The sequence below is a fragment of the Hypomesus nipponensis genome, chromosome 12 (genome assembly GCF_054491055.1).
Source record: "Hypomesus nipponensis isolate SF chromosome 12, ASM5449105v1, whole genome shotgun sequence".
NCBI classification, from domain to species: domain Eukaryota; kingdom Metazoa; phylum Chordata; class Actinopteri; order Osmeriformes; family Osmeridae; genus Hypomesus; species Hypomesus nipponensis.
In genome coordinates, this window is record NC_140372.1 from 10,076,286 (window position 1) to 10,220,464 (window position 144,179).

Consider the following 144,179-nt stretch of genomic DNA (forward strand, 5'->3'; position numbering starts at 1 on the left):
ATATATACTTTCAATCAAAATGAACTAGAATGTTCTGCTACACCCTGTGAGACATACTGAAGAGTGCATTGAAAATAAAGACATGAGCATGACCATGATGCCAACATACTTAAAACGCTCCATTGACGTTTGATTAAAAAGTAAACTCAACATGAAGGTAGTATCTAGGCATGATTGAATTGCAATCCATTGCACTTGAATTACATCACATATCTCCATATCCTTCCACCAAAAATATGAGAAGCGCATTGCTGTGATTCACTGTGTTTGTTCTGTGACACAGCAGCAAAACTCATTTAGATATCCACGTCTATTAAGCTGAAGTGGTTTGAAACCATACTTTCATGAAGTTCTTCCTTAGAGATTTGGTAGTAGGTCAATATCTAGTAGCACTGTAACGAGTAGACATTCTGGCATGAAGAGTGGACTCTTACTGGTTGATTCCCTCTGGGTATGTTTTATAGGACATGTCCTGAATTAGTTTCTGTTGACAGTTATACGCCAGTATCTTGGGAAATCATGTGCAATGCTTTTTTCACCGATTAGTTTGTCTTGGGCTATAATCAATGCTGTGTCAGGAAAAAGACTGAATAAATACAGATTTGTACATTTGCTGCTCAAGATTTAGGCTACCATACAAGATGCACAGCAACGCAGTGTTTCCCCTACGTTTACAGCTTCGGGGGAGGGGGTGGGGGGGGTTGGAGAGGTGGCTGGCAGGGGGGGGGTAAATAAGATAAATAATATAAGGCCATTTAGTTTTTTTTTATTAAAGAGCAAGCTTTACACCTGTTTTATAGGAAAGGTAACCGTATAAGACTTATTTTGTGATCTGGTGCTATATAAAAAATATATATATTTTTTTTATTTATTTATATATATATATATTTTTTTTTACAAAATTAGCTTGACCTTCCAGGGGAGGCGGGTGGGGCCGTTGGGGGGCCAGATTGCACGTGTTCTGCTGTTAAGGCCCACATCACAAATAATGACAATTCATATCAAAGGCGGCAAAATGCTAATAGTTGTATTTTCAGCGTGCACCACAGAACATTGCATTCTATTAAAGTGCAGATTTGTAGTGATTGGTGTTGGATTGTTCCATTGCCAGTGGTGGCTTACTAAGTATCTCAAAGCATTTTGAGCCTGACATAGAACAGAGCAATTACCCTTACCCCCCCCCCCCCCCGCCCCTCCCCCCAACCCCCACAGTGAGAATGAGGGATTGACTCATCTCGATGGTCCCATGGGGACATTATATGTCGGTGTTAAAGACAGCTTCTTCTCTCCTGAACAGTCGACAGTAAAGTGCTGATTTTTTCACAACAGGTACTGTGTCCCTATTCTCCTCTGAGAGCTTCCTAGCTACATCTCAGTTGGTCTTTATTGCATGGCAACCATAATGGTTTTATAGAGCACTCCCTTTTAGAACGGGTTGTGCACCTTCAATAATAAAGATATAATGAATGTTTTAACATAATTTGACAAGTGCTATGGTCCTATAGAACCTCATAGCCCCACTGCGAATGGCTTTTGATAGTTTTTTGAAATATTAGAAATCATGAGACACACGCGGAGCGAGAGAGAGAGAGAGAGAGAGGAGAGAGAGGAGAGAGAGAGAGAGAGAGAGAGAGAGAGAGAGAGGAGAGAGAGAGAGAGAGAGAGAGAGAGAGAGAGAGAGAGACAGAGGAGAGAGAGAGAGAGAGAGAGAGAGGAGAGACAGAGGAGAGAGGTAGAAAGACAATATCAACTACTTCCCAGTGTGGCAAATTTGAGTCCAATTTCACAAAGGTAAAATGAAAAGAGATTATTTGGCAGTGGTCTCTGAACCCCATCCTTATTGAATGACTAAATGAATTTGGAGAGAAAGAGATTATCACAATTCAATTAATGGCACCATCAATCATATGGGCCCACAGAGAATCATTCAATTTGGTGTGATGTAGTGATAGAGCAGGTCAAAAGTACTGACTCTGAACATAGGTTGTTTTATTTGTTAGAAATATCATACAGCCAGTATCTTGGCTATTGGAAAGTGACAAAATACAAACATGAAGATGACTTAATATTGTGTTATCAGTACACAGAAGCCCTTGGAGTACTATCTTGAAAGTGAAGACTTAAAATGCACTCTTGACATGGTTATGATTTCAATGTATTACAGTGTACTCCTCCAGTATGATATCCTCAATGTTTCTCAGGTTTGTGTATTGCCAAGCAATGAACAATGGCATCCCAAGGGTCATCCATCATACAGATACAGTAAGCATCACTAGAGCTCGGCTTCTCTTTAGTTCTCACCGCTGTATAGACACTTAGACTGGGCATTGGTCATAAGTCAAGTTGCAGTGATGATTCAGTAGCATGGTCCATGCTTGTAGTTGCATAGTGCTGTCTGCAGGGTACTAAATATTATTATATAGTATGTAATAACATACTATGATTCAGTGCAAGTAACCATTATTGTATAGATACTTCCATGCATTTGCTGTGGGTAAGAAGTAAAAGGGAAAGTGTGTCAGGGCAAAGCCCATCAGATTACAGGCCAATATTGTGTCCTCTAACTGTCTTCCTGAGAATACAGACCAAAAACCCCCAAGACTATAAGACACAGTGGATTCCAAAGAGCTGTGAAATTGTACAGTTGGACCAATAACAGTTCAGCCTCCAATGTGTCAAGTCAACAAAGTGTTACATTGTGACTTCCACCAACAGATTTTTTTTCTGATGTTTTCATTCATTATTATGAACACATTTGAAACAAAAACTTTACGTCCAATCAGAAACAGAATGGGCCTAGATTGAAATAGAATGTATTCACATTGTGACGTTGGCATATTACGGCTCCAACGTGCAAAATATAGGCCATGCAATGAGATCTAATCCAGATTCTCAGAACTGGAATTGTGCATGCGGCACCATTCTCTCTCTCGACAAGTGTTTCGCTCCCTCAGATCTTGTCCCGGCAAACGGAGAAGTGCATCAATTGCTCTGCTAAGTTTCCATCCATCTTGCTGGATGATTTCCCCGGTGGTCTCCATAGAAGAGGAACAACGTCTGTCTGCTTTGTCGCAGGAATGGAATCTCCTCAAAGTGTGATTGAGCGCTGTGGTAAGTGGTCGACTTCGCTCTTTTGCCTGATGAGGTGAGGTGCGGGTCCACAGATGCCAATTTTTGCAGAGCGAACAGATGTACGCAGCACCAGGGTTGCTTTCCTTTCAATTAGCCTGTGCAATCAATGCAATCTGTGTTTGGTAATGTGCAACACTGTCACTCTGGCGGGCAGAGGGGGATGAGACAGAAGGCCTGTGAGAAAAAGGGAAATAAGATGGAGATGATGTCTGGTTCTCACACTGAATGGTGTTGGTCAATGGCGAACCTCTAATGAGGTCTGACACATCAAAAAACACATTAGGAAACTATCTACTCTTAAAACCTGTTAGAAACTGCTCTGTTTTAGAAAGTTCTGACTCAAAATAAATTCTACATCAGTAGTTGGATACAAAAAACATACAACTAAAACTGTAGCTAGGAGGTTAGGAGCCCGGACATTTATTTCAACAGAGGCTTACATTTGACAAAACTCTTTGGTGATCTTTCACACATTTCCTGGGTACTACCTCAAAAACACAGCTTGAGTTGTCCAATTACAGTGCCTGATCCTGGATGAGTACGTGCTGAGGCAATATAGATGCTGTGCACTTGCTTGTGTAGGAGACTGCAATATTTAGTTTGCCTATCCTATGATTAAGAATGCCTTCATCTGAAATCCTGCTCAAGAACGGTGAGCGTGGGAGGATGCAGGGAATCAAAAAGAGACTAGATTAAAAAAGGCTCAGAGTTCCCCCTAGATTTAATAGAAAGGAGCTTTATCATCAAAGCTACTGCACACCATTGTTCTCTTTTCGCATTCTCTTGCTGTCGCATACACTGATGTGAAAAGTATATCCACAGGTTTCTGATCTGTGTGTGTTCTGCCAATTACTTGCAGATAATTGAGCTTGCGTGTAACAAAACATTTACTTAAAATATAACTGAATGTTGAAATGGGCACAAAACTGAACACTGAAATGCCCTTTCAGTGGAACTTTACTGTGCCACACAGTTAGGATCTCTTCAGTGAAGAACTGTGATTTATTTTTCAGTTTCCCTATAGATTTCTCTCTACAATCTTGTCTCCAGCGGTAAGTGAGAATAAAGACATGTTTCTGCTGTAGCAAAGTATAGAATTTGGCAAGGAAATAGATAAGGAAAACAGCTCTCTACATCCACTTACATGTGCTATGCCATCAATCTAATCTAGATAGAAATACTATCTGTGCTGAATCATCAGAAACGGTTCCCATTCATCATTTCTATCTGGTTATGATCTTTTCTAACGGGATGTAAGAGTGGACCTTGGAAGAAAACGGAGAGCCGGGCATTAATTTCACAGTCAGATACACTACCATTTCATTCTCTTCATTTCATTCCAGACATGAAACTGAAGTTAAGTGATATGTTAAATTGAATGAAAGTGTTTGTCAATCCACAAGGGAGAATGGCATCCAAAACGTTAAACGAAATGCTACACATGATGCTGAGACCGGGTACTTCATTATTCATGTGTGGTGATGGTTTCATTTGTGCTTCCAAGCCCCGGTGTCTTCCATCCTACTTCGAAGACGCATTTTCATGTCGAAAGTATGTTTCCCCTTCATCCAGTCGTATATCTCAACCTCTGTCATATGACAATGACATACTGAATCTCAGCATGTGCTTAAATCATTAAAATTCCACAATGAAGGGATTTCTTCATGCCTTTAATCCTCCTATCAACACCCAATGCTGTTTATTTCAGCTCAGGATGGAACTGCATGAAACAGATTTGAAAAGGGGCAGGGTAAACGTTTATTTCCTTCTTTGTGATTGGGAGAGAGATACACTAATTGCTCTCCTTTGGATAAAAATGGCAATGGATTCCAATGCCATTGATGTTATCCCTTCTGAAAGATAATCCCTCTACTATAGAAGTAAATGGTAAGGTAAAATGAGGACCGTGCTAGATAACTATTCTCGCTTTTACATGCAAGCACAAAAGTACAACCAGACTCACACAGAACTCACAGGCCAAGCCAGGGAACCTGGATGGGACTGGATACTGACATGTCAAAGGACTGTCTGTTGACTCGAATGGCTTATTGGAACTGCTGACTAAAAACATGTCAGTGTATTTCTAAAGGGAATAAGATCTTTCCTAAAAGCTGTTAAGTGCAGTGGCACAACCCTGAAAAGTCTACCCTTTTATCCATATATAGATCAATCAAGCCCCAGAACTGAGCGCTGCAATACAAGTCTTGTAATTCTCCAACCAGAATCGCAACCCTTAAAGATTGAGATAAAGCACATCCCACTCGCTTAAGGAAGTCTTCTCTGTTCAGCTGCTGGGGAATTGGATCAAACAGCAGACTTCAGAGGGAGGGACAGGCTGGTAGATAAGTGAACTAGAGTTAATGTAAGGAAAGGTTGGCCTCACACAGAGAGAGAGGATGTTCATCAAAATCCCAGAAGTCCAATAAAAATCATTATAATAATGACTGGCTCCTTTTATTCAAGTTGAGAATTTGACATTTGGTTGTAACTGTATGGGCGGCTCCATGTTATGTCGTGTATTTGTTTACTGCAACAGCAAATACATTCACTCACACATAACCACCCCCCCCCCACACACACACACACACACACACATATATATACACTGTACAGTGCAAACCCACACAGGTGTCTAAATCTTTTGAATTATGGATCATCACGAATCATTTGCTCAAGGACCATGTACATTGAAGTCGGGGTCAGCTCTCCATACCCGCACAACTTTCCTGGAAGCGGCTGCCAGTGTTGCAACTTGTCAAAGTTTCTGTGTCTCTCTACTCCACCGTCTCAGAGCCCTTTTCCCCTCGTCAGGGAGGCTGCAGTCTCTCCACAGTTAGAGCGTTAGTCATGGGGAGACAAGGGTATGCCACGCTACGCTGTTAGGGGTGCAATTCTCATCACGCCTCCACACTGCGAGAGGCTTACCTGGAACAGGGGATAATTAGAGCACATCAGTGTCAGCCTTTTTGTGAAGGAGGGGGCACTGGAACCCTTCACATACAGCATAATAGAGAGTCACACGCTGCCATTTTTTACATCATCCGGGGTGTAAAAAAGAATGGTGAATTTATTCTGGAATATATTAAACTTAACCTGAAGCAAAGGGTCTGATTTTATGTCGGTGTCTATTACAGTTTACAAGGACCCAACTCCCTTTTGTCGAGGGGAGCATTTACGACGGAATGCTATGTTTTTTGCATGGGGATAAGAAAGGGTGGACCGAAAAGTAGCAGAGATATTACACTCACACTATTGTTACCTAATTATTTTCAACTGAATGTGAAGTCATACTTATTGCTGAGACACACATGACAATACATGTGTTATCTTTGGACTCCTCCTTCAAGGTTAAGACACAGCAGTCTTCCTCCAGAATGTCAGACCCTCATTTGCACTTGATCCCTCAGGGAGGACCAGTGTACTGTACACCCAGATCTGCCAGGGAGAAGGTGATAGAGAGAAACAGAGAGCAGGAGACAGAAAGAGAAACAGAGAGAAAGGGAGGCAGAGAAAGAGACAGGGAGAGAGAGGGAGAGAAAGGGAGAGAGAAACAGAGAGAGGGAGAGAGAGAGCAACAGAGATAGAGAGAGAGAGATCTCAATGCTCTAATCAAGACAGTAACCACTGTAACTGTACAGATATTACAACCCATTCACCCCAACAGGTGAATATCTACAGAATATCTACCTTGCACTAAATGCCACAGTACAGCATGTGCATTGTTTCAACAGGTACAGAGCATTCAAGTTGTCATGCAAAAAATGCAAATACTTGTGACATTTCTTCTCTGAATCTGACACAATTTATAGCTACCAGGGAGTGAAAAATAAAAATACAACATAGGCCTGTAAAGTACCTAGTGACTCATTGCCACTCTAAGGCAGCACCAACCAAGGGATCCTGTTTACCTCCCAGGGTACACAGTTGGGAGGACCAGTGTCCTTGTGATAATGTGGCAGGAAAACATGACAGCCAGAAGCAAAACACCAAACACTGAACAGTGTGACTCACATCACATATATTTTCCCAGTTTCTTTTTTTCCCCCAAACTAATCCACAAATGTTAATAGTTTCGACAGGAATGCTTACAAAGCCAAAGGCGATGCAGAACAACTGCTGACAGAGAGAAACTTTGAAAGCAACTCTTGTCTCTCAGTATAGCGTTGGATCTGTCAAACTATCCCTGTTCTTTCACCCATATCCAGATTATTATGGATAATACTTTTTTGAATGTTACAAAATCAATTGCTGAACTTGCAGTGTTTGTTCAAAGTTGATGATAACAGGGCTTCCACTGGTTTTAACCTACCCACCTTTTGAAGAGTTACAAGAACCAATTATCAGTGTTTTAGACTTAAACATCCATGCAAAAATGATAGACTTTTCCTTTTTTACTAAGGTTGTAATAGTCTGGTCAGAGAAGCACAAAAGCTGTTTCTAATTTCATAGCATACTGTACTTTTTGGTGGTTCTGTAGACAAAGAAAGATCTCCCACTTTTGACCAATGAAATCGTCCGACAACTCTGAGACGTCTAATCGTGGTTGGCAGTACACATAAAGACAGGCAGCAGGGATGAAGTAACTCCTACGTGAGTATGTGTCCCTGATCTTGCCCTCAGGACACCACTGAGTAGAGTGCACACACCTCAAAGTGACTTCTAAGGGGTCACATGACACTCCACCGCCACCACCTCTCTCTTGCTCTCCCTCCGTCTTTGTCTCTCCCTCTTTCTCGATCTTTCTCTTTATATATTTTGTTGGTGTCTCGGCAAGGACACAGACAGTCTGACTCATTCACAATTGAGTAGTCAGCTTTGTCACCCAAGGCTGGGCTTGTACGGAGGAGGTTACTGTCAACATGTGTGAGGGGGAAGCATGGGTTGTGCCAAAAGGCTTGATTGAATTGTCGGTAATTTGATAGATAATTCCTTTCTAACGGCATATTTGTGTGTGTGTGTGTGTGTCACCTAATTTTGAACTAAAAGCAGTTGCCACTGAAGGATTCATGGCTTCCTAATTATGCCACGGTACTCAAGGTTTGCGGTTTGTGTTTGTTGTCTTTCAATTTTGTTTTAGTAATTTTCAATTACCCCCTGATTATACATAGTTAGAAATTATTGTAGACAATTCAGCTTCTCTCTCAGTCTTCTCTTCTTTCTCTGCATAGGCCTTTTGGGGTATTTGTCCATGTTTGTGCGTGTGTGTGTGTGTGTGTTGTCATTGACAATGTTTGAGTGTAACGTGTATGTAACTTGATAACAATCCTTGTTGCTACAGTAATCCACTTTCCCACTAGTGTGGGCCAAACGTGCTTTGAGCAGCTGGGCAACAGACAGGCCCATTAGCCCATAGGGTGCCTTACTGCCAAAATAACAACAACAACATATGCCGGCATAATAATTGCATTAATGTTTTACATGTCTCTCTGGGATTCACTGTGGACCAGAAGTAGGGTAAATTAACCCCCTTAAAATCATATAATTTCAATTACTCAAAGGTATGTAATTACCACATGAAAACTAGACTCCTAGACTACACAATCAATACGAATATGTCGATGATGAAAATTATATTTTTGAAGGTCAGAGAAGCAACAGTTAGAGGGCAAATGGATTTTACATGTTGCCCACAACCTATTTATCAACTTTCTCTACTTCCCATGTTTTAAATTGTCTTCATGCCCTGCAGATAGTAGTCATGAAGATTCAGGATAGGAGCTGAGATTGTATGTAGTTCCAAATGTACAAACATCATCTGCCTTGTGGACATTCATTAATAGGCAAGGTAGATGAATGTAGAATGCAATTTAAGCCATCAACATGCTGGCAGCCTACATCCCTTTTGAATTAAAGATAAGCCCAACACCTTGAGAGGCTTAGATTGGACCCATATGGGGATTTGGGCCAGGGGACATAAAGTTTTTTCTGTTTCACCACGGTATATCGCAGTGATAAATGTACCCAAGAGCTTTATCCTCTAAGCTTAGGATCCCTGTGCCATGAAACACGCTCTGTTATGTTCCATTTAAGGTACAGTAGTTTCGTGACCGTCATTCCAATAGCTCCTCCAGAGCTTCGGTACCCCACCAACCAATCCGGGCACCCAGGTCTGTTATTAACGCAGCGAATCACAAGTCAACAAGTCTTATTTCACGGTGAATGATAGGTCACACACCGTACAACCAACATAGCAATTGACAGATAGATGGGGAAATAGAGGCAATCTATTCAACATAAGTAGGGCATCCCAGGTTACGTAAAATGTTGAATTATAGATGTATTTGGCTTGACGCTGGCTCGGTTGGTGGGGAGGGGGGACTGCAGCAGAGGAGAATTCAAGGCTTTGGAGCCTGACAGATGGAAGGACCAGATGATGGGCACCACCAGATTTATGTCTCACGTTGGGAGCCGTTGCTGACACCATTTAGACTGTGAGAACACTCAGGTTTACATTAGCACCCATTTAGGCGTGTGTGAGTGTGTGTGTGTTTGTGGGTGTTTCAGCAAAGCGTGTGTGCTGGTGACCTGGCGTGTATGTTGGACTGTGCACATGCTTGTTTGAGTGTGTGTGTGTTTGTGAATCCTAACAACATGAGTCTCAATGCAAGATCAAGAGCTGATGCGATACAGAGAAGACCCAAATCTGTGTCTTTTTGGTTTTCTACTCCGTTTAATACTGGGGAAACTTTCATCACTGCTATTGAGAACAATGACCTAGTAACAAATCCATAGATAAACACATCGGCACTTGACAGTTTTCAACTTATCTCTGGGCTATTTGCTCCTGCACCCCAAATGAGAAACTCGACTGTCTTTGAAACAATCCAACAAAACTCATCTTTAGAAGAAGTGGAATCCAAGGCGCTCTCCTGAGACCAGGCTGACATTTCATTAAAAAGAAAGCAACAGTGTTTCATAGACTCGACGTGGAGGCATTCAGCCAGCTTCCTGCGCTGACACTGGAACATGGCAGATCTGCCTGGCAACTGTTGCCTTGGTGCCTGCAAGTACACTATTAAACCTAATAGGCATTCCAGATTGTGGTCCTAACTATTAAACTAGTCTAGCAAACATCTCACACTACTTTACATGGTCAATTGATTCCTTGTCCGTTCATTTATGTAGAACCACCTCATTTAACCATGACATTGGACCTTGAAAAGTTATGTTTTTAAATGTTGGCTTTATGCTTTGTTTTATAGTCTTTGATCCAAGACAACTGTACACATTTAATTGGCCCTTGCAGTATGTTAATATTACGTATATGCCCACATTCCCCAGCTATATATAGCTATAGTAGCAATCTACCTGTAAATCACTGTACTGCTTTAGAGCCTTGTTCTCCCATGATGTGCAGTGTGGGGGTTTGTAAGGCATGTCTAACTGTGAAGGAAAGGAGATTCTCTGCTCTTAAATTGATCTCAGAAGAGCTTTTATCCCTGTCTTTTACCTTGGCCTGTTTGATTGACGGTTTATTAGACCTGAATGTGGAAATCTCCAAAGGCTGTGTCGGAGCGTAAATGTCAGTCACCTGCTGGGTTTTGCACAATCCATCATTGTCATTCGGTTTCCGGTAATAGAATTCCGGGATTAAGGATTAATATTCCCTTTAAAGCTAATATTTATATAGACAACTTGTTTTTTGTGGAGACAATAAATTTACGTATCTAGGCTTGAGCCATACTCCATAATGTAATGTAAATGAATTTTGCAGAGCCATGATGGACCAAGATCTCAAAAGTGTTGTAGTGGATCAATACCAATCTCCCTTCAAGACCTTAGTCCAATCATATTCCTGAAAACCACAAACGTGTTGCAATTCAAATGATTCAATGATCGATTGTAACGTCAACTAAGATTCAACCATAACATTTTCAAAGGAACATGACAAGGTTATCAAAAAACGAATTAATTAAGAAAACAATACAAAAAATAACTTCTGGCAGGATGTGAGAGATGGCAAAGATTCACATTAAAGTGTGATCAAACAATCTTAAAGATTATTACACAGTCACAGAACTGATTTTTTTAAGGAACTTTCACACTTTCAAAAAAATCTGCATTCTTCCTCTGCAACGTGAAAGATAAATGACTGTTCCCGATTGGGACACATCCACTTCACAGAAAGTTGCTAATATTCCTTCAATATGTCTTCAATAGACTTTTGAAGGTTATTTGATGGTGAGAAAACTGCCAGAAAGCACATTCATTGTCTTTTTTCCTCATTACTAGATCTGCGTTTTGTATACCTTATTTCATCCTGTATTCATTGAGTCGCATTATGTCCAGCCTTTTAACTTCCTGTTTATTCAGATGAGGCTCGGGGAGGAGATATATTTTACTGGCCTTATTATTTCTCTTTTCAAAAGCAGATTCGGCATGGCTACCCCCAAGGATAAAAGGCATGGACGTCAACCCAGCAGGAGCTGTCTATTTCCAGCCTCGCACTCACCTTTGGAAGCCTGGACCTCAGGGGGAGATGGAGGTGGGGTGGTAAGGGACCAGATCAGCGAGCTGTTCTGGAATAGACAGACAAACCACCGTACAGTTGAACTGAGTGAGAAGGACCAGGATGGTTTCCCGTGGGAACAGACAACAAAGCAGACAACCATGGCTCTGTAGAACCTTTCCAGGAGGTTGTACGAGCCGATAAAGAGCAATCTTTGACCTCCAACATGAAGGCATGTGTAAAAAATGTCACATAACACACAGTGTCCCACTGGACTGAACCTCTTAAAACTTCTGCAAATGTTCATCTGAAATCTTCTGTGAGCCATTGGATTTACCTTGTGTGCGTTTAACAAATGTATCCATAGATGTATACAAGTATCACAAAGGACTTTGAGAGGTTTTGAAATTTGATGTCCTTTGTTTTAACACATTGCAGTTATCAAATAAAAGGATATCATTGTGTGAATACTATTATTGCTATTCTACAAATGTACTGGCCAAAATAAAAAAAGTTGTCTGTTTGGGTGGACAATAACCTTATTCTTAACCTTAATCATGGCTATAGTACATAAGGTAGGACCAATCACCATTACCAGAACCTTGCATTGAAAACGTAAACACAAGTCATTCTGAGTTGAATGTTTGAAAAATATTATTCTCTGAATGCATCATTCAGAAGGATGGATTTCCAACATTATAATAAAAAGATGTGATGATCAATTACTCAAATTCGGTTACATAAAACAACCTCTTATCTGTCCAAATGCAAACCTAGTGCTGTATTTACCTGATGTATTTTTGCACACCTGTCCTTGGTGGTGACTTCAAAGGCAAGTTGCCTTCTTTCATGCAAGTAATCAGTCTCCCGCTGAGCATGTGATGTGTTCATGACCTCCTGAAGAAGAAGGGTGGGGTGGGGGGTGGTACAGGAAAAAGAAACACCATGAGTTACTGTTGATTTCCCTAAAACCTAGTTGACAAAAGTTTTGCTCTCAGCGGGTTAACATAACGGTAAAGGATATATATATTTTTTTTTTATTTGATCTATATTAAAACCATTATTTTGAAGTCTTTTTTTAATATCATGGCCACTGTGCTCATAGGTGCAGAAGCCCTCAACATCAATGGCTGTGTTTGCTGATAAATACAGAAAAGTATAATTGTACAGCTGCTTTTGCTGAATAGATATTCTAATTACACTGGACTGACCACAAATAACATGCTTTACAGAGAACAAATTCACCTTATGTGAAGTTAGTCTAGCTATGTTGCTCAAGTCAAATAATTAGCTTTGAAGCATACAGTCAAACTAAGCTCCAGTATATGCCTCTAATCAGAAGACCAAGCTGGAACTGTGTGCTGTAGTTAGCCACCTTAGATAACCTTAACTAATGATCCCCTTCCTGCTGTAATTAACTATTGCCATTGTCTTGATTCATTACCTTTTGGACTTGGTTTGCCAACCTTGATCAATTACATGCCACCTAATACAGCCAAAGTCTTTTGCAAACACGGTCACGTACACTCTGGATGTTCAGAGCATGGCTGTGTGGTATATATTATCATTTTAGTCTTTGATGAGGGTGATGTTAATGGACACAGCAGAAGCGGTAAGATTAGACAGGCATTTAGCAGCCAGTCAGAGTGATGGGAGAGAGGGAGAAGTCGTTTTCAAAATGTGTCTCTAAGTAGATTTATTCTGTGAGACATCTGGATTGGACATTGCTTATCTTCCGTTTTGGATTTGATAAAAACAATTAAAACGGCTTGTGATACAGACATACAAGCATACATTCTCGTATGTCAGAATCAGAATCAGAATGGGATTTATTCGCCATGAAAGTTTGCACAGACAAGGAATTTGCTTTGGCAGGAAGGTGCACACAGTAAACATATAGGAATCTTAAATTTAAATATGTGGTCTAACTATACTAAGGATACATAAACTAGCAATACTAAGTGGAATGCAATTAAAATAAAATATACAATAAAGTAGAATATAAGTTGCCAATTTACAATATAAAATACAATATAAAATACAAATATTACAGGAGTTGAGTGTAGTGCAAAAAGTAAGGACATTCAGTCAGTGTGAGCTTTGGCCTTATTGAGGAGGCCAACAGCGGAAGGGAAGAAACTGTTTGTATGGCGTGAGGTGATGGAGGAGGTGAGGATGGACTCAATGATGGCTGTGTAGAAGTGCACCATCATTGTCTTTGGCAGGTTGAATTTCTTCAGCTGCCACAGGAAGTAGGAATGTTCCAGCTTTCCAAAACGTTTATATCATTCTACTCACAGGAGATGTATAGCCACAGCATGTTTGAATGAGTTGAATTAATTGTGTAATGTTATTAGGACAAAAAATTCAACTGCAATTTACAATGCCCTGGCCTATTTTATAGTAAAGCTTTACAAGAAATGCTAACATCCTCTGATTACATCATCAAAGAGAGAAGAAATCTTTTCATTTAGAGGGTAAACTTTATATTACACTCTTTCTAAAGTAATCAGGCTTTTGCCTGGCTCCCCAACGAGTTCCATTTGATGTATTTTTCATTACTACAAATTCAGTTATTTCCTCTCAAACCAATCTTCAATGCTGCAAATTCATCTGCTTTGTACTGCAGTCATTAGTGGTTATCAAACATTGTACAACATAAATCCAAAATTGATTTTTAGATTATTTAAGCAAACTGTTTGCTGTAGAACAATTGAGCAATTACATAAATACGATGTACAGTACAATATATATCATAGCATTGTATGGTTAACCGAAAACAATGGAGGGTTGTAGGTTATTTTAGCGAAGGTACTTTATTGTATAAGAATGACCACTGATCACAGTCAGACATTTACAATAGGGCAACAAATTGTAAGTGGACAATGTATGCAAAAGTTGACTTCACTGTTCACTAACCCTAACCCAACATCAGGATCACTCATGCTGTACACATGTGGAGACACACACACACACACACACACTACATCTAATACTGTTCAATCACTCAAGTGAAAAAAACCAGACAAAAACACCTTCCGTGTTTCTACAATTCAATTAAATCAATTGTATTTGTCACTAAGGATATCCAAAAGGCTGCAAACACTCATCCCTTTTGAGTAGCAGTTATTGTCAAGATGCAGAAAGCTTGCAGTCGGACAGCTGCCATGACTGCCTGATTCAAGCTAACCATGTAGGCTCACTGGCACACCTCTCACACTGCAACTCTGGACAGAATGAAAAATGATAGCAACACAGGCCCTTTTGTCCTGGCCCCATCCCCCTTAGCAGGTTTCAAGTGGCTCTGTGAACAGTGGTTCTCTCAGCCTGCCATAAGGCCATAATAACAGGGTGCCGCAAAATTTGCGACCAGGGCCACCTGGCTAATTAACCTGGGTGTGATGACAGTTCATATTGCTCAGTGTTAAGACGTCTTACTCTGTTTATATTGTCTGACTGCCAGAATGGTAAATTAGTTAGAAACTCACTAGACCCATGTTTAATATCTGCAGCTGCAATAGTCTACAGAGCTGTTTCGATGCAATCTTGCACGGATGGTCCCTATAAATATAACTACACAAGCACTCAATTACTTTACATGTCAACATCTCACCAATGGGATTAAGTATCTTGGGGTTGTGAGGGAGCACCTCACAATTACGTAATCTTGCTGTACCAAAAATCTTTCCATTTTGTCATACAAATAAGAGTGAATGTGTTGGAACTCTCACACTGTAGTTATGTTAGAAAGAAACCAAATAAAAAACAAAAATGCTGCACTCTTGCTGAAACCAAACTGGGGTCACTGGCTCCAAAGACAAATGGGCCCACCAAATCTCTACTACCTGCCATCATCTTATTTCCTGTCTCCTGGTATAGCAACAAAGGTCCTATCACAGTTCATTAGTCAGAAAAAGAATGCAGCAAGCAATAAGTAATTCCATGTAGAAACAGATAAATCAGCAGTGTCTCCCCCTCTCCCTCTCCCTTTCCCTCTCCCTCTCCCTCTCCTTCTCGTGCTCTCTCTCTCTCGCTCTTTCTCATATCTGATTCCAAACACCTGCTGAAGCAGTTATGCTCCACTTGGGTGGTTGTTGTTGTATTTATACCCAAGATTCTATTGTCCCGGGAGAAGGTTTAATCAGAGTTAACTCTGTCTGGAACCCAATGAGAGGGCTATTCCTCTCCTCCACTACCCTCCACTTCCCAGACTCTCTCACACACCACATACAAACACACACACACACTGTTGTAAATGCAAGGGCTAGCCAAAGTGATAGAATGTGCTGCAGTGAATGATCAATATGTTTGGTCTATAAATAGACCTTAGCGCAGTGTGGCGCTAAGGAGGAGGGATGCAGTGGTAATATATTTTATGGAGGAACCCAGCAAGCCTCAGCATGAAGACATACACACGTGTGTGGCCTGGCTTGTTTCCATGCGTCAGCTATCTGTGACCAGTCCACAGTACATGTCCAAATATCATAAGTATATTTTGGACTTATTTGGAAGGTGTGAAATTACACACTTCACATTACTTGTATGTGTACAGTAGAAAAGCATCGTGGACAACAACACGTTTTATTGTGATTATAGTTCTACACTACATATATGTGCCAGGATACCACCGTGTAAAATATCAATCAACCCTTTGGTTCATGTTTTCGGCATCATTTTTTGTCCATTTGTGTTTTGCTGTTTGACAACCCCCGAAGATAATTTGTGTGTTTAGATCTTGGACATGTTGTGTCCTTCAGTCACTTATGCTTCATTTGGAGAGAGGGGTGTGTGAAATTACAATGACCTTTTGGTATTTAGAAATATGAGGAGCTGACGGATGGCATATTACTGTGATCATTTTCTTTCACTTTCAAGCCACAGCACCATGGCTGCACAGCACCATGGCTGATGTAGTGATTACACGTCCACATCTGAAGATTTCAAATTCTCATTAGCCAATGCATGCGGCGAAAAAGGTGACTCAATGATAAGACGTTTTTCGGGAACATATCATTAACTCGGCGTCCATCTAGGCATTGTTGAAAATAAATGAATAACCCAAGAGATGTATCCAGTCCCACACATGTAACACAACCTTTTCAAATAGACGATGCAGAACTACCTCACTTTCAAGTTCCTGTCAAAAGGAGGTTGGAATTAAACGAGAGTAGACCAGGTTCCCATGTGTTTGATGGGCTTGCACTGTTTGGGCATCCTTAAATCTCCCCTAAAAAAGACTGCCGCAGATAACATTATGCAAATGGTACATATTTGAACGATAATCACAGCAGACAAGGGCCCTAAGGGAGCGATGACAGATGTCACCATTTGATTATAAATGTCAACTTTCAAAATTGGGCCGCAACACACGGTCCTTAATTTCTCATCTAGACACCCCAGTTTATCTTCTCATGAGTAGGCTGGTAATTACTAATGGTGGGCTGCCATTCAGTGTGGAACAAATAATGTCCAAGGAATCTTACAATGATGCTTATGCATGGAGTCCAATAAGCAAGAAGAGGATGCTATTGCAATCTTCAAATGAATGCCATGGGGTCAGAGAGATTGCATATACTTGTGTTGAAAAGTTGTAAAGATGTGAGCACGTTCTGGATTTGATTTCAGTTGAGGACAAAACAGAATAGTGAGCTTCTATACATGGGCCACTGTTGTCTGCCTCTGCTAGTGCGCATACAGTAGGTAGTCAAGAGACCACAACTCAACGGTTGCTGTTAGACTGGATTTGATTTGACTAGTTGTTTTCAAAGCTTATTTCCTGGTAGATTACATTGTGAATTAAAATGTCGGTTTTATTTAGAATGTCTCTAAACTGAGAGCAACTTGCATGTACAATGTTTTATGAAGATGTAGTGCTAGTTGATGTACCGTGCAAGTAGAGGAATGGCATCCCATGTTCTTGACTTGCGAACGTCAGTGGGTTTTCTGAGTCAGTCTGGAATGTTAAAGCATATTCTTTTTGACAGTTTCACCAATGGACGTACAAAATAATTTATTGTACAAATACAAATGTTGCAAGTTAATTGGTGCAAGGCAACACATGTTTACAATACCCCTTAGCTTCACCAAGTCAACCTACATTTCACTGTTTACTGTAGAAAACAGACATGTAGGCTACAACATGTACTTGTCGTATTTACTAAAATACTGTAGCATTGAGTTTGTTTTAAAATACAAAGTGTTTTCTTATGATGTGTGTTATGAGACTAATAAAGCTCCACGTCACCTAAGCAACTCTTGTAACGATTATTGTTTCCAAGGAGACGTTGTGTAATCCCATAAGAGCGGCTTCAGAGAAGTGATACTAAATGCTTCCATCAGAAAGCTGTCTCTCATACATGATTCCTGTGTTTTACTTTAAAGCTTGGCCTCTTTTGGAAGAAGTGACTTATTGCACATGTTCAGCACATATATAATCCCACTATTAGAAATTCTGATATTCCTCAGGAAACGTTTATAGATTCCTAGATTTAAACATTCATCTGGCTTCCGAATTAAATATAAATGATAAAGTGAGGGGCAGCATCAAATTAATTAAGAAAAAAGCTTCTGAAAAGCCGGTGATATTTGTCTTCATCGTCCTGTCTGTCTTGCAATTTCCTCCTTTGGCCAACACACTTTAGAGGTGCATCAACAATATAAACAGTATCTCATTAATCACTCCAATCGACTTGGACCTAGGTAAACAAATTGCTTTTTTCACTTCATGTCAGGCGGAAACAAATGACACATTTGTAGTTTATTTTTCATTACAATAAACCAGTTATAATATAAAGAAATTGACCAGACTACTTTTAATGGTGAAAATGTTTGGCCCAAATACAGTAGGGTACATGTTGCACCTCTTTTTCTTTTCTCAAGACTATCAGCATGGGAAGCCGTGTCATGGACAGGATTGGGAATCTTTCACGATAAATTAAAAAGCACATTCACATACAGCCATCTAGCTTCAGGTCATGGTAAGCTGAAGCACATTTTAGTGTGTGTGTTGCCATGTAAGTGGGTGGGTGGGGGGCTTAAGTGTTACCTCTGACACATTAATCACAAGGACATACCCTTCTGCGCGGGAGCTGAAGAGAGGGAGTATGGGAGAACGTGTCACACATGAGCCTGTGACAGGAACAGAGAGGGGGAGGGAGAGAAGCCTCTGTGAGTGGTACCCTGTGACACATTCATCACGGGGACACCCGAGTTTGTTGGAGGGCACTTGTTGGAACCATTAATACAAGCGCACATGCATATGTGATGATCTGGACTTGGTCTGTGTTTTAGTATTGGGGTGCTAAGATTCTAATCCATGGCGGAAAGCACTGAACTTATCTGCATACAGTGTGTCTTGTGTGGAAATCCCATTTACTGAAGGACCCTCGAAAAGAAAGATGAAGTATCAGTTCATGTGTTGAGTATCATGTAATGCCGTGAAAATCTGTGATAGATCTGACTGGCAGCACAGTTTAAACTCCTGGCGCATATTGATAATACCCACTTCACTGTGGGTGAGGCCCACAAAGATCTCATGGCTCTTGTGAAGTAACACCGACTCAGCACTATGCAAAGTACTGATTATGCGGCGAGCGTAGAGCTAGGAAGGAGAACAGCTGGTTGGGTCTCATGGTAGATATCTTCTGATCTTGGTAATCAATTCTGTAATTACAGATCTCTAGTGACAAGGGACAATACATTTCCCCCTTTGTCCATTCGTATATTTGTGAAGACATACTTTGACTGTGCACACATTAGGATTTTCACTTGTAAAGAGATGTGTTCCTTACTGATTCGGTTGTTGGTGGGGTTCCAAAGAAGTGTACTGTGAATCGGAAGAGCAATATGCAGTGAGCCTGTTAAACAATTCCATGTTGAGATCCCTTTCACCCTTTTGGTTTCAACTTGACTTGAGTATCTGCTTGTGGTGCTTCAGTGGTCTTTCCTGTACAGTGAGTTCCTTGAAAGACCCTCGCTGATTCGTTTAATTTCACTGGCCATTCTGGAAAGATGTTCATTCTCTAGAAACGACGACCATGTCTTGTCATTGGACTTTTTTCTGACCAAATCTACAGCTACAGTATCTGCTGTTGCTGCAGAATCCGTACTTTATGATGGTTTAACCGTATTGAGCTTACAATACAATTATACTACTAACACTAATCATTTGTAACTACAGGGCCTCCTATTATAGTACTATATTGTTTAACAGTGGATTTGTGTCTCTTTGGGACCACAGTTCTTCAGCTTAGGAGTCCAGACATCTATTAATAGACCAAAGATGATAAACATTAAAAAATGGGGGTGACAGTAAAGCTTGTCAGTTGCATGCAGGGCTACTCACCACGTAAGCGCTGTTTCAAACAACCTCTGCTGTAACCGCTTTATAATAAGTTTGTCATTTAGTATGTGTTATTTTGTATTTTCTGTATTTTTCGTGTGATTGCACATTCTTTCTCAAACACCCAGAAGTTCCCACAATATGGCAAGCATGTCTTTCTTTATTTTCTGGAAGGCTACAATGTTAGTGGGCGGTGGGGGGATAAAATTCACTTTGTACTTTCAGGAGGGTTAATCTAACCTCCAGTCGATGCCATCAATCACCTGGGTCATGATTCAGATTGGGTCCGAAAATAGGTCAGGGAAGAAAGGAATAAAAACGACAGTTGGCTATTGATTGGTGTTTTTTTTCTCCACATTAGCGCCACACAGATGCAGGAGATTAGTGGAGGGTGTCAGGGACAGGCATCGCCAACAACAGGATCAGTTTTAAAAAGCTGACTGCCACATTATTGTTGCTATGCTCTACTAGCATGCAGTACAGCACAAGGAACACAACTAACTTGCGCTCTGATGGATTTGTATTGGATGTGTCCCTTTATCCCATTACATTGAAAGTACTGTCTATTTGCTGAATGAGTCCAATGCCTTAATACTCTGGCGGCCATGGACATTTTGTATGTGTGGGTTGAATATGTTTCATTGTACTACTTTTCGGCAGATTAAATATCTCGAGATTTTCCATACAGTATGTCCCTATTGTACTGTAAAATATGACCGAACAAACTTTTACGCAATTATGTCATGGTCCAATGAGATCTTAACAGAGGACAGATTGGATCTGAACCACAAAACATTGACTCAGCTTAAGTGTTTGAGCCCTGTCAGCAAATGGCGCCTCCATCACTTAATGTGGAAGCTACAGTGGATTGACAGATTGCACTATCGACAACTTAAAGAGCGGCTAAATCTAAGTTGGAAAATGAAGCACAGAACAGAGTTCACATATTTCATTTCATTGACATATTCTGTCACTTTGCTATGACAAAAATTGAATTATATTTGAGAGTATCAAAGTTTAGACATCGTATTGTCACGTGTGTATTTAAGTTGAACAACTTTTATCCAAATCCCTCCTAAAGTATAAAATACTCTTGATAAAATGATCTGATAAAGTGGAAGAGGGATATTGTCTGAGAGGTAAGTACAGTACTTTTATAAAAATACCTTTAAATAATTCTGAAAAACGCCAGTATTCACCAATTAAAATATACCTTCTTAAAGCTTCACTGGGCTCACCCCTTGGTGGTTTGCCGACAGCTAGTTGAGTCACAGTGCTCCCTACTGTGCCCACCAAAACACGTCGGCAGCATCAGTTTTGGAGCAAGTTTTCTGACAAGGACTTAGCTTAAATATCAGTCCATTGGGAGGATGGGGTTTCCTTATAATTTCCTACAGTTCCACCACTATGGCCTTTAATTAATTAAGTTGAGCTGTAAAAGTAATACTTCATACAATATCTTGATATCTTGTTATCATGACTTCAATCTTTCTAATACAAATTATTTACAGTGCCATTTAGTCCACACCATTTAGGTTGTAAACAACACCTCAAAAGGGACTTTTAGATACCAGACTGAGAGAAAACAATATTTTGCAACAGCATTTATTGTGTAAATAAGTTAAACCACTTTTATAACTTTGCTGTGTCATATTTGACTCATTCAGCAGTTAGTCAAAAGTGTTAACATTTGGACTGTATTATATTCCTTCCCAGTTCATAAGATGAACTGAATTGAATGTTCATGCTTTGCCAGTTCACACTCACTAAACATGATTTGCATTTCTATTTCACAGATGAAACTACGGCTTATGAAGAGAATGCAGGCAGGATTTTCAGACTGCTACATTGGGAGTCGTCACAGTGGCTTTCTTCCTTGTAAGTCCTTATTAAACTAGAGACTGCACTCATTGTGTACCTCTGGTATTGATAATCTGAATGCTTTCAGCTATTAAAGGCCTTGACAACAGACTCTGGTCATGGGAGTTTATCACTATGGCTATTGAGCAGATTGATGCAGGACCCAACTCTCTCAAGAAAAATCAACGGAGTTCATTGGAAGCAAGTAGAGGGAACTGAAGAAGACTGAAAGTACTCTTTCGTAAAACCTGTGAGTGGGAGTTTCCAGTTGCGAGGCCACATAAACCCCAACTGTGGTCAACCCAGGGGAATGCGTGGGCAGGGTAGCTGGTGAGAGCTGCCAGTTAATTGGATGAGTGCAAGATAACGGTGAGTGCTCCATATCTTCCCAGCATACTGTATGTGACAGAGACCAGAAAAACACCCTCAGCTAGTGCTAAGCTCCCTGTGAATGGTGCAATCATTGACAAGGGGGGTGAGAATAATTAAACACCGCTTTTGTCTCCCAAAGCCAGAGGCAGGAGATGATGGTCCTTGTGAGCAGCCAGTCCGAGCTTTTGACACTTCAATTAGAATGGCCGTGCGATCCTCAAAGGAATTGAGTGAAGCTAGTTCAGGCATGGCACTCGGGCAGTGCGCGCTATATCACCCATCGCCGTGTTCTCAGCCCATAGGCTTAGCTCGATAGGTGGCGCTATAAAGTCGCACACATGCACGCACACGCATCCTCGCTAACCTTAGTGTTCTGCGCTGCTGCCGTCCACTACCATCCCCTTCTCCCCCATGTTGTCTGTCTGTACTCCCTGTTGGGGGATTTGACTTGTTGCTCCCTGCCTCATGTCATGCATGCTGCAGCGAGGCGGGGAGCACTTCCCCATGTACATTCATTCCGCCAATGTTAAACCTATTCTCATGGATATAAATAAATGGTGAAATCAATCACGTGAGTGTCTTGACTGAACTGAATGTGTACACTTCCTGTAAACCTGGAAAGTGAGAGTTTAGTGAATGATTATTAGTGGAGATAAGGTTGTGATGAATGAAGTGAAGTGAGGAATATTGTGCTGCAATTACAGTCCAGATGTGCACAGTAGAGGACACAGAGGCTGATACGTTATGTATTCTTAATTCTTAATTACTTAACTTGGGTGTCTTGATCCCCATTAAGATGATTGTTACTCCGTAGTCAATACAATCTTGTATGTAAACATTTCACCCAACACAAGGCCATGGTCAGTCAATCATTCTGATATGTCTCAGTGACATACCAAAGTAATTTTCAATCTTCCTAGAGACCATACCACTGCTAGTCATTTAATTTCACATATTTACAAAGTCGAGATGAGGCGATTGCAAAAGCCAAACACGTCTTGAAAAAATGATGATGTGTGGGTGATAAGCTTTTGAAACACTGACCCTCCTTCGCCTCCTCAGCTGTCGATTTCCCTGGGTCGGCTTTTAGCAGGGATCTTCAACCGAAGAGCACAGATTGACAAACCGTTATGTTCTTGTTTTTCTGATTGGAAAAAAAATTCTCAGCTGCTTTGCAAAGCTCTGAGTGGGTGTAGGCAGGCAAGAGCAGACTATTAGCACATTCCAGTACCTTTTTTCTCTTTTTCAGAAATGGGGAGCAAGCGAACATTACAGAGCTGTTCCACTGTTGCCCATTAGGAATGAGAAAACGTGAGACAGTTGCTAAACAGACATGACTAAGTTGTCCGTGGGCCCAAAGTGCAAAAAGCTGTTAATTATCAGGGATAGCAGGAGGAGCTGTGAAATTCACGGGTTGTGTGCTCTCATGTTCCACAAAGAGGATTTATCAGCACACCGATCTCGTTTTGCCAGTGTCTGCATTGTTATGCTTTTTGTTGAAGTGATGCGTATGAGTAAAAGTGCAATTATACCAGACAGAGACTTGGAAGTAAACAAGAAAAAGTTGCTTTGTTTCATGTCACATTGTTAACTCTCTTCACCACCAGCCTGTCATAGTGGGATTGTGGGTGTGTTCTGTCTTCTGTCACTGGAGCTCAACTCCATCCTTCACAATCTGTGGGCAGGAGAGCATCCTGCCTTAGTTGGTGGAGCTGCAGACAAACAATAGCAACCAACATTTCCTTTAAAGACGGTCTTTGTCTTCTTGATATTTACCAGTGACTCAATTCATAATGAATAAACACTATTTAGCTCAAATATTGATTGACGGTTAGAGTAAAACAAATGCACCAGAACTTGATCTGGAGTCTTTAATTCTAACTCAATGTCATTGCTTAAACGAAACAAAGGCACTACATTATGCAAAAATGTTGGCAGACAGTCACATATAACTTGCCAAATCCTGATGCCACCAACTCCTATGGTTGCACTTAAGCTGAAAAAAAGTCATCACATAGAGTAGCTTGGTGATGTGTATCTGCTGATTTCATCATAGATAGAGTGAACCAAATACTGGTAATAAAATGTATATTTGTTATGAGTATGAAAGTGGACACCTTTTTAAAATACAAGTTTTTAATTGATTTTTAATCCAGGCTTTGTTGTTGAACCGAATGCACAGACCTGGGCCTTGGGCTATAACTGACAAGTCATAACAAATGGTGCTTTGCAATTTTGCTGTTGATGATAAATGACAGATGAACCACTACTAAAGGCGTTACGCAGGCGTCCCTACAATGGTACCCATAACCTTCTCAGCTTGCTGTTTTTATAGTAGAGCTCCAAAAAATTACCCTTATTTAAAATCACAATCAACAAAGGGCTAAGATTCAAAAGGCTCGTGGAATAAAGAAAAAAAATGGGATGACTCTAGTCTGCCACTGACACCTCCTGCCGGGCTTGCCTGAGATCAAAAGGAAGAGAGGAAAATAGAGCGGTGAACCACACACACAGAGTGAAAACATGACTCTCCCCGGCGACGTGGCGTGATGGACTGCACTCCCGACAGATAAATCTGATGCGGTGAAAAGGCAGGATGCTGAGCTGAGCGTTCAGCACTCTCAACTCCCGGCCGCCGCCACGTGTCGGGAATGTCGGAACAGATGCTCCCACGTAGAGCGAGCCTGGCCTAATTTAGACGGCGTGATGAAAAATGGACAGGAAAGTGCTTACTTGGCTTACCCTCACCCCAACCCTACACCGCCCTCCTAGAAACTCTGGAGTGGACGGCCTGCAGCCCGTTGAGGTGCTAACCTAATTAGAGCTACATCACTCTGCCACCGCCCTCCCGCTGCTTGATCAACTAGACAGTTGTCCCAACAGGGAGGATGCTTCCTTTGATGCAAATCAAAAACACTGCTGAGAGGAGATCACATAGCTCACCTTCAAGGGCAAACCTAAAATGTTGCCGATCCATTATCAAAGAGCACCATGTTTCAAGTCGGAACACTTGAATACTGGCTGATCACTTTCTCTGGCTTATAGCTTGGATGTTGAATACGTCTTTTTACTTTTGACCAAAAATATAAACAACTCACCTGAAGCTAATGCTTTCCTGTGACCTACAACACGATTTCCATTATGGTTTCCATCAAATGAAATTTGCTGAACAATGTCAAGTATTGAAGCCATTTTCGCAAACACTTTTATCCTAAAGTACTGTGTAATATATGCCACCTCTTCAACAACAGCAATACCAGCATGCAGGCCCACGATTCCCCTTTGTGATGCAGTCATTTTTTCACCTGCCGCTGCAAAACACCGTAGCCATGATGGTCGGACTACAAAGCAGCGAGCAGGGCCCCCCTCACTATCATTTAGCAGTGGGCCATATATCCTGGGCTTACCCTGATGCATCACACTGCGACTTGCAAGAAGAGAGGCCTCCGTCGTCCATCTTAGCCTGACACCAAAGAACAGTGATGTTTTCGTTTGGCAGCATCGCCGGGGCATATTTCACTCACTGATGGCGTTCTCTGCCTCTGCCCCCCCCTCCCCCTCCCCCTCCCTCCCCTTCCCCCCACCCCCACCCCTCCCCTTCGCCCAGTCACTCTTCCATTCTGCCCTGCAGGCATGGTTGTCGCCCACTTTGGTGGTGTGTCTGCACACTTTGATGCAAGGACCCCCCGTGTGTTTTTTTGCCATCGGCTCTCACACACGATTGGCAGGAAACCAAATACTTGTGTAGATGAAGACATTTTGCATTCGGCAGTGGATTGACAAGCATGGTGACGGGTAATGTCACAGCATCCAGTTACAGTAGGAAAATCACAAATCAATGACCACCATGTTTCCACTTACCTATTTTTCAAGATAAATTTGCCATTTCCTTTTATGTATTTAAGTTTAACCTTGCATTACTGTTCAGGGTTTCTTTTCAGGCGTAAGGGCAGGGGAGAGCTCCCTCCTTGTACCACAGGTCATTCAGGAGCTGCATTCTCCTAAAAAAGTAATTTACAGAATGGGTACAAATGTGTTGTGTTCGTGAATGTTCACCTCCACAACAAGCAGTGAGGTTCTCATTCTCAATTCCGACACGTTGCCATGCTGTAACTGGTAAAACCTTCCTTTTGCTCAAAAACACACCTCACCTTAAGAGTAGGATGAGCCTGTGAAATGTGCCTGTGCTGCATTCGTAATTGTGCTCTGATATTCTTTTGGACCACAGACTACTAGCACTGTGTACATGATGTAGTCTGGGCCTGGCTTCAGGAATATATGAACTATAAAGCCACGGTAGACGTTGCCTTTGTTCTTCACAGATACTGTAGGTTTCAAATCCACTGCATAAGAAATGAGAGCAAACACGTTTTTTTGTCCTGGCTTACCCAACCACCATGTGTAATTCAAAATGTACAACCCACATTTTCAAATAGTGTTTCCATACACATTGTAGCTTGCAGAAGCACCTCAAGAGAATAAACTACCACGGACAAAACAATAGCAAGCTGTCTTGCAAAAAAAAAAGGGAAAACATACAAGGAGCAGAGTTTACTTGTTTAAAGGAAAGCATCGACCACAGAGTAGGCGATGTGTCATGTCACATGGATGCGTGGGAAAGTAATTGCAGGGGGGAAATATGCAAACCAGAGGAAGAGTTGCTAGCTACAGATGTGCTGGGAGTGTATTAGAGCTGCAGTGAGCGCAAGCTAGGCTAAGAAGTCAATGAGGCTTTGCATAATGCCACTGGGACTTCCATGTGTGAATGTCACAGGTAATCCTTCTGCCTCAAAGTGTTAATGGCTGCATATTTGCCAAATGGTTGTTGTGCAAGTCTGTTCTGACCTCATGTCAGGATGCACTGGAAGGATCCCACAGAAACAACTAATTTAGCCATGTGTGCTTCCAGGTGTTTTTTGCAACCCCTTGTGATAGCCTAATGCTAATTCACAAAGCTTTCAGCCCCCATCTTCTATAAATGCATCGGAAGCATTGATGGGTTTCCTGCTAGAACACTAGTCGTCTTTGTCTAGCAATGGAATAGTTTGTGCCTCCTATTTCTTAATTTATCTCTCCACCTTCTCCACCCTGAGAAAGAAGTAAACCTTCTGGCTGCACGGCTCCGCTGCTTCCATGTGTCAAGAGCAGAGAGCCTGGAGCGAGGGAAGGGACAGCAGTGCTTAAGCTTTTAAAGCTGGGCGCTCCTTTGGACTTAAGAACTTCACAAGAAGCCAGTATCCCTGGGAGATCCCACGAGACCTATCCTGTCACAGTAAAACCCAGCCACTGATCACGTTTGGAGGCCTTGTTAAAACTATGATCCCTCCCTAGCATTGACTTATAGTGACTTGTTATCTATGACAATCCCTCCTTGCTTCTCTCACTTGTCATTTGTCCCTTTCCTTTCCTCTCCCCTTTGCTATCCATCCCTAGCTTGCTTCCGCTGCCATATCCCTGGTACACACGCCTCTACCTGTCTATTTCTCTCTCACTCTTCGTTTAGCTTAACCTCTCTCCCTCTATGCCTATGCACACTGCTCTTTTAATAGGCTAGATGTGTTTAACCCTGCCACCGTCAGATCTGCGGAGGAACTGTCGCACGGGCCCCCATTGTGTCTCCATGTACCAGACATCACATGAAAGCCTGCCATCAATAATGGACCTCACGTTGGAGGGTGCTGGAGTCTCCGCAGGGGAGTTGGCAAATGATTCATCCTTCAGACTGTGGCTGATCATTACTGAGGCCTGTGTTTCTAATGATGGCTCTCCCTGGCTCTCTTCTTCATTAAATGAATACCTGTGTGTATATCTCGCTCTCGCCAGGTCTCTCTCTCTCCCTCTCTCTCTCCTTCTGCCTGTCTTTTCTGGCTCTGTCTGGTCAGACATGGTGGCAGTGCACTGTGCGCCTTCCCCTATGGGCCTGTTTCTTGTGTTATTGATGAAGTTCTCTTGGAGGCCCTGGCTGACTAATTCAAGACAATCCTGGGTGACCAATAAAAATGGCCCTGAGACTGACAGTGCCCACACAGTCACTGATTTATTGAGAGAAGTCCCCAGTCTCCTTAATTACTTTTCCCTCTCGCCCCCTCACTGTGCTGAATGTTTGTCCATTGTACCACAGAGTAGAAGATAAGACAAAAATAAAAATGTAATCCGGTGGGAATCCGTGGTATGGATACTGTAGAGACAGTTTTTATGATTGGGAAGCTCTGGTCAGAGAACACTGCCGTTATCAATGCTTTGAGGAAAGCATGGGCACTTTACCTCTACTGAGATTCAATGCAATAGTTGGCTAGACAGTCCAGTCCATTTAGTTGTGGAGAACATCCCAACTGAATCCATTTGCACAGCCGGGGAGTGACCCAGGTGCTGGCATGGATGCTGTCTCACTTTTGCCAGGTGGCAGAGGTAAAGGAGGTTAAATGGTGTATGTCATCGTGGACTTCTTCCGCTGTATTTTCTGATGCTACCAGGGAGAGGTGAGTGCGCATTAAGGATTCATAAGGACAAAAGGTTGAGATGCTATGGCAAAGGTAGACTCTAATAAAATCCAGACTCACTTGACAGTAACTAACATCGTTTTTGTCACCCAGCTGGACTGAGACCCCTCTGCTTAATGCATTATTGAGTTTAGGAAACGGTGAGTCGTTTCACCGTTTCACAAAATATTTGTCTTCAGCATTCCTCTTGGTTATAGAGAGTTACTGCTTTTAATACTGTATAAACCTCCCATAATCGTAGATGGAGAACGAGGGGTTTTGTCAATTCAAACCTTTTAGACTTGCTTTGGAAGCTCTCTGGGTCATTGCTGTGTATTTCTACTAATTCTGACAGGTTCAGCTCCATGGCACATAGACAGTGACATGGATCATCAGCTCAGGGTGCAATGTTCATTCCTTATGGACGCTTTCAGTGATGAGTTCTCAACACGCTCTTTACCAGACGCTCCAGCTCACAGCTCCAATCACCCATGGGATTAGACGCTGAAGGTTAATGTTCTCTCTGTGGGTCATGTGACCAGGTTTGCTTTGAGAAACAGAGACACTGAAGTCAGACGAGATCGATCAGAAAGACTGAACCCATGAACTAACTTTATATAACCTAGCTATGAAACAAGCGAACAGATGAGCATGGTGTTCAATTTACTATTCTCAGCTTCCTTCACTCCTTGCTCTCCAGGATAATTGATAGCATTGTGGTGTACATACTAGTTCCTGACCTTATTAAAAGTGACACATACTGAAAACTCTGCTTTTGATGCCTCTGGTGCTTCACCATAATAACAAGAGAAGGACTTCAAATGTGAAATGAGGATTAAAGAACAAGTTCAAAGATTGGCAGGGGCTTGGTCATCAAAGTAGAATTAATGCCGAAAAAAATGATTGAATTCAGGACCTGTGGGTTTTGTGTGAGATCCTAAAATCAGTAATGGATATGTTAGGCATTAAGAATAATTACTCTGATCAAAACAAGATGTAATGTTTTGTCAAATAAAGAAAGATATTCTGGTGGACCATTCTGGTGGGCCAATTTCCTTTCCATGAATCCTGGCCAGATATCCATTAACTGCGGGAATGTGTTTAATGTACAAAATGTAGCGCCAGAATTGCCCACATTAATTTCCACATTAAGAAATTCCCGAGCCTGTTTCATTGAAGTTACATTTCATATTCCTTGGAGTGCAGACTCTACTGGCCACAAAATTATCCCAGGCACAAGCTGTGAGGGCCTTAACCCTCTCGTCTGGCTCCCTGGCCATGGTAGAGGCCTGTTCAAGCTTATGCTTGCTGTCTCGACCCTCAGTCTGTACAAGCTACACAATCTGTGGTATGCATCTGTTTTGGGTGCCGAGCAAAGAGAAAATCAAGATTAGGCTACAGGCTACTGTTTTGACATTGCTAACATGATGTACTTTCAGCCATTTCTGAAGCTTTCCTTTTGGAAAATTGGGGCAATGTTTGACATTTATAATATTAGTCCATATTTGGGGTTAAATTAATTTGACAAAGCCAATATGATTCAGAAACATAATTCAGATTCAGCTGTCTAAAGGCAGTTAAAAAATTTCATTATGTCAACTACAGATTTTTCAATATTAAATATTGCCGTGGTACTTTCATGTTGTTCAATTAAGACCACAACAAAACCATCCTCGTGTGGGTGACCTAGTTTTTCCTGTGCTAGTCTTGTGCAGTGTCTGGCACAGTGCAATCCCTCAATCTTTTAGACAGATTAAACATTCATTTGAATAATTATCTGCCTGACCGTGCAGGTTAAATTCAACATATAACTCATCACAATATGAGGTCTGTCATATTTTTTGTCTTTTGACAAAAAAAAAAGTTTGAATAACACAGAAATATATACAAAAACAAAGCATGGAAGTCACAAATCATCCAGAGTGGAAATGTTTTGTAACTATCTGGAACCATTATATTGTATTGATATTTGTTTCCTAAATCTAAATTAAATTATTGTTGGCAGGTTGAACAAGAGAGTAAAACAGTCTGTGAAAAACCTCTCATCTGTACACTGTATACTATCCAGTACACTGTATGCTTTCATTACTATGATGAAGATTTTAAACCTCCATCAAATTTTTGAAATACAATCTCACGATCCTTTTATTGTGCCTTCTAAAATAAATTGTGGTAGCACTATAGTGCTTTGCCAATTTGTGATCAAATTGAAGGAAAATACATTGCGAAGCACTGATGCCAAGCAGGTAAAGCCATTCTTTCCAACACCTGTGGCTCCCCTGAGATGACATGAATCTCACACATACAGTCTCTGACCTACATTTAGAGCAGTGTGTGGGTGAACAGAATCAAAATAGTTTGGTCTAACTCTTTTTCACATCTCTAAATATTTAGCTGTAAAGAATTCAGATTCATATATATATATATATATATATATATATATATATATATATATATATATATATATATATATATATATATATATATATATATATATATATATATATATATATATATATATAATATTTCGACGTTGGTGAAGCAGCCAACTTTTTAATGGCAATTTGCTAAGTGGTGTGTTTCTGTAACCATTAGAAATGTCGCATGGAACACTAGTCTGTAGAATAAATCAAACAAATCTTCCAGTGAAACTTCATGTTTGAAAACAAACAAAACAAAACCAATATCATGTCCCCAAAAGTATTTTGTGATCATTCAAGATGTTGTTTTCTCTATCACAATGACTGAACTGTATAATATACCGAGGCACAGTTGGCATTAGAACCGATCTTGGGACAAAGTTGCCTATGCTGGGCAATAGACAGGAGTGAAAGAGCGTGACAGCTGTAGTATTTTAATAACAAAGCGTGTGTCCTTGTGTTTCCCAGAATTCCACTGGGGTGGTGTGCAGTGATGGCGCTCGGCCGTGGCAGGTGTCTGATTGATCGCACGCCTTGTCAGGAGGCAGTTTGGTCAGGACAGATTGGCACAGCAGTGACCTGGCATGCAGAACGCTGTCTTGGTGCTTCACTCTCCAACACGGCTCTCTGCTTTAAAAGAAGTTCCGGAAAGAGGAGAACCACATGACCATGCCATGTCTGTAGTCCTCTCAGCCAAGCATAATTGTATGGTTCCAGGATGCAGCTGTGAATATGTGGTTAAGCACATTAACCAGGTTGTTCTGAACACAGGAGTTTTAGGCATAGGCAACCTAGGTGGTTGCTCAAAAACACACATATTAAAATATTTACCCTGAAGATTTGTTTTTTTTGAGGCGTGGGGAGGGTGGAATTCTCGCCTAGGGTTCCAGAATGAACAGAAACATTGCTGTTGCCAATTTTTGCATTCAGTCCAGTTTTGTTTTTGAATTTTAAGAATAAAAAATTCAAACTGAAATTCTCATAATCTATATGACAGTCTTACAAATGAAATACAAAAATAAAATAAAATGCCTCAAGATATTAGTGAACACACAGAAATAGGACTTGTATTTTAGAACGTAACAGAGCATGCTCTATGGCAAGTTAGGCTTGTCGGTTCATAATCCCTGAGGTGCTTTTGTTCAAAAGAAATACATTGCTGCTTCTAGCAGATTCTCAACTCCCGCCGGGCCCTTGCACACCCAAGCCTGGGTTGTCACCATAGCAAATGCTGAAAGAACCCTGCAGCCTTTTTAAGTTTTGCTTCACATTAATCTCACTACTGGATTCTCTCATGAGAATACACTTGAAGACACCACAAAACTGTACAACTTTTGAAACATTTGTATTTTAATTTTTATTTAACAGGTAGTTTTGATGCTGAATATTATAAAACCAATGCAAATAGCATTTCTTTAACATGCAAATCAATGTTTATTTTACATGCACTGTTTTATGCTGTTGTTTCATCAGTTGATTACATTGATATATACAGTACTTCCTAAATTGAATGCCTTTGATTCATCCAGTGGGTCAGAGTATGAATAAGTACGAGTCATACACTCGCCCTCACGTTTAAGTGAGGTCTCATTTGCACTGCAAGACTGCGGTCCCTCTCGCATGATAATTCTGGGCATAATATGATTATGAGCTGTCTTCTGAGAGACTCATTTGTGATGTATTGATTTGATTCTGTCTGGGCAGGCGCTTTTTAAAAACTCCAAACCTATCCACTTTCCTTCCAGTGGGAATCCTTGAAAAAGTTGTTTAGCAAGCAGTAATTTGCAAGGGCTACCACTTCAAAATCCAAGCAGTACCCAGCTTAGCATTTTTCATCTGTCCGTGGTAAGCATTTATTCAAAAGTTGTTGAGGTTATTTATGCATACTTTGGAGGTCATTTCACATTTTCAAGGATCCCTTCCACCCTGTTTATTTTCCAGCTGAGGTTGTTTCTGACATGGAATCTGCTGAATGCTCGAAGGATTCCCACTCAACTTTTTATTGACAGACTCCATGATAATACTGCAGAGTTTTTAATTTGGTTGTTGAATTTCAGCATTGGTATATTTATTTGTCACATCTGACATTTGGGTCATCGCTACTACTTGTCCCACATCTCTTGGTTTCCCCTGTGACATCTGGATTTGTATGACCTGACCTCACCCATCTTTTTAAACAGTTTGGTTTCTTAGAATAACAGGTAATACATTCTATTGATTGATATAGATTAACAAGGTTAAATCCAATTTTTATCATTAAAAACTAGATTGGATGTCATGCAAAAGGAAAGACTATAGATTTGATTATTACAAACTGTAGAGTAATAACTTACATCAAGATCCTGTACTGTTCAACCTATAATACTAGTTTTTCAATGCATTTGTCACTGTGACATGGTCTGTGACTGTCACATAATTGGAAATTAAATTTGGATTATAAAAAGAGTGACAATGAATCACGCGGTGGGGTTCGGTGTGCAACCTGCAGAACCAATGGGAAAATCGATTCTGGCAATTCACCGAAAATGCTTGATTTATGAATCCTAATGAAACAGCTTCCAGTTATGAATGATGCTGGGCACAGAGTTGCTGTTCAGGACTTAGCATGTGCAGAGAGGTGGGTGGCGGTGTTATCTGTCCTACTGTTAATCAGGTCAAACGATGCTTGTCAAGGGCAGAAAAGCACAAGGTGTAATTTAGTGGATTAGTTCATTTAGTCTCGCTTCTAGGAGTGCCTCTGCGTTGCAGGTTGTGGTCTGGTCTTGCGAGGTGCTCACACAACTGTGGAACACCACAAAATGACCCTGCATCGACTGATGTGGGACAGCTCTCCAGCAGACTCAGCATCCTTAACTATCATTTACATTCAGCTTTTCAAAATAATCAGGACAGGAACATTATTTAAAGCACCTGAATTTTGTTACATACATTCTTATAAAATCTCCGTAGACTATTTGCATGCAAATGCCAAATGTAAATTTGAATGTATACTTTTTCTGTAATCGACCGACATTGAAACCAAAATATACGGGGGAATATTAAGTGGGAGAGGGTCCCTGACATTGCACAAGCTTGCAGTGATATTGAGAGCATGGCCAATACAACAGTGTTATGTGTTCAGTGCTTCCTTGCAGAGCTGTTGTCAGTGTGCTCAGATTTCTCTCTGTAATGTGGTACATTAGGACCACTGTGTTGATACAGTTTGAAGGTGAGTTTTAACGCCTCATATCAGCTTCGAGTGTGTCAAGAGAAACCAGTTGGACGAATCATCCTATCAGACCATCCCATCACGGAGATTATTTATTTTTTGTGTTGGTGTGGCATTTTTGTATGGAAGGACAGTTTGATATGCTACATGTCGCAGGTGGACCTTGCAGGCTCTCATTATTTGGAGATTCTGAAGAATATCCAATTCCTGACTTCTAAATAAAGTTTGCAAGAAGCAAATTGGATTTGGTTTGACTGAAAATACAGGGCTCTTATTATTATGTTTGGTTTTATTGCACATTGGCTACACTGCCTTCACTCAGACCACCTATATTGCCTCCTTGAGGCAATTTTTTGTGTATTATTACCATTATTAGTGATGAGGTTATGTGTTCATAAAGGTGTTTCTATATGACCCTCCAAAAGACAGCAGAGTTGTATCCACAGTTCCCTGCTATAGCACCCTTCCCATATCCACAACTGCATAATACCACTACACACAACACAAAGGACAGAAATATCTTTCTTTAGTAAAACCAAAGGGGTTTTTATGTGAAATGAATGTTGTGCATTGGACAGGACTGCATATTTCATAAACTCACAAATGTAAAAGCTTAGAGATAGTGAGTTATCGTGAGTTCAATGCACAATACACCGGCCTCACACATCTCAATGTCACACCTTCCATTTACATCTTTGTATCTTGTCACATAAGAAGCTATTTCTGTGATATCCAGGCAATTGAAACGCTCTGTACATACTGAATAATTTTACATCAAACAGCATACCATATTGTCATCTGTTACACGTGTCAAAATTGCAATTCCATATCGTGATTTGAAATAAATAGCTTTTTTTACAAGGGGAATATATTGTTATCAATTCATTTTGGACAACGCATTGCTGGGAACATCTATCTCCCCAGATGCTCTTGTTTTTTCCATTTTATCATCCAATGCACCAGTGCAAAATAAATCTCGCCGGGAATCTGACAGCTAAAGGTGAAACAAAGATGGCTCCGGAAGAAGCTCACTTCCAGTTTAAACAAGGATCCTATCAAACTGAACCTTGACCCCTGTCATCACTTGGCTCGGGTCATAAGAAGGATGCACAGCACTATATCCCTGTTCGTTTTATAGAACACTTATAGCACACTGACACCAATGGAGAGACACTGGCTATTTAGAATGTCACAAAGATCTCCACAATTTCCTCATTACCAATTACTCATGCGTGCCAACAGTAGACATCCTAGAGATACGAATCAGGATCACTCTAAAGGTTAGCAAGTGTAATGTTGTGTTATTACTGGGAACATTTGATCAGATCGAAACTACAGCACTGTAAAAACAAACAAACAAAACACATCAAATTATACCAAACTTTGTGTAAGTGCTTTATACATCAAGAGGATTACTTCTTGACACATGACAATAAGAATCACTTATTATACTGTAGTATTTGGTGTGTGTGTGTGTGTGTGTGTGTGTGTTTGTCCACAGCTGAGGTGAGCAACAGCTTGCTGCAGTGCTGTCACAGTGCCAGCATCACCCTGCATTATTTATCTGCCTTGCAGACCGCCATAACCATAGCAACCTGGACTACTAAACCCAGCGCCGATTTCAGTCACGGTGCTTTGCTTGTGGAACAGAGGCTACAAGACCATCTGTTTCAATACATCTAAAATTACTTCAAAAGAAAAAGAAAAGAGAATGTTAGCCTGTGATGTCAGGGAAGTCAGGTTTAGATCCTCCTTTGGGTCTGTGACCCAATACCATCCTAGTTACCAGGCCGCCCAGATCCCCAGTTGCTAATTAACTATTTGCATAGAATAGTAGAATAATAATCTAAAACAAGGTTTCTTATAATGACAAAGGAACTTTATCTATAGCATCTGTTTGAAAGACCATGTAAGCAGCACAGTGTTATGAATCGTGTCATGCAGGGTGAACTGCCAGACTGGGAGAGCAGGCTCTGACAGGTAACTAGCCAGCTGCTGATGCATGCATCTTAACTGCAAATGGCCATGCTGAGGTCACTCGCTACCTCTGAGACTATCCTAGGACTGAACCAGACTAACCCGAAGTGACACAAAGACCTCTCACACAGGCCACTGGGATGCAGTGACATGCAAGTCTTGAGCAGGATTGCTAAGGTTGCTCGGACAGGATACACTATGGCCTGTGATTTGCACCGGAGCTGTTGACATCCTGTGCTAACCTCCTGGCACTGTAGCTGCCATTGTGAGGTGACAATGTCAATAAGAGGTGAAGCTTTTTTTTGTTTCTGGAATTCTGACATGGTTACTAAAGGCAATTCCACAGAGCTTACAATTGTGAACAATGTAATGTTCCATGTGTTCTCTTTGTTGTATAGGCTTATTTGGCCTTCTACACTTCATGACGCACTGCCTGCCTCGAGTCAAAAACGGGGAACTTACCGTGGGTATACGTCAATGATGCCACTAAAAGTCTTAAAAATCTATTGTCTTTCAAGATACTAATATTGTCTGTCTGGGTCCATAGAAGGCAATTAAACCCTGCCCTATAACTTCCTTTATTGCATTGCTCTCTAAATGTGAGGAGATTCCCGAGTAAGCTTTTATTATACAAAAACGGCCGGCGAGGAATCTATCTGCATATAATATGAATCGTTATTGTGCCGTCTTCAGCGAGAGCTATCGATCTTCGAGTAATTGCATTCCCAACCACCACCCCTCAGGAGAAGAGACTCGCAATTAGAGATGACAGGTGACACTGTGGTGCCTTGTAGCTCAATAAAAGTCTCTCTCTGCGTGCTAATTAAAAATCATAGCAGGACTTAAGTGAGCCAAACAACTTCTTCCCCTAAAGATAGGAAATGTTTAATTTTATTCTAGGTTGATTGACCTAACGTTTGTCAGATAAAAGGTTGTTTTTTAAGCAATAAAAATTTAAATTGTCCTTGCCGGTAATTTTCCCTCTGGGTTAACAGTTAGTGATTCAAGCAAAGTTTACTAAAATCCAGAGCTAGTTTAGGGCGACTTGCTGATGAACCACAGTCAAGATTGTATAAATTACCTTACCCGTGTACCTGTTTGTGTAATAAATAAGATACTGAACATTCTGTTGAACATGAAAGAGGTTGATATTTCGGTTGTAGGTTAAGCATTGGATTTTGGTTTGACCTACTAGTATGTAATAGACACTATATTTTTGTAGATTCAGAATCAAGGATATATTTTTTTAAAGTGGCGTAGTGATTTGGTGCTCCTGTAAATGTTGATATGAATTCTGGAATTATATGTGGGTACAATAATTGTGTAATGCCAGGTAATTTCAAGTTAGAGTTTGGATGAGAACACAGGATTTCCTGACATCTTGAGCAAGTTCCTTTTGGTCATGACATCATGACCAGAACATTGTGTGCCTACTTGGTATATGTCTTGGTCATGACAGCATAGCAGTTACACCACATGGGGAAAATGTAGTAAAGCTTCCGGCATAATGGGACAAGGCAAATAGAAGTGTAATAGTGTCAAAAATTCTTTGACAATTCTTCGATTCTATTCAACGGTCACAGGCGGCACACAATCTCTCCCTGGTCCCCTATCTCCTGCTCTCCCTTCTCGCCCTGACAACGCTGGAACCTCCAAAGGGAACATAACAGATTAACCTGCCCTGCCTCTCTCTCACTCCAGAGGTGGGTTATTTCCTTGGTGGCTCACCGAAGGTAGAAAAACACCCCACTGCTACACTGTCACAGAGACGTGCACTGCATATACGCTATATGACTATCTCTGCCCACTGTGAGACACCTGAGCATCATTTTAAAGTTTGCATTCAACTGAAATCAACAAGCCCAACAATGGCCTACCAGAGATCCCTCGCACGGAACTCCTTGTTGAGCAATTACGTGGATGTGCTACATCAGGATCTTCATTCTCCAATTCCGTCTCAATTAAAATGGCAATGTTTACATGCAATACGCTACACAGTAAATGCATGAAACACAGCATATTTCTTTGTTTGTCATGGTGGACTTTGCGTGCATCATGTCAGGTAGGCTGATACTGTGTGTACGAGGGTGAATATGGGCAAAGGCCGTGTATAACCAGCAGCACACAGTGGAGACACAGGCTCTGTTATCGGCTCAAGGGGATGATGTGTGCACACTAGCATGTGGGTGCATGCACTCTGTATATTAAACATGAGTGGATTCATATGTGTGTTCTTCTTGATAGTGAAATGCCTTCGCAACCAACTGATTCCAACCCCCACATGAAATACACTCTGGTGTGTGTGTGTGTGTGTGTGCGTGTTTGCACATCTGTGCCCGTGCGATTCAACGCTATAGAGTTGGAGTGCAAGTGTTTGTGAGCGCACATGTACTGTACGTGTGTGTACTTGAGTGAGAGTGCGCGGGTGTGAGAAAGAGTGGGAGATTGAGATGGAGTTTCAAGATGGCTGATTACGAGTCGGAACTCAGATGAGCTACAGTCTGTGACTATATATCTTGAGGCAGCATCTCTGTCATCAGTAATTACACTGATGGGCCTTGTGTGTGCCAATGACCAGGCTTCCTGTGCTGCAGGTGAGAGCAATGTATTCTGGGCCAGGCAACACCACCCAAGGACAGAGCACAGCCAACCCTGTCACTCACATGGCCTGACACGAGCTGTCATCTGCCCCTAAAAGGGTGATTTTGACAGCACAAAAACCAGATTTCGTCGGCTCTCCTCCTCAACCTTCGTGTCACTCTCTCCATCCCTATCTCTAAGTGATCATGACTGACCCATGTTAAAAATAGGTAATAAATGAATACGTTTTAGGAGAAGCTTGATGTGATTTGACAGTTGTCGTCTGCTTGCAAGCTCTGTTCCAGGAACACAGAGCTGTTAATCCGTCGCTTGGACGTGGCATAAGGGCAGGACGTCCCGCCGGGTGTTTAGGCTGTGACCTTGGGAGCCCTGAGCCTCCCAAGTGAAGCGACGTGGGAGGCATGGAGGAACCTGGACAGACGAGTGGACACAGCACACCAACCTGGAGCCTTAATTGGCCTGAAAAGGCCTAGGGCAGCTCAGATGATGGAAGCAAAGAGAGTGCAGGGAACGAGGGGAGGATAGAAGAGAAAATGATAGAGATGAAGGTCAGACACGAGCAGAAGAGGGTGATGATGATGGGCAGGAAGAAGAAGGATTTTGACGATGGAGACGATGGCTAATGAGTCCAACCCCAGTGTGTAGAAGATGACTGGGTATTCTGTAGGCAGCAGGGCAGGTTAACTTTGCAAAGCCCAGGCCAAATGTCCAGCCATAAAAAAGCTGCGATCATTTATTCATAAGCACAAAGTACACTCACAAGCATGCACACAATCCTTACTCTGATTGCATTTTATTTTCTCTATCTTTTTACGGTTATTGTCCCATTGCCCCATTATTTTTGTTGGTGTTAACTGCCTGTAGGAGAATGTGTGCAACCTCAGTGTACTATGCTCTAGCCAAGCATGCATGATTGGAGTTCATTTACAAATGCAGCTTATGGCATGAACTCACTGCTGTTATTATGATGGAAGAGGACATAGGATGATACTTTAGAAGGTCGTCCACTGTAATACAATGGTTATTTTGGAAAATGGGAATTTAACAAAAATACTGTAAACAAAAGCATTTAGAGGGCTGTGTTTCTGAAAGCAAATGGTTAATGTGGGATGATAATGGTGAATTTCCGCAGAAAATGTTTTTACAGACCCATGAAATTGTGACCAGGAAGGTTAAAGTCCCTACTTGTTTACCCATTCAAATTCTACACTTCCACTGTAGGTAACACAACCATGTAATATTTGAAAGCACTTTCTCAGGAGCACAATACAGACAAGTAAAATGGAAAGGTCTGGTAAAACAAGAGCAGAAAAACAACCTCAACATGGCGTACATGTCGTGTGGAGCTGGGCATGTCTAAAAAGCTGTGGAGTGTGGCAGAAGGAGAATCACTGGGTTGAGAGAGCTAAGCTAAGACCTACTGTAGAACAGGCCATGTACCACAGCTAGCCGAGCATAGGCTGTCATTCCCTCTGCTGGATCCAGGTCCACAAATTAAGCCCCAGGGAAGAATACAGGGAGAGAAAAGCTGAGAGACCAACATCCGCCCAGCAGATACTCATGAAGAGAGAGTAGGAGGGCTCGTCTTTGGCTCCCCTACCATGATATGGCACCACGGACTTGCATCAGTTGATCTTTTAACGTTGGCCAAGTTGATTTTAAGACTCGGATTACATCAGCAGCAGCTTTTTGAGTAGGAGGTCTAAAGAAAATCCCAACGTAGGGGCTCACAAGATGAGCAATAGATACGTGGCCCCCACGAGGCACACAAAGGGCCGGTTTTAATGTTGTTAGGGGAGACGGAGTGATTCATCACCTCTTCGTCAGAGAGAGACAGGGACAGATTACGGATCACCTCCCTCTGCAGGGAGAATACATGGGAGACAAGCTGCCTGGCTCCATCGTGTCTAGGAGGCTTGAACTGTGTCAGTTGTCCAAATCAGCACTCATGTGAAGAGAACTGTGGTCTGGTCCTCAACCTCTCATTCACTTTTCAACAGAAAACCCTGAAAGTTACATCGTATTGTACTAAAAATCTGACAATGCTAACCAAATAGGTTTTGAGCTTCCGTTCGTGTAGTAAAGTACATCTGTAACAGAGATTCAAAAAGGAAAGTGCTCAACTCTGGCAGGACAACATTTACAGTGGCCTGTCCTTTCAAGGCATTTGAGAACATTAGACCCTGTAGCAATGGCTGTCGGCTAAGGCTGAGTTGACGTTGAACATGTAGCGCTAACTGATCAACCCCAGTGAAGAAAGTAGGAACACGGTTCACATATTTAAGTTAAGTAAAAAGCAATTTGTCCAACGCCTCCCATCCTGTCATGATTTATGGTGCGTTTCAAAAGGTAAACGAGAAGAGGTGCAAACAAAACAATTTACGGTTTGCAAGGATGCCAATTAATTTACAATTCAATTTGGAGGGCTTGAATCAAATCGGATCCCAAATGGAACTGCTCCCAAGCCAACCTAACCCCACAAGGAAGACAAGGAAAAACTCCCAGTGATTTTTGAATGACGCTTTCCATTCTATGCTTGAACATACAATTCATCCTGCAATGGTTAAGTCAAAATCCATCTAAAGTTTGATCATTTTAACAGCCTCGCTATTCCACAAGTTGTTTTATACATGTAAACATTAGTAAAAAAAAAAATCCAAACATCTTTCTGATATTAAATACATTTGTATAGTGCAGCTATCTTATAAATGGTCAGTGTCAAATTCCTTGCATTAGGGTCCATGTCACAAACTCATCTCTCTAATTTAAAAACCCATTTGGGTGAAAATTTAATGTAATTCAGAGAGAGAAAAAAGATAAAACCTTTAATCTGCTTGTAACCCTGCTGTCATCCCCAGCATAGTGTGTGTATGGAGGACTATATAAATCCATTGTTCTTGGGATGAGACCAGACCAAAATGCTCTGAGCATCTGTTGACCCAGCTGACATTTTGCACTGATTCTGGTACACTAGGCTAAGCACAACAGTTCTCCAGCGTCTGTTCAAGTTTCCAGAACATTCAGGAACCATTCCCAAAATAATCAGGCAACATTTAAATTGTTTCATGTCACTTTGCTTGGTTTTACAGAACACATCTGAAATCTACCAATAATGTTTAGATTACAAAACCTACATCAATGTGGACTGTAACAACATTGGATACGCTATACTACTGACATAATTTGAATCAAGGGACAATTGTTGGTCATTGAAGCAACAGGCGTAATTATATCTAAAATTCACAGAACATTTAAGGAAGGTGATCTTGTCTATTTTAAGAAGGTAAAGCATGTTAATTAAAATAGCACTGACCAGATAGAGAGGCTGAACCTCAAGGAAAACAAAGGGAATGGGTATACAGGATATAAGCACAATGAACCTTCTATGAACCCATTACCCAAAGGACTGTCTGACCACGGTTGAATAGACAAGTAGACGGTACATAATGTATACCGAACAGTTACTATGGGTTCCTTTATGGTACGTAGTCTGAGTCTGTCTTTTTTCCTGCTGAGTCAATTGATAGATCTTCAAAGAAAAAATCCTTCAAACCCTTGTCTAACGAAAAAAATAAGCTAAAAAAGGAACATTTGAGCATTATGTTCTCAGACCCCCATCCATCTGTTTGTTGAATAATATAATACAAGTTCTCATTCGGTGGAGAGAAAAGACCCAGACAGTCCAAAAAGAGAGTCAGAGATGGATCCTGCCCACATTTGGACAGCTACCGACAATCCTCAAATTGAACCACTGGTGACTCAGAGATGAGGAAAAAAAGCACACCAAAACAGACTAATTGGCTTGATACCCAGGAACACTGAGCACCAGTGGACAGTAAACTCCATTTATTATGATGTCCTTGCAGAAGCCTGTGTGTCTTCCTGCACCTGCCAGGCTGATGAATGTGTACAAAGGCATGTAGAGATGTGTTTGTAAGGGTGATTGTGCATGCATGCATGCATGCATGTCCGCTTTTGTTTATCTGAAAGCTTCCATTTCATGTCATATCAATGGGGAATGGTACGCTTGTTGGCCCTGTTACAATCAGCACTTTGACAAGCTACAGTGCTATAAAGCTATGGGTGTACATTCCCCTGGGCATGGGCCAAGAAAGCTTCAAAATATTGAAATTGGGCAAGCTAGAGTAGAAGAAAGTGTGTGCTTCACTCCAACCCAATCAAATTCTACAGAACATTTCCTTCTTTTCCACCTTATAACTTCTCTGATTTGTGGTGTTTACAGCTCCAACTTCACAAATGCTATTTGATCAGGTAGAGATGCATAAAACCATGCTGTTGAGCAATTGACAAGGGTGTACTGCTAAATCAAACCAATTATATAATCAATATGTGTGGGCTGTGACTTAAGGATTACTCCCACTAAGTGAAGCGCTTGGTGGCCAGATCATTCTAGTGATCAACTGCTATATCCAAATCGAGCTAAAGTCAACACCAACTGCTTGAGATGTGCATCAACTGAAAATCCTCCTAGGAATGTTGCATCAACTGCCAGCTTCACAGGCACGTAATCAGGAATAATCAGAAAGGACAAGGTTAGCCTGTTGAACCATAGCATAGCTGTATATGAGTACACTGGTCTAGAGTAGCCTAGTGTACTGTACATTTAAATACTTTTCCAAAATCATTGTGGTTTGATGATAAACATTGTAATTACTAAATGCATACAATAACTTCGATGGCAACACAAATTACTTCCTAGTAACATATTCCATGACATTTTACATTAATATTTTGTCCCCATCTGTTGCGACCTTGGCCCATAGCAAGATCAAACCCTGGATTCTAAAAACAAAAATTGAAATATTGTATGTCCCATGACTTAAATTTAGGTCAAAGAAAAAATATATACAGTATAATATATATATATATATATTTTTTTTTTTTCTTCTTTGAACTAAATATGTATATTGCATAATCAACATTTTAATACCAAAAGCTTCATTAATAATATATGTAGGGCTCCAGTGAGCGCTTGTTGGCATATTGTCTTTGATATTTTTTTGTACTGAAGAGAATAAAATATTTGGTAAAAAAATAGATTTTACTCAACCTTAACCACATTTTATTTAACAAAATAGAAGCAGGTAAAATGTAGCAAAGCAAAGAAGTGTAACATGGCGTTGGAAATATGACAAATTATTGATGAGCTGTGGTACAATATTCACAGAAGAGACAGATAATTACCCTTCCCAATGATGTGACAGCAAGAAGTGATCGACAGCACTGATGTCACAGATCTGCTGAGATAATAGTCCCCAAGGTCACACTATGTGATTGGTTACATTTCGGAGAAGGGGGGTGAAAGGAATTCTGTGAGCATACACACACACACACACACACACAAATGATAGCAGAGAGCACACCCACACATCCGTACATACGCACATAATCACATAAGCACACACATACACACAATTTCGCAGACATACACACAAATGGCTTGTTTGAATAAGATGGGACTCAGAGTTCACGGTTCTAGAGGTCTAATCCAGAGCCAGATGGGGATGAATCTGGTTCAGTGGTGGTTAGCTATTTTCAAATGCCAGACACGCTCACCTTTGTGGATGCTGCATGGATGACTGGCTTGATACCTTTGAAGTTTATTTTGGGAAATGTGGTCCCTTAAATACTGTAGATACTCATTTCAGACTGGCAACACCCCCCCCACACACACACACACACCACCACCACCACTACCAAAATAAAGAAGAAACACACATGTATTTCACTTTTTTACATGGTGTTGTTAGAAAATGATTGCACATTCCTATGAACTGACACCGCAGAACCTGATACATTTGAGGAACACAATTCAATAGAAGAATAAAAAGAATACTTAACCAGTAGGTCCAGCTTTAAGCAATATGTTTTCGTTTCCCAGTAGGCCTAAACCTGACTGACTGTTAGACCCTGCTGAACACATACACGTTTAACAGTGCGTTTCTTCTTAAACCAACAGAGACCATGCATATCCAAATCAAATGAGTTCAAGTTCAAAATGCAGTTCTCTTTCCCAATGCCTTCTTGCAAAACTCTTAATTACCTGTCCATCTCACCTGAAATTGGAAAGATACAACAGCGACATCGTGAGTTTGCCTCATCTTTGAGAAATGCGATTATCTTGCCCTACCTTAACTTCCCTTTGACAGCAGTGTATAGTCGAGAGAATGATACGGAGTATAACCTTATATTTTGTATGGACACGCGGTATAACCTCTTCTAACTAACACCTACTGTATGTAATTTCACTTGGAGTAAACCCTCCCTTGTAGTCACCACTACGCCACTGCCCTTTGGCACCAGTCTGCCAATTATGTTTTCAAACTGAACATCACACCATTTTTTAGCACATGTGACTTATACAATGTGAGTCTAATTTCTCAAATGTGGACACGATAGATGGCTTTACAAAAGCTCACAGTAATGAAAGTGAATCATAGCCTACGCATTTGTGGAGAAATACTTTTTTTGACATAAAAGCATTCTAGTCTAACTGCGTTCTGTACATAGGTCGAACTGTACCAGTACCTCCATTGAAAACATTTTAATTTTGAAAAAATATGACGTTATAAAAAACCTCAATTCGATTGATCAGCCTAAGCCTGTTTCGAATCGAATGGTTAGTCTAAAACGTTCCCCTTCACCCAAAGCAGGCTATATTAACACACGAAACCACGAACTGTTTTAGCTACATTAACTTTGCAGCATAAGCATCTGAGTGACGTTAATTGGTCATGCTCATCTGCATCTCTGATATCTGAAATTTAACAATTGGCACACCATAAAGTAACACTTTATACATTCATAAAGAGATGAATGCGCAGACATGTTAGTATCTGCACCAACTATAAATAACCCGATATTTACTGACAATCAAATGATAAACAAACAAAATAACATGCATTGACAGCTTTTGAGTTTCACAATTCCTTCCAGTCAGCCACTTCTGTTTTTTTAAACAGTTTTAAAACAGCAAATACAAATCCTAACTGCAGTTCACAAAAAATAGAGAAATGGCACTTTGAATATATTCATATATAGTTTTATATATATATATAGTCATATTGATAACATGAAATAAGGGTCTAGTTGGCTTCTTTGTTGATTATGGTATGGTTTCCGAGTGTTGTGTTGAAACCATGCGAAATCATGCAGATATGATACAGTCAGTTAGGCCTATTTACATTACATTCATGCGCTCGTGCACCATTTCCCAAGTCTTCTTTCTCAGATCCTCAGTCTGATTGCGGCAAAGCTGTATTGGGAGGGAGGGGGCAGGAGAGCGGGCTCTATACATATATTACAGTTGAATCTGTAGCAGACTTTTTCAGTCAACCGGGGCAAACAAAACAGGTCAATCGCTGACAGAAGCAAATAAAGAAGCATTTGTTTTTCTTCCATTGCAATTTTGTCCGCAGCACGCAGTCATTTGTCTGTCTGTATGTTTTATCAGTTTGTTTGTATTCCAGCCTATTATCAACAGCGATTCTACGCATCATTTGTCGTGGAGATATGGGCGCTACAGTCGAACCCCCTGTGCGCGCCCCCGTCTGCATGGTAAGGCCCGCTGTGCCAATAAGACGAGTCGCACACTGTCTGTAAGGAATTGATCTCCGACGCAGAGGAGTTACCTTCCCTCCGCTTTGATCTCTTGCGATTCCGCAAAATGAAGACAAGCATCCCTACAACAGTGAACGCAGACGTGACAAATACCAGTAACAGCCCAGGGACCAGCACAGATATTGAGACTCTGCTTGGTTCTAGATAGGAGTTCGAGCGCGTCCCTGTGTCTGCAGTTAAAGTGCTGTTTTTTGAGAGAGATGTGGGGTATATTTTGTCATAAAGTTTGGGGCACATGAGATCATTTCTGACTCGACGGAAATCCTTTTTCCAGAACTCTTCCGGAGATTCACACTTCAGATCACTCACTATGACGTCTGCCCCCAGTTTCTCCGTCCACTGTTTGAAAGGGACAATGTTGCAGGAGCAATCCCATGGATTCCCATGCAAATCAATCTGTATTATCGAGTTGAGTTGATCTAAGACACCAGCAACTGGGAGAAATGTGAAATAATTATTATGCAGGCTGATTTTTGATAAAGAAATTCCAAGGAAAGCATCCACAGGTAGAGATTTCAGCAAGTTATTGTTGAGGAACAGCACCCCCAGGTTGGGCATAGGACTGAATGCACCTGCCACAATGAGTTGTATGTCATTATATTCCAGACTGAGATATTCCAAGTTTTGGAGACCAACGAACATTTCTGCCATGAGTGTATCCAGATAATTCTTATCCATATACAACCATCTTAACTCAGTTAGGTTGTGAAAAGTGCTGTTTTCTATTACTTTGATGTTGTTTCCACCTAAATCAAGAAGGTTGAGGCTTGAATAACCACTAAGTTGATTCTTTTTGATAGCATGTATGTTATTATCTCTCATATTTAATTCGTGTGCAGTAAGAGGTTTCGGTTTTAGGGTAGCCAAACTCTCTATCTTCTTGCCTTCGCAATTAACTCCTAACCCTTGCCTAGATCCAACGAGTTTACAGATGCATGGTTGGGGGCAAGATGCATTGTGCAGCTGGTCTCTCTCTCCGATCACACCGGTCATAGATGTGGGTCTTGTTTTTAACTGCCAGTTTTCACGCGATTTGGACCGTCCCTTTGATCCATTCCCTGGAGTAGGGGACCCCGGATCACCATTTGCCTTGTAAGGAGTTGGAACGGGTCCAGGTTCTGAGGTCTCGTCTTGGGTGGGAGGTGCAACCAAACTCAAGTCAACGCCATTCTTTGAAGGACACAGCTCCATCTCTGATGTCTCGTTCAAATCGTTTCCCTGTAGTTTTGTAGGAGCCTCGCATATGACTCTGCCGATGAGCGCATTCTGCGGTATATTCTCCAGCCATTCCTTCAGGGAAACCAGGTCGCAGTTACAGTCCCAGGGGTTATCCTCCAATAGAACTTCTGCAATACCCGGAATTTGTTCAAGAATTCCCTCATAAGGCAACGTTTTGATTCGATTCCCACGTAGGTCGAGGTGGGTGATGGGTACATGCAGAAACACGTTTATAGGTAGTGCACTTATGAGGTTATCGTTTAAAATTAACACTTCAAGTTTATTTAAGTCCCTGAACACGGCGGGGTCTATGTCCCTCAATAGATTAAAATCTGCCTGAAGGTATTCCAAATCGTCTAATCCCAGAAATGTACTCTTTCTAAACGATCGTATCTTGTTATTATTTATGTGGAGGCGTTTTACTAGCTGCAATCCCAGAAAAGCACCAGGAACAATGTCGTGCAGTCCGTTGTTTTCCAAATGCAAGCTTACGGCATTGTAAAAGTTAGCAAACTCATTGGGAAACAGCCTGGATAAAGAATTCCCGTGCAATAACAAGTGATAGAACTGGGAGCTAGGACCAGTCAAATGATGCAGATTAGTGAAGCTCCTCTTTTCGCAGTCAATGTGCAAATCGCCTTCTATCTCATTGCAGGAGCAGATCTGCTCCTTACAAATGTCCTTTGTAACATTTCCAATAGCAACACAAAGAGCCGCCTTCAGCAAGACAATCCAAAGCAGCATTTTCAATACAAAGAATTCATCCCCGATTTCAAGACATACGACCTGTGAGTTTTTCTCTCCAGATTATCAAAAATAAAAAAGGTGGATCATGGATCAAATATAAGACGACAGTCGTTTTTTGTATCCATGCTGCATCTAACCAGCTACGTCCAGACTTCCAGCTTTAAAATGACCACATAAATGCCTCAAATCGACTGAATCCTTAGGCTAAGACAACACGCACCCTGATAAAAAAAGAACGGAAAACAACAAATCGCAATACTGCCCTGTACATTTTGGGCTTTAGTTCAGTAATGACTGACCTTGCAAAATTAACAAATCCGTGATTTTTTTTTGTCGTGCTGCGGTATCGGTGGGAGCTGTTCTCTTTCCCTCGGTGCTGAATTCACACCCCGCACTAAAGATTTAGTGCTGATCACACTGCCTCCGTTAAAAAAACGCATTCCTCACATCTTTTGGTTGTCTTCCTTGTTTCCACTGCTTTCCTTTGGTGATTTTGGTCACAAAGAGGTTACCCAGATACTGTGTTCATTCTAGCCCAGTGCTCTTAGAAAGATCGAACACCCTCTACTGAACTGCAATGGCAAAAATCCATCGTCCGAGGGAATGTTGAAGAAGAAAAAAATCAATCCACATATAGGGCAAGCGTTAAAATGCTCAGACTAAAAGCTGTCCATTTGTTAACTCTTTTAGACTGAGCGGATTTTTCAATTGACAATGCAATATAATATTTCAGACATACCTCCTTTTTTCAGATTGTTCAGACTGAAAGCTTGCTTTGACTGTTCTGTGTTGTAAAAGTGGGCTAGACAACATAGCGCACTGCCAACGTATTGGAGACTTCTCTTGCAAACGGGGGTGGTTAAAATCTCGTTTCATTTATAAATTGCCCACTGTTATGGAAAAAATGAAGATCGCTGGTGTATTGCTTCGATCTCATACAAGCACTTTCCACTATGGTTGATGGGCTACTTTCTCTGGTAAGGAACCGCTGTTGAATGCGGTAAAATAATTAACTGCTACGGGCATGCAACAACCAGCAAAGCGACATCACTCTCAGTTGACTACAACAAATGATGCGTCAATGTAGCCCAAATGCGCACGCACAACACTATTTTAAAGTAAAGGTTTTGGAATCTAAAATAAAATGTAGCCTAGATTAGGTTACCTCCCCCCTTTCTCTGTTCGCCAAGCATCTGATTAAATGTCTTTGTTTGAATATATCTTCCAGCTTCTTTTCTGCGTGTTACTATTATGAGAGCACCACACAGACAGTTGTCCTCACTAGACATCAGATTTGTATCCTTATTATCAGAATATAGAAATTGAGATCCCAAAGTGAAAATCCGAGCGAGTTTACACCTGCCATCACACCTTTTATCAACAGCACAAACAACAACATTGAAAAGTCAAACAATAAGCTCAGCAAAGGTATTTACTTTATTATAGCTGGCATCCCTGATGCACCCAGAAGATTATGCTTTGATTTACAGTCTCTCTTTGATGTATGTTTCAGTGCAGACTACAATATTATTATTACAATTGGGAACATTGTCATATTGAATATTATGACAAGCTTTTTCAAATCAATCATGACAATAATTGTAATCAAACGAGGTACCATCCCCAAAACATTGTTTATGTCCCACCATGCTCAACCATTGTGAGGTCTTAGGAGTCTCCTCCTTTTTTTGTGACATGACGTTTTCCAACAATTTGACATGTTTAAGGAGAGTCACCTTCAAGAGTGAATAGCAGACATGGAGCCCAGGTTGTGATGTGTTAATAGATGTTTGCTTGCAGACTGTCAAATCAGTTGGCACCCCACTGTGGGGCAGATCAAAGCATGCAGCGATGTGTTCAAGCTAAACTAAGTAACCAATAGTCAATTTGGCCTGCCAAACAAACAGCACAGAGGACAGACAAGCAGCCAAGGGCACATCCTTCATGCACACTCATTAATGGGCAGTGGGAGGTTGTGTGTGCATGTGTGTTTATACTTGTCATGTGTATGTGTGTGTGTGTGTTTGTGTGTGTGTGTGTGTTTAAGCAAGTTCTCAAACATTGTTAAGTCATTTCTATTCATAAAAAATACACAATTATAAGCCTAATTACATTCCGTCCTGTAAAGTCTGCACATCTGATAAGGCTGTGATATTGTGATGAGATTGTATCTCTCGAAGTATTTGAGGCAACTTCCTTATCTTGTATATTTATCATTATTCAATATTCTGTTGACTATAATCAATTCATGAGTACACAAGAGGGATTACCAATGTTTTAACTTTAGTTACATAATTTCAGTATTTATTCGGTTTATTTCAGGGGTTCGGACCACACCAAAAGTCAACTAATAATTTGTTACGGTCGAAGGCTACTGACAGTTGCAAACTGTTCAGAATAGGTGATGAAACATTGATGAGTTGTACAGTAGCAGAACAGAGTGTATAGTGTCAACAGTACGTGGAGGAATTGTGACATGTTTTTTTTGTCTCCCTAAACCTCCTGAAGCTATAACTTGTATGATTGAATACATGTACCTTGTACATGTACCTGTACCTTGAAAGGAGCGATGCATTAAATACAGCAATAAGACAACTTTTGAAAATGAATTACTGAGAGAATGGGCCCAGCATCTGGTGCTCTATAGTTTTGAGTAGTTTGGGCTTTTTAGAGCACTTAAAACCCCTTAAATTGCAGTGTCCATAAGTCATCAAATGAAATTAAAATGTGCAAAATAATAATTTAATAATTTCTGGTTCCTCTTCTATGAGTTATTTTTATTTGGATCAGATGCAATTTATGCATCAATATTTGAAAGAACATATCCAAATTATTATTTCAGTTTCATAGGACACAATTAAATGTTCGCAAGAATTCAACACCATATGAGACTAATACGAACAAAATAACAACATACAGGACAATATATTCCTGGAGTAGGAAAGTTACTCCAAGCCAAATTTGCCCAGTTAGCCAATCTCTAAACACATAGTGAGCATCGATGGTTTTGCTTCTCTTGATTTTCTGAGTTTTTCTCCAAATGATAGCTAGCTGAAAACAGTAGGGTACCTAGTATACATGAGATTCACTTCTGTCAGTGGAGATGTGCACGTCTCAAGGACACTTTTGTAAATATTAAGAGTCCTATGCACATTAGTCACTCGGAGAAAAATAGAGAGCTTTGCTAATCCTTGGCCAACAGTGGTTACTAAACTTTCCCATTTAGAATTTCAAAGTCCTGTCGAGCAGCTAATAAGATCTTTGCCCTTGGCGTTCATATCCCCTGCAGGGACTTCTGTGGGAAAACACATGCCACTTCAGCTTCGCCCAGCTTCCTCCAGATGTGTTTGTCAGAGAGGGATAGGTAAACAGGCAAGAGGTTTAGAAAACAAAACGGATGATTAAGAGGAGAAGCGTAGGTTACCCTTGAGTTAGCATACAGTAGGAATGAGGATGCATGCAGAAATAGGTTGAGGCTTGACAGCAGGGGCTACAGGTCCATTCTAGCTCGGGCCATTTCCTGCATGATCCCTCTCTCTTTTAATAAACCTCTTATCGAATATAACCTATACAGGTACAGTACACGTGCAGCACTGTAATGAGAAATATGCGGCCTAAAAGAACAGTGTATATAGCATACGTTCTTAAGAACAGTCGTTATATTCAGAGAAAACGTTGTGGGTGGTATCATGTATAGAAATAGATGAGTCAAGTGCAGACTGTAAATCAATAACGCAATTGGCAGAGAAGCACTTCCTCTTGATGCATCGTTGTGTGATTTTGCATGGGTAATCAACTAAATGTCCTTGATTGACTGCCAATCCATTCGCACACATCTGTACGTATGCTACATGCTATAAGACTAAGATTCATCCCTGCTGCAGAATCATGTTCTGAATCACTGATGGAGGCACTCCAAGTGTCACATCTACAAGGGATTTGAGAAATGGCCTCTTGTACTATTACGGTGGATCAGTGCCTTGCCCTGTCACATCAAAGTAATAAGGTCCTGGGTTCAATTCCCGCTTGAGGCCCTGAGTGGTGCTCAGCTTAGCTTCTTGGGCCTTTCTGTATGGAGTTCTCCAGAGCAAATTATATGGCGGATTCCTCCCTGTGTGCGTGCGTGAATGATACAGGTGATGGACAAATATACATTTATATATATTAGCGTACTTGTCACAACAAGATATTACAACTGACTGTGAAGACGGTTCAAAAAAATGTGCATTCCGATCCGATTCATGTGGATGGCATGGCACTAATCTCTCCACCTTTGACATACATACAGCAACAACACGCTTTGTTTGAAAGTACAGCAAAAGGACACATTATCAGCATAACAGTGGAGTTTAAGTATAGCTGTGTACTTCCTTTCACAGATGCAATGTACTATCCGGATTATATCTGGACTGTAACTGGTTTAATAGACTGTCTTTTTTACTGATTGTGGTATATCAACCAAAATCATTCTACAAAGACAAACATTTAGATATGCTTTTTAGATGCCCTCATTTTTATGCCTTTCTCTAGGAAATCCAGATACATATCTCGAAGAAAAAAGAGTTCTGTTCTGTAGATGAGAACAGGGTGATGCAGACCAGAGCAGAATGAGGGAGATCAGAGCAGGGTGAGGGAGACCAGAACAGGGTCATGGTCGAGAGGGACCAGAGCGAGGATATGCTTGCAGCCCTACATACTTTCAAATGGCACTCTGTTCTCATCCAACAACTCAGTCTTTATCATTGTTTCTCAAATCAATAGGCCTTAAATGAGTCAAGACTCCCATCAACAAGGGCCACTCTGTTGCAATAAACTGGCACATGAATGTTGTATAAACTGGCACCAACACCGCCCGGGGTTTTATACAGCAAATTATTACACACGCCAAGGGAGTGTGCACAACACGTTGTTGTTGCTCCTTGACATTTAAATGAAGAATCTAGCAGTTGACAGAACAGGCCGTGTCTGAGAGGTGGGTGAGTGGTGGTGTTCCAGGGACTGGATGGAAAGTATGGCAGAGAACAGGTAAAGTAAGATGACTTGATGCAATTTTCCTTTTCGGCCTCAAGTCTTAGGAAGAGTAAGTATTTGATGACATACCATAAATGAACAACAGTGTCGAGTAAAATCGATCATATTCTGTCATAGATTGTTAACAGATGTCCATGAAATAGTTTTTTTTTTTGGTGATGGTGGTGGTGTTCTTACATGGGTGTCCCTCTACAGGGTGTGTAAATGCCACTCATAACTACTCCAAACCTATGGTCAAAGTTAACAATATATTCTCACATCTTAAATTTCATCTACCATGCACAGTGCCTTTTTATTGTATTTTTTATTGTACAGTGCACTCAACCCACGAACAATAATTCAACTATATAAAAAAACACTACAATAATTTGAGTAATGTTGTTCAAGAAGTCACTAGTGACACAGTGATGTATTCCAAATGCTCGGTTTCCCTGGCATAGGTAATAATAACAATTACGAGGGAAAATTCTATTTATTTTCACTGGATCAGAAATTCACTTGTGTCTGCCTGTCTGTCTGTCTGTGTTTATTTCAAACGAAGGCACAGTATTTTTCAGCACCATGGACAGGGCTACAATGACGGTGACAGTCTAAACCCTATCCTTCCCAACCCCTGCCTCCCACTGCATAAAAACAAGCATGTTGACAGCATTGTTCAGACCCTAATAAATCGTTTTTACTGAATGTAATGTACTTCATTAGGCAATTAACATGGTAAAAAATGAATCAAAACAAAAAACTGCTTTTCCAATCCAATTCACAGTGAACCTGTGGTCATACCTAAACCTAGTCCTTCCAGACTACAAGCCATGCTATATGGGATGCATTTCTGGAAGTAGCTATCCAAAGACTTCTATTAAAGACAGTCAAGCAGGTGATAGTAATGCTACTAATAATAATTCACAGAGGAAGTCCTGATTCCATCTCACCTTCTTCCCCCAATAGATTTAAGTCAACAGCAGTAACTAGATTGGAACTATTTAATTATACTTAACCTTTCAATCCCTTGCGCTATCTTATAAGCCTCCAATGACGAGGCTGTGATTTGGAGATAAGTGGGTCTTAAAATCCCAAAGCCAAATCTGGGGGTGACCTCAGAGTCTATAATGTTACATTTTTTAATTTTAAACAGGGACTAATTGAAGCTTCACCAGAGGCAAAGTCTTCCCCATGTCCCTTAATGTGAATAAGGTGAATAAGGAAATCTTTTTGTTCGGTTCCAAAGCATCATGCTTTCAAGCTTGTGCACATAGGCAAGGTAAGACTGAGCCAGACATTTCAGTCGACACCACTTGGACTAAGTATTCCTTTTTAATGACAGTCAAAAAACCTTCACTGGGTTCTTTTCAATAAAAATCAAAAACACAAGGTGCCATAAACCCCAAGCCTCTGAGGTTTGAGGATTAGAAACGAGTTGCACAGCCATGCAAATCCAAACAAGTGACTAGCAGGCTCAGATCAGAGCAGCAATACACATAATTAGAACTCATGGGGACTGGGCACAATGCTGCAGGGATACAGAAATAACCGACGCGTGTCGAAAAGGGAGCGGGAGTACGATCACATTGACACCCGTCTGTCAAGCAGTATGTGTCTGCGGCATAAATCAATCCAACATGAGGGTTCAGCCGCTCTCTGGGAACAAGACCAGGGTGACAATGTGCCACAGGTGAAGTCTCAATCCATAGGAGCTGTGACCTCTGACTCCGCAGCTTTACTTTCCATGGACATGTGTCAGAGATTTATGATGGACGGCCCCATCTTCCTCCCTCTTTTACATGCTTTGGTGTGATTGGTCCCCACTAATGTGGTTTTAACTGGGTCACTACTTTCCACTGTTGATGCTCATTGCTGCAGTCTAGGGGATGATTATGGTGTATTATTGGCTTGAGACTAATTGTGCCAAAACTACAGAAGACACACACACACACACTCAATGTCTGAGACAGGAGTACTGGACTGGTATACATTCACATGTTTGATTTATTAATGGGGTTTTACAGGAGGTAGAAATACTCAATTTTCTAATGCATCAATAATTTAAGAATAGGCCCCCCTAGACCTAGCTCAACAGATTGTGGTGTAAAAAATGCATGCAAAACCAAACTGTAAGTGTACTTGTGTGTGTGTGTGTGTGTGTGTGTGTGTGTGTGTGTGTGTGTGTGTGTGTGTGTGTGTGTGCGTGTGTGAGAGAGAGGTTTCCTGGAGAGTATGAAACACTTTAGGGATCCAGAATATGCTAATTCCTTTCCAACACCTGAACTTTTAGATATTTGACTTTGTTTCAATGTTCATTGGTTAAATAGTTCAAGAAAGGGTTCTTCCTCAAAGCCACTTTGTAAACTTTTCTAAGTATGCAATGAGGCCATGTTTCTCACAGTATCAAAAGGAATATCTGGTTAAATTAAACAATTCTTCCCATATTCCCTCTGCATTGGTTGACAGCACAAACAGAGTACAGTACAAACTCTGCATATGCATTTCATTCAAGGGCACGCACTGCATGTACCATCATAGAAGATCCTGTTAGTCTGTTAAGAGACTGATAAAACTGATCATAGTATATAAACCAAAGCCAAGACCAGCTGTGGACGTCTTTGTGCTGGGCTATTACCAACCAGGCTTTCCAACTGGCCAGACCACTGGGGAAAGCTCCCAATTAACCTAAGAGACTCTCTGCACAATGTGTGACCTTTTATGTCAACGGAAAACAAGGAAATCCTGGGAGTCCAATTGCACTGCTTCTTTAGGGCTCCGACAACACACAATGACGAGCTAATTAAGCTTTCGGTTCAAGTCTTCTCGGTTCATGTCACAGGGTTCTGTGTTTCCATCCACTGAGCTATGTTAGCATAGTGTCTCAGTTGGTACACAAAGCTTACCATCAAAAGCAGGAATTATACAACAAACTGCTTGTATAATGCTCGAACTTAGTTTGTACTGAACATGTACAGAACAACAGTACTGTATAATTCTCCATAGAGAGAACTGGGCAGGAAGTGAATATTGAATTTTGAAGAACAGTCATGAAGGAGTTGGTGACATTCACGAGGCTGTGGAGTGATTTATCAGGGACATCGATGCCATGGCCTCACAGTGGTCCGATTTATCAGGCCCTTCTAGAAAACATGATTCATTTTTCTTTTATCCATAATGTCATCTAAGTACTCTTATCTAAGTTTCAATTTAGTTTTAAGTGGAACTTTTTTATGTGACTGATTTGAGGAGAAACTTAAGTGAAGGAGACTTCTCTCGTCTTTATTCTAATCATGCTGAAAGAAAACAGGTTCAACTGATGGTGCCGCGCACAATTCACAGTGTATTACCACGGGGAGCGGCTGTAGGGATAGAAACTCCTACCATGATGCTTTTAATATTGTGAGAGGAATCACACCCCCACTTTGGAACCGTAGCTGCCCCTGGGGGTGTTTAGATAACATCAGATTCCCATTAAAATTAAAACATTTCACAAATGCTTAATTATGAACTACCCACTGAGGAGTTTTATCTGCTATGGGAAGGGAATTGCTCCCTATGCACACCACTGCATGTAAACCTTCAAAAAGTTTGACTTGAAGATTAAATAATCCTAGATTGAATAGTTTACAGCCATGTGATCAATAGAAATAAGACTAAATCATACTCTCGGATATCCACATCTACAGAACTTATAGTGAGTGGGCCGTTTTCAAGCTCCAAGCGATGTGTGGGTGACGATTGTGATGGAACTGGGAACATTATACATTACCAAATGCATTTGGAACGAAACATTGATGACCTTGATGACTTTCTGGCTTCCAAGCCACATTGTCATTTATGTATATTGTCAAGACATTTGAACTCTGGTGTGTTTTACACATTTATCAAATCAAACTCATGTTAACACATTGCAACATGTTTCAGCCGTTTCTGTCATTTACTCTGTAAAAAAAGGAAGCGTGCCAGTCCAGCGTCATTCCAAAATGTGTGAGGGGCTATAAAATAGAAATGCTCACATACAGTACTCTCCCCGCCTCACACACACACATGGAACCTGCCCAAGCGATGACCTCATCCTGCATTTAGCTACTTTTCCTTTCCTGGCCGTCTTCTCGGGTGATGTGATTTTGCGCCTGGAGAAAAGTAATACCAGCGCGTCCAAAAGCCCACGTGAAGTGAAGCAAGGAGGAGTTAAGCGAATGGTGGCTGCTTTCTGTGGCTCTGCTCAGGGAGCGAGGGGGAGCACTTGAGCAACGGCGGATAAATCCAGGCGCAGGCGATAGTGGTGCTCTCCAACCAGAGCTTGTTGTGTTGTGTTTTGTCTCGGAGCATCTGTCACTACCTCTCGAGAAGCATCGCATCTGAAGCCTGGCCTCCTCTCTGCCCAGCTAGCCGCTCTCTTGGCATGCGGGCCACACGCGTCAGGGCAATGTGGAGACGGCTTGAGTCAGGACTGCGGGACTGTGAGCTTTTCCCTTCGCATTTGTTCCAGTACCAATCAAGCCAGTGCCTCCAGGCCCTAGCCTGATCCTCGGCGCTGTTCAGCCAGAGCTGGATTACCTAACCTTACACCAACCAACCCTGCAGCAATTCAATGCTTTTTTGGGGGGGGGGTGCATTCCTGGGGTTTGCTCCCACCCTTGTTCATTTTGTGCAAGTGTGTTTGTGCACTGGCGTGTTGATGTGTGTGCATGATTAACATATTGCCATAGGTGGTCATTTTGTTTCGTGTGTGGGTGTGCAGAGTGTGTGCCGGGTCTGTGCGTGTGTGTGTGTGTTTGTTTGTGCATGCTTGAGTGAATTGATGTATTTGTGCACGCGTGTTCATGAGTGCAGTAGGCAAAATTGCACACCAGGGTACTGGGTCCCCAAATGTAGCTGTTCACAGGTTCTCTAGTGTTTGGATTTGTCGTCCTTAATTTCTGCCTGTGTGTGCATGCAAGGGTGTACGCGTGCAGCTGTGTGTGTGTGTGTGTGTGTGTGTGCGGTGCTCCTGTGCACTTGCCAATGTGTAGTGGATCAATGCAGAATGCTCGTCCAATGTATTTGCCCAGAGAGGTAATCTTTGAGCAGCTTAGGGAGCACAAGCCCAATATCAAGGCCTTCTCCAGTATAATGATGCTACACAGCACAACAGAGGGACGGAGATGATTGAATATTCAATTCTACCTTGAGATGATCCTGTTATGTGTGTCTGTCTTGGGATTCCAGCTCAGAGTTTTCTACACTGATATACAGATTCTCACAATGTTGCCAATGCAGATAGGATGCCGTCGCCGCGCAGATTGCAATGCACGTTGGAATATTGTGCCCCGTGTGTTTCCGAATTGATTTCGTATTGTCTGTAGATGTTGTCGTCTCCATATTTGAAAGAGAGGCATGGGTTCAAATTTGAGCCCTGCAGGCCCATGAGCGTTGTGCCAAACAGGTGGGATGAAGCCTAATGCCTGGGCGATGCTCCAACAGGGGCTGAAGGGAGCCAGACTCTACACCAGGAGATGTAGGACACAATGGCAGTACAATATCAAACACTTAGTGCTGGACTATCAACACCACCACTGCCTGCCTTATTACTCTGAAAGAGCTTCTGATCATAACGTGTAATAGTATCACTGGTAATACTGTATAATACGCCAAGCAAACATGAAATATGTGGAAATTAAATACATAAAAAAAAAAAAAAGTTTGTTCCACACAGTAGTGTATTCATTTCCTCAAAGTGATAATATACTGTATTCCTTATTAATTCCTCACTAATTACTTTTAAAATCGAGGCAGACCAACTACTGTGACAGCTTTTGGTCACAACCTAGACTGAAAAGGGGACACTGTAAGCAGTGAAAAATTAATTGAATGCATTTTTTTTAAATTGGGCAAGTGCCATAAATATGATGGTGTCTTGCTTCACAGCTGTCTAGATGACTTAGTTTCAGAGGACAATTTAATTACTGTATATTTTTATATCTGTCATTACAATGTACCAGATAGCAGTAACCACTGATGATATCAAGCACATTTATTTTGAGTGAATCTGTGATCACCCGGTTTTCACAATTTTTCAAGTGTCCCATTAGACATCTGTCATGAACTTGCAGATATAAGTTTTTAAAAATCACCCACTTTTCTAGTAGTTTGGCTGATGTGGATGGACTGCCACAGTTCTCCTCCCTACAATCAGTATCACATTCATTTTATGAGCTTTGAAATCCATTCAGCCTTGCATAATTCATAAACTCCTCTGCCTAAATTCTCCTCATGAGATCCATGTGGGAAAAATCGTCTGAAACACGGATAATCCAAACAGCTCTAGCCTGTACTCTGTGTGGATAGTGCATGCTGTAGGAGATGCCACTTCAATTTATTGATGTCACCTGAGTGAGTGTAATTAAAGGATTAATGCCCCTCGCCTATCCCAGCCAACCATACCCTAAATACCAACATACTGACATGTGGAAATACTGAGCTTTATAATAATGACTACACATTTAAACATGTTACTTAGCAAGAAAAGACAGTTCACCAGTTTTTGCGATTAACAGTTATTGGAATTACAGTTCTATGGTCAGTTTTGATGTCTTTGTTCCTGTGGCTAAGATAAAGTGTTTCATGTGTGCAGTGAAGGTTTGCTTGTTAGTCTGCACTTAAAACAATAGGGTTGCACTTTACCAGGATGTAAACTAGAATGCACAGTCAAGGTTAAGGACGGTACTGCTGGCGTTCTGTCGAGAGAGTAAAAAGGAAGACTTTAACTCATACACTGCTGCCAGATTCTCCATCCAAAAATGATTCACAGCCAAACTTTTCATTAGTTGCAAACACCTCCAGTCAGCCCTTCGAAACATCTTCTGATTTGATGTATTTGCCAAAGTTTGCTGCCAAATGGCCAATTCCAAAGTGCAGCATACTTGATTAATACCTATGGAGACTAATTTATAATTGCTACAATGTGGCATGATACTATGGATTAGTCTTTGGATTTATCTGAGGAAGCTGTTTTGCGACAATCTTATGTTATTTTTATCCTTGAAATGAGAGTTAGAGGGTAGTTAGGGCTGACTGGATTTTTAACTCTAGTCAGTACAGAGTCAAATCCTGGAGAAGGGAGTCGAGTCCTTATAATGGCCCCTCTTTAAACTGGAATATATTACAGCCACTTCGCTTTCATATACTATAGTTAATAGCCTTGCGATGTGGGATATTTTAAGGTGAGCATCCAACCACTAAGGATACATTTACCTTCCTTTTTCCTGTCCAAGTAATGGTGACAGATGTGGCACTAATGCAACTAATGTAGATAGTACAGTACTACTGGTAACAATTGTTTGTCCTTTTGTGGATAAAGTTATGTTTATTGTAATTATAAGCATTACATCACCTTCAACAACATCCATTATATTAATTGGCTTTACCAAGCATTGACCAATGAAATGAGCAAAGAAGTGTTTGATAAACATCTCATCACATTATGATAGCGAGTACTACCTGAGGCTAACATGAGTGAGTCAGTGGTGAGACTGGCACTCACCATTATCTGTTAGGGAAAATGTATTTACATTTCAGAGGATGCGTCTTTCAGGGAAGAAGTTTGTCCATACTTTTAGCTTAAACTTTAACATGCATCTCAAGTGCACTGTATCTATCAATCAACTACCGGTAATCGTATTGGAGACAAACTGGTGGAGTAAAATACAGACATGCAAAAGGAATGATGTTGGATGCGTGCTACTTGCTGGTGCTTTTATAATGAGGCCAGGACAGAGTTCATTATGCAATGAAAAAGCTTCCCAGTTATGAATTAAGGATGCAAATGAGAACATAGCCAGCTGGCCTTAAGTGATCACGGTGCACCAGTCTACAAGACGCTGAACAGATGCTGTCATTTCCACACCTAATTGTGAAAGAATACCATGCATGCCATGTCAGCAAAACAAGGGGTTAGGGGAGGGTATGAGTCATACAACTTCCGTCAGGTTGCATTGGAGCAGCATGCGGTGTGTTGATGAACTGTCAGCTCACATAGTGCTCCACAGATATGACCCCACTCGATCGAATAAAAGAGTCAAAGATAGATTCAAACCTATTTAAAAACACACTGTTCTGCATGCTATCTTATTAAATTGGAACAGTAATTGGAACAGTATGCCACAAAGGATTGAGCTACCACCTGGGTATCACTGTGGCTTGGAGAAAAAAAATACTGTTGTATTCACAGTGTATAAGACCATATTTATTTATGATTATTTATGTATTTGTGCCACATCTTTCTATAAATCAACAAGGTTCAAGTAGAATCATGATTCAAAAAAAAAAAAACCCACAGTGTTTAAATCAGTTGTATGAAATAATGTCCTATGTTTGTTTGTAGTTTTTTAAGGAACAATGGATTCAGATTAGGGGTGCTTCACCTTAACTGAGATACAAAAATCTACTGTCACATGTAACAAGGAGGAATTATATAACCAAATCAATTGACTGATTCGATTATAATACTAGAGCTCTGATAGCGCTTCATGGAAATATACCTTCATAACACAATAGAGAGCAATCACCTCATCACAAGATTGGTTGAAGTCTTACACAGGGAGGAATCAACAGAATTAGAATCTGCATATTTCAACAATAATGGTTATTAATTAAGCTTCACATTGATACAGAACATAATGAGAGGAGAAGGGAGCTGATTGGGTCTCCTTGGGACAGGTGTTTAACAAGATGTCTGGGGAGCCTGTTGAGACAAATTAGCTCTGCCATTACAATGCATCACAATTGGCTGATTAACAAAATTTAATAATATACTGTTTAAGCACATTAGTCACCATTAGTGCCCTTGAAATCAATATCACCTATAGTTTGGGATTTGCATTTCACAATTGCAAAGTCGGGCCAACTTCAAAACATTTATAACATGCAATGGCAACTCCTTTGTTCCTGAAACGACATTTTTAATAACTGTAACCACAATGTAAAGTTTTGCCCAAAGTCAAGTACAGAAGAAGCCGGTGATAACACACAATATTTCCAGTTGTGCAAGAAAAACAATATAATTTATTGGCAAAAAAAGAGGAAATAAGTGATAAAAGCAAGATTGCGGGTGGGAGAAAAAACAGTGTACCAGCTCAAGGGACGGTTTTATAGACTGAACCCTTTTCTCACTTTGAAGACAAACAGCAAGAATCTGTGCCACCAGAGAGTGATCTCTTTCAAAGTGATTGTAATGTTTTTTCCTGCTTTTGTGGACGCCTACTTGTGCACAGTTAATGTTCCCTAAAAGCCTTTAGAGAAAAGCAGTCTCTTTCCATGTCATTTTGATTCTATCAACATCACTGACACAAAGCCTATCATCTACACTATAGAGTTCATTACCCATACTCTATTTATCACCATTCACTTTTTATATTCCTCCACCGTGTGAGTCCTTAGCACCACCCTCTTATCCAGAGGAAAACTGTGGGATGTAACTCCAGCGCAGAAGTTACTTTGCATGTTGTTTTTGATTCATCACGTTGATTCATCGCGTTTTTTATTCATTAGATATGATATTGTCTCTCCTCTTTAAACACCCAGTTATCTGTGAAATACATTTTAGTTGAATGTTGCAACATAACACATACGGTACACAGTAGTCTCTTTTGAAGCAATTTCAAACAACTTCTCCTCCTTCCCATGGTGCACAACAGGAAGTCTCTTGACACACATCAGTAGATACTTCTGGACTTTATCTGAGGGTTAGGGGAGCCAGATGTGTGACGGCAAGCAGAGACGGACAAAAACCGAAACAATCGAGAACATGGAAGCCCACAGTCTGTCAGAAATTCATAATTGTCCTACACTTTCCATCATTACTTTTCATACTATATTCAAATGGACACACCAAAGAGGGATATCTCTTTGTGACTCTGGGTTCTTGGATGTTTTATTACAATATACTAGAATTGTTGCAATAATTCTTTGTTAAAAAGTTGGTCAGTGTGTACAGGCTTTATAAATACGTTTTTAATACATTAATACGTTTCTCAGATATATGGGTTTTCAGTCTTGTTTTAGTATCACCAGGCAACATTACTGTAAGCAAGCCATGGGATTATTGTTGTAAGCTGCCATGCCTAGCTGCACCCAAGATAAATGCCTTGCTTTGCTAAACCTATTATAATTGCATTTTTCATTTATGGAACTTTCAGCTATTACTGCAAAATAGAATGCATGTCACGGTTGGTATACCATATATACAACATATCTGCTATTTTTTGTTTTGTTTTGTGAAAACTAAAATTGTGTTTTTGTTGACAACTCAATATATTGATTTGCAATGGTTGGTGTTTCGTAGGCAAAAGATCAAAGTCAAGAACAGTGAACTGGGGACTGAAACTAGGTGCTTTTGGTCTCATAGTGTTTGTAGTGCATTCTAAACATTTCAAACCTACCTAAAAGGCAAATCGCCACTGATCCGTGCCTTGCCAGCTGTACTCACCATCAGAAATGTATTGGTGGGTAAACAATGGAGATAACTGAACCAACTCAAATCCCTAGTGACCAAACACAACCTTTGAAGAACAGTCTTTTTTATTAAGAAATTTGCATCAAAGTCGGATTAAAATGTATATTTCTTGTCACAGCGTTTCATTCCATTTTCTAACTCATTGTACCACTTCCACTCGACACAAGTCCCCGCAATCAACCTTGTGAGTCAACTCACACATTTTCAAAAGCTCAACACCTGGTGGGATGAGAAGGAGTTGGTTCAATCAAGGCATTCACTTCCACGGGCTCAATCAGCTCAAACTCATCAGCAGGAGGTGAGTGCTCACCGCAGATACAGAGACCCACACAGGATAATAAGCAGGTCAAGGTTCCAAGTACCACCATTAAATGGCCTTTCAGAGGATTAAAAACATCTAATGGAGCCACTAATTAATGTCACAGGATACTGTACTCTCAAAAGGAAAACTCTAGCGGTAACATGTCCCCCACAATGACTGAGGAGTGCATAGGAAATGTAAATTGAAGCGATCCCCATCAGGGATAAGTTACATCACCTGAGGGCACCCGTCTGTTTTGCAGAGATATTTCTAGTCCATCAATAAATAACAATTACACTGCATCTGTGAGCAGAAGGCCTGAAGATGAGGCAGAGCCCACAGTGGTGATATGAATATGCTATCATCTGAATGCTTTTGTAATCTATGCTAATTACATCGATGCATTACAAGAGCATTTTGTTCCCAAACACTTTGAGGCATGTTATAAGTGAAATCAAGTCCAAAATAATCTTTGTTCATTACCACTGTCAAAGATGAGACAACTCAATAGAGTGCTTATCCGCTCTGTTTACACTGTTAAGAAAGCCCCTAGCGTTGTCAAGTACCCCAGTGACGTGCAGACCGTCAACTTCTGGCTACGGTATTGCAAGTCATCGCTGGTCCAGTCAACTTGTTGACAATGTTTTTAACAAAATCAAGTGTGGCAGAGAGTTAACAGACAAAGCACGGTACCATCCACACCTTTCTCCTACCCCCAACAATGAAAGGGTCTTCCCCCTTTTGTCCTTATTTCCCAGAGCAGGAGCTTCAAAGCCCTGACCCAGCATGGGGTCAGAAACAGAGGCCACATGGTCTCGCAGTATCAGACAAAGAATTATAAGGAAGAACTTTCTTTCGTGGATTTACAAAATTATTCTCAAGGACTCCATGGCTCAAGGACACTAATTCAATGAGAGTAGTCGATGTGTAATGTGTGTTTCTCTCATTTACTTAGAACGTTGTGTAATTGACGTTTGAGTGTAACTTCCCTTCAGGTATAGTTAAGTCAGTCAACCTTGATATCAAAATAATCGTATAATACTAACAAAACCATTTATGAACGCTTCATTGTTACATTCTGAATTTAAAGCATTCCATGGACATTTTAGATAACGGAACTCAAAGCTAAAAGCCACTTCACACCTCTGGGCAGATCCCAGGATGACGCCCAGGTGAAAGTAATTGACCAATGAGAGAGGTCACCTTCACATGGATAACCCCCTGTTCTTTGGAGTATTAAACCCCCAAACGTACAATCACCCCCGCTTGTTTGTAGCTCTGACCTATTCCTCATAACTTGCACATTCACTGAGCGCCCAGAATTTTGACGAGAGATTCAGTTTTCTATTCGTTGGACATAACGAACCATTGACTCCGTTCTTCAAACCAACAAAAGTAACTGTGATTTGCAATATTTCTTACTTGTGACATATTGGCATGTTGTGATTTAATTTTTGATGTTTGATTGTATTTTACAAATGATTTAACCTAACCATCGTTAGGTCAGTTGCCATTGATCGTCCATTGTTTCTATAGAGGCCTCTTCCTCTCTACCTCTTCCTCACCTTCTTCCCCCTCCCTCTCCACACGCGCTCTATGCAGCCATTGTGTAGTGCGCTCTCATTAGAATTTAGGCCTACTGTATTGTTTTACAGTACATAACTTTTCTGGTATGTGTTCACTATAAATACATTTTCTTAAATAAATAATTGTGTATAATACTCGCACATCTCTCACGTTATATGATCTGCTCTACTTTCATAGAATTCACTACTTAAGATTAGACTGATTATTACGAGTGCTATTATTCAATATTATTAAACAAGGTTTCCTCTGTCCCTTTCACGGTGGTGCCCCCAAGAACAACTATACTTTATTATAAATTAAGTATTGCTAATCTTAAACGTGCATACCACACTACACAAGTTTAGAATATAACTCTGCACAAAGGTTCACTCCAGTGCACAGCTGCTACACCTGTCACAGCACTGTAGCTATGTTGGTACTGTCCTAAACATCATCCTTCACATATTTGTACATCTGCAGAGATAGTGTTGTTGGTCATTTGAATTGATGCAGCTTTATACAAACCATAACTTACCAAATTAAGCATAGTTATCAGCATTATTTGATATAATTACTTTGAGGGTGAGATAAAGAGGATAGACAGAGACAGAGAGCAGTGTTTTAAAAAGAAGGCTTTCTGTCACTCAAACAAGAAAATAAATGTACTTGACATTTTTTACACATTGCAAATTGACACATGGAATGTGTGGCCTGCTTCCAAAGTCCTATGTAAGAGCTACAGTTGCTGAAACAATTCCATTTATTTGTATAAACCCCAGGGCAATCTAAAAGGTCAAGTTTTCGATTGGCATCATAAGAACCGGATTTACAGTATGAATTACTTTGAGTTTCTTACAGCACTCACTTTATTTTATGATTCAAAATTGCTGCAAGTTTGGTGACTCTCTCTCTCCATAATGTGGTGACCAGGGAGATCACTCTGGCTTGCCCTGAGCTCCAGGATTGCCACAATACATACAGGATACTGACTAGCCTAAAGGAGGGTTTGAATCATCAAGTGCATTTACCAGGACTTGTTTACAATGCTTGTAAGTGTCATTAAGCCATAAGTTTTACAAACAAGACCAATCCAGTGAAACCTCATAAGAGTAGTCAAAAACTTTGACTTTTGTAATGTTCACTGTTTACAAGCAAACTCCAGTATAGTTACTGGTCATAGAGTAACATAACAGAGGTCAAAACAAACACTTTAGTGTACAGCTACAGCTAGGATGATGTTAATGCCTTGCGGCGACTGCAACTTTCAGTCACATTGTAAGGGGACATTTGTGTCATGATATGTTGTCAAACAGTAGTTTTGAAACATAGTCTTGTATACTACCATAATCAGGCCTTCAAGCATTGTTGCACAAATGCAACATGGAAGGTTATCAGTGGACATCAGTAAAGTCATAGTAACATCAACACTGTGCAGATTGGTTCAAAGCAGCTATGGATGGAAGCAGTACAGATGTGGATGTGATGCAGAGTGCCATGTGGGGCACCATAATCAGTCTTTGCACTGTCATGAGACGTCCAAGAGAAACCATCAGAAATGTGTACTCACCATCAGAAATGTATTGGTGGGTAAACAATGGAGATAACTGAACCAACTCAAATCCCTAGTGACCAAACACAACCTTTGAAGAACAGTCTTTTTTATTAAGAAATTTGCATCAAAGTCGGATTAAAATGTATATTTCTTGTCACAGCGTTTCATTCCATTTTCTAACTCATTGTACCACTTCCACTCGACACAAGTACCCGCAATCAACCTTGTGAGTCAACTCACACATTTTCAAAAGCTCAACACCTGGTGGGATGAGAAGGAGTTGGTTCAATCAATGCATTCACTTCCACGGGCTCAATCAGCTCAAACTCATCAGCAGGAGGTGAGTGCTCACCGCAGATACAGAGACCCACACAGGATAAGAAGCAGGTCAAGGTTCCAAGTACCACGTCCAAGAGAAAAGACTGTCTTTGTACCACGTTGGTGACATTATCTTTAATCTATACATACGCCTCGGTGTCTTGATGTTTTTCTGCCCTTATGTGCTGTATTTTTTATCTGATGGCGGTGTATTGTGATGAATCATTGGAGAGCCGTCTATACATTGTAGTCTAGACAAAGCATTAGTCATGAACTGAGATGAAATAGATAAACATATGGAAGATAGAATGTGTTTGTGAATGAGGAGTTGTGCATTACAATAGCAAGTTCTGCATTGATCTCCAAGGGGAAATTACAGGTTATGTTGCTATGGCAATTTTTTATTTTTTTATCTTATATATTCAGAATTTGAGTAGCTGGTGTAAACCTCTGCACTTTGCTATGGAACGGCCAGCGGTGAATTAGACATCTGGACCATCTGTAACTGGCTCTTCCAAGCTTGTGTTGCTATTACACCATTAATGTAACCATTCAAGTCTCCAGGGACATACTGAAACACACATCACATCTCACATATAACACCCAATGCCTCCCTGGAGAAAAAGCTTCAAATTCACTGAGTTCAACATATTCTGGTTGAGCTCCACAAATAGCGCATTTTTACATTAGACTCAGAGGGAAGGCTGTGGGCAAATTGCTCAGGTTAATGAACTTGTGAATTATTCATTGGTTGGCATAAGTGAAATGGTGGCAACAGAGGACTCTGCTGGTAATGTTTGTTTTTTTTTTTAGCTTAGACGAGTCTGGTGGACCACATTCAGATCTTGCACTCCACACACCCTGTAGGTCAACAAACAGTGGTCAAGTGTCCTCCAAATATGTCCCAGTTATTGTGTTGAACTAGTCATTAATGACCCAAGGGGTTAATCTTTAGCAAAGCACATTATGCCAAACTGTTTTGGTAAGGGCACGTTATATGTTTGTTGTTGGAATCAGTCAGTTTTCCAATTTCAAGCCTGTATAGAAAACACATTTGCATGTACAAAAGTACGTAAATGCAACTGAAGCACATCGAAAACAGTGTGCGCCTTGTGAAAAAAGTGCATGTAAAGAGGGGCCTACAAGTATAGTACTTGTAACCTTACTGTTCTTTTGTGGTGTACAACGGTAGTTCTTTTTGTTTTGTCGAGTTAACCTGACCCTGGCCGTAATGCTAATGCTACCCCTGGCAAAGGTTGCAAAGTTCCACTAACACACTTCCATCACACCAGTGTGTTGCACAACTTAAGCATGTCTGCCCTTCTTATTCATGTTAAGGATAATTGCACTACTGTATACTGTTAATTGTAAATTTACATTGTTTATTTTCCTCTGGCCTTCTGGACTGTGTCACAATCAATAAAGTGCTATTCTATTATGCTGATCAGTAACCCTTTCTACAGGAGTGTTGTGCCTAGGGAGATAGAGAACACCTTTTTTTTTTTTTTTTTTTTTTACAAAAGTCTACAGAAGGATTCACTTTCTTTGAGCTTTGAATTCTTCATACAATTTAATGGTTAGGGTAAGTTAGAGTAGGACATTGAATGCAATGGTTCTCTGAAGTTATATGTTAGCATGAAAACATTTTATTCATGTGTGGACATTTTGCATCGCAATGAAATATGCCATCAATTCAGTCCCCAACACCTCATGAATGGCACCTTCAGCTCTTCCTGTGCTAGGAAGGTTCCTGTGCTAGGAAGGTCCCTTCCTAGCACAAATCCCATCCCCTCGACAAAGACCATCTCATCTTTTCTCAGTAAAACTTCAGAGGGTTGGAAATAAAATTACCTAATGTTCCCTGAAATATCAGCCGGCACAGGAAAGAGAAAAAAGCAATGTGGAGAAGGAGCACAGAGTGCAGATAAGGCTGGCTCGGAAGATGAATCAGAATGGGATGATAGGGAACAGGGTTCACATGGCAACATTTTGAAAACTATTCTTAATCATTCTAGAAATGACTTTTCTGACAATTTGCCAAAATCATAAAAAAAAAAAACATACAAAAAGGTTTCTTGATGCCTGATTAGAGAGGTAGTCTTTGGTTGCATGGTCTCCAGTTCACAGATGAATGGGTTATGATGACTAATCATGGAGACCATCCCATTATCCCGGAGTTCACTTAGAGAATGAATAAAGTATAGAGTATATCACTGGAACACTGCCAAAGGGGAGCAACTCAACGGGACCGTGACGTTTCATTCAATTGTCAACGATGATGATTTCCACCCTTTTCAGACTCAAATCTTAATTTAAATCTTTATATTTCCATGCATATACATTTAAGTGTGTAAACGTAAAAATATTGCCTCCTCATTGTGAGGCAAAAGATCATCTGTATTAACTTAGCAACCAGCCTGGAGAAAGAATTGCACGATAGGGGCAACCATCATTTTAGATGTTCCTCCTAAAATACGTTGGCAAGTTTCCACTGTAAAAACCGACATTGTTATTATTAACAGTCCTGCTTTGACTTATGTTTAGTATATAGATAATACGAAGTTATGACAATGTCAGTACATGAGTGTTCTGGAGTTTCACCCAGTCTATAAATAAATGTAACAGTCAATAGCTGGAAAGGGAACAGGTCTTGTCGACGTGACAGTAAACATTTGAGATTATGGACTTGCAATTAAGAATGATTTTTCATGGAGCTTTATGTAATCCTGCGTCATCACTGAACCACTTGCCTTACATATTAAATATGTCACTTGTTGACAGGCAGGTTTTACGCACGATGCGCAAATGTTTTCCTTTGTTTCCCCCCCCCTCCACCCTGCTCCCCACCTCACACACACAAGTGTTGGGTCTCAATTTGAGCACTGCTTTGAATGACTCATGCAGCTCAGGTCTAAAAATAGCATCTAAACCCCCCAACCCCCCTGCCCACATCTCTATCTTCCTCTCCTTATTTTTCTCTCACTCCTTCAAGGTTTCTAAGGCAAATGCTATAGAAAAGGCTGGTGAATTGGAATACTAATCATATAACAGGCTTTGTAAGGAACAAAAAAGAAAATATTTGGCATATTTGAAGGTATATTGTGTGAAAGCCACAAAGGCTCCATTCCCAGAAACTTCATATTGTAGAATGAGAGGTTGATTTCACCATTGACTGTGACCAAGAGACCATGGTTATGATTTCCTATAGACTTAACCCACTTTCACGTGTTTATTCCTCATAAGCTACCATGGCATGATAATTATACATCTTGTACTCAAACATTCACATGTTAATTTTGCTGTCTATTTATGTATCTAGTCCACCACCCACCATCTCATTATTTATCAATACAACCAATAGACAGAGCACAAGTTTGGCTCTTGATTTCCCCTTGATACAGACACACAAACAAAAAAACATGCATAAACACACAGGATCATACGAGTATGTACACATGCATACAATCATGCACACACCCACACCCACCCACACCCACACCCACACCCACACCCACACCCACACCCACACCCACACCCACACCCACACCCACACACACACACACACACACACACACACACACACACACACACACACACACACACACACACACACACACACACACACACACACACACACACACACACACACACACACACACACACACACACACACACACACACACCCTGCATGCTTCCCTGTTCTGTCTCCAAGAGCAGGGGTGCAGGGAGTCATTTGCTAATTGGTTTGCAGAGGGAGCGCCGTCGCTCGCCTTTCTCCTCAACACCCCAGGGGCTTCTTGTGTTAGATGATTTCCCTGTCTTGTGCTCTGCCAGCTCAGTCAAGCATTTGGAGGGGTTGTAACAGCCCTGGAAGGTTTCTGAGTGCACAAGCAGAGGCTGGGTCTCACACCGGACCAGGTGCTACTCACAACATCCACACCAGGCCTTCTTGTTCTCCTTTTCGATGCGGAGAGAATTAGAGAGGTCATGACACATTGGTTGGAGTTGTATGTCATTTAATCCATTCCACATTGAGAGATATCCCCATGGCATGTCTCTATGTCACATTTCAGTGTCTCCCTCCACTTCTGTAAAGCAGCTCAATGCGAATTTTAATCATCAGCGGTAAAACACATTTGTAAAAAAAAAGATTCTGGCTTTGCTTAGTCCTTGTTTGTCTGTGTTTAATGTTTGAATGTCATGGGACTGGTGTTCTTGCCCTCATCTGTTTTCAAGTACAGAACAATCAACTGTCTGCTGTGATTTTAGGAGTTGTTTTCCCCCCTGTCTATTCCCACATCTGATAGGGATACCACAACACAGACTAGCACAGCTGTTCAAGAATAATGCAGTGGTACTGTTGTGCTCATTGCATCCAGAAAAAGTGTGAGAGTCATAAAATCTTAAAACAGCCCTCTGTTTTCATAAGGGAGGTGGTATACTTTGACAGACTCTGCAGAGACAACGCTGCCACTCAGATTCAGACAATGAGTGGCGATGAAAGCCTTATTTAAGGATGTAATGGGGGAAAAAAGTGTTGCAAACGTATGCAACATTAAGCCTTTATATTAAAGCTCAGTATGAGTCGTGTTGGAGGAAGTCATTTCCTTTTATATTTCGTTCATTCCAGGAGTGTTGTTTATTTTTGCCCTGGGCTCCTGGGCCATTGTACAAAGGGCATGGACAGACAAGTCCGTAGACAAGCTGTGACAGTTGGTAGACAAACTCACAACTTTCCCTTTCAACTGTCGGACTACCAGGTTCTCACAAGTCCCACAGTGACAGACATAGTGGCACTGTCCTCAGGGTTCTCCCCACATCTTACACTTGAGATGAAACAGCATAGGCTATGCCCCTCTGCTGGAACACCACGCTTGGCTTTGCACCCCTCTGTCCCAGAGCAGCCAGACATGTTCCTGTGCTCATCAATAGATTTCCAGCCTTGTCTCCACCCCCTTTGAAAGGACCGATCTGAAAGGATGAAATGTCTCAGATGAATACGAGGAGCAGAGACCAAATATCAGTGTTCTGTCATCTTGGGTAACAGGAACTATTTGCAACAACTACTGTTTTACACCGATCGGGTTCCGATTTCCAGGACTGTTTTGATACATCCTCTGGTTGAGTCATATTTTGAAATGGTAGCCAACCATTTGAGTTCACCCCAAAGACAATAGTTTCCAATTTGTCTAGCCACAATATCAGAATATTCACCCAGCGTTTAACTTGGGTCAGTCCACTCTCTTGTTAATATGTGAGACAAGACAATAGCCACCCTCTTTGTTTACCAACGAAGATACATTGAATAATGGAAACATTTGCATATGGCCCTTTAAACCAGTCTGTGCTTATTTTTCTAGTTTGTCTGAGAAAGTTAGTTAAAGTGATAATAACACACACACACACACACACACACACACACAAACAAACACACCTCTTTCAGTCAATTTGACTCTGACAAAGCTGAATTAAGTCTTAATCCTTGTTTTCTCGCCGAGTCCGCCTTCATTTCCAACTTGTCTCAGTCAATTATAGGGTGCTATTCGCTATCCACCTCGATCCCTGCTAGTCCCCAATTGTGTTATGTTTCACTGCCTTCTTGAGTAGATGAGAAGATTTCCACTCTGGTCATGACTTCTACCCCTGGGATGTTGTTGTGTGTCAGCACAGACAATCATTGATAATCCAGGGAAACAAATATACAATGAGAATGACCACAAGTGGAACAATCAGACCTTCAGCTTCTGCTTTGAGCATAAATGAGATTTTTGGGGGACTTGATGTACCGATGAACTTCCCTTGTTTATTCTCCATCCTTCCTTGAATCACACTCGGCCACACTATATGTTCCTCCGTAGCCCGTTTAGGCTTCTCTGTGTCCTCTGCCTTCTCCATAATGCATGCTCCCTTGGCACACCAGGGGGGGAGATACAATGTTGCACGGAGTCTCATACATACAGAGTCCCAAGACAGAGCAGCAGGAAAGACATGACCTGACACTGGCTCTAAAATCACTACCACAGCGGCACATTTAGAATGCACTATGGCACCTGACAAACCAGACAAGCTGTGTAAAAACAAATGTCAACCCTTTTTTTTTTTTTCTTTTATCTCAAATGGTTTGTTGTCTCTGCTTGACAGTTAAATAATGATGTTGCCTTATCAGGGAGGAGAATAGAAACCCTTGTTTCCCTCAAGGCTGATCATTTGGTGTCCTTGTCATGTTTCACAGGTCTGAATAAGAGGATCCGACAACAATGCTCTTATTCCTGAAGTCTCTTCCTTTACTTGGTGTTTTTAAGATGTATATAGGGACCATCATCATCACTCCCACAAAGAGAATAGACTTGAAAACAGCCGAGATACTGTCATGTGTCAAGTTTATCAGGTGAAAATAACTTCCTTGTAATTACAGTTCCTACTTTTTGGTTGTATCTGAACAAAATGATTACAACTATGTAGCAGTGCCTATCTATTAGAAGGTCAATACCCTTTTTTCCCTAACAGATTAAAACAAATTTAATGTTGATGTGTGTGTGACTGAGGGAATCTATTCAAGGGGATCAATACTTTCTAATGGGATTACTATTCTGATCAATATTATATGTCAGGGATGATTAGGTTCCCAAATTTGTCTCAAGTTTATGGAAACATTGAAATAAGGGCAATGACAAACATTATCCTCACTCTTGTCTTACGAATTTCTTGATCTCAGCAATGTCTTGACTTGTGAAAGACTGTACACAAACAAAGACAATGAAAATACACAATCATACACAGAACAAAATACACAAAACACAGAAACCGAGGAAAATCGTCAATATACAAACTGCATGCAGTTGAGCCTTTTACCAAGGACAACCAACCATCCTTATGAATAGTGCCAGTGGCACTGCTATTCTCCTGATAAAGAATCTTTGTGTTTTTTCATACCCACTGGTTGCTAATTGACATCCTGAACACTACCCCATTCTGCCCCCCAGACAGAAGACAAATAGCTTTTCTTTTTGACTGATATAAATGCAGACTACCATTGCGTTGTGTCCTACAATAGCATTCAATTTACTCTGTTGGTCAGCACCCAAATGCTTAAGTGGCATTTAATCACGTGTCCACCAGAATGAAATGAACAAAAAAGGAAATCATTACCAATCACAATTTTATCCCAGGCGGGAGCATTTTTAGCTACCTGTCATCATCAAAAGCGTTGTTCATCCTTCCTTCTCCCTGGAGAATAATTCTTGGTGCTCAGGGAATATCAAAACATTCAGTATTTGGTTGTGTGATGACATGTCTTCTCTCTACAGCACATGATTTGTGTCATACAGTAAGTCATGTTTGCCTGAGCAATTAAGAGTACTGAAATAGCACATCTAATCTATGTGTAGCAGCGTAACTGAGCTGTGTTGCTGCACAGAGAAAAGGCACCGCTTTTATCCAAAGGCTACAGTACCCATCAAACTTGTCACGTGAAGAAATAAGTGTGTCTTGTGAGGACGACTCGAATGCACTCAGGCTTTCAGGTGTTTTGAGAAAGGACTGCACTCACGGCTCTTATGTGCAGCCATGACAACATGGTGTTGGAGTATGTAAGGACATATGAAAAGAGGAAGGCCTGAGTGAAACAGAGGTGTGTGTATATGATGGGGGGTTACAGAGAATGGACCTGTGTGTGTGTGTGTGTTGGGGATTTGGTCTCGGGCGTGGGGGTCACAGGCTAGTAATGGGAGGGCCCTCTCTCGGTCCTACTCTCCACAGGTTCCTCCTCCCTCAAACAGACTGGAGGGTCTTATCCAGACTAAGCTGACAGCTGCGTCCGTCCAAGGTGAGCACAGCCCTTCACAGCCCAGCAGACTGCTAACACCCCCCCTACACTCCCACTCCCACCCCTTCCTCCCCTTCCCCTTTCCCTCCCCCCCAAGGGGCTACTTAACAACAGCAGTGAGCCAGAAGAGTTTTTCCGGTACAGGGGTCTCATCCCTCCAACAGTCACCCTTGATTCCAGTTTACTTGGCCACAATCAGAGACGCACTGACACATCGCTGGCAGTCTAGTGAAGGTGTATGCATGTGTGTTTTTGTGGATATCGGGGTTAGAGTGTGAGGGAGGAGAAAGGAGGAGAGAGAGGTAGAGAGAAGATGGGAACATGGATGGTTATGTGCTAGACTGTGGTTAGGGATGCATCACTGAAAACCAATGCCAGTGCCCAATTTTCCACTGTCAGTCCTGTTTTGGTCTTCACAACAGTGCTGTAGCAATTATCTTCAAAGACAGTCAAAGCATAGGTCTCAAGAGAGATAGAAGTGGCAATTTAGTCATCATTAAACACAACAGTACCAGTCCTCTAGGCTAGTTTGTTGTTAAAGTCTCCTTTTTGTGTTGATATCAATCCAAACGTGTTCAAGTGTGTGTGCGCGCGCGTTCGTGTTTGCCTGTGTGTAAGACTGTGTGTCTGTGTGCAAGTGTGTGAGAGTGTACACGTACATATGTATATTCCTTTGCAGGTATCCAGGCAGTCATATCAGCTCATCCAGACACTGAGTACTCCTGATACTCAGGTAGGTTTACCCAGCAGAGCGAGCATCTGATTTGTCCTGGCACCTGTCTCCTTCGATGCCAAGACACCAGGCCAATGGTTTGTTTGTGTCTGACCCTTAAAGTGCACAAATGTTGACATTTTACCCACACACGAGGAGCTTGCCTGCAAAGCCCGGCTAACCCTCTGTAATCAGAACTAATGATCAATTTCACCCCATGTTTCATATCCACTCTTGCTCTCATCACAGTGTGCAATCTTAATGGGCAATGTAGCTCTCTAATGAGAGATATCTCATGTCACTTCCTGTGACAGCGTGTAAAGAAATGGCAAGCGTGTTTGTGATGAAAATGTACTTATACGGTGGGGTCCCTTTTTTGCCCCTTTTACACTTTTACACCCCTACACAGTGTCTGAAAGGGTAGTCTCTTTCTCTCTCTAGACTCCGCTGAACACCCAAGCTCTCCTTCACATCCTTCCCTTTGTGTGGGTTTACCATATCTTGAAAGGCATGTTAGTGTGCCATTACGAAAACGTATCTCTGGCTGCATTCGGATGGATTCACTGCTTTCCACTCTTCAAAGAAATGCGCAATAAATCATGGTTAGTTCATGTATATTATCCTCCGATGCAGTTTTAACACATGAAATCAAAGTCATATTTACAATATAGCCTGTAAATATCATTGTCATGAGGTTGCATTTGTAAACAAACCATTTTTATGTTACTGTACTGTGTGTTATCATTTACAGCAATGATAGGAGAAGGGCAGTGATTCAGTGATCTCACTGTAGCTGGATGATGTCTGTTTGCTGTATGCTGCTTGCGCATGTGTGTGCCTCTGTGCCAGAGCACATGTTTGTGCACGAGTCAAACTCATGGATGCATTGTTAGTTCCTTGACTGACCGGCAGTGCCCATAATTCCACAGAGGTTATTTTCAAAGTGCAACATCGCAGAATGTACATTGAGAGAGAGAAAAAATAAATAAATCTATGTTTGGCAGATGCTGCAAGGCTAACATGGGTTGACATGTCTGGGCACACCTCCCCCCCGGTCAGCCAACCTGTGCTGGGCCGTGGAAAACAGCAGCCTGGCATGTAGCTCACATGACCACAGGCAGTAACAAGAAGACACAGCGCATCACAGCACACGACAAGTGTGAGACATGCGTGTGTGCGTCTCGGCTCAGCCACAGCGCTGTACGCTACAGTCCCCCACAGAGCGGGCCGATCAGAAGAGACAGAGATGAAGCCAACCAAAAATGAGAGCTTGGCTTCAAACTGACTTGGGCCATCCAGGGTAATTAACATCAGCTGCTAACAAGCTAGTGCCATAACCAAACATGAAAGAACACAAAACCTGTCTGTTGAAGAGAAAACCGACACTAACACACACATCCCCCGACTGGTATTATCCCCATTGACACACGTTTGCCCAGCCATAAACCCTCCAGTGTGGAATGTCTGAGAATACCAGAGACAGTTATTACATTTTGACTGACACAATTAGGGATAGAACGATGGCATATGTTTCACTAGGCTGTGCTAAACCCTTCACCACAGTCACACAGCATGGACGTAGTGTAGGTGGATGCACCCAGCTACTCCATGTAATTAAATGCACCTCGTATCCCTACTGTATGCAGTAAATAGAATTATGGCACTGGCATCCTATGGTGTTCCACTCCACATTACTGAGAGTGAGAGGAAGGGAAAGGGGAGGTGGGGAGGTGGGGAGGGAGAAGTATGGAAGCCAAAACAGATGTGAGTTTCATTATGTCTCCCTTCTCTCTGTTCTCTCCTGGGAAGAGGCTGATTGGTAAATGTTTTTCATGGTGCGGCACAGTGTATTGCTTTTCGTGAGCACCTGTAAACAAGACATGCTCGCGTTGCCATGTTCTCTGTGCTGTTCTAAAGGATCCAGTTCGGGATTTCAATCTCCTCTAAGGATGCTGTGTAAAGTGTGCAAAAACCTGTATTGCTGACCCTGAAATGCGCAGGATGATGATAAAAGTAATTAACACAGTGGGGAGACGGCGACCATGTTTATATCGCATTACAGCATCCCCACCCCCCATCCCTTCTTTCAACCCATCCCCTGCTCTCCCTCACTTGCCTTGTCTCTCTCCCCCTTTCTCAAATCTTTCTTGCACGCACGCACGGGCGCACGCACGCACGCGCACACACACACACACACACACACACACACACACACACCACACACCCACCACTCCTTGCCTGGATCAACATTGCCACCTAGTGGTTGCTTCCTGTAAGGGACGTCACATAACTACCCCTGATGAGGTTATACTTTGGACATCTGTTCCATCATTTTTTATATTCTTTTTTTGGGGGCTGTTAAGACCATTAGATTTCATTGATGACAGATTGGCCTGTGTATTAATGATTTATACATGGGTCTGCTGCTGTAATCAATGTGATTAATTGAACAAGACTTCCTCATTGAAAGAAGGCTTTAGCATAATTAAACATCTGTGAGGTTGATCTCCACCAGTTTCTGATTCATAACAACATTAAACTTTAGGGGAAATCAAATTCCCGTCGAGTTGTGAACTCATAAACCTGGGCGTAAACAGAACCCCTAAAATATTGAGTGGTAAACTGTTGTAATTGTACATATTTATTCACAGTTAACACTGTGGTGCTTATCACTATGTCATGACTACACTGAGTTGCGGCACAATTAATCTGCCCTTTGCAGGTTTATGGTTAGGGTGGTGGCACATGCACATCTAATTGATATCCCAAGCTAATAAAATACTGACTATAGTCAAGTGGAGCATGCAAACAAATGTAACATTTTAATAATAAAAGTTTTTTCATCATGTCACCACTCATACTGTATCTGTCAGAAGGTTCTACAACCCTTTGAAGTAAATCCGGTTGACAATAACTTGAGACAGAGCAAACATATGTGGGTGGGTGGAGTGTCTCTAGAGCCATGTGATTGAGAATGGGAGTTTAGGGGTGAAAATGGTCAGTATGCTCAGTGTTAACTCCATAGTGTAGGGTTAATCCCAAGAAAACAAGAGTTCAGTACTCGTGTTGTCAGATACATTCTTACTATGCCTGAGATATGTTTCCTATCCAGTACAATCCACTGTCATGTAACATGTTTAAACAATACATCAATCATTTGATCCTGAATTAAATTGTTACTACAGTAAATACTGGGTATTTAGAATGGATGATTCTTATGGTGAATTTCACAAATGATCAATAGAGGGCAGCAGAAAGCTCTTTCAGCAAACAGGAAAAGCAACCTTCGAACAGCAACCTCGGAAAGACTATTAGCAAAATCCAAATTTTAATTTGTGAAACACCCCAACTTCAGGCCATTGACCCCTCATTGATGTTTTATGTATATGTGAAATCACTCAAGGTGAGCTTTTCTATGATTCCTCAGTTTATACAAAACGCATAATTAATTTCTGTGACTCATTCCTACAATCATCAAAAGGAAAGTACACTTGGTACTTTCAGTTATTTCAGGTAGAAGCAGGAAAATGTCATTGGTTAAAGAATCACTGTTTCCTTGGCAGCGTCGTGGCTAGGTTTAGTGTTCAAATAAAATAAAAAACTCCCTGAAATGCTGGCAAAGTATTTTTGTAGGTTTTTTCTCTACTCTATGAACAAAACAAAAAACTTTGCACTTTTCCAAAACAAATTCACCTAATTTCAAAGTATTCCCTGACCTCCAATTTCCTTTCAGTTGTGTTCAACTCTTGTGTGGCAGCCCTACACACTCAGCACTGTAGCCCTGCAGACGTGTTGTGGATTCCAAGCACTTCACAGCCGCGGCATGCTTCAGTGACTCACAATGGCCATGCCAGTCCGACGCACCACACTGGGCTGCCCTGCCAAGTCTACCTGTGACAGCATGCAGCCACAGTGTTGAGGCAGTGTAGGCTCCTTGCGGTCTTCATTCAGAATGACAGCAAAGGGGAGGGAGGGCAAAGGGCTAACCATGGAAACCTGTGCACAGGAAGATAAGAAATGCCGTAACTACCAGGCATTTCAAAGATTGAGCCACAGAGGGTAAGGTGTAAGGGTAGGAAGGTGAGTCTTTAATTTCACTCTGCAAGCTATAGTTGCAGTATTTATAAAATGGTGAAGGGAGTTGCTCCAAAAAAGGGAACAGTAAAACAGACACCCAAAGGAATCTGTTTTGTGTTCCCATTCATCCTCCCCAGTCAACCACCCTCTGTTTGGTAGTCATCTGCCAATATGCTCCTGAAATGGAGGTGCAAACTTTCCTCCAAAGAGGTTGAAGGTATCCACGGCGCGCCTGCCCCCATTCACAGACTACAGAGCACACTGTTCCACCTAAAACAAACAAATGCTTGAAAATCAATATTTGAAGGCTTTTACAACCAATATGCTCCCAACCATAGAGTACCTCAGTTTTCTCAGTTCATTACAGGATTCCCTTGACCAGAACAAGTGGCGAACAGTCTACTCCTCTCAACCTCCATCTTTCCGTCTCTCTCACTGTCTCTGAATCTGAGAGAGTGACCGACTAATGGGACACATGAAGGTCACCAGAAAGGGCGTTTGAGTTCCACCCTCCCTGACTCCAACCCCCAACTAAAAGGATGAGACGCAGTTGACCTAGTACAGGAATTGGGGTGGATGCAGGTAATTTACAAGACACACATAAAAATGTCTGGAGGACACACAGGGGTCCTTTCAAATTGCCTTTTAAAGGCTCTTTAATAAAGCGTTTGATGCCAGGAGAAGATAGCGCTGTGACCTCAGTTTATTTGCTTGACTGATCTTCAGTAAACTCGATGAAACTGCCAAACCCGTTAAGCTTTAAAACTCAAAATAATCCAAAGTAACTTTTCTAAACCAAAGCTATTTACACCTGAGTCATATATAATAGAAGTGGCCATTAGCTATATATTGTCTAAAAGGTAGAAATTCTACTAGGTTTACACCAGGAAGTGATGATGTGAGAGTACCTTCAATTTGGGAGGGGTACACACATCAATAACCCCATCCATCTACTCAACAAATGATCAACTGTGTTAATTTAAAATCCAATTACCCTCATTATTCTCTACATTTGATGCATGTTAATGGTGCATGAAATAGCAAAACAGTTCAATATTAAGAACCCAAATACATAATCAAGATGTGCTTCCATTGGATATCCACAAGAGGGAGAGCATGGACCATGGCCAAATGTGGCAAGGTACATGTTTGACGTCAGAGAACAACCCAGTTAAACTAGAAAATTGGCTGTTAAAACTGTAACACATTTGCATATTTGGAGAAAACATGCCAACGTGTCGATTGAGCTTGCGCTTGCTGGAACACATTTTTTGATGAATCAAACAAATAATCAAAACAAAAGTTTCACATTTAAGATTGTTACTAGGAAACCAATTGAGACAAACCACTCGGCCCCATATGCCAACTAAGAAACCCTAAAATGTAGACAAATATGGTCAAAGAAGGTGTGTAGTAACAAGTCCCCTGTCTCCTATAAATATTCCTTAAAGTCACATTCTCCTTGGGAAGCAAGGGAAAGCAGGTCCTGACAATAACGACTGAATCATTTACAGCCTCTTATCCAAGTACACCCGACAGAGGTTTAACAAGGTATAAACTCAGAGCCCTCCTCAGACATTATTGTAGTCCAGACGCCAGAGTTACAGGAGAAAGTCAAAATGTAGCCTCCCAGAGAATATCATTAGGGTTTTATTGTGGATGGCTGGTATTCTTTCTGCCCAAACTCTTGGAATTAGACAGCAGGTGGATTAAAATGAGCCTGGCCTGACCCCACCAGAAATAAGAGAACTCAACCTAGGGAGTAGATTCACCATGTTCAGTGTCTATCATCAGAGCAAATAACCCACAGAAATATTAGTGAAGAAATATATTTTTTTTTGTCCAATGAACAGGATCCGTTACTTTATTCATGAGACACATGTTTGTGTTCGGCACAGTCAACCCCTGCGACTGGCAACATCAAATAATGTAGCTATCCTCTGAGGACCATGGGAAGCCATGTTTAGTGTCTGCGTCACTGTTCCCTTGGTAATTGCACAGCTCCATGACTCAGAATATGAGGCAGCAAACCTCAGTCTCCCTCAGGGTCTTCCATCACATGACCTGTATCATCTTTGGAGTAGAGTGTTCTGTTTACGTGTACCAATATTTGTGTGTGTGCACACATCTGCAAGTGTGTGTCATGTTAAAGTGTCAAGATGACTTTTCACGATTCATACATGATTCATATTGAATCATATTAAGAGATTGCCGATTTAAATCTCAAAAAGATATGGCTATAAAATGACAGTCTGATATGACCTGGCTGTAACATCTAACACGTGATTGTCAGGGGAAGGCCCAGGCGCCATGAAAGTGCTGTTTTTGTGTGTTTGTGTGCTTTTGTGTGTTTGTGTGCTTGTGTGTGTTTGCATGCTTGTTTATGCTTCTGAGTGGGCATGTGCTACTTTTCTATATAAGGGGATTAAAAACCACTAAGCTAATTCAGTAGAGTAATAAGGGATTTCCACAAACTCTGGATTAATCGGGATTATACATTTTAACACTTATAGGTCTTGTTCGGGCCAAAAAGGTGAGGAAATGCTTTCTTTCCACTCTGTTTCCACTGATTCTCCTGTGTCAAGTGCACGCAAACACTGCGGGATGTTTGCCACCAAAAGATAAGCTTGGAGGAAATGAGGCTCAACACTGGCTTCTGCCACTGGGGGTATAATGCAACATTTCTACTCTACTGGAGCAAGCCTTATCCAGTCTTTCCTTGACAGACGTTCCAAGTCAATTTGGTGGCGGTGAGAGGAGGCAGGACGTGAGTGTAAAATTGGACTTTTGAGCTTGGGTGTCGCCAAATCTCTTGGAATATGCTGCATGGCGTTGCGTGAAATGGAGGGGGAAAGAAGAGGAGTAAGAAAAAGAGGGGTGTTTGGTTGGGACAACGGATTTGTCATCTCTCCTTTCCGAGAAGGACAGGGAACCTCTGCACTCGTGTGTACTTTCCAGGCGTTGCTTTCCTCCATCCAGCTTTTGTGGTTCAGAAAGGCCCAGCTTCCTGCAGACATGCTGAGCATCGACAAAGCTGTGGCCTCAAAGCCTTGTTTGTTTTGGCTTCTTCATAATCACCAGGGAGCCTGGTGTTAAAGCTTTGTGGACTCTAAACTGACCCTATCGCTGCGAAAGATTTCACAGGCAGCGGTTGCATTCATGCACGCGTGAGAGCTAACCCGCATACAATCAGCTTCTGCTCATCATCATGCTAAAGAAGATACAGATCGGCGATGCTCGTCAAAGTCTCACTGCTTTGTTATTCGACTCATTTACCCACCAGGCCTTGGCTTATCAAACACAGGAAATGAATTCAGGAGATGGCAGCTACTCATGAATGCTTTGTGGCAATGCCTGACATAATAGTCTCACTTCCATGCGTGTAACTCTGATGCGGCCCACGGGGTAAAATACGAGCCGTATCAAACCAGGAGTGAAGCCTGAGACCCAACATGCAACACTCCTCCCCCGTAAGCCGTATTGGGCTTGATTATCCACACCAGCACAATCAGGGAGAGGCAAACAATGGAGGGATATGTTGAATATTCAATCTACTTTAGTGGGGTGAAAACACGGAAGAAGCGTGAAGACAATTGACAACGAATGTCATTGACAATTCATTACCGGAGCTCATTCACATCCATCCTGCCTGCATTGGATGTCTATCCTGACAGATTTCTTAACCTGGTCATGACTGACTTTGCATATCTGACCTTAACCCCGAGCACTGTATGATCTATTAGTGACTAACAGAGCGTTTTCACTGTTGTCTAAGTATTCATACTAGACATCCCACATGTATTCATAAAAGATACAAATGTAACTGTTGAAGAGGTAGCATGGCAATTGAGGGTTCCATTTGTCCCACTTATTACATACATGTGAGTCACCGGAACATCAACTGTAAACATTCAAACATGTTATTTATTCCCTCTGAGGCCGGGGCCAAGTGGTTGAGAGCAAACAAGTGACTTTGTACAGCAGTGAGGTTAATGGAAGTTAGGGGAGAACATCCCTAAGTCAAGCTCCCTTGGTATTGACCGACATACAGGTTTTAACATAAACAAGGTTCTAAAGTCAAACCATCTATAAATTTCACTCAGTGCACTTTATGCTTGACCCAGTACGGACGAGGAGTTTCCCAGAAGTATATTCCACTCACCACTTTGAGTTGTCCCAGTGTGTTATTACTAGCTATGTGCCTGGACTTTGAGAAATGAGCACAGACAGACTCAAAGAGAGGGATTTCCTTTGGTAAGACTATTCCAGTATGACATGATGAGGAGCCACCGGACATAGTAGGGGCCAGTATTAATTATTAATAATCCCCCGGTTGTTTTAGGCATAGGGCTCATGCATATTTCACAGGAATAACCAGTGAATATGTTATGTGGAAGACCGGTAAGAGACTGAACAAAGAGAATCTGCATTCAAGCTGTCAAGTTTTTTTATGAGTCTACTGCTGTACACGCCACAGTTTATCCAGAGTGTTCTATTGTTGCCAAGGGCCCCCAATACCTAATTGGGGCAGTGGCAGAGGAATCCCACCCCAGTGGAACTGCAAAGTTGTTCTAAATAACAGGAGGTTAAACACAGCACACTTGGTGTCATTCCAAGACTCTCTTTGAAACTTTCTTTACATGTTCATGTCAGAGCAATCCATCTCCGGGACTCCACTTTGCATTCATATGTCCAGGTATCGCAACATCCTTTGGGGTAACATTTATTTCTGTTCCAGACGTTTGCCCCAACTGACTTAAGTACGGACTGTTCATGGTTATGGCTTTGATGTCGAAGTTAGGTGTAAGACAAAAATCAAAATAGCCATATATGGACAAGGTTAAGGCTAAGGCTACTCATTGCTTGAAGTGAAGTTGTTCATTCAAAGCATAAAAAGTACCATCTACTTCCTGCACATTCTCGCGTTTTCCCCTATCTGTTAAGAATTGTATAACTTCTAACAGACCATCCACACCGAGAGCCACCAAGCCCCAGAACATGTCCAGTGGCATCCATATCCTGTTGTGTAGCAGTGTCACACATAAATACTACCTCCTCTATCCGACACCCATCACTGAACAGGGGAGGAGACATTCCAACCAACAACTCAGATGTATTTTACAGAAATTATGGGGTTGCAGTAAAAAACTAATCAACGGGTATTCACTTCCTTTAGCAGCAACGTTACAAAAGGGTCACATCACAAAATAATAGAATGTAAGCCATTTAGTAGCCAGGATACATAACATCAAGAACACATTTTATCATCTGGCTGTGATCTCCAAACTGACAGTCAAATCACCTGTGTCAGTGTGAGCGTCGTCACATTGCAAATCTCTCCAAACATCCCATCGAGCGTGTTTTCGTTGCTGCCATCTTGTCATTCACCTCTCACGGCTGAACACCCCCCAAAACAAGTGATACTGTACTTTAGAATGAAAAATGCCTCAAGTTAGTGCGATGGTGCAAAATGTTGTTGATGCGTGAAGTGCAAGTCTTGTGCAATGTCAAATCAGAGCAAGGATATGATCTAAATGATGACATACATGACAAAAAGTGAATGTGTGCATGCAGAGAAAACTGAATGTGAAGAAAAACACAAGGGGAAAAAGGAAGGGGAAAAGAAACCCTCTGGAAAAATGCACAAGGATTATTGGAAGCCAACATAAATAAGAACTTATCATGAGACCCCATCCAAAATTATATAATTTTCATTTGGGGTTTGCATTGTTACTGACTCAACACAGGGTGTGTTGAGATGTGACTGTATGGAAGAACATCTGCTGCACCTTTTCTGTAGGTCATGATACAGGAACACAAGCTGTGGCTCAAAGAATTGCCATCTCCCTTTCGTTGTAAACCAGCTCCCACACAGGTGCAGAGCACACACAGATGAATGATGATTTATCAATGTCTGTGGTGCCATTGCAGAAACCTTTACGGGAAAATGTCACCTTCAAAAGGGGTTACTCATTCAAATGCTGTTGTTCTAAGAGAAAGAAGCTTCACAATTGCCTGAGGCTAGTAAATGAGGTTCTATTATGACCCTGTGATGAAGTGTTCCCTGGTGTAGTTCCACCCTGGCCCCACCCTCACTGTTCAGAACAATGCCTCATCTGCCAAGATGAAAAGGGAAAATATGCTCATCTCCAAAGCTGCCTACACCTAATTATTTGATCTTATCTTTTGGTGAAGATGTTGTCAGCTGTATCGGTATGCTCAAAATAAAGAATTAACAACATATCAACTGTTATTTCAAGAAACAGACAGTAGAACTTTAATGCTGATTTTATTTAACTGAAACAAAGTCTATGTTGCTATTGGAATGGGAGTACTGACATTAAATACAGTTTTCTTTATGTGGAAAGTGTACTCTTATCTTGACAATATACAATCAGGTCAAATGGAATGGCAAAGGGGAAAGGACAATGAAATGAATGATTAATGGCTTGATCATATTTCATTTGCTGCAAGTGTGAAAGCCATTTTAGCCCGAGGACAATCACATCTCCTAAAGAGGACCACAAACAATCTCTGGCTTCGTTGGTACAAAATATTGGTTGCAAGTGCACTCCCTGACGGTTGACACATTTATGACTTGGCTTGTTCACATTCACATTGGCGATCGTAAGGTCACTGCACTTCAGTCCTAATGTCACATCACGGCTTCCTATGTGAAACAGACAATAGTTTGCATGGACGTCTCCTCTCCTTTGAGGGATGTTCATAAAATGTGAACTGGAGCGACGCTTCATTTGTACTTGTTAGTCCCAGTGGAGTGGACAGGAGAGGAGGCTCGTCGAGTAACAGAAAAGAAACACTTACTTGGCAAGAGTTTGTCCAGAGAGGAGTAATATGATTGCTATACCCCTTTAGCTCATTGCAGACAAGAAACTTTTAATTGATGTTGTTTTCTACCTACTTTTATCTAGATACAAAAGGCACTTAGTCTGAAATCAAATAGGGATACAGTGTTTCAACAGGTCACTAAACGAGAAACAAAAGACCAAAGAAATACCATGTGTGCACTATGTGGGGGTGCAGAGAGAATATAACTGCTATGTCGAATCAACTTAATGCACTGTATAACAGATGCACTCAAAGACTGCTTAATTGCATACTATTACACGACACAATGTTCATTCATAGGCTTGCATGTTTTATGTACTGTACATGTGTGTATATTGACATAATATCATAGTTCATCCTTGTCAATGGACACAGTCTAAACTTATGCGGCAGCCCATGTAGTAGTCTCCATAGTTAAAAGCCTAATCAGATGACGGGGGAGGTTGGGCTCAAGAATATTATTCTAATGTGATATCATATAATGCTAATGTGGTAATTCCAGTGTTCAGATTTTTATTTTTATTTTCTACTGCCAAAGAAAAGAAAACCCCTGCATGTACTCTCCTCCACGTACAAACTACAGATTTGGAGACGGAGGCTGAGGAATGAACTGTAAACAGAAAAGGGAAAACAGCTGGCCTGCAGTTACCACATCAGAAGAAAGAGACATACCACACCTCCACAATGAATACTTGTGTCATGGTGGCCTTGTAAGAGCAGGAAGTGGCATTCAATTCATTGAAATAGTTGTGACATTTTCCCCTTAGGCTAATATTGAGATGGGAAACGCACAGAACCGTAATTTACAGCCATATGGTCAACAGACATTAACTGATTGCCGTTACAAGACAGCAAACTAGGACCAAGCTTGAGTAAGCGACCAGCGAAGAAAAGTAAAGTATAACGTTTGTTTTTAATTAATATCACTTAATGTCAGTTTAAAGTTGTTTCATTGTGTTTGTGTTACATGATGGACTAAGGTCCATATGTGAGTACTGGTATGCAACCATTCAGCTGTCCATATTTACTAAGCAACATAATAAAATCCAACAGACAAAAGCTGAATGCATACACATTTGCTGGCCTAAAAGATACACATCTGATATAATAATTCTCATTTTAAATATATGTTAATTAAGCATTGCAAGCATCGCTGCAGGGCAGTTGGATGGGATGACTACAAATGCTAAACTTTGAAATAGTGATGAATTTAAATGAGCCTTGACTTAATAGCCATATATAGCCTTAATAATAGCCTTGATCAAATATTGTCATTATTGTTCAGTATCCAAAATCTAATTCTAACTTGTGTGTGCTAGTACTTTGACCTTGAGTGCAAAACCATTAGCCATCAGGAAAGATGTGCAATGTGGTGAGTTGGTTCTCATCTTTTGCAGGACGTTATCCAAAATTCAAACCATATCTACAGTATATAAGGGAGGGAAGAGCGTCATCTCCCCACTTGACCTGTTACATATTCATTGTTCTTTCTGCCCTTTGCTTCTGTTACACATAGTACTGTTATGTTAAATATTCAGCTGCCTTCCCCAGATTGTGTCCAGTCATGCTTGATGGAAGAACAAATTAAGCCCCTCAAGCTATTTACTGCACTGGAAGCTAAGCACTTCCTGCTCTCTCTCCATATACTAGATGCTTGGAGCATATTACCTTGACCAACATTTTTTCAAAGTGTTACTGTAAGACTAATTGATGACTATGCATTCCACATGGTTTCCTATCAGCATAGTTCAATATGAAGTTAAAATCAGAGACGCCTTGTGAAATTGCTTGAGAAAAATGCTCAGCGCATCTCACTGACCTAAGACGTTTGGTAAAAGTACAGCAGATATCATATGGCCCATTGGTGCAGAATACAAATTTGAATGACATCCCTTTATTGGCTATCTATAATAATGTGACTAAATGCACATGAATTACTTTTGAAGGAGATGGTAAAAGGTCATGGCTTATTCTCTTGGTGGATTTGGGAGCGGGTTGCTGGCTCCCCTTAGAGCAAGTCGTCTCTGATACTCACCTGTGTGGGTTGAACAAGGGTAAAAGGCCCACATTTGCGTCAATGAAAGCCAGGATTAGCATAATTTCCACTCAAAAAAAAGTTTCGTTTTAGTATCGTACTTCAGATGAAAATATTGCCAATAGAGGTTTAACAGCAAGAAAGTAGGACATACAACTTGTGGTTTGATTATCCCCTGTTAAGATCTGCTCTATCTGCAGACCTGGAATTGATGTGTTCTCCAGAACTAGTCCTGTCCTCCTACACGATTACATTTAGCCAAATGAGGCTACACTGTCGTGCAAGCGTCAGTGACTGACACTCTCAGAAATGTGCTCAGTCATTGATGGCTCCATCGCCTTTTCATGTCAGCCTGGTCTCCTGCTGCTTGTCGCAGATGTAAGGACTGTACTTTGTCAGTAATAGCACACTTATCTTACAGGGGGTTCACTAAAACCTCAAGAAGATGGTGATTTTATCCCTGAGGATAGGCTTTGATTTTAGGTCCAGGTGTGTGGAGTACACTCCTTATTTACAAAGATTACCTGAAGGATTCAGAGAGAGGCTCCTCTGCTGGCCTCACCACATGCAGTCAATAGTTTGGTTGCTTGCCTCAGAGTAAGATAGTCACTTAAGTCATCACGGTATTGTGGAAGAAATAGGGATTTCCTGTGTACTTACATCAATATAACTAGTCATTGGATACTAGTTAGTATGTTCTCATGTAAGTTTGCCATTGATAAGAGTAGATTGTGTCTAACTGTCAGGTTGAATACAGGAGATGTTAGGGGTCAGGAGAAAATACTGTATAAAAGTCTCTTGTGATGACGGGGAGAGCTCCACCTAGGATCTCTCTCTGCCCTGAGAGTAGTCATGGGCTGGGAGCTGTGAATCTACTTCTCTGACGTCACTACTGCCTGAGTGTCACTATCTACATTCTTTACATTTGTGTCCTCTGTCCTTCAGAGCCGAGAGAGACATGATTGAGACCTAAGCCTGGTGTTGTGTTATCATTTATTGTCAGAGGTCTGGTTTTCTCCCCCAATCTGTAGATATAATACTTACTAAATTATTATCAATAATAATAATACTAAAATCCAGAACTCAACTGAACTCAGACACTTAAGAGACGGACAAAACACTTCCTTCATCAGTAATATTGGATGTTGTGCTCATCAAGGGACCTGTTGATAAGGCAGTTCTTTTTTACTTCCCTGGAACATAACCTTGTCAGAAGACATCTTTCCTGATTGGCCTGGAATCCATTGTTTGATGGTGCCTTTTGCCCTTAGAGTAGCCTGTTAACTGTGCTGTGCCCTTCTATCAACGTAATGATCAGACTGCACACAACAGGCATGCCTGTGACTTTGGCGCCTGGAATGTTATGTGACTGCTCAAAGCCCTGTTTGTCAGACGTCGTGGGTTTGTCTGGCGTGCAGCATCCTGACACCGCTGGAAGCCATCTCTCTATACACATCACAGCCAGCCTGGCTGGTTGGAGTGGCGTGGAGAGGTTCTGATGTGAAGTCAAGTCAGAAGTCATGTTTATTTGATGTTTTTTTGATTGTTCAAGCATTACACGTTGGTTAGACAGGACGCCTATCACAGTCAGTACATGTGACGGGTGCGTGACAAGCCTGAAGGAGACAGCAGATGTGCTGATTCAAACGTGAATGTTTCTTAAAGGGTTTCTTCCAAATGTATCCGGTCGGGAATCAATCCATTTGAAAGCAGAGGAATGTTTTTCCTCACAGTGTACTGAGGTAACGCAAAGTAATTTGCCACCTCTCTCATGTGGGCATCTTACTTGACAGTCATCTTGAAAGATATGCATGTCCTGCAGGTTATGTACGTATCTCCCACATTGAATAGAAAAGAAGCACAATAACCCCGGGACATGTTTTCACATGGTTATCTGATCTGTCTCTGAATGGACATTGTGGTGTGGTTAAGACATGCAAATCATTTAGGGAAAGCACTCCAAGCAAGCCTGAAAGATAGCTGATCGGATATACAGAATAGAAACAGTGACACAGACCTCAGTTTCGTTTTTCCAGGCGTCATATGATGTACTGTAGATACTGATAAGAGAGACTTCCCTCTGACTGACAAAAAGCTGTTTAATGTAAAAAAGAAATGTTGTCAGGTCTAATTGGCTCAAAGGAACAAGTATGATACTTAAAAGACGCTCAGTTTCATGCCTCCCAATACCTTTCTGTTTTACACCCAACTAATTATTTTGTGGGATAGCACAGCCATCTTAACTCCAAAGCCTTAAGCAACATACATTAATTTAATTGCAATAATTTTTGCATCATTGAGAAACATTGTAGATAAAGGAATTATGGCACCCCAAAAAATTCAGGCCTGCCATAATATTCTAGTCACATGTATAGCTTATGAATTACCAACATTGAGATCAAATATAAAATATAAGAGTAATGACTGACTAAAGAACCCTTCTGTTATTACTCAAAATTCACCTTTCAAACTTTTTGGGAAAGGAATTTCCCAATTTTTTGCAGTGGTCTCATTTTTTTTCCAGAGCTGTAGTGTAGTACCAAATGAATGGCCAGTGTCCCGAAGGCTGACATTTTGTCCAGACAGCTCTGGAAAAAATTAAGAGACCACTGCAACTTTTTATTTCCTTTTCAAATAATTAGATAAGGAAAGTTTTGAGTGAGGAACAGAAGTATTCTTCTCTGCAGTGGCCTCTTAAGAATGGCACAATGAAGTTTAGCACAATTCAGTTACTTTGCAAAGACTGTATTTTCTGACAAGGTGAAATCCATGATGAATTGATTGCTCCATTATACTACATGGTAAGTGGCACTCATTATGTATGATTTTAAATTATGTCAAGACTATTATTTTTCTAATTAGATTAATCCTTGTCATTTAATGCTTCATTGATGTCCAGGCAAGTCATTTGAACAAAAATGATTAGCATTGTTTGTATTACATTAATGCAAGGCGTATAACCTCTATTTTTAACCTAAGCTAAAAAAGGTCAAGTCTTTGAACAAAATCCAGTGTACCTCCTCAATTCATTACCTTTTTCATTAGCACCTTGCTATAACTGCACAGAAGACTCACAACAACTGCAAACTCACAACGTCTACAGACGTACACGATGAGTTAGGAAGCCAATATAGCAGACTGACCTGGCTTCTGGCCTCTTCACTACCCCCACACTTACTGACAGCACACGTTCTGTCCTGCCAGTGTCCATTGGATCTGTTCAATCATTTCATTCATTCAGTCATTTAGCAGACGCTCTTATGCAGAGCAACTTACAGTAAGTACAGTAAGTACATTCCCCCCCAAGGCAAGTAGGGTGAAGTGCCTTGCCCAAGGACACAACGTCATTTGGCATGGCGGGTAATCGATCCGGCAACCTTCTGATTAAAAGCCCGACTCCCTCACCGCTCAACCATCAGACTCCCACCATTTTTTTGTTCCCCAGACTTGTTTGACTGGTAGAAAAGCCTCCATCACAGTCCAGCCAGGGAGTGTTTACAGCTCCCCTTGCACCCTGACATTTCTAGTGAGTCAGCAGCAGGCTGTCGCTTCAGCTCCTCCTCTTGGAGGAAGTCTGGACCACCTGAAAGTAATGAAAAAAGTCACCACCTGACTTCCACCCATCTGACCTAAGCCTCGGTAGCTGTGTGGTAAATGTATTCATGAGGAAAACTTATGTAGTCAGAAATCTAATTAGCAAACACATTTGTATGTAGTATTTACTTTCAAAGTACACTCAGTTATTTGAAAACATGACTGGACTAAAGTGTCATATGAATGTTTGATGAATGTTAACAGAAACCTGTTTCACAGGATTCTGTATTACTACAGTGACAGAACAGCCTGTACCCACCCCCTCAAATATCTTAAAATAATACCACCTTAGAGCAATGACAACATCTCTGAAAGTACCAGAAAGTGCCAGAGTTGCTTGTGTCTACACTGAGTCATTATTTGGCATTTAATGCTTAAGTTCTAGTGCACCTTAAGAGATTGAAATAATTGGAACAACCAGAATAACATCCATTTGCATTTATCATTGAGGAACTGCAGTCTGACATCTTTAGTTGTTATTTTTAGATGAATTAATTGCTTTCAAAGAACTCCAGTCTACCATCCTTCTTTGCCATTGAAACATATGGCATTGATATTCTCAAGCCTCAATGAGGCTAAATCGAGATTGTTTCAAGTTCTCTGCCGAATAGGCTGATGGCCAAGCCACAGTTTTATTTCCCACTGTTTGAATTATTTCTGACCCAGATTCCAGTGCAGGGCCCAGGATGTGTGCTGTCAGGGATCTACTTCATTCTAAGTGTGGCGTGCACTTCCTGTTCTTTCATACATGGCAAATACGACGGAAATATATCTGCTAAGCTAGCATCAGCTCTGACAAGGTATCTCCTCCTGAAGACAGTAATGAACGGGGTAGGAAGAGCATCCATCAAACAGAGATAAACAGAAAGAGGAAGAAGCAACCTGCACTGTAACTGCTAGGCCAACCTTTGACTCAAAGTCAGAAAATCCAGTCAAACTTGACAAGAAACCATATGTGAATTTAATCCACACCCATCCATCCATTCTCAGCCTCTCCAGTTTAGCAGTGAAGCACCCATTCCTTCAATACGGATTCTATTGTTGTCAGACTGCAGAGTGCATCAACGGGTGTGAGGGTATTTAGCTTTGCCTTGCTGCTGAATCACGTGAGCTGTTGGGTCTCATTAGTGTATCCGCAGCAGCAGCACCACCCGAGTTGTTCTGTTTAAGAGAAGAAGTTCTCCTTTGTTCATGTCTCCATATTAGCTAGATGGCAACTTTAGCTATTCACTGTCAACTAGCCTCCCTATTACGGCATGTACCCTTCCTCACACTGCGGCACCGCTCCCCAATTATTATCTCAGATGAAATGTCTCTGGTCCCTTGTCATTTGGCCAATTATCCTTTATGAAGAGAATAGGAGAGGTAGTAATGCCACCAAACTGTTTTCTTCATAACTCACATCTACCAACTGCAATCCACACATACCCATAAATCACAAGTATATTCATGAACAGTTTGGGATTTTAGTATCTTGGAACTCATCAACACTCTTTGCATCACGTAAAGTGGTGTATTGTGTGTGCTCCATCTCAAAAACAGAACCAAACCATATGGGGTACATGACCTGCATTTGCAATCAGTGTCTCATATATTCAGATGGATGCAGCCATGAGAGTACACATGATTTCATGTGATAGGTCGCCAATGAGCACTTTGGATATAGTGTGATGCACTGGACAACCTGAATGTAATCAAATAAGTGAAAGTGCACATTAACTCTTAATGCATCGTATGCAATTGCAAAAACCCAACGCACATCAAATGTGCAGCACTATTCTCCTTCTGTTTATCCTTACCATGAAGATAAAGAGATACACAGAGTAATAATAAACGGGGGGAGGGGGGGGCAGTATCTAGTGAGCACAAAGCCTGTTGCTAATGCAACAAATCATAAGCTAAGCAGACCCTTCACCTGTAATTGCGTAGCCTTGTGACAGTTAAACAGCACTTCTCAAATACACATCTCCCTACTGTCTCCTTTAAGGAGGACTGCATTTCTTGCCTCACACACAAAGGAGGAATGAGTGAGAAAACACTTCATTTCCATAATCAGACAGATTTCAAAGTCTGTTTAACTGCAACATTCAATAGATTATTTGTTCCCGCATTTCTCAGAAACTGCCGAAAAGGTTCATGTCTCATGACTCAGTGCAGGGTGACAAACGGTAATACCCACTGAGGTAATATTAATTTCTTTAGACTGGCAGTTCTATCTAGCTCACTCCGTTGGAGAGATTCGGTTCAGACTTGGTGGGTTTATATTATTGAGAATTTTTTTCATATCTGGACAGCCAACCTGTCTCTATGTATTTACCCCAGCCTCTGTATTTGACTTCAGGGTTCTTCTTTGCTCAGCACTCATATATTTCAAAGGAGAAAAGCTTTACAGACACTTGAAAGTCCTAGTGCCTTCGCTCATAAGATTTTTTGGTTCTCATGTGCTACTTTTTACTTTTTCCGCCCCATTTCTAATCTCAGGAGAAAATACATGTATGTACACTGTGCTCAGACTTCCAGGAACATTTTGATCAGTGATTTCTGCAATTATTTGGGGAAACTTTGATGGTTTCTTTGCTTTTTCAAATTGTATTTACTTAAATTTGTTTCAGATAACTTCATTCACTCTGGAGACAGAGGAAACAACATCGTTATTGGCCCCTGGGTATGAATTATAGAGAAAATATGACAGAAAGCAAGCTGGTTTTCAGCACAATTCTCACAAGTTCATATCACCCTCCTGACAGTTCCCTGCTTTGCTGCTCCCCTGAACAGAAGTAGATTTTCAGAGAAAAAAGTCAAAACTCCTAGAGACATCATTTACATATGAATCATTGATGAACCATCTACATCTGGCTTTTTGCTCATGGTGACATATAGCTTCACTGAAGTATTCTCTCACTCTCATTCATTTCAGCAAATGGAGACAGATTCCATGCATTTCAAAACCAAGAACGGCCCTTCCCCTTAGTGATGTTATGGGGCTATGTATCCCAGAATTCATTAACATCCGACGAAGCTTTGAGGATGATCGCAGCTTTGTTCAAACTGGGTTCTAAAAGATTACTTGGGGACTTTGATCTGCAACCAAGCGGATTCTGATGACTAAGGATAAACGATGTGTGTAAGGAAACATCTAAACGTTTATTTTGTTTTACCTTTAGATCTAAACCAAGTTGGTCACGAAAAGACATCCAACTATTTGTATCTGACCTAAAAACTGAGCATTGTTTGGTCCAGAGGATTTGCACTGTACATTTTGAGACCACAGCTGCTACTTTTGTGTCTTGGCTAGGATGCGAGTCATAGCTCCATACTCACCAAAGCAATACTTATTTGACCAAATACATTTCCCCCCAATTAGCAAGAAGCTTACCTGTGATATGTGGGAGGAGAATAGTTGTCAACCTACATGACCAGCCAACCAACTTGGGTGACATTTAACCCATCACCTTTCCCAGCATATCAGCATCCACACATCATATAAAAAAAAAAAAGTCTCTCAAGTTGTTGGAGAAGCGAGGGGGTCATGGAGAGGGTCAAGCTCCTGTGTGGTTGGACTACTGTCTCCCTGCTTGCATCCCAGCTGCTGCTCCAACCCCCTCCAGCCTCCTATCTCTCATCTCAGGGAACATCTGCACAGTGCTCCATCCAAGATCTCCCTGTCTCAACCGAGCCGGGTACACATAGCCTTAGGAGCCCTGGCCAATTGTTCTAGGCTGCTGCCCCATGCACAATACTTAGTTGTGTGTTCACATAATTTACGATTGTTTTAGTTTGTGGTTATCTGTTTACTGTTTCCTAAATAAATAGTTGATGCACAGTAGGGACAACCTAGAACATGAAATAACATGAAACAAAAATGTTTTACTGGAAAATATTTTGTTAAAGATATTCTGAAATATGTTTGGTTCTGCAATTTGACACTGTCAAGTAAATAACTGAAATATTAGAATATAAGCCATGTGTTAGAGTAAATTAGACCTTTGAGCTCTATTCATCACCATCCAGAACAAAAAGTCATGTGATCTTTTTGGGTCCCAGCGCGGTGCCTGTGGCACATCTGATCCCTTTTGTTCCCGAGCGTAAGAGGGCCAGGGAAGGAGACAATGTTGAGAAAGTAAACGATACTTTACGTTGCAAGGGGTCCGAGAGAACCACAGAGGTTATAATGAAAAGAGGCTAAAAAGTCTGTCTGGGACAAACACAATGGCATTTCAAGAGGTCACGGGCTGTCAGATCCAGGTTACTCATCAACTATCTAGGGCACTTATCTGTCATGGAACTGGATAGACAGGAGTCTTTTAAGAAGTATGTCACTTTGAAGACATTCCTGTTTGTCGCTCCTTCTCCCTCTACATGACGTGCTGGACAGCACATGAACTTGAATTGAAGTGTCATGTCTCTTGTGCTCTTTGATCAGATGTGCTCTATTGTCTGACTCAGAACTAGTCAGGAATTGCCTAGTGATAGCCCCCCTGCTCTGGTAAAGTGAGCTGTGAGCCCCCTCTATGCTCTGGCAAACAGTGGGGGCTTTTGTGAGAGGCACACATTAACATGACTGCTCGCTTGCACTCTATGCAGACCAGTCTAGATCCATCTAACAGCAAGGGCAGTCTCCCACAGATTCCAACAGGCAAATTCTGTATGTGGAGAGAGAAAAAAAAGCAGGAGATCCTCAAACCCGATTAGGGTATCCCTCTCTATGTTTGGAGGGACAAAGAATGCCCATATCTTGTTCCCATACTCTGAACGTATCGCCATTAACAGAGTCATACAACACCCCCACCATCTCATCGTGGCCAATTAAATTAATGAATGGAGAGTTTTGATCTTGCTGCGATAGAATTCCAGCATATTTATTCTGACAACAACAGCCTAATTATATTTTCTGCACAGTGCATTGTCAAAGCCAAAGGAATGGACACTACTGTTGAAAAATTGACATATCTATTCTCATTATCAGTTTTTTGCTTCAAGAATTGCTTTTCTAAGAATAAAAAGCAGTTTGCATCTGATTACGACTCCTCAGAGTGGAACATAAAGTGAATGGGAATACAAGTTGTAAATATGCCTTGATTCTAAGATTGTTATGAGAGAGAGAAAAAAGTCAACAGAATGAAATCCCAAATATTATTTCCCAGCTGTGATAACTGAGATTCAGGATTTCATCTTGAATTTACTTTTACAACATCCACTTGTACTCCATTGGAGATTATGCACAAATTAAACGTTTTTGAAAATTGGATTGCAAGGTATAGTGTTCTGTATGGCCCATGTTCTATTGAAAAAAAGTACACTTTGGAATGGAAAAAAATTGTATTTCAGGATTTTCCACATGGCACTCAAATGTGTCACCTCAAAGTCAGAAAGATGATTAAAAAGGTGTGTAACTTGGCACTCAATGTTCACTTAGAATCTACTGCAGCCACAGCCTTGCTCTAGTGGAGTGCTTTGCCTTCTTTTCAACTCAATACTAAGGCCACCAAACCACACACTCCTCCTCCTCCATTTGGCAATCAACCTGTAGTTTTTTTTCATGATCCAACAGTAGACATGTCTAGTCCCATTGTTCAGGATAAGTGAGTAGAGATATTAACTTGAATATATATTAAAGAAATTACTAAATTAAATATGGGTGTCTCAACTACCACGTATGGTAAATTATTGGAGTTGAAGTGTGGACAACGAGTTTACATGAGAGTAGTCACAAAGAACCTAGGATCTACAGTAGAAACAGACATTTCCACGGGATCCCATGGGTCTTCATCAACCACTCATCAGTCTCTTTACAGCAGTTTATGTTTCACTGGATTTGATTTGGGGTCATTTTGTAAAAATATTGACAGTATTTTCTTTCAACTGAAAAATTGGCTTTGCTCTCATTGTGGACACACACACACACACACACACACACACACACACACACACACACACACACACACACACACACACACACACACACACACACACACACACCTACTACCCAGCCTGTTTCATTCTATCAGATATTGCATGTCCAGTTTAAGGACAGACTGTGGCAAGACAATAACGAACATTCAATGACAGTGGGGGGGTAATTTCCACAGGTGTACTGTGAGCCACCTCCAACTGTAGTAATGAAAAAGTATATAATAGAAACTGCAGTTTCTCACTGACAGGGATGTCAGCAACTGAGGATAGTGTCTCAAAGGCCACAAGGTCCCTCCAGGGCTCCTAAATACAGCTCCTGAATGTTCACCTGGAAAACTGGCTGCTAGGTGGGCTTGCCTTTCATGCGTAAACAAGCCCCATTTGACCCCGCAGGGTTGTAGTTCACCTAAAGCTAAAGGAAGCCTGAAGAAACACTGTCATTCAAGCTTTACTGTGCAAAAGGAGTCCTTTCACAAAATGTCAGCAAGGTGTATGATCCCAATTCTGGTTTAATAGCAAGATGGCTTTCTGAGTGAATCTGCCCTGAGGCTTTAACCTGCGTACAACATTCCTAGTCAGGCTCTTCGATAAATTGTGATGATTATCTTGGCCATGATTCATTAACTTGCAACAGCATGACTTCTGGAAATTCAGGATGTCTTTTGTGGCATGCTGGGTTGTAATTGAGGTGTGTGTACAATGCACTTTGTTGTAGCTTGTTCTTGGAAATCCAAACAAGTTTGTGTACACAAAGAATGTTTAGGTCAGATTGGAGGTTTAGACAAATTTGGTTAAGATAATCCTCCATTTTCAACAACGTACACAAAATAGTAATCCTGATAATCCACTATCTTTAAGTGTTACTCCATACTAAAGACTGAGATTATTGGGCGGTACTTTTGAGTGCACCACAATACCCATGCCGCATGTGATTTCCACATCAATTAAGTAAAACTGGATGAATACTGTACAGTAGTACTTACTAGTAATTCTTCCTAGTGTCAAATATTTTCTTCAAAAAGGCAAAACTGCCTAATATTTAATAGAATGTGAGTAATAATGCCTTTTAAATGGATTTCAATGAGAATTAATTGTTCGTTAGTGCAATTGATTTGAAACACCCCATGATTCTAAATGGGAAATTGGCATATCCTGTTAGACATACCAGATGCTTGTGTTTGTGATCGTTCACCCTCTGCCTCCCATCTGCCACTGTTTCACTGAGCTCAAAGATCAGTATCCTCAGTGCCTCACAGCCACCTAAGGACAACATCGAAAATGCACTCTTAAATCCTTACTTTGGGTTGAGGAATTAACCCAGATTGAGATATTATCGTAAAAATATAATCTGACTAAATCACCCATTCCCCAACAATTCTCAATTTTGAGTTTACATTGACCATAGGTACTTTTTAAGGAGAGAGACAATGAGGTAATCTGGGGTTGTGAACCCAAGTGACCAGAGTGGTTGGTGAGACCACAGAGGAAGCACCCCACCACACAATTTGTGGATTCTTTTTTGGACTTAACGTGTTTGCAACAACTTCTTTACGGCCGGAGGCAATGTTTGTGGAGGAGGGTTGGGGGGTTGTTGAGGACGAGACTTGTTCTCTCAACCTCTCATCCAAAACAACATGGCTAAGTGGGTCAGCATTCCATTTCAAATGCGCTACTTTGGAATTGAAGCTGCACATTAGACAACCATGAGGCTTAGCAGGGTCACGCACATTCGACGCCGTACAAAACCTCAACACATTTGCGTGTGCGTTTATAGGTGCGAGACAGACACACTACAAAAGGGCGAGAGAAAAAGTGTGAGAGGAAATAAAAGACACTGACAAAGGGATAGAAAGAACTAGGACTCATCTAGTAAAGGGTTAAAGGAAAACTATGGGTCTATGGACAGACTGTTTGAACAGTCATGGACATTAGTCCATAAATTTCTCTGTCTGTGTAAACATGATTCGTTAAGTGCCAAAAGGTGCCTACCAGTCGCTGGACTGTTATGAGAGAGACAGTTGGGCTGTCGTCCTGCCCTCGGTTTTTATAATTACAGTTTTCACCTGGCACAAACACCACAAAAGTATACCGTCTCCTGCCAACAAATTCCAATTGACAAACATCAGTACTGAAGATGTGTTTGCCTACGGTGGCCCACGGGTGCACACAACAGCAACATTAGTGAAGCAAACAAAAGTTGAAAACACAACAACATTAACACACAACACAACGACATTAACAAAAACGAAACATTCATAAAAACGCTACATTTCAAAAACAATCTACTACTTACAACCCAACAGCATTGGTTCACACCACCAACATCAGCCGAGAACACAGCAGCATAAGCCGAGAACACCGCAGCATTAACCGAGAACACAACTGCATTAGCCGAGAGTCGGGCAGTAAATGTAAACAAGGAGGTTTGAACCATGTGCATTGCTGCACAGTCGTGGGTGAACAAAGTGAACAGGAAAGGGCTGAGCACATAGCCCTGGGGGGTGCCTGTGTTGGTGATCAGGGTGGATGAAGTGCCGTCCCCAATTCTCACCACCTGTGGCCTCCCCGTCAGGAAGTTGAAGAGCCATTTGCATAGGGAGGTGCGTAGTCCCAGGTCCACAAACTTGGAGACAAGTCTGGTGGGGATGATGGTGTTGAATGCTGAGCTGTAGTCAATGAACAGCATCTTCACATACATATTTTCTTTGTCCAAGTAGGAGAGAGAGTGGTGTGCATGGTCAGGGCGATGGCATAGTCTGTAGACCTGTTGGACCGGTATGCAAACCGCATAGGGTCCAGGGTGGGAGGCAGCGAGGACCAGATGAATGATTTGACTAGCTGCTCGAAGCACTTCATGATGACAGAGGTCAGTGCAATCGAGCGATAGTCATTCATGCAGGTGACCTTGACCATTATGTACTCTCTATGCAGGTTATGGTACTAACAGTAACAGGGGCTTTATTTGGCAAACAATGTTTCTGCTTCAAGATGGCTAGTCCAGGGAGGTTGACAGTCTTGTGAAATGGAACTGAGAAACTCAGTGTTCGTGTTGTCATCTCAGTGAGTGGAGAAGTTCATCTTAGAGAGGCAGCAGCACTGAGAAAAACAGGTTAAGCCAACACAAAAAGCAGAGCAGAGACAATAAAGGGATAACATTTGCAGCAAGCTCTCTTCACAGTGCTGTTATAATTAGAACAAACGCATGGCCCGAGTCGGCCACACAAACATGCAAGCATGCATCTGCGCACATGCATGCACACAGCAACACATGCATGCACCAATGAAGCCGCGTTGAAAGATCAGAAGTTGCTGAAATAACTGAAAGTGAAATATTGATACCCTTTGAAATTTCAACCCAGTCTCAACAATGCAATGATAAACTGCTTCCTGTGATGCGGTGTGAGTTAAATATCACAATAAACAGATTTGGTTCTGTGTTTAGCACCAGATGTAAGCCATATGTGAACTATTCAACACATTTTCATTGCAAGCGCAACCTAAGTCTTTTGTACATGTTGTTTGGATGATACAGTAGGAACAAAACTTGTTACTAAACTTCTTTATCACAGTGGGAATTAACCAAACAATATTTGCCTGCAAAAGCCTCACCAGCATGGACACTGAACCTACATAGAAGGTTAACCCATTCCACTTCCTCACATATGGAAATGTTTTTAAATAACATTCAAAGTATAGCACGTACACGTTCCTGCAGCATTGTAAAGCACTTTCTTCTGTACCAGAACATGTCGCATAGCAATCTTTTTTCCATTATGTTAACATTGCTTCAAGAATGTCTTTGAAGAGTTGGAATCATTCAACAAACCAAGACTATCTATTCGCTCTCTTAGAACATGTTAGTCCGTTTTTGAAATGTTAAGTTTAATTTCCAAGGACATAATTATTACAGGTAGGAGTAAAAAATGATAAAACTATTGTAGTTTTGTACAATTCAGTTTGGGAAAACACCTCATGCACATAATCTTTCCCTAACACCCTGAGAGTGGAAAAAACAACACAGGCAGTTGGTACTTCAAACAACTGGTAGAGTCTTTAAGGAGACTTCAATGCGAGTGAATAGGTAGGATAATGTGCATCATCCTGGTGCAGTGATCCCCTGAGTCTCTGTTACTGCTTTCCCTTTGATACAGCTCTTGGTTCTAACCATAAAAAGACAACAACCACAATGTTTAGAATCCTGTACCATCAGTAAGTATCTAGTTAGACATCCATTTGGCTGGAGTTTCCCTAAACAGCTATCAGGATGCACTGTTGGGAATCCTCTCTGCAACATTTCAAAACCACAGATCCCAGCCATAAATACAGGTCTTTAATCTGCCAGGTCGTGAATCGCACTGGAAAGGATAACACACTTCAGTAGGAAATACAAGCCTCTAATGCCAACTCAAGTTTCAGTCCTCTCATGTTTTCCTTGTGTCTCATTTCAGCATCCTGGGACTGAGCACAACCATCTGTCTGGGTCAAATTGTTCATCTTCCAAATGTCTGACTCCTTAGTTGTGATATTCCCAAAACTTTCTAAAAGGATTGCGGATTGACCATAAAACATGCATTAACTGAGTTGATAGACTTTTTGCATTACTAAAGTTGTCATTTGGTTCCGTTAGTTAAATGACTGGCATTGTACATTATTGTTTTTGGAAAAACCTTTTCCAAAGATTCTCCCTAGAATTTCTCAACATTAGTCATTGTTAAATCATCCCCCAGACAAAATAAGAGGCCATGATACACAACGAAACAGTGCCAGGCGTGGCAGAGTAAAAGTCATATTTCAAGTTGACATTTCAGACTATTTTTTTACATGAAAGTAGTAATGATTCAATGGATCTTACTGACTCAGGTAATTCCATGTATTCCTGTTTATTCAGCCAAAGCAAAACAGATGCTGAAAAACAAAAGGTGACACCAGACATTGCTGCCACTACAATACCAGGCCAAAGCACACTCCCTGGAGTCATTGGGGAAAGTTTTGTTACCAAAGTAGTACAAGTATAAAAAGGCCTCTGGTAATGTCAGACTCTTTAGAGCAGCATAGATGAGGACTTTTAATGCTAGCTCTGCAAATCTCCATGACCTGCCTTGTACCCAGAGAATACCCATATACTGTAAGGACAAACAATACACTTGTCAACTTTATTTATCTCCCGTTCACGTACACAATGTGTTAGCCTGAAATCATCGTCAGTCCTTACAAACAACAACAACAGGAAGTGTCAAATTAAAGAATAGAAAGCATCATGCCAACAGGATGAGTGGCCTACAAAAACGTACCCTAACAAATGCTAAAATAGCCAAAAGGGTGTTCATTTAGTCTCTCATACTTTTCCATATCAGGGTACACATTGGCATGACTGATCCACAGTCCTGAGGACAGGCTCTGGTCCAAATGAGAGATGCCACAATGCATTACAACTGCACTGTGAGTCAGAAGACAGACTGACCCTGCCCAATTACTGTAGACGTGAGGTTTGATTTAGACCTGAGGCTTTGAGCGGTGCTACCTTAATGTGGGATAAACACAACTCTGGGATGAGTCTGTCTCTCTCAACTGTCACGGATACATCAAAAACAAAGTGTCCTTATCAGGATATGCATGTCGGGAGTGAGGCGTTGCGTTGCAAATAAACACAGTGAACTCTGCGTCCTGTCCAACAACATTGTTGTTGAAAGCGGCAACCCAGGGTGGAGCTGACTAAGGTACTTATGTTACTTTACTTGTGCTCAGCTAATGTTTTTTGTCGTTAGGCTCCCTAAAGTTGAGAGGGTGGCTCGCCATAATCAACATAAATGCAGGCTTTGTCACATCAAATTGCATACTTCAACTAGCATCATGACAATCTGCAAATTATATATAATATAATATTATAATAATTATATAAATATTAATAATTATTTAAAAACATTATATATAATTATTATACTCCCCAACTGCTTCTTAGACAGGACACACCATTTCACATATTCATAGGGCGTTGATTATAATGATTGCTATAATGACTTCCATGTTGCACCTTACATATTGCACATCCATTCAGATGTGTTGTCCTGTATGCTGTGCACACTTATCCGGCATGCTGCCAACTTATAACCCGATCATCTTGAAGCAGGATGTCACTTCGGCAATGAAAAGCAGTATCCCTTTCATGCCACCCCCAGGTATAGACCTTTGATATGTTTAACAGAACCCAGACCTGTGGAATGCTCCCCAGTTTAACTTTCACCCTCTGGAGAGTTCTTCAATGGCTAACATTACACTGGGCAGAGTACACTTCCCCATCCCCAGCATCAGGTCCTCCCTGATGGACCTGCCAGGTATGGAACTAGCTCCTAAAATAGACAACTTGTAATGTGAAAACAAATTAGTCTCAAGTAGTCAAACCAACCGTTTCAAATTCACTTAAGTTTGGTTGGAATAGGTAGGTTCGACAAATTGTGTCCTAAGATAACACAACACTACATAATATTATATGATTAATCTGTAAATTGTTAGCATGAACATACGAGTGTCTTAAGTTCAAATGAAACTAAACAACTATTCATATCTTAGAAGTGGAGAAAATGTCTGCACAATATTTAAGCCTTCAGCATTTTCTGTAGGGAATAATGGGTGTTTAAAGGTATGCCATTCTAATCCTGTAGCAAATAGATTGTGATTCAGATGCACCCATTGTAAGTAAATCAACACGGGATCCCAAAAAACAAGAACATCCAGAGAGAAAAAAGAGGTCATTATGTAAATTGAATTGGCGTAGCCAAATTAGTATTCCATGCATTTTAAAATTGTAATCTTTGGTATAATTGATTGCAATAACTCCCTTGCACGTAATCCCCATCTTCTCCTTAAAACTCCATGCAACAAACATTATTTCCTGAGGCATACTGCTGAACAATCTCTGCAAGTTGGTCTCTTAATTGACCAATAATCTTCTCACCCAAAATCAACAAACAGCTCAAATTTGTACAGCGTTGTATTGCAGACCTAAAATAGTCAAACACACCCGTGACTGAAACTGTGGTTTACAGCCTGGGTTAGTGGAAATTATTCTACAGAATCTTCTTACAAATCTCTCAACAAACTGGTAGAAATGGTAATAGTTGAGAGCAGTTTTGAGTTTTGATATCAAATAGTTTGCTAAGACTACAGAGGCACATCTGGCCCAGCTGTTGTGCAAAGGAGAGTACATTTAGCAAGAGATGGACATCCATATTTAGGTTTAGACTGAACATCTGGCCCTTTTTTGCTTCTAGTTGTAAAAGATACTCTCAGACTCTGAAGAAATTCTAAATTGCAAGCAAGGAAAAACTAGGAATTTTAATTCAGATGTCTTACAGGGTACAATCTGAGTTATTTACATTTCATGTTTGATTGAATGCAATTTGAATCATCATGTAATTACAAACTGTGCAGCAATGCAGTAAACCCTGATGTTTGGTTTCGATTTTGGTTTGTTAATGGTGCAGATATTACACATGCTTCATTTCGCACACAACAGCTACCACAGCAGCCACATTCTGAGGAGAATCTTCAACAATAGACTAATGTAACTGCAAAGGAACTGAGGGAGAGGATGAAGGCTTTTCAAAAACACTTTGCTAGTTTTAACGTAATGAATGGAGACTACTTCACCTCAAAGGCAATATCAAATAAGGGGGAAGCCGACTTGAAAGCTCCCGTCCTCTGGTTGCGATGCATTGTTCCAGCAACTTGATATGAGATCCACGTCACAAACATCATACGTAATGGTTAAATTGTCTTGTTTAATCTACAAGGTTCTGTTGTGTGATGCTGGGTGCATATGTAGCAAGAGATGGTGGCCACTTCATATACATGTATCATGTAAAATACATTGAGCCTACATGTCTTACAGGAAGCCAAACTGACATTAGCAGGGGAATAATGTAATACTCCACACAGACAAATCTCATTAAAAGCCTGTATACCATGGAAAGCTTACATATAAAAGCTCAGTTAAACAGTTGATTGTTAAGCATCCGTTTGGCTATTACTGTGGTTGAACGTGTCTTTATTCAGCCTTGTAACAGTTAAATGTCTAATATATTATGCTACAAACACTGGCATCCACCTTTAAAATAATTTTATCTCAGCAAAACTGTCAAATGTCATGACACTGACTCTTGAAGACCTCACTGAAGTCAAAAGTAGAGTTTCAAATGTATTAGATAAACATAGAGAACGACACTGTGCATGCAACAGGGTAGAACATACTCATACTTTCTCTATTAGCTTTTTATGCAATATTAGAACCAAAAAAAGACCTCTTTATTACAGACCAATGTGATTGTGTTTCCGTTTCTTTAAATAGACATTTATTTTGCTTGATGTTCTTATAAAATTATGTGCTATTTACAGTAACACATGGTTTCTGAAAAGCCTGAAGGCTTTTTGTAACTTTGAAAACAGAATTTCGACGTTTGGTCCTTGCAGCTACGGTTCATATTTCCGTCTTTTGACAGTATTTTAAGTCCACCTTAATAATGTATCCCATTTTTAAGGGATGAGGATAACCTTTAAGTCTGGAGCCAGTGGATCTACTGATATAACTGCGAATGCGTGATGCACAGCAGCTTTTTGGAGAGGTCAGTAGCATGTGGCAGGAGCCCACAGCTTAGTATGCTGTGATCTGGCAAGTAGACAAGCTGAAAGGGCACTAATCCTTATTTTACCCCTGGCCTCCGTCACAAAAGGACGACTCAAAACAAATATTGTCTGCCTTCAAGAAGGGATCATTTTCACGAATTAATGACGGGGATGTATACCTTAACTGTTTAAAGTTGTTGCTCGGATGCAAAAGGATCATCGTTTCTTTTATTGAGCTCATTCAACATGAATACAGCACCAACGTATCAAATGAGGAATTCCTTCCTTCAACGGAGGTGTCGTACGTCTTAAGAGTCTGTGAGCATTATTCTGTTCATGTACCTTGCTTGATCCTGTTGAGGTCTGCATTTTAATGATGCTCTGGGCGACATGCATCACGCCAGCTCAGATCTGACATGGCTGACATTGATATTCATGAAGAGCACAGGTCATTTAGACCAGAGCTGGGGAATTATGTCAAAAGTGCAGAGTAGCACAATAGTGTTGAGAGATGCCCTTGGTGCATCTCCACAAGACAGTTGACAAAAGGTCAGACTGAAAAAAACCACACTTCATAACCATAGTCTGCTTTTAATGTAACGTGGTCTGCCTTCTGTTTGTCATAGAGACTATCTAATAATAACTTGTGAAGCATCTGAGGGCTGTGTGTCAAATGCTTAAAAAAAACATTTTATGCACAACGACAATTGCATGCACCATAAGCCTTAAAGGTAAGGTGTACAACATCCACTCCAGACAGGCTGAGCCCAACGTTTAATACCATTTAATATATCTTTGTTGAATCCTCTTAGACCCTGGTTTGCTCTACATGCTCTGCTGTATCTGTCTGACATCAGGGGGTTTGCCATATTGTCTGACCATGGAACTTCCTTGTCTTTGATCTGCTGTGTATTTGAGGGGCTTTCTCATGCGGTCATGCCAGATGACCACAGATCGCTGTCGATTTCAAAGTGATTGAGCCAATGAATGGGGAACAGTGTTCACAGGAAATACTAATGAGGGATTCAAGATCCTTTTCAAAACCCCGCCAGAGACATGACGACCAGGACAAGGCAAATTGACAATGATGTCACCAACGTTTCCATGTTAGGATGTTTTCGTCAACATAAGACAGTAAAAAACCAATACATCATAGGAGCTTTTAAAAATATGATCAAATCAATAATCAAATAAACAAAGTCATGTGTAGAAATATTTGGAAAATGATTCATTTGATAAGTTTACACCAAGACAATTACCTTGCAACACTACTGACCACTACATTTAGCATGTTTGGCAAACAGTTCATAATTACTAAAATGTTATGGTGTATGCACAATATCAACGTATACATTTGCAAGTTCCATGAGGTCTCACCGTGTTGTGATAAGTCTGTTCCCCACTGCAGGCTAAATAGGACCGCAGTCTGGTTCATTTCAACTGTTAACTGTTCTAAAAATGGAAGGTGTTTACATCATGGGCATCATGTGTGGCCATATGGACAAGAGAATCTGTTTCCAGTCACTGCCCTGAGACTGATCTGTTTTCGCTTTTGCCTTCAAACATGACTTATGGTTCCCATTGGCAAACGTTTACATGATCAGGAAGTTCAGTAAGGGACCAGGTATTTGGCGTCCATCCAGTGCCTAAATTGTAATGCACCCCACTCGGGATAAGACTCCTATTTTTACAACTTTGTTCTCTATAAACCTTAAGGAAAGTGCTTTTGAGGACTAAACAATGTCTCTTCAGTTGATGGCTCTAGTCAAAGAGATACTTCGCCTTTCCAACACACTTTTAGTTTTGACATTTTTTTGGTCCTCAAATGGGCTTCAAGCTTTTCACATCCCCTCATGCCACTGCTAGAGTCAAAGATCAGTGGATCATGTGACAAACCTGACAGCTTTCAGCTCCAGTTTCAGGAATGAGACACCTGGGCCATGTCCCAAAAGTCTAACAAGGCAAATTCTTATCACCGTGCGTTCATGTTTGAAAGTGATCAGTTTGTTGAAAGCTAATGAATTTTAAAGTGTGAAATCCCAAATACTTCAAATCAGCTATTTCACTGGCTCGGTTAATGAGATAAGCCATTTTATAAAATGTGTTATATGTAACAAAATGGATTGAGATCAAATATTCAGAATGTGATACAAGCAGAAATAGCTTATTGAGGCCCCTCTGTCATCCTCTGAAACGTATGTTTCATAGATTCCCTTAAACGAGCAGTTGAATGCAAAACAAACTGATATGGGATCATGATTCCTGAGTAAAGAGCAGTTCGACATTCGTAAGGACGATCTAAAGAAACCCGTTCCCAGTGGTTTCTCTAGTTACCTCCCAATGAACATGTCATATGGAACACCCAGAGACACTTTACATTACAATTGTAAAAGGTAAGGGCTTTGTAGGTCAAAATCCCTACATGGCTCACTATCTCTCGCCAGAGATTGTGAGCCATGTTGGATTACCTAAGTCATTCAGAGGCAAAGGGGCAGTAGTAGATGGAACAGGTACTGCAGATAAAGGGCTCGTGAAAGTATCTAAGAATAAATATAGAACAATGTCCCATATTCACCAGGCCATCGGGGAACAGATGAGGTCAATAGTATCGAAGGGGGAAGTGTGCTGTTTGAAGGCTAGGGTCTGATTTATTGTCCTTCTCACAAACCCACGGAGCCTAACTGTGTTTATCAACTCTTGTACTGGGTCTCTGGATGGAATGTTCCCTGTGTCTTAGGGGCTTCTTAGTATATGAACTAAGTAAACTCCATGGATCGTTACACAGAACATGCCATTATAGAGTCCTGTTGAGGCCCACACTGTTCCCTGCCTTGACTGCAATTCATCCCATGTTATTTTAATCAACTGAAAATGCTACCTCATGCTGACATTTTACTTCAGGAGTTTTGTTTAGATGGGGAAGGAGGCCGCTACCTGTGCTATCTGGGCCATGGTAAACATTCTTAGGATAAGTTTACTCCTCTGGCTCATATAATCAACACAAGACGATGTAACCTCCTGTGACTAAGAAATTATTTATTCTCATCTCAGCTAAGGTACAAAACAGGACATGGTTGCTCCAAGCCTGCATTTTATTTTTAGTTCAAATCTCACCACCCGAGCACATTTGTCGTGCTATATCCTTTGAGAGTTTTGCATTTCATTTGGTCTGTCGGCACTTTCATAACAAACTGTTCATCACAGGTAAGACGGCTAACATTTTGCATATCCATAAGCAACTTGTTCTAGTTCTACATCACATCATTCAACAGTTGATCATAAAACGGTTCCATGTAATCATTAAAAGGATTTTAAAAGGACCTATTGTAAATCGATAACCTTCACCTGACTTGGGCGTCAGGTATAGAGTAACACCTTATACATACAAGGTTCAGTACCCATGTCAATACTTGCAGATATTTGACTTGCAAATAGGTTTCTGCAACTCTAAACAAAGTCTTACACCAGGAGTCAGGAGGGGAGTGAAGTGAGAGCTTCCTTTTAGAGAGAGCTTGGAAATCATGGTTGAGGAAATGGAGGGGGAGGTATAGGTTAATCTGGTTCCCAGATGCTCAGAGGTAATTGTGTATAGGGATTTCACACCAGACATCTGGAAGCCTGAGTGCCTAATCCCCTTTCACACAGACCGCAGGGACCTCCTTAACCCTGCACGCATTCATGTTTTCTATCTGGCCCTCCCTTTATGACCAGAAGACCAAAGGATTCTCTGGGTGACTGTATTGGAAGAACGCTAGGTTTGCATTGTCAGGTACCTTAAAGGAGCAGTCAACACAGTCGGATGATTCAGATGTAGGTCACGGTGGGATGTGTGGATGGTAGTCGCATGGCAGTGCACTTGACCATGTCCAAGTTTGCGTTCTCACTTGAAAACGATTAGCGTCTTGTTGGAGGTGATCAGGGGCCTCTGCTGTGGTGGAGCATGTCGCTGGAGGCAGAGATCACTCTGGAAATACACACAAGGGAGCGAGTCAACCACATGTGATTCTAACCCTTGACAGAACACTGCACTTACCAACTAATTAGGAAATGCTTCCAGGACAAGTGAACTGTTTTCTCAATTAAAAAGGGAAATCCCACTGTCGGTCTTTAATCACTTCAATTGCATCTCACCAGATTAAAATGGTAGGCACAGTCATTTTACATTTGACAAATGGCAAGGGCATTTTAGGCAGGAGAATAAACAATGAACAGATGCTCTGACTGCGAACCCTGGAGCAATACACCAGGTCGAGCACTGGTAATACAGTACCTCATGAAACCTTGAGGGTTACACAGAAGGACACAGTCTTGAAATATTTAATAAGTTTCTCAGCAGAGGGATGCGAGAGGACTAGGCATGGTGTGCCATCTCAGGAAGTTATTGTTAAATGGCATACCGTTCACTGCAGAGTTGTAGAGGAACGGCCCAATTGTTTCACGTTGCAACCATCTTTATGTATGATGAAATATCCCATGATAATGTTTTTTCATTTGGAATTGGCTCTGGAAGACAACAGAACAACTGAAGGCTGCCCAAACCTTTAATAATTAGTAGTTGTCAGACTTCCACAAATAGGGTTAGAAGACCAAAGTACAGGACACTTGCTCTCTGCTGTAGGTAAAGCATAGGGCCAACTTCCGCTACCAATTGAGCAAGTGTAAATACATTCACATGAACATTCATCCACCTGAGGCCCTGAAGTGTAAACAATCCTATTTTTGAGGGCTGTGCTGTCAGACATCCCTCAACATACTGCTAACACTCAACTTAGCCCTTTGTCATGTCATATTAATAAGACAAGTTCTTTGAGAGTGCGAAGGAAGGGAAATAGATTGGGACGAGGGTTGTGACAGGGTGTCAGCCGAATGTTTCATTCGGCCACCGGCCAATGAATCCTTCAGGGAGAGAGGCAAGACGCTGTCACAGAATTGTGTCCTTCTGAGAAGTTCTTGAGGGCCATTAGAGATATAGACACGGACAGCTCCATATAACTCAAGGTCATTATCTTACATAGTCTAATTAATATACATATTGTGATCGCATTATGACACATTATATGATCTAACTGCAATATTTCATCTTCCACCATTCTGTTATGATCAGTTTCCCCAGCAAAATGGGGGTGATGGGAGTATCTGTGTAAATGTGGGACACAGACAGTATGCGTCATCACATATTGTTGTATCCACAAGACCGCCCCTTTCCATACTCCGTGGTCACTGAACATGTTCGGCAGTGCAGCATCACACATCGTAATCCCAGTGTACCGCGCCAAGTGCAGCTGTAGCAAATGGCCTCCTGCCATGTTACATGCTTGTCCACACTCTCCCTTGGGCTCAATTGCCAGAACAATTGCAGTTTAGTGTGTGTGAATCACATGATACTGGCTGAGTTCATGCCATTCAGATTAAATAACCAGGTTAATTAATGCATTGATTTCCTCAATTGGGATATGTTGCTTTGTTACATAATTGGCATGGGATTTGGTGGTGAATGCGTCGTCAGTGCCATTCAATGCCAAATCCTTTGTCATGATCAACTCAGATGTTTTTGAGAATTATTTCCGTCATTCCCATCTCAGTAATCATAAAGAATGTCAGAATCGGATATGGATCCGGTTATTTATTCAGCAGTGTCTGAGAACTATATAGATTGACACTTGGCCTAGCCGCAGACACAGAGCAGCGCAGAAACAAACGCTAGTCATGTTCTCCGCTTTCACTGCCTTCCAGCTGAGTGAATCGGAGGACTTTACTTTTCCACTTCAATAATCTTTTAACACTCAAGGGGTCACTGAAGCAAATGGGTGAAAAAAAGACCTCACTGGGCCCAAATATTGACCAGAGCTAATTTGAGGACTGCACACACTCCACACACACCCCTCAGACCATGTCGACCACATGGCTGAGAGCTGTGACCGTCATCTGGCAAGGGCACTAAAAGGGAAGCCGGCTCTTGCTGCATCCTTCACATCTCATTAAGAACCAAGTCCACAGAGCAAACAATGCTAAAGAAGATGCCAAGCGGAACCCAGACCTTACTGTGAAGACCACTGTCCATTTCGTTCTTTCCCCTTTCATTATTTCCCCAGCCACCTAAAGGGTTAACGTTGGCATTTCACTGTGGTTTGCCGTTCGTTTACCTGGCGTATGAGTAGCTCATGAAGTAACCTATGCACACCTTTACATCTTATTCCTTTTATGAAACCACATTGGGGTTTTGCTTTACCTTGCGGTCTATGATTGCTGAGCTCCCCAAGGGTGTTCCTCTTTGTTGCTCTCTAAAAGGCCAGCTGCCATTAGTGGGATATGTGGCACACCTGCGAAACATTAGCTCACAGCTGACAACGCTACATGGCCATGCCTCGCCTGCCTGTCAGCCAATTGCAAAGCAGCATGTTTATAAAATAGAAAAAACAACTGAAAAGAAACAAACCCTCTTTACTTCCTTGTGGGGGACCCTAAGCCCACAATGCATTCTGATTTGACTGGAATTCAAAAATAGATTTTTTTTAAATGTTTGTTACAATGAATACATAATATTCACTTAAATCAGAAACGTTTTCCAGTAGTCTATACCACTGAGAACATGTTGACCATTGAACGTTGGTTAGGTTACAGATAGTGTTTGTTGTACAGTATATGTCCAAAATATTCTCCTTTTAGTTTACATCCCTTACTTTGATCATCTCATTCTGTGAAAGAGAAAATCCACAAATGCTCTTACCTTGCACCTTGGGACACATGAAATAATAGTGTGAATAACAGAGCTCAGTCTTTCATTTGTGATACCTCCAGTACTCTCAAGGCTACGAAGCAAATGTATTTGTATCTAAACCTTGGCATGGTAAGACAATGTTGTGTTTTGTGATGCAAATGTCAAGATTATGAAGGTAAAGCAGGAACAGCTTGAAGGACAGACCTCACATTCCTGAGGAAGGCTCAGTTCACAGATTCACAGCGTAACAAGCTTCAGCGTTTCCAGGAAAACAGCAAGATCAAAAGAGATTATTCTAAACAAAACAAAGTCACACTCCTCACATCCTCACACGCATCTCTAGGAGATTCGATCTCCACCCGCACTAACTTTCCAAGGGCAAATGTGGCATTATCACATTTCATTTAAGTCAGGGAGGTTATAGCTCATTTCGAAGGTGCAGTGAGGCAGCTAAAAATAGCTTCAGGGGGGTAGAGGGAGGGTGATGGCGCAGACAGTCTGCATCGCCACTGCCTGAGACTGGCGGACGTGGGCAAGGGTAGAGAGAGGGGTCTAACTCTGGGGTTTACAGCATCCTCCTCCTCACTGACAGGCCAGCCTCCTGCTGTGAAGGGGGCACACAGAGAGGATAGGTCGGCGAGGCGGGGGCGGGGGATGGGGGGGGGCTTGACATACAGCCTGAGATGGATGACAACACACAGTCAACAGTGTTAACAGTGCATTAGCTCACACACCCTCACTTAAAAGAGGTATTTCGGTCAGGACAATGAAAATCATGTGTGGAACTGACTTCAGAAGGGGTAAGGACAGTGCGTGTGTGTTACAGAGTGCCTTCCAAAGGACTGAGTCAAGGGTCAGACCGGTAATTGATTGGGCATACCGGTAAAACTTCAGAAGCCTGACTTCAGCAGAGTCGACAGCAAGCTGTCAAGAAAAAGTGATTCATTGGATCACAGACACTGTGTGGGATCGTGCAGATACAGTGCACTCACTATCCTCACCAACAGCAGTGTCTCTTCCACATCCCACTCATCATGAACAAATGAAAGTCTCTTGTGAGTATGATTGGCAATATAGAGAACACATGTTGGCTTCTATCAGTCTGGAACGTCAAACTGGAGGCCATGCGCTTGTGGCTGCCTGTGCAGCCGTGTGGACTGGGCCATGTAGTTCAGAGGCCCAGCGACCCATCTCTAAACAAGCTGAGACTGGCGGTGACAATGTAAACCAAACCCCCAGCCAACCCTCCCGCTGTCCCCTGGAACACACAACAAGCGTCGGGCGGGGGCAGGAAGGGTTGGGGGGGAGGGAGGTGAGGTAAAGTGTTGGATCAGAGTTTACACATGCTCTAGTCTCCTGGAAAAAGAAAAAAAAAACAGCTGTAGGTGCACTGTATACATGTTTGAAAATGACAGCGCAAGAAGGATGACTTTGATTACATCCCATTCACCGGGAGAGGGTAAACAACTGTTTCTAGCTTTGGGGCTGCTACACAACATGTGTGAGGACTCACTTAATTGTTCTGACTCTTGATGTCAGTAGAATGCATCAGAAACACATGAGGCCTAAAGCCACATGTGCTGAGAGAAATGTAGCATTGTGTTACACTGAGTGTCACAAAAGGGCCCCTCAAAATGTACTGAACTCTCGAACAAATGTATTGCATACAAATGTATGCAATACATTTCTATCCTAAAAATCCTCACATCGCACTGTTCAAAAAATTGCTTACGGCAAACTACTTTTCAAATAGTCACACATAAGCTTACCATGTTGACTGTTATATCTTGTTGATCCCAAAATATGTGGTCATTTGAATTATTGGATGCCATGCCATGCAAAAAATATATGACATGCAAATTAAGACTGTGTGTTTTTTAATGTCACTGGTCTGTGGTCGTTATCTTGTATCTCTGTTAAAACACAAGGGCCACAATCTCCTCTGTTTTATCTCTATGAATTGAAAATGTATCTACAAAGCTAAGTGGAGGAAATATATTTGTTTCAACAAATACATTTTAAATAATGAAAAAAAACTTGTTTGTAAGCTTCCAGCTAAATAGACATGACTGACAACAGGACATATGAGATAAGGCATCTGCGATGAGTCATGACGGAGGCATCCCACTTCCACTTCACCTTGACGCCAACCCAAAAATACACATCTTACGAGGAAGAGGAAGAACAAGACATAGAACATAAAAGTTGACCATGCAGAAGGCGACTTTCATCGAGTAAAGGACACAATCATGCATCATTGAAATACAGTCGGATTCCACTGTGGATCGGTGATAGTCACCAAGGAATGATGGGAGTGAGAGGAAAAAAAAGTATAAAAAGGGACATCCTTTCAAAGGGATGAAAGACAGACAGAATCTAAGGGCCTGTTTGCCAGAACACTGCTGCAGTGCCCATGTGTCCCTACACAGAAGGACTACACATCCCAGTCCAGAGAACAAAGCAGAGACATGTGGAGAGATAGACATGCAAACCATCTCTTTGTGACTCGCGTGACTCTGTCACTTGTGTATGAGATAGCTGGAAGCTAGTTAGCACCGTGGTAATATGTTGGCAAACTATGAAACATTTAATTGCATCATCTTCCGCTATGGAATAGAGTGACTTTGACTCCTGTTTTGAGCCCAAAAGGCCAAAAGGACATCAATGATCATTTGAATGATCAAAACCCGGCACGTTCTAAGTGGGTCATTAATTGTGTCATATTATTAGAAACACTGAGGGCAATCTCATATTTCTGCAATGCCATCATATGAGGGAAAAGGCTTTTAAGGCTGGGGCACAGTGTGCCTTTACTGCAAACATGCCTTATCAAATGTAAGTGCAAAGATATTGGTCACGAGCTTGCTTCTGCTTAAAACAAGTAAGTGTGGCTGCTAGTGCAGTATAAAACATTGCACTTTATGAGATTTCTTCAAATAATGTGTTGATTTCAAATCTAAAAACAAGTTTATCACACTCAGTTAGATGTACAGCGTTTGCAGTGTTCATCCTCCTCCTAGACACACACATCACTGCCACACATCACCATCTGCATGCTCAACAAGCTAAACATGGTCATGGTGGGGGACTAAACAGAGTCAATTCCTCATGGATAGCTTATACGTTCCTGCATGAATCATTTCACAACATTCAATATTGAACTGCATGAAATAAGGATGAGCAGGTCATGGGGCATTCGAGACTGCACTTCTGTACAGGCTGAACGACATTCTGCCCATACCGTTTATAGAACAGTGTTCTAAGGATGCAGATTATTTCATTACTATAAATTCAGATTTTTGTTTATTCTTTGATTTGCTAAATCAAAGAAACAGCCTGAAATGTCTACCAATTTATTTATAATGTTTACATTTTTTATCCAGATGTCAAGCAAATGCTATGAAAAATGTATCAATACAGTGCATCAAGTTTATTACATTAACTTTGACATTAAGGTAGTGCACTACTTAAGCATTTACTGTAAATGACTGTCTAATAGCCCAAAACATCATCAATACTATGTTGGCCTATGTTTTTCATTTAATTTGACAATAATTGAGTTTTGACTTTGTCAATACAAGTAAGCACACATTGTTTAGGGGTGGGTGCTTTGTCTTATCACTCAGATGTTTCAAAAGTATATCACATGTAGTTGCCCTTAACATATCCAGAAATTGCTTTCAGAAAAGTAGTGGCTTGAGGTATAAATGTTCGTACAGATTAATAATGAATATGAAGAACTGGAAATCATCACTTTTTCCTGTTTCTTATGTGCTTGGTCAACTCTCATCATCAGTGGGTTTGTTCCACATACTTCTCTGTGCACCATTACAAATGGGTCATTTTGCAATATGACTACAAGTTTAATATACCATGAACAATGACAGGGAGCATCATCAGTACAAGGCATGCTATGTGGCTTTGCTCCAGAAATATACACAGTAGCTATCTGGAGATAGCTACACTGTTCAGGTGCCTTTCTAGTTATGTTTTAAATAGCTTGGTTGTGGTACAGGTCAGAGGGGACGGTTCTCATGTTCAAGTGGCACAGGTGAAACTTTCCACCTGAAAGGCAGTCACACTCAAAAGTAATGTCCGGCAGCAAAGCATTCATGCTAGCATACACTGTTTTATTCAGTCATTTTTCATGTGTTGATATAATGCTCGACTATTAACTTGAGATCTTCAGAAAAAGTAAAGGTAGAGCCTGTTAGACAAGTATCACTGTACATACATAATTCAGGTGCTCAAATATGTTTACATGAAAAAGACCATATTTCTTCCAGCGGGGGGTCTAAACATTAAGTCTTTTTGACGTTAACCACAGAATTGCTGAAATATTAACAGGCACTAGGATTCATAGACACAAAACAAAGAAAACATTTCCTCAGAGTGAACATTGTTTTGCACTTTGCTAAATGTCACAACCAAGGCCTACAGGGCACATTTCCTTTAACTCTCAAAGGACACCAATCCCTATGCTTCCAGTTGGGTCCACTCACCAGTCTCAGTCCACTGAAGCAGGCCTGCATGCATCCTCTGATACATCAATTATGATGGGTAATGGATTGACTGGAACAGGCAGTGAAGCACCACGGAGAAGGAAAATGGAAGTCGTGAGGAGAGCGGTAGAAAGGGAATTATATAGCCATTGTTGTGTAGTAATTAAGTAGGGTGGATAAGAGGGGGCTAGGGCTGAGGGGTGAGGGCGACGGGGCTGTACCACAGACTTTATTTGCATGACAAAAACCGGAAAGACTTGACATGCCACTTGGGTGAAACATGACTATGGCAGGAAGGCAATGTTGGGAGAGGATTTGTCACGAAATACATACTCTATACAATGCACCTCCATACTCTCAAAGGTCATAAGTTAAAACATATGAGTAACTTAAAAGTATACTATGTTTCACAGTTTTGAAAGGTATGCACCTTGAAAGATGACATTCAAAATAATGAAGTGTATTTAACTGATAATGATACCGAGACACGACAAGCCCTCTACAGAGTATAGCAAACATCTGTCATGCAAGCAATGATGACTCATTTGGTGACATTTTGTATTTGCTTCAGAGCACTGAAATGACCAAAATAGACTAAAACTGAGTTATTGATGCAAGATCTTAATGACCATGCTGACCATCACGTAATACTTAAAACACGTGAGTTAAAACATACACTAATACAAGATTTGCAATACCATAATTTTATTTACATTTCATCAATTATAATCTGATCATCGCCTGTACAGCACAAAAGGCACACAAAAAACAAAGATAAGTGAATAATTATGTACATAATATACAGAATAAATTATCTAAATTTTGACAAAGGTTGTAGAGTGATCACACCAACTAACATACCAAAATACATGTGTTTGAAAGCATGTTTCAAACAGTTATCATTATGGTCAGATTTGATTTGCGAAATGACAAAGCATACACAAACTCACACACACACAAGCACAAAGATGTCAGCGTGCACACACACATACACACAGAGGATAACATAAAGGGCCATACATCAGTGGCTGTGCTCCTTCGATAAAGGGAACAAGCTAAAACAGTGTTGTTCAGCATTATGTTGATTGTCATGCACCATCTTGTAAATGGCGTTTGATTAGTGCAATGATTCTTCTTACCATATCAAGAATACTACATACTTTTACTGTATACCGTCTTTTTAAGTGCTAAGTTTACTCAAAACATATTTGTGATAACACATTTTTAACAACTGCCACAGGTTATAATACAAAATAAGTATTGAAATAATAGTATGGATAACTGGTAAAACTCACCACTAAAAAAAGGTATAGAACCATAGGTACCTAAAATACACGTTGGCATGGTTATGAGTCTGTGGCACATAGAGCATGCTGACTACGGCATATAATTATATCAGCCTGGCAAAATTGATGGAAAATGTCCCGGCCAGCCAATTGTCAAAGGAGTAACTGTTACACATACCCTAAAAATAGTTTTACCCCAACTACCAAAATTCTATATTTGGCCAACACAGTATATTATCACCTAGACAAAGTGCTGTCTATAAATAACAAGAAAATAGACTGAGTATACATTCTGTGCTACGAATAAATTGTGCTGCTTGTGAATCCAATAATGCTATGTTTTATGTCATTTGTGTCATATGGTGTGAAAACGGCAATTGGACAAGGCACTTATCATGTTAAAAATAAAACCCCTTTATTTCTTGTCCTTTTTCATTTAAATTGAGTTTGATGCTCCAGTACCTCTAAATAATCGGGCTCAGTGTGTAAGTTAGCTTTGAGTTCAAAGTACTCGTTTTTAGTTTGCTCAACCATGACCTTGCGTGGTCTTGAGTACATAAGTGTCTCCATTAATTTCAGCTCCTCTTGGTGTCCTGGGACCTGAATCTCCACAGCAGATTGCAGCTGGGGCATATTTTTCCTGAGGTACTCTGTAATTCCAAGCTGCTGTAGCTCTTTCTCCCTCTCTAGTATGTTCTTGTAGAGCGAGTTTGCGTCCCCAAGGGTGACAAACTCGGCTGGACACTCGCCTGGCACGGCTCTGAACTTCACATTGGACCCTGTGAGAGGGGACATGTTCTCTCTCTCCATGATGCTCCGGCAGACATGCTTGGAGGGTTCTTCCACGTCGTAATCCAGGTCCGACTCGTATTCTTTGTGCTGAGCGCAGTATGTAGGGTTGCGGCAGATCTGGACGATGGGACTGTGTGAGCGTTCCTCATACATGGTGCCTCCGGTCCTCTGTGTCAAGGTGTGGTGCGTGGTTTTCTGGCCGTACATGCTGTAATGCAGGTGGATGGGACTGCTGTTCTCCCGCGGCTGCTCCTCGGCCTGCTTCTTCTTGGCTCTTCTTCGACGACGATGCACGATGAACACCACGGTCCCCGCCGAAAAGAAAATGACCATGAGGAAGAGTACAAGCAGGCTGAGGATGAGGACAGAGAGCGGAACAGTGTCCGTGAGGGAGCTGAAGAAACCCCTAGAAGTTGGGTTGGGCCCCAGCGTGGTTGATGCCTCGTCCACATCAGGAGGTAAAGAGTAAAACGTCACCAGGCCAGGGCACAGCAGCTCATGTCTCAGTAATCTCAAATCGGTTGAGGTAACTTCCTTTGGGGTGCGACACAAAATGGAGCCCGCAATTGTGTCTTTTCTGAGCTTCTCCACCCACTGTTTGAGACTGACTAAATCACAGCTGCAGTCCCATGGGTTGTCCTCCAAATAGATCTGTTCTAAAGACTCAAGCTGGTCCAGCACGTTGCTGACTTGCAAGTGCATAAGCAGATTTTTCCTCAGATTCAGTTTGGTAAGGGGTACATTGCGGAATATTTGTAGTGGGAGTGAAGTAAGCTGATTGTTATTCAAAGATAAGAGCTTTAGATTTGGCAAAGCATTAAAAGCACCAGGAGCAATTTCTTTGATGATATTATATTCCAAATACAGGTATTCAAGGTTGTGGAGCCCAACAAACATGGTGGGGTAAAGTTTTTCAAGTCTGTTACCATTAAGGTACAGTTTTTTCAGATTGCTTAGGCTTAGAAAAGTTTCATTGTCTATGTAATCAATGCGGTTGTTAGCTAAATTTAACAATTCCAAACTATCATATGTGACAAAATCATATTTCAACAGTCTCTGGATCATATTGCCTGTCAAGACAAGCTTGGTGGGGCTTTGCTGAAGTATTCCAATATCTGAAATCCTCTGAATTCCTCTGTCCTGACAATGCATCAAAAACCCAGCCACAGGGTGATTATGACAAGAGCACTGCTCAACACAAGGACTCTCCGGAGTAGGAGCTGGCGTTGGTAGCTTGGCATCATCCTTGGCATCCATCAGCTTTGGAATCTGAGCCACTTTGGAAGACGGCGTGACCACCATGTCAAGAGACTTGGAAGGTTCCTCTAAGTTGATAACTTCATGGGACCGGCAGAGCACATCACGTCGGACTTTGGCCAGGATGATGCCTCTGAGGTTGTGGGGGCTGTTGCAGTTAACCTCCCCAATGGCTGACTGGGCTCTCATGTTCTCCATCCAAATCTTCAGATGGAGGATCTCACAGTCGCATACCCAGTCATTGTCTTCGAGAAGGAGTTCCATAATACGTCCAATGTGCTCCAGGAACCCCACATATGGCAGTGTCTGAAGCTGATTACCACGCAGGTCCAAATGGGTTAGTGGTACAAACCGGAAGATGTTGGCGGGCAGAAACTCAATGGTATTGTCGTTGAGGATCAGAACTTTGAGACGGATAAGTTTGTTGAATGCCCCGGGTTCAATTACATGGATGGAGTTTGTGTCAGCCTGGAGAAATTCCAAATTTACCAAGCCGTGAAAAGTGTCTTCTTTCAGGGTGACCAGAAAATTGCTATTAATGTGAAGCTTCTTCAGTGAGCCAAGTGCACTAAATACTCCTGGTTCTAGCTCTTGAATACTGTTAGCCCCAAGATGCAGTGACAGGGCATTCTTAAGACCCTCCATGTCCTCTGCACGTAACTCCACCAAATCATTTTTGTACAGATTCAGGTGGAAGGGTATATCTGACTGCACTTTGATTTGTGAGATTTTGCTGATGTTTCTCTGCTCACAGTTAAGATGCAGGATGCCATCTTTTTCTTCACAGGTACACAAAGAGTTGCAGCATTCGCTCAGAGATGCCTTGGAGGGCTGAATGTCTTGGGAACTAGCAGCAGCAAAAAACAAGCAAAGGAAAATAATGCAGGGCAGCATTTCTGTCTGAAGTATCTGTAGAGAGAGAGGAAGGGAAACATGTTAACAAAATGTGTTCAGTAGAAGAAAATCATGGATAAAATAATTTATAAAGTATACAGTGCCAATATGAATCATTATTGTTAATTATTAAAACAAGTTGATGTTGACTTGGTGATGTCCCAGAAAATAATTTTCATAAAATAAACAGTGTGAGCCTAACCCATATAGCCACACTTCAGATCATGCATGATTCAGCGGAATTGATTTTAATCCTTATCTAATCTTACAGAATTAATGATCTAATATGTATGCCATTTCAAGTCTCAAATTTTTTGGGGGAACTTATAACGTATTATTATATATATAGGTAAGTGTTATGTGCACATCATTGTGCACTACCTCTTGGAGGGAAATGAAGATGGTGGTGCAATAATGAAACATGGCAAGTGTGTCCGGTTTACCTCACCACATCTATACACTCGATGTCATGTATGAACAATGATGGGGTTTCAAAGATACTGCACCATTGGGTATATCCTAGACGCTACATATTTGCAACGGTATTAAATGTTATCATCATATATATTCCACATTGTCAAGGTGGTATGAGTGTGTTATCCGAGTATATCTTTGAATTTCCTTCAACCACATTGATATTTACTGTAGGCTAGAATGGTAGATCGAGTGTTTTGTGTGATATGACAGGCCTGGGTGTATGACAGCTCTGTGCCGCATTGGTGTACAAAAATGACACTGATCAAAGACTGACGCTGCCTAACCCATCAGGGTGGGGGTGGAGGTAAAAATACATACCCACAGTACAGTGTGAATAAAACCCTATTGACAAATGAATGTGCACATCACGCACTGTGTAATGGGAAGAACAAGCAGCTCAACTATCTCACTCCTATTTTCTGAACCAAAACTTGTTCTTGCTTCTGGTGAGGCAACCACACAATTCAATTAGAGGCCAGTGAAGCCTTATAATATCTGCTCATGCATGTAAGCATGGCCAACACGTAAGCAAGCAGTCACTGTTCTTGAAGGAGAATACTGAAAAAAGAATAACTCGATGAACATCACATACCAAGAAAAAAAGAACAAGAAAACAATCCTGATATAGAAAGTATGTCCCTGATCCCCTGCAGGCTTCTAATACACACATCGAGTCTGTGCCATTTATGACCACATAGGCCTTCCACTCTTTAATATCTATCCCAACATGATAACAGATGTTAAGAGTTGAAAAGACTGGGGACTTCTTGTTTTTTAGGGCCATCAAAACCGTTACATGCTTCATGGAGGGTATAATAGAATGTAGCTGAGTCACATGTACCCTTTATAAACTGTCCATGGCTCTCCGCTAAATGACACACAATAAAGCTCTTGCCTTTTCCATCACTGAGAAACTATGCGCTATAAACTGTTTGTCCGTTCAAATTGATCAAATTTGTTGTGAGTGATGCATCTAATACTTCCACACCCAGAGCAGTGCAGATGGTGCTGATATTGCTTAGTGGAGTCATCATCACCTCAGGGGGACGACAGCTACGCGGGGACGTCAATCATGATCACACGTGCTTGCTCGGTCCAAGAACAGGTTTTTTTTAGTGGGGGAGGGGTGGGGGGTCTTGCTACACACTGCATACAAGATGCTGTTGTATGTTCCTCTTTAGGCTGCTTATATAAAAGGCTTCTGTGCTCTACTCTGAATCTCAAACAATCTAGTTTTATAGATTGTATTATCTTGCTAGTGCTACCCTACCACTAAGACACCCTATTTGCCCAATGAGTAATTAGGTCATTTTAAATTGATGATGCCATGCTTAAATTATTCCATCTTCACCCCAATGAGGTTCTAGAGTGATGGTGCTCTTGTGCCAGCATCATACTTCATGCCAAATTTATGTTGTCTCTGTCAGGCTATTTCTTTCAGAACAGATGTTGAAAATCACGCAATGTCAAGTATCCCTTTCATTGTGTATTCCAGCAACGATGGCATGCCAACACACCATTGGCGGTATGCAGTGTCAGAGACACACAAGTCTCCATGTCTTCACATAAGATCACGTCAGCTTTGAACCTGTTTCGGTCACGTAGCTATGCTGACCAAAGCTAAGAGCTGAACCCCCGATGAGATGTTTATACTTGGTCCTGATACTGTAGGCCAAGCATCTACAAGGATACGTGTGGCACTGCTGGAACACAAATTGTCGCTGTTCGCACGGCTGGCGGTCCTCCCTCACTGACAGTGAGCTTATCTATGATAAGCTAATAATAGCATCACAACAGGGGGCCCACGGCTCCCTTGGTGAGCGCAGAGGGGTTCACTTCAAATGATCTGTTTAACTAATTTGATGCAATTAATTCACAATAGTTAGCAGCCGTATACTTAAAGTGGCATTAAATATTTTAATAATTTATTAAATAGGACAGACATGTGCAGATGCTGTACTGGATTAACTCATATCTGTGCTGTCTCAGGTCTCAGCATTGGGCAGCTTGGGAAGGACCGAGAGTCCAATCTCCAGTTTAACTTTGTTTTTGATTTGTTGACTTGATTTGTCTTCTTAGACATGTAAACTGGAAAAGTAGTTTTCAAATATACACGCTGTGAGGAGAGCTTTGATCAAGTGCACCTCAGCCATTTGGAAGTAGCCGATTCAGCCAAGGTCTGGTGCATAATGGGAACAAGGTTCAAATACATTCAGTATCTGGCTGACAGCTATTTTATAAGACTTGTTTGATAAAACTATTCTAGAATTTCACACACAGATACAGAGCTAGTTACTGAATTATAGAGTACCCACAATTTGTCTTGTCTTTAATTTGGTCACTAAGATTAATGAATATACAGTGGAAATACTAAGCCTGCTAGTATTGAACTGATGAAAAACCATGCCTTGCAAGACAAATAACATGTCTCATAACAGACTTTAAATATAGGGTACATATAATGTATAAGGTAAAAAAAAAAAAACTGTGGACACATACAATAATTACGACTTAGTACAAAACAAGCTATTTGTCAGTAGTTCCTAAAACTCTAAGCTGTGTAGGTTTACAACAAGCCAAGTCACAATGAAGTATTTTATAGCCACAACATCAATAATCTTTGAGTACAAAACATCGATGACATTCTCTCACAGGCGAAATAACAACAGTCAGATTCAAAATCAAGCCTATCATTAGCACAGCTGTTGAATGAGTAAATATTAAACTCAGTGTATCCCTCTTCTTTCTCTTAAAAGATGTTGAAAACCATAGCGTAAACATTTAAGTCCTCCTTATTTGTTCCACTGGGATGACATCAACGTTTCTCTATTTAGAGGTGGCCAACAGCTCTAGTAAATGTGTTAACGCTGCTAAACTAATGTATATTTCGGAAGGAAGGTGGGGTACAACTGGAATATTTCACCTCTATTTGTGAGTGGAACTGCACATTATGTGCTGCTGTACACTAATGTGACCTCTGTGGAGGACCCTGCAATGTTCCCAGGCCAATTACTGAAGGACAGGACACTTCTCTTTTCCACTGTATTGGAAGTGATGTGGCTGCCCTACAGGGATACCACTACACCCACACATCTATATAGATGTGCATGGGCCTCAGTCTCACAGACGATGGATAATAATTACTGCATTCGCCCACTCAAAGTAACAAAGGTCACTTGCTGTTCCTTTCAGCTTGTCTAATATGCTTGTGTGTTTTTTAGTTCTTCAGAAAAAGAAAAAAAGAAGGGGCAAGAAATTAATCTGTGCTGAAATATCCCAGTATGGAATGTGTATTGACTTTCACTGCAGTCTATTATTGTGTTTTGTAGTGAACAGATGCAAAATGATTTCTCCCCATGAGAATTTGCATGATCTGATTTGCATGTGAGACATGGTTAGGTGGCTTTTACGAAATATGGTCTAAAGCCCTGAGACAAATTCACTAATTCTAGGTCTATAAGAAAATCTATTTTCTAAATCTAGTTCTAAATCCAGTTACAAACATATGCCTTGTTTTGGTTCTCATCTTCAAAGTATTCATAACCTTCCTGACTGAATGTAAAAAAGGTAATCAGCTCAGCTGTTCAAAAAAGTAGATTTGTGACAGTCATTCAATTATGGGCAACACTTTACATGAAGGGCATAACTTTGTGGTGGCAGTATAGATTATTCAAAAAGTGTGAGAAGGTACAGAAGAGCGGTGCAAGGGATAAGTGGATATTGTATAGGGGCAATTGAAGGTCGTGTTGTAAAAACATGCATTATGCATGATAAAGCATAATACTTAATAGAAAATGACTGTTACCAATGCCCCGGTGAGAGCACCCTGCAGCCTTTTGACATGTTCGCGATGCTATAGTATATTGCATGCAGACTTTACTTCCCGGCGTGGCAGTGGGCCAGCTGAGCCAGCGGTAGGTGAACTTGCCAGCTTGCGCAGGGGGACCGTCTAAAAAAGCAGGCTGTCTTAACATGTTTAATTGTACGTATAAAGTAAACCCACACAGCCTAGATTAACCTATATTATACTCAAGTACACATAAACGCAGAAATGTACACCATGTTATGCCAGAGTATACTTATTCCAATTTAGTGTGGCAAAACCACCTATTAACTGTAACTGTTAAAATTACCAGAGGCACAGGCTTTGCAGGTCGTATATGATTTCTACTTAAGCTACTTCGAAAATGCCCATCATTCACAGTTTTTGCGAGAATGATTAAAGCATTAGGTAGGTCTAAAATAACCCTGTTGTGTTTTTAAAGATGCAATAAAGTTACAAAAAATAAGTAATATTATTCTGATGAAGTGTGCTTACCCGCAGTGCTAAGGGAGATACTGGGTAATCCAGAGGACGCCTGGGTTTAGAGAGGGTGACCATTTGGAGGCGCGCAGAATCGACGCATTAAAAGTAACCGCGAACACTTTATCTCAGTTTTACAGTTTCTTAGAGTCCGTAAAAAAATCTGTAACGTTGTAATCGTTTGTTGTGTTCTCTTTATGAAGACAAAGACAGTGTATCGTTGATCTTAAAAAGTGTACATGGTTATTCCATGGGTAGTGCTCAAAAAACGGCACCAGTCCGCCTCCTTGTCCAAGGTAGTTTCTTTGGATGTAGTATCCCCTCACTTAATCACGTGTTTAATTGACAAATCAGTCTTCTTCGGCATAATGACCGAAACCCTAGCTCACAAAAGTATTCTTTGAAAACACTGCTTTCAGGCTGAACGACAGTGAGTGAGAATTCGGTTGAAATACCAGAAAGATATATTGGGAGTTCCTTCGCATTTGCATGCTTTCCAGCTTCGGTAAATATCTTGTGTAGTATTCTGTTCTCCGGCTCCTCCTCCAGAATGGGTCCTGGCTATGGACCAGAGCACACAAAGCACATCGTGAATGAAAGCTGGATGGCAAGTCACTTTCACATTGGAACAATGTAACCTTGTGTGGCACAGTGTATCAAGGTTATGATGTACAGTATTGGAACCAGAAAAACCCTGAGGACTCAGGGTTAGCGTGTCCTATCACGCAGTAATCCTAAAAGCCAATCTGATTCATAGTGCGATCTATATTGACAGTTTACCACATTGGTCTGTGGTACGGAGTCTATATAGCCTAGAGTTCTTATTACTTTACCTGAACCATGCTCCAAATGGGCTAGATGTTCTGGTAAGTGATGCATAATCACGATAAGCATCTGGGTTTAGCTGATAACACTGTGGCTGTCCCCACTGCTGTCTGACAGTGACAGAGGGGACGTTGACAACTTTAAAAAAACCCAATATTGTTTGTTTTCACTTTACTCTTGTCATTGTATGTGACAGGGTGTGAAGGCTATTTGGATTATTCCAAATTGTTGCAGTGGGAAATTCAGAATATTTTAGAATTGCAGTTTGCATGTAATCTATCAATGGACACCACCTCACATATCCTCCAGATTCATAATATAGAGGGAACTTAGATATTAACAAAAATCTTTAAGAAAGATGATTTAGACATATTTTGTGTAATGATCGACTGATATGAATGAACCTCCTCATTGTTCTTACTAGCATAAATATACAGGGTACTGTGCTTGGACAACAAAATAATTTCTACACAAGGCTACTTTTTTCATTCATGCATGTACTCAAATTTTGACAATCCGAGCCTCAAATGTATATCTTACTTATCTCTATTCCTTTTTCAAGCATGTTACAGTATATGTTTCATAAATTTCCCGCATGCTAAAATGCCAACACACTGCAGTTTGATGTTAAAGAGGACACACTGCCCACAATCCTCTTTGGCATACTGCCCACAATCCTACTTAGGCATAGTTGCACAGAGAAAACAATAACATTAAATCATGTCACAAGAAATTGATATTTCCTAAGATGAGGTGAAAATAAAGCTTTATGAATGTGAATTCGATAGGCTATAGTCATCAGAGATCATAATAATTGCTCTCCCACAACATTTGTATTTTTGGCCATTCTTGGCAATTCTTAGCAATATTCACTTTTTTTCCCAAAATGCAGAAGGTTTGGTAGCAGTTGATGGCAAGAAATGCTGGAAGTCAAGAACCCTGCTGGTTTTGCTCTGTGGGATATAAGGTGACATAGAAGTCTCTCTCTCTCCCCCTCTCACAAGCTTCCTCTCAAACTACATTTTTACATAAAAACCTGTCAAAAATTTAGGAAGACATTAAACTACTCTCTTTGTATGTGTCCCTTGTGTAAATGTCTAAAGGTGAAGGTTCAAGTGAGTGGACACATGCTGATTCTTTTATATGCAGATTGGTACATGACAGATTATTTTGTGAAAGTGGACTGCAGGTGTCTTGTTCTTGTTTCTTGGTATAGGTACATGCTCATGACAAAATTAGGATAATTCCTTGGTCCACTTTCAAGGTGCTGCCTTGGTCAAACATATTTGAGGGAAAGAGGTAAGTTTATTTTCTTCTTGATGAAAGACGAACAAACAAAACTCAGGTTCCAACTTGTCGTGCTAATGTGTACTGTAGGAACTAGTATAACCTGTCTTGTGAGAGTTGTGCAATCAGAAGTTGTATAATGCTTTTGATTATAATTATTGCTACTTTTTATGTGGTTTGGCAGATTTTGGTTGTAATAATTTGCTTGTTTACTACTGTGCAGTGCTTCTCTGAAAGACCACAAAACCTCAAATCAAAACATGACTGAATAGGAAATTAAACATACATTTAAACAAATATTCCAAAAAACAATCATCTGTTTTAATCCCCTTCATTATCATTAGTAGTTCAAAATGTTGAATTCAAAAGTTTATGACTTACCTTTATACAAAATGAAGAATTTGCAGGTCAGTGTCAACAACTTTACAAAGGATTCCAGACCTACATGCCCCAACCTGTATTGGAATGTAGACCTTTCAATCATTGCAACTCTAGCCTTTTTCTGTCCAAATTCTTACTTGAGATATGTGTGCATGTGTCAAACTTTCACACGGTTGCATGTACTGTAAAGATACATACCGAGCTGTAGATCTTTGAGTCATTCAGATATTTTACAGATTATTCATGTAAACGACTGTAATTGATTTGCCGTGCTTAGTCATCAATGGGAAGGTTCAGTCTCAGGCATATATACATCACAGTTAAGACTGTACATAGCAAAGGAAGATGGGATGAATATACTAATCTTATTTAACTCAAAACCTCTGTCTACAGGTTTGAAAAACAGCTATGACTGTGAAGTATGAAGGAGTTCTATAACAGTTCCCAATGGCCACAGCCTAGCCTTGAAATCTATACTGTGTATCTCAGAAGCGCTGTTTGTTGACAGGTATGATCGTTATGGTTCTAAGAAGTGTTCCATAGCAGCTCCTAGCGCCCCACAGCATTCAAACTCTAAAAATGTAGATTGTTGTTTCAAATCTTTCTGCATCTGAATTATCTGAAGTAGGTGGAAAAAGTTCATGTGATAAGGGGAAACTTGTTTGTAGATTGTTATGCATGCCTAGCTCAAAGCTTCAAAGGGAAAATCATTCTCCCGTTATTTCATGTGTTTCCCAGGACAAAAGTGTGCATAAAAGGGAAAATCCCCAAATTCCTTTTTCTCTGAGTTTCATCATTCAAACATATTGTATTTATGAAGTATTGTTGGTCTGTCAGCTATGTGTGCTGGCAATTGTGGGTCATCAGTGATGTTGGAAGTCTGTTGGGGTATACTGTAATTGTCAACAAGATAAAACATCACAAAATATCATACTGTATGTTTACCTGTAAACAGACAGAACAGATAAAAGGGTTCACAAACAAATGCTTCTTTGTGGGCAAATAAACATTTAGAATAGGTGACCTGTTCTCTAAAAAGTATCACTTTATGAAACCAAGTATGTCATTTGCTTATCTTTTAAAACTGGTACTTTAATCTTGAAGAATTTAAAATACAGTCGGTTTCCGTATAATGATATAGAAAAACCCACAACAACATGTTGAGAAACCTTGGTGAGAGTTAGGACGTGCAATTTTCTGGTGCAGATGTGTGGAGAATTGCAAATTAGGTGGATCTTGTATTTCTATGGTCAAACTTTTGTTTAGTTTTATTGAACTTGTGAGCCTATGTAGTACAATGTGTTGTATGCAAGACATCTAGAACATGAGTCAAAGTTAATCATGGACAATATTGAAAAAAGGGTCTCATGTGATGCAGAAGGAAGACTAGACAGCACCTGTCTAACCTCTATACTCAAGAGACATTCATTTGATATAGCACCAGTGACTTCACCTGAGACCTGATACCTACCACTACTCCAAACAAATAGTGACTATACCTGGCAATATCCTGTTTATTGTTCATGAAGGGGCCATACATAATTAAAATTGAACACCTTTCTTTGTCCATACACCCATGCACACCATCTATTGTATGTAATCCCTTTGTGTGCTTCTGCTTTATTTACATACTTTTTGTTCCTCTATCACCCGTTATGCTGTAGACAGGTTTTGGTGGTGACCTTCCGTGACCTAGTGTGGACAGAAGCCTTGGTGAAGGAGGACAGCTTGTATCAGTCATAAAAAGGTCTGTATAGCTTGAGGGAACATCTTCCTCCCATATGTTCCCTCCCTCCCTCCCTCCCTCCCTCCCTCCCTCCCTCCCTCCCTCCCTCCCTCCCTCCCTCCCTCCCTCCCTCCCTCCCTCCCTCCCTCCCTCCCTCCCTCCCTCCCTCCCTCCCTCCCTCCCTCCCTCCCTCCCTCCCTCCCTCCCTCCCTCCCTCCCTCCCTCCCTCCCTCCCTCCCTCCCTCCCTCCCTCCCTCCCTCCCTAGCCTCCCCACTTAGTGTATGTGTAATGGGTGGCCACTCCAGTTCATCTTTCTTGTTGCTGGACAGGTTGCATCTCGGAGGCTCATCTTAATTGCTTACTCACTTGTGACTTTGGGCCAGAGCTGGTGAACCAAACATGTGCCTTTTAGTTCAATTCCATGAGGCCAATGTCAGAATCAGAATCAGAAAGGATTTGAATCAAAATCAAACATTTTAATCGCCGTCAAAAGTTTGCACAGACAAGGAATTTACTTTGGCAGGAAGGTGCATACATTCAACATACAGAAATATATCTTAAATAAGTGGTGTAAGTTGTATCATGGAATCCGTCATTTGTAAACAGGTTGACTTGGCCTAGTTTAGTCTATATTATGTCCTCACCACACATTTTTTATTATTATTTTCTAAATTATATATTTTGAAATAACCACCTATAGGACAACAGGACACTTTTTCTTAGTTTGCACTGCCCTCTCCTGGTAAATTGCAATATGAAGATGGCAGATTATTTGAAGAAAAACACAACAACAAAACAAAGCGCGTCCAAACCATTTCTGAATGGTCCATAAACACTCCCAGTTCCATGAATCCTGACAAGGACTGGGAGTTTAGCGATGTACAGCTGAACATTTTCTTTGATACAGCACGTTTTAGAATATGATGCAGTTACTGTAATATAAAACGTACTTTGATACAGCACGTTCTAGAATATGATGCAGTCCAATATACAATATTACAATTAAACAATGTTTGCCATTTGCTGTTCTCTTTTGAAACAAGAACTTTGGTCTTGAAAAACTCAAAATGCAATATGAATCATATTGAATTCCAATTGTACCGTGGGTTTCCCTATTCCTCCCTAGTTGTTAGATCATGTACTGTATTCAAATTTAGCATATAAGTGAGAGCACAATTTAATCAATTCAACTTGCAGATAGTTTGCTTACAGCACAAGTGATATGCATGTGCACTTTAGTAAAGAGAAAATATTGAACTAGTGTTGCAACTGTGTTTTATGAGAGTACAGGTAGAAAACAACTGAAAATATTTATCCTTGTAAAGGTCATGTTCTGCTATCACGTACAGATTGAATATACTGTATTACAAGAGAAGGCACAGCCTTGTCAGCTTCTGTTTGACATAGATGTGTCACCTACCAAACAAGGCTTCCTTCACAATGCCTTTTTAGTCTTGAACTTTCCTCCTCCCATTTAATTTAAACTGCTGTTATAGAATACAACAAGATTTATGGAGGGGTTTGGAGCAGTTGGCAGTGGAGTCTCAAGTCTGTCTCCCCATGCAAGTTTCAAGTTTCACGTTTTTTATTGCGTTTTTTATTGCGTACACACAGTAGAGTCGGGGCCTCTGCAGCAGGTCCACCTCCATTAACAATTACCTTCATCTGCCGACTGTGACCAGGAGCCTTACCCCAGAGACCCTCACTGTCACCCTGCTGAATCCAAATGCCTGGCTTTGGCTTCAGAGCCCTGCCTTGTTATCACTCCTGAGCCCTTTTCACATGTTAAATCCTCCTAAATGCGCCCCAACGGCGTCGTACCTGTCGCTCCCTGCTCACCAGAGCGGTTCAGCCCAGCTGAGGCCTCCTCATAAAGCCAGTGAGTACACATGGATGAGCCGAGGCCAGAGGTATGACACAGAAACTCGGCCCAGTGATGTTGACAGACAGCAAATGAAGACAATTAGTGTCATAGCAAAGCGGGGCGGAGGTCATTGGGGACTTGCCATGAGGCCCTGCTTGTTTGATTCCGGGTCAAAGGTTGGGGAAGTGAAGTCATCAAATCCTCAACTAAAGGTTAAACAACAGATTAGTGTGTTAAACAACACTCATCACTCCTTGAGGATTAGTCCTCGGGACTAAATGTTGTCATATATGGCACTGGATAGAGGGACCATTTTCTCTTGACGTTTATGTTGAGAATCACCTGAGGACACCAGCTGCCCCCTCCAGGGTTTTGACTTCAGAGGCCCTTGGGGTTCATAACAAAAGCCTTGTTTGGTGACAAAGACAAACTCCTTCAATGTTAATGAAATCACCTCATTACAATAATGAGAAGCTTTTATAATGAAGGTGATTTGCCTACCCTCTTCAAATGCATAGATCTGTCAACTAATTACAGGGTAGCACAAGCAAAACATTATGTAAAACATTTGTTTGATGACTGTCTAGTGGCCCCCACTTGGGTCTGGGTCAGTCTGAGAACAGCTGTTTATTTTTGTCCAATGTCATTTCATGAATCTATTTATTCATTCTCAGACTTGACATAACATCATCAATCCCCTGAAATGGGATTTATATTTACATTCATTACAGTAGACTAATAGTCAGCCTTATAGTATTGGAAGTATGATTGTGAACGCATTGCATGACTAAAGCAACCAGATTTGTAAACTGGTATGCTTTCATTTAACCTTTTCCATTACTCTTACAATTGAAATGTTTTGCACAACCAACACAATTTATTTTCTAGTAAGACAATAGCTGACTACTTGAGTATTGTCACAAGTGAGTCTGAAGTGCACTCATCTGTATCGGGTAAAGAGATGGACTGTAGCAGGTCAATAGTACAAAAACATACAAAAATAAAAACTGCCAGGAATTCCAGTGTCCTGGAAATGTGCATTTTGAAAACCACACTCTTGAAATACATATTACACACATACACACACTTCAAATAAATCGTTTTTTTTTTCTTTTTTTCTGGAGGTGTACAATACTTCATGTGCATATGCTATTAGTGCCATTGTTGTACAGGAGAGGGCACTATTGAGTTTCCAAAATGTCCCAGCACTTTTACGCAATGACAAGTTCTAGAAACCTATCAAACCAGAAGCTTACACACACACCGAGACAGACACACACACACACACACACACACACACATACTCATATGCACAATGTTCTTCATTAAATGATACTAGGTCTGAAATTGTATCAAAATGTTGCTCCTTCACTAATATAATTTGTAAATAGAGTTTGCATTTCCCTGATCAAAAAACAAGCGTCATGGACGTGTAATGACATCTGAGCACAGTTATCATCATCATCCCAGGAGGCACTGCATGTGTCAACACACAGCCAGTTTGATTTCATCACTTTGATTAAGCGTTGAGAGTTGACACACTCCTTCTGATGGACAACTATTAGGCTCTCTGGGGTGTTTGCAGGCTCCAACAGTCCATACAGTAAATGTCTGTTCACACACCCATGCTGACACACAGCATCCTATAGAGAAACACCATTTGTCACGCCTTAGAAACAGTGTGGAGGAAGCATAATCAACTCGTCAGATTCTTTCCCCATTTGTCCTTATTATATTACTGTATTGCTGGCTATTCTATGATGCTATTATGATTTCCCTTCAGTGGGCAATGGAGAGAAACAAAAAGCCCTCTCTTTTACAAAATTATTGACAAATGTATTTATGTCTTCAAAGTCAGTATCTTCACCTCACAATGACACATTGTGTCAAGAAGAAAAGCAAGGAACTGACATCCATATCACAGGCGTCCAACGTTTGTTACATTTCAGACATAGGTGCCACTCATGAAGATAGAAGACGATAAAAATAGACCGACAAAAGTTGTGTAAGTGGTGGAACTCGCAGACGAGTACACAGCCCTGACAGATCCACCAGAGTGAATGATGAGAGGAAGTGGGACATACTCTGGGGCCTGAATCCCTCTGGATAGCCACTCATCTCCTGTTTATGCACCCCCCCGCTGCCGCCCCCCCCCTCCCTCCGGTTGGCGGATGTGCAGCCTAAATAAATACATCACTCTCTGTGCGCTGTGTCGTCAGAGGTTCTGGGACATCAGCAGTGCGCACATTTACAGGGTGTGTGTGTTCCTCACATGTATTTGTATCTGCTAGGATGCACAAGTGTGTGTGTGTCAGTGTGTTCTGTGTGTCTTCCTGTCATTGTTACCGTATTTTTTGGAAATAAAACCCCGGTGTATACCCCGTTTACATTTTTCTTGTGGCGGTGCGGTTTATATTTAGGAGCGGCTTATAGCACGGTTTTAAAACAAAACAACAGTAGAAACACTTTTTTCGTTAATGTTAGTTAATTCTCGACCAATAGAAAACATACATTACGCACTTTCGTTTTTAAAGTGTGTTACACAACGACATGCTGTAAGATCGCCTATACTCATGCATTGCTTGCTATAATTGTTCCTGTTTCAAATGCGGCACATATTCCAGTGCGGTTTATACTAAGATTTACAAACACAAAGCTCCCATTCTGGTGGGTTGCGGTTTATAGAAAATGTGTATAATTTTCCCAAAAATACGGTGTTTCTCCCAGATCCCCTGTAACACATAGTGCGGCAAATACACGCCTGCCCTTCTTCTCCACAAACCCACACACAGTGACACCCCTGCCGTCCTACTCAATTAGCCACTCTTAGTTGGCAACACCACTGTGACAGAACAGACTACATCTCCCAGGTCACCACAGGGTGGATCCCCTCCCATTATTAATGAGAAGGCTGGGGGGCGAATGAAGGCTCAGTTCTGCAGGCTTTATTTGAGGAGATGCTGGGGTGGGGACTGTTCAAGGGGATTTGTATGCACACTCAAACTCGCCCATTGTGTGGGCGTTGAGTGGATTGAGGGGAGTGGGGTCTGAAGCAGGGGTGGTGGTGGGGGGGGGGGGTGACTGACAGTATTGTCCTGCTGTTAATTGTTTTAGAGATGGAAGGCACATTATAGTTACAGACATGGGTGACCATAGGCTATATTGATTGTGTCTCCAGGGGACAGGTTAATGCTCTGTGTTTTGAAGTGGTTGGGACCATTCCCTTCCTCATTGACTATGAATAACTACTGAGAGTTTTTTCTTTCACTTGAAGAAAGTCAATAGAGGTTATATGCTAAGTAATTGTAGTTTCTATTATGTGTTTCGCAGGTTTGTGGCGTCAGTGCAGACTAGTGAGGTAAAAGCAGTTTATAGTTTTCAGTCAGAATTGTGACCTAGTTTAGGCATTAGTAGGTAAATCAATTTAATTTCAGCATGCATTTGCTCAAGCACTCACAATTTATTATTCACCTGAGCTAGTCCTCTCCAGCTTCACTGGAGTGTTTTCATCACATGCACTGTGGTGTTAAAAGCCATGGTGAAATGTCTTTGGCAAAGCTCGGCCTTTGGAAGATGGCCAATGGCTTGGTTGGGTGTCCAACAGGCACCTGCGCTGCCACTCTCGAATCCTGGCCACCATTCATGGTGCTTAAACATGCTGTTCACATGACCAGGAACACTGAGTGTGTTGTCACCCTTTGAGGAAATGACGCTCTGCATTCTAATCCTTCCCAGGAACTTAGACTAGAACTTAGCCTACAGCACGAAAGGCAGCCTCCCAAACTCAGTAGGAAGGCAAATATCTTTTTTGGGGGAGAAATAAAACGCTGATAGAAGCAGCATGCTAGCTGGCAGTCCCACCTCCACTTTATTTAACAACCACCATCAAATTAACAGCAGCAATAAAACACATACTGTGAAAGTATGTTTCTAATGACACCTGCGGCCCCGCAGGTCATTTACGTTGGAAATTATACAGTAAAATATTATGGAAGCAAATGCTTCAGTTAGGCTACTGTACTCAACACCTGGATATTAGTTTACAACAAGATAGTGTTTATGAAACATTACTAACAATGTTTAGAAATTACAACCTCTTTTTACATACATTTTATTTAAGAAATAGAGAGTAGGCTGTATCATCAATGTCTGTCTGGTCTTTTTTTGTGTGTGTGAAATACAGCATGGTCCAATCCTGGATTCTAAATGACTTATGACTCTGAAGGGGACTTTTACCTCCTTTGTGGTACAATCAGGAAAAATCTGAATGCACATTTTAGTCGGTAGATCATAATTTCAGGGTTAATACTGTGGAGAGCTAGCGTGGACGTGCATGTTTTGGAAGCAGGTCTTTCTGTGTTATGGCTATTCCAATGACCGTGCAAGAATCCATCTAGCCAAGATCCAAGTTCCTCGTTTGTGCCCAAACAACATTGATTAGAACCATTTGACGTCCTATGAGAAACTACTAGCAGCTATGGGAATGGTTGATGTTAGCTTGTAATAGACATATGGTTCATCCAGTCACTTGCCAAGTATTTTTAGAAAGTGCCTACACTTTTCCAAACAGTTCCAAGGAGAATTTCCCAGATGGTTATGTGTAGCAAACCTTGTGGCAAGTAACGTTACAAAGCTATAGAGCTAACCCTAGAGCAGCAAGCCCCGGTATAGCAATCTAATGGATAGAAGCAAATGTTTTGAAATTGGACGTGATAAACCACACCCTGATTATGGTAGCTCCTGCCAAACATTCTCCAACACCGTCCTAAACATACACTTACCAAAACCTGCATAACCCAGCAATCAAAACATGAACATAACAGAGCAAGGTTAAAAGACACAATCATGCACTCACCAGCTCGGAAATAGCGTGACCACTTCATCCAGTGATTATGAGTGAGTATGCATTGTGTAGAGTTCAGATAAAGATCCCACCTTCTGAGTTCTGGCTAAGATTGTGTTGCTTTTCTCATTGGAGCGTAAGTACAACCAGTTACAAATCTCAAAATGTATGAAATAGCTATAACATTTTTTGTACAGTCTTTTTACAAAAATGTTAAAATAAGGATATTACTGCTAGGGTGTTCTAGTAGCAACCATAGCACACATTTCAGAACGCAAAAGTAGTAAATAATGAGAAATACATCCTCAAAACATTCAGTCTTTCTTTAGAAAAACACATAATTGTATATCCTGTATACATTTAAATTCAATCATCATGTTCTGTGATTTTCTTTAAATGATCATGCCATTTCAGAAGATCAGTGGCGTAATCCTAAATGCGCTACTGAAAGACTTCTCTGCTTTTGACTTCACTCCCATGTGATACTTTTTTGGTAAACTACTGTAAATGTCAAAGTCAAGTTGTTACACAAACTATCTGGGAGGAATCACTTCAACTCCCCTATTTATCCTCTCCACACTACTGCCGCTCTATTATACCATTCCCTTTAGAATCAGGAGCTCAAAAACTGTCTAATGTCACAATTTCTGTCATTCATCTACTCCCATTTACTGACCCCCTGCTTTTCCTGGAAAGTCATTGATGACTGATGAGCTACCAATCGTAATCATTCATCCCTCATCATTAGCAACAGGGTTCCAGTTATGTATCTTTTTTTTATCCCAAGACTTTCTTTTGATCATTGAATTCAGTAGATGTTCGGATATTATAGTTTAATCTCAACCCCTTACCATGGCACTCGTTTAGAAGGAAGAAAAAAGAAAGAAAGAAGAAAAGAAAGCCAATTCCTTTCATTATTAAATTTCTCTCTCTCTCTCTCTCTCTCTCTCTCTCTCTCTCTCTCTCTCTCTCTCTCTCTCTCTCTCTCTCTCTCTCTCTCTCTCTCTCTCTCTCTCTCTCTCTATATATATATATATATATATATATACATAGAACACTACGAGAGGACAAAAGACTTTCACTTCCGATTTTCAAAAAAGAAGACCAAAAGGGTCAGTATTCCGACTATATTTCTAAGGCTTAGGTTTTACAGAACACCTGTCCCTGAAATATGTCTTAAAATAATACAAATATATATTTTTTTAAATGCTACATTTCATTTACTTGCATTTTAGGTCTGATTGCTAAATATTTTATGGGGCTGTAGTATCCAAAGAAGCAGCATGGGGGCATTGAAAGATTGAAACAAGAGAAATAGAGGTCCATGCGGAATGGTTATGTCATTTCCTCTTGTTGCAAAATGGAGACAAAGCAGAGATCTTTTAGGTTTTGTGGGAATACCCTTTTGGCTTTCAGTTCTAGCCAACACATCACAAACTGTGAAGAATATATAACCTGGACTGAACGCCTCTTCTGCACTGCACACAGCGATAGAGAGGGAGTGACAGAAAGATTTAGAGAAAGAAAAGAAAGAAAGTACGAGACAGAGATTAATAAAATAGTATGTGTGTGTGTGTGCACGGGAGTATTTATAGGGCCCTATTGAGGACAACATTCCTATACTCAGCAGTGCTGCACCTTTCCCATCCGTCAATAAGAGATAGTCAGATTGAGAACATTAGGAGTAGTGTTGTTGAAAGGCTCTGAAGACACAGGATCAGGTCAGGGCCTGCTATGAGACAGCCTCTGACCGTTCCCCTATGCACTCTCTTTATAGCCTGTGGATCCTGCCTTCAGGGCAAGGAATGACTCACAGGCAGGGAACTGTCATAGAGCGGCAAGCAGCCATGCACATCCACCCCCATTCCCTCAGCACACACTACAGTATACTGTAGGCCTGCCCACGTGCCAACTTCCCACACTGTCGGAATGTCTATTCATTGTCCATGTGAGGTTCAGCCACTGGACATCTCATCAAAAGACTTGCGTACTGCGTGAGTCAATGTTTCAATGTTTCAAAAGACACAGTACTTCACAGGATGAAATAGGGTACCACTGCATCACAGTATAATGTAATTGAAACCACATAGGCACAAGCTGCAGTACAAGGTGAAAGACTGACTACGTGTTTGACAGCCTCAAGCTTTCCTTATGGCCTATCTCTCTGCATTAGTAGGCTTGCATCAATGCTTCAGGGTAACTAGCATTCATATCGGGTAATGAACGGCCCAAAGTGTAAAATGTCAGAGGAGTGAAATACTGAACGTATCACTTCACTGAATTCTCCCAGGGATAATGATCCCTTGTGTGGGAATAAATCTCACCTTTTAGAAGATTAGGGTTGGATGGGGAATGGCATAAATAACTGCCAAAGAAATGAGATCAATGGTGAAAATAAAGCGGTCATGCCCGACTGAAATGATGTCATAGAAATAACAATAACTTCTCTTCCGCAACAGCACTTCCAGGCAGCTTTCTGCATGCACATTCCAGAAGTAAGGCCCCACTGAAAGTACTGTTAAGTGTCTTGTGCAAACATTAAGTCATTAGGTCTGTGATCATTTGAAAGAAATTGTCATAAAGGAGATTGAGATGTTGTGCCTGCTAACATGTTTTTAATTGGCGAGAGGACATCTCAATTGGGTACTCTGTCAAGCTAATCCATGGAACATCAGCCTTGAAACACAGGCTCTGTGACATGCTTACTATTTTCAGACACAGTGCCAATGAGCAGGTGTTTGAAGGGAGCAGGTATAGAGGGACTGTGGTCAAACACAGGAGCATCGCATTACCATCTTCCTACTGTTAGTGACCTATTTCTCTGTCTCAGATGTGCCAGATATAGAAGTAATGTATGGACCTGAGCTAGTCTCCTTCTGCTTCAAACCAGGCTTTGATTTGTGCTCTGACCTCAGAAAGTGTGCCAAATCTTGGAGAAAAAAGAGAGCACAATCTATTTTCGATTTGAGGGAACTGTATGTCCCTCAGTTCTTAGTTTGTGAAGTGGAACATTTTTTTTTTAGTAGACATAACACTGTTCTATGTACAGTTCCTCTATTTGTCTTTCGGGTTATATATTTATGTTTCATGCAATGTTATGTTCTAAACATTACCCCCCAAAATTCCAAATGTCCCTACTTTACTTTTGGGTATGATAGCTAAAAGGTTGTCTTCATCTTACTTGGCCTCATCTTATGTGGCCCATGCCAGTCTGACATTTTTCAGCCTAATATAGACATCCTATATTCTGTATTTTCAGACCCAATGGGACAGGCATAATTGAATGGCTTTGTCAAAACCTCTTTTTCTTAAAAACCTCATAGGGACTTGCTACTGTTAATTATCTCCCATTGCTATATGGCCTAGTTTTATAATTACTGGTCCTTCCAAATATATTACAATACTTGGCTTCCCTATGGGCCCTTGTTAATTTTAAATTAAGAAAAAAATATGTTTCCTGTACAATATCTATTAAGGGTCCACCTCATCCATAACTTTATTTACAGTTTTGGACCTTTACAAACATCCTGACGTTTTTGTTCAATATCTGCAATATCACTGTATAAATGTTCCCCTGTTATGATTGGGTCATCTAAAAGTTATTTCAGTTTCAATTACCAAATTCTATTCTAAAATATAGGGGGTAATTAAAAGGCATGCTCTCACTAAGTATATCATTGACTAAAGGTCATTAATGAGCGCAGTCACATAGAGTTCAAATGAACTTAAGTTCAAAGAGGATGACTTTTTTGGTGCTAATCTCAAAACCTCTTGCCTTTGTATGGTCCCTAAGCACTTAAGTCAGAATCTGATTGGCTGGGTCACTTGGTGTTCACAACGCTGGGTCCCCAATTTCTTAAACTAGATTTAATGTCGCCATGAGCAGAGGATTATAGGCAATTCTGTTGTTTCACTTCTATTAGTTAAGGTTATAGTTAAAGTGAATTAGTGTATAGTAGGACTATAGTACAGAATTAAAACCTATTTTTTTAAAGATTATTTTTCTCCAACAGAATACATCTTAAGGTATGACAAATAATTGTACACCATGTTTATTTTATACACTGTTGTAGGCAATACTACTATGAATTTACTTTGTCAATTGTATTATTACTATACTTGCATTATTGTTGAGTATGCTTATAGAATTTCTTTTTCATATATCTTTTTTATTTTTTTAACATAATTATTTTGATTTTATTTGGTCTGCTATGGCATCTGAATATAACCTATTAATGTTTCATTAGCAAAAGAAATTTGTGGATCAATTTCATACTGTGAGTCTACTCGTACCATGTATACGAAGTACAGACGTTGACAGCTCAAAAAAGGACAAATAATGTACTACAGTACGCATGATTAAAAACTAAAAGCTTTCTCATGTATTCATGATGTGGTTCCTGGGTAATGAAGTCCTGCATCAAAGCACAGGAACTTCAACACCCTCCACCACGGGGAGAAGTCAGCAGCCTGTTGCAGCCTCTCATCTGGATTCTTGTCACTTCTCATTTGCGGCAGAAGCCAGGCTGATCATTTGTCAACCACGAGTGCCTCTCCGTCAGTATGTCACTCCCGCTGCCGTACGGTATCAGCAATTATTCACAAAGCCCTACTTTGGCTAACACCTCCCGTCAGTGTGACTTTGTATGAAAGCCATTACGATGCAGCAGACTCTAAGGATTCTCCTCCAAAAGACAGCAACCACGTGAGTTGGTTCAGTTAGCCCACAAAAGTAGGCTAGTGTGTTTCATCCGTTTGCCTGCACCTTGTGATTCCCGTCCCCCCAAACAAAAGTGTGCATCCTCGTTATTATCAATACGTTGGGGGGATAAAAATGTGTAAATATCACGAGATGGAAAGAGAGCATGGCACAATGCAAATATCAACGGGCTCAATGTTTGGGACCTCGCTGTCTCTGCCTTGGGATCTCGGATCATTGTTCTGTGGCTTCATAACATTTTTATGTAACGTTGCCTTCTCTCTGTACTGTATGACTCAGGGCAAAACAGGGCTTCTACAGCTCGTAGCTCATTCATTTTTCATAGGCTCGCTAGTTAATTAAAATACTGAATGGCTCACTTTAGGTAGCAAACACAAAATTCTGTTGTTTGACCTTTTTCTTTTCCATTATGTGCCGAGGTAAAGTATGGCGTGTTGATGAATGGATAATGTATTATCATGGCTGACGAGGCTCTTTGGGGAAATTAATGAGGACATGGTGAACCGGGTATAGCAGAGTTTTGGGTGAGTCTACTGACAACTTTCATCACAAATCCCTCTGAGCTACAAAATGGCTACTGTAATAAGACTTTGAATGAAAGTATTCTTAATGAGGGTGGAGAGAGGTATATATGTTTGAGTTGATAAGATCATCACTTACCTCTGGGTAAAACAGAATTGGTGCAAATAACTGACTATGTCCACTACTCTTGTTCAAATCTACACCAATATTTAGCCACTAACATGGACTATCCATTCATAATTTTCCACAGTGAAGAGTCCTCCATTTTCACATGGGTAGCAATAGCAAATAAAACTATGAGACCAATATAATATACCATATCCTAGTATGTCAAATTATCCATTGACTACAACATAACAATACATAGATATGTACAGTTGCAATGATTCTCAAATCAATGTCCAATTTCTACTTTTACTGTAATTTCAAAGCCACTTAATTTGGGAGTATTCATGCTGTCGTTTTCTTGT

At 41.0% G+C, this 144,179-nt stretch overlaps 2 protein-coding genes and 1 long non-coding RNA gene across 3 annotated transcripts; all 3 read right to left on the reverse strand.

Annotated features, from left to right (window-relative positions):
- Positions 1 to 5,564: 5,564 nt before the first annotated feature.
- LOC146261039 (uncharacterized) lies at positions 5,565 to 113,627 on the reverse strand. Its single transcript, XR_014724802.1, has 6 exons — positions 113,541 to 113,627; positions 111,085 to 111,275; positions 12,371 to 12,478; positions 11,585 to 11,651; positions 6,424 to 6,567; positions 5,565 to 6,057 (listed from the first exon to the last, which is right to left on the reverse strand). It is a non-coding gene; the product is annotated as an uncharacterized LOC146261039 (long non-coding RNA).
- slitrk1 (SLIT and NTRK like family member 1) lies at positions 46,349 to 48,442 on the reverse strand. Its single transcript, XM_084668187.1, has one exon. The coding sequence runs from the start codon at positions 48,440 to 48,442 to the stop codon at positions 46,349 to 46,351; it is 2,094 nt and encodes a 697-aa protein (XP_084524313.1).
- A 5,649-nt stretch (positions 113,628 to 119,276) lies between the features above and the next one.
- On the reverse strand, positions 119,277 to 127,618 carry slitrk6 (SLIT and NTRK-like family, member 6). The gene is made up of 2 exons (XM_084668059.1): positions 127,556 to 127,618; positions 119,277 to 122,775 (listed from the first exon to the last, which is right to left on the reverse strand). The coding sequence occupies exons 1-2, from the start codon at positions 127,616 to 127,618 to the stop codon at positions 120,250 to 120,252; spliced, it is 2,589 nt and encodes an 862-aa protein (XP_084524185.1). The 3' UTR covers positions 119,277 to 120,249.
- Positions 127,619 to 144,179: the final 16,561 nt, after the last annotated feature.

Coding starts and splice junctions, on each gene's coding strand:
- slitrk6 (XM_084668059.1), bottom strand. CDS start 127,618: ATGGTCACCCTCTCTAAACCCAGGCGTCCTCTGGATTACCCAGTATCT. Junction 122,776..127,555: donor TATCTCCCTTAGCACTGCGG/GTAAGCACACTT, acceptor CTCTCTCTACAG/ATACTTCAGACAGAAATGCT.
- slitrk1 (XM_084668187.1), bottom strand. CDS start 48,442: ATGCTGCTTTGGATTGTCTTGCTGAAGGCGGCTCTTTGTGTTGCTATT.